General features: G+C 41.4%; 1 protein-coding gene and 1 long non-coding RNA gene across 4 annotated transcripts; one reads left to right on the forward strand and one right to left on the reverse strand.

Moving 5' to 3' along the window:
• Positions 1-47549: 47549 nt before the first annotated feature.
• Positions 47550-118393, reverse strand: CEP120 (centrosomal protein 120). Of its 2 annotated transcripts, none has more exons than XM_029941771.1 (21): positions 118211-118393; positions 117854-117931; positions 113200-113356; positions 111502-111616; positions 109862-110003; positions 103353-103501; positions 98978-99175; positions 96780-97007; positions 95715-95931; positions 94507-94657; positions 90704-90853; positions 89778-89960; positions 87873-87969; positions 87625-87777; positions 86635-86724; positions 80668-80760; positions 79347-79508; positions 76591-76713; positions 69899-69997; positions 52667-52812; positions 47550-48373 (listed from the first exon to the last, which is right to left on the reverse strand). In XM_029941771.1, the coding sequence occupies exons 2-21, from the start codon at positions 117900-117902 to the stop codon at positions 48139-48141; spliced, it is 2937 nt and encodes a 978-aa protein (XP_029797631.1). In that variant the 5' UTR covers positions 117903-117931; positions 118211-118393; the 3' UTR covers positions 47550-48138. The 2 variants fall into 2 exon arrangements, with proteins under 2 accessions (XP_029797631.1, XP_029797630.1); XM_029941770.1 differs by having other exon boundaries at positions 94507-94684.
• Positions 66494-84246, forward strand: LOC115294071. 2 transcript variants are annotated; one of them, XR_003909716.1, is made up of 4 exons: positions 66494-66627; positions 68246-68517; positions 71587-71699; positions 84153-84246. It is a non-coding gene; the product is annotated as an uncharacterized LOC115294071 (long non-coding RNA). The 2 variants fall into 2 exon arrangements; XR_003909715.1 differs by lacking the exon at positions 84153-84246 and adding an exon at positions 73505-73535.
• Positions 118394-120495: the final 2102 nt, after the last annotated feature.

Genomic DNA, 120495 nt, shown 5'->3' on the forward strand with positions numbered 1-120495 from the left:
ATGTTTCTACATTTCATAACCAAGGAAATTAAAGGACACTGAAGAGAAGAGATGTGTCAAAAGACACAGAACAACCTAAAGGTGGTCCTGGCAGGGAGAAAGCAAATGCTAGGGCGCCTGGACCCCCGTCTCACCCTGCTGACCCCAGCCCTTCTCTCTGGGAGTTTCCTTCCAGGTATCCACATGACTCGTCACCTCCCTTCAGGCTTATCGCTGCTTAAATGGCAGAGACACCCACCCTGAGCTCCTTTTTTGCAGTGACTCTTCTTTCCAGACAGTGTCCTCTCTTCTCCTTCCCCAACTTGGGTTTACTTCATAGCCCTTCTCACCACCTGACATGTTAGATTCTAATGTCTTGATTGCCTCTGAACTCCAGCTAGAGCCTGGCCTTTTTTTTTTTTCCCCACTGCCCTATCCCAGCGCCTGTAACAGCAGCTGGCACATAGGAGGCAGTAAACACTTGCTAGATCGAGGAGTGACTATCAGCTAATAATTAGTAAGCCCTTCATCAGTACGAGGCATTTTATATGCATTCCTTCATCAGATTCTTAGACCAATCTAAGAATTATCCACATCATACAAATGAAAAGCTGTCACGAGAGACTGAAGGGCTGGTCTAACGCCACATGGTTTATTACGCCGTGAACCTTACCTACAGTCAAGGACAAGGTGACCACAGGTGCTCCTTCCTTCACCACAGTATATTGCACTTTGAAATTTTACCTTCCCGGCATTCCTCATGAGGATCTGCTTCTTTTTTCTTTTTTAAAGTTTATTTATTTACTTAAAGCCTATGTGGGAAGGGTAGAGAGACAGGGAGAGAGAGAGAATCCCAAGCAGGCTCTGCACTGTCAGCTCTGAGCCCGATGTGGGGCTTGAACTCATGAACTGTGAGATCATGACCTAGGTGGAAACCAAGAGTCCAATGTTTAACCAGCTGAGCCACCCAGGCTCCCCACTTACTCAGAATCTCTAGCAAAAATCACTCTGGTGCAGTCCTAACTTCTGGACAATATTTAAAATACTTTTTCACTAATGATTTTATTGTAAAAATTGCCCCCAAATAAAAGACTAATATATTCAAGTATTCAAAGAAGCAAAGAGTAAGAAGAAAAGTTAATTGCAAGATCCACACAGTATATGAACAGAGTAACCTGCTAACAGATTTTCCTTATTTTTGCATTCCGTGACATGACTTCAGAGAAATACTTTGAGATGAGAAGTTAACTGACACATTGAGTTTCCTGGGGATGTGAATGCCAGGGTGGTGGGAGAGGAGGCTCTCTACATCACCCCCAAATCACCCCCAAATATCTTGTCAAATCAGAATTGCCTCACGGGCAGTCACACCGGTACCTGGAATCATACCATTAGCTGTGACTCCGTCTCCTGCTAAAATACATCTCCTGAGGGAGACAGCCCTTCAGTGATCTCTTTTATGTGAATGTGTCCAGTTATTCATGAAAAAAAGTTTTTTAATAGGGAGTAGGGTAGAGCGTACATGAGAAGTTGCATTTTTGAGTGAGGGCAGGGAACAGAGAGCAGGGAGAAGAGAGAAAATGAATCAGCAGGTGTCGCCCTACCTGACACATCTCAATTGGGAATTTAAATGAGTCCAGTAGCCAAAATAAAAATGAAGACTTGTATTACAAAGTTCCTCTTGGTAAGCTGTTATAAATGAAGACATATTAAAATTTTAAAGGGTTTATTTGAGTATAAATTGATTAAAACCAGACCATATCCCCTGTAGCAAATAGAAAGGATCTCCAAGGAATTGTATGAAATGAAAGACTTTCACAGGCAGAAAGGGATGGGAATAAGGAAATTAGGTTTAAAAAAAAAATCATGTTGATTATTGCAAGGTCTCTTTCCTTTAGGGCATGGCCAAGATCTGTCAGGTGGATTATCTACCTTGTGTTGATCAGGGATTCCAGATCCACCAGTTTAAGATTCCATTTCTGGGACAGCCAACACTAAGTCCTTTCAGTGACATGGGACTTAGCATAAGCGACTCCATTTTAGAATGTTTTTAATAGCTGTAAGAAGGCAAGGACTGGACCTGTTCATTCACCCTGCATCCCCAGAACCTCATAAACGAGCCCAGTGCCTGGCATGAAGTACAAGCTCCATAAATAATTGTTGAGTGAGCAAGTGTGTGCGTCTTCCGATACACATCAAGCTCTTCCCACCCCTCCCTCCTCCTCATCCTTGAAGTGAAGCTTTACCTTCTTCCCACCAGCCCTCTGCCTGAGAAGTGAATTTCTCTCCTGACTTTGTCCAGCAAATATTTCTGTGATAACTTATAGGAAGAATTAAGCATATATAGACAGTAAAGTCTTTTCAAAAGTTGAATTGAAAAATGTGCTTGTCATCTGTGTCATAAAATGTTTATCTTGTGTCTGCACTTGGATGATAAGCCTCAGAAAGGTGAAGGCTTCACAACGTTGCTTCCCTAATGCTTTTTACAGAGATAGAGCTGGTGACTGGGTTTTATAAGGAAGCGTCATCTCTGACCACTAAAAGGAAGTGGGGAAATGAAGATGCCCCGGTATATTGTCTTACTGCTTTAGTATCTCAGAAACACAATTTGAAAGTGCTGAAAGAGGTGCATTTATCATCAATAACATTCTGATCTCAACTGAATAACATAATTGATTTTTTTTAAAGTCCTTATGTATCTGGACAAGAAATACAACATAATACATATATATGTAGGACTTTACCTGAGAAAACGAAAAATCTACTAACTGCAGGTGCGTTAGCATAGCATTCTAGTAGCCTGTTCTTTCGATTTAGAAGAGCTGCATTTGATGCCCGGAAGGCTCCTGAAACCACACTCTGCCTCTGGGTTTTGCCAGGATTTGTATGACTATGCTTCCTAGCTGCAGAATTTGAGTATCTTTTTGAAGTTGTAGTACGTATTCTCCAGATAGGTTTCCTTCCCAAGAGTCTGTCCTCATCAGTACTTGTTTTCTTTTTTTTTTTTTATGTTTATTTATTTTTGAAAGAGACAGAGCATGAGCAGGGGAGAAGTAGAGAGAGAGACACACACAGAATCCCAAGCAGGCTCCAGGCTCTGAGCTGTCAGCACAGAGCCCGATGCAGGGCTCAAACCCATGAACTGTGAGATCATGACCTGAGCCAAAATTGGACACTTAACTGACTGAGCCACCTTGGTGCCCCTGACTTGTTCTTTTTCTAAGGTCAAGTCCTTTGAGTCTGTTGGTGTCTCTTCAGAGTGTGTGAGCGCAAAGCCCATTTCTCTACTTTAGCATCTATGTGGTGAAACCAACTCCCCACCTTCACTACCTTCTCTGTTGGGTTATCACAGGGTTCAAAGTTCACCAGCCCCCCCACCCCCACATCCCCTTCTCCCTTCCCCTAACCTTTGCTTCACAATCAAATCAATCAACGAGGAAAGAAAAGACGATCCACCACATAAACTGTAGGCAGGATATTGTGAACACATGAATGCAGATTTTAAGATTTTGCTGCAGGTCAGGCCCTGAGATACTGAGCCCGGCGCTCTTCTGTTGCTTGACAAAACCAGGTTTTATGTGTGACCATGAGTGTCGCCATCCTGAGAGTCACAGCATATCAAGCTCCCGGTGGCCCGGCTGCCACTGTGGCCTGCTACATGAATGAGAACAGAAAGCACACCTTACAAGACTGGCACACTTACGAAGTAAGGCTTTACCCTGGCTTCCCATGTTGTCGTTGTGAGCAATGTGGGGACAGAATTGTGTTTACCCGTCACGTTGGAAACAACTCGGGAGTAGTTTTGTCCTGTCTGGCCAGGAAATCTGCCGTTTGGGATTACAGAGCAGGCTACCACTCCTCTTGTCATTTCTTACCCTTCAGCACCTTCTAGAAAAATCATGACTGCGGTTTCCTTCATGCTGTGTTCAGACACGTGGAAAGTCTCTCCTTCCAGAAAGCCGGCTCTCCCTCAGTAGGCACCAGGCATTATTGAAGGCAATTCAAAGGTGTTGACTCTTTACAACCCTTCTTGGGACTAGTGTCTTTATCATCTCTGAGGCTGGTTGAAGGTGGTGGGGTGGGGGGCACCGATGAACTTTCAACCCTGTGATAACCCAACAGAGAAGGTGGTAGGTGATGGGGAGTGTTCTTTCCCATTTTACAGATGAGGAGACTGAGGAAAAGTGAGGTCTTGTTCCAGCTAATAAGCTGAAAAACGGCAGAACCAAAATTCAAACCCAGGCAGGCTGGAGCCAGAGCCCGCCCTAGCTCTCAATCTGTGAGCACCTCCTTTCACTTCATAAAATACCTCACAGAGTGGACACATACTCCCAGCCTACCAGACTCCCCTACCCCCAGCCTACTGTCTTGCCCCTCCTATCCTCTCCCCTCTTCTCCCCTCCCCTCCCCTCCCCTCTTGTTGGAAGCAAACTTAAGGCTGCTATCAACTTGAATTTTTCACTTCAACTTGGACAAAGAGAAATCCCATGCTTTTACTCTCCTTAAAACCATCTTAGATTTTTGTGTAACTTGATACTTGAACAAAGAACTACTTAAAAAAAATAAAAAACAAAGCTCTGTGTGAAAGTTGCATTATCCTTTTGGATACATGCATTCTACTTAAGAGCTCACCATTTCCCCCACAAGCCAGTGTGTGGAAGAGGCAATATGTCTTATGCTCTCAAACGCTGCTGGCCTCCAAACCTCATTACGGCAAGTCCCTCTTCGAAGCTGGGCTGTAGCTCTAGACAAATGGTTGTACGAAGTTTTAAATAAACATACAACATTCACGTTACGCTGTTTCTTGAAATGATTTATCGTCATTTCGTTCTTTGAGTCCTGCTCTCTGCACATAAAAGACATGAGCTTTCGCTGTTTATACAAACCAAATCCTCTGTTTGCTCTGATTAAGCATTCATGGGTCTTTAATACAGCACAGGCTCGAGATTGGGGATTATTCCCTTTGGGAGTGGTGGAATTAAATACGTTAGCCAACAGAGATAAGCAAGGGCACTGGAGTTTAATTGCCATTAAAATAGATATGGAGGGTAACAAAAATAGAAGTCAGGGAAACAGCATGTAGCCCCCTGCTCCACCATGGTGAATCAGCTTCTAGAATCGTGTGACTTGCAGCTGTTAAAGCCTGCCACGCTCATGGCCTGAGAGATGCCGGAGAAAGGTGGCAATTGTCCTGAGGCGGGTTGGTTCTGGAGTCCCTAGATGCTTTGTGCCCAGGAAGATGGTACTGTAACGCGAGGGAACCTCACTGTTCCCCACGGTGGAGAGACTTCTGGTCTACCTGGTCTAGGCACAGTTGACGATCAGTCAACATAATTAGCTTCGCCCAAACTGCCGTGCCTCTCAGAATGCGTTTGAGAAATGCCAAGAGAGAAACCATCGTCTTCCATGGCCCCCACCAGTGACCGGACAGGGAGGGACTTTACAAAATTAATTTTAATTGGCAGCTTTTTTACTTTTCATAGTTTCATAGTTGGCCGGTGTGTCAGCATTCCCCCACCCCCCTTTCCATTTGTGGGTATTGTAAATGGATCTTGTCACATTCTCCAGAAGCTGACACTTGGAGCCTGCCATGGCCATGGGATGGGCACCCCGTCCAGTTAGCTCATATGGAGTAGTTACGATGGACTTTTTTTAATTTTGTTTTTTAAATATCCCTCTGCGAGTCCAGTGGGTTTTTACTTCATTTTGGAAATCTTTAGCTTTCCTGGTTTTTAAGTTTAAACCCAGACCAGCAATGTCCCCTTCCGAGGCGCATACGTTAAAATTGGAAAACCCATTTGGGGGGGGGGAACACAACCAAGTCTTGGCGTTTTGAGCAATGAGAGTTACCATAAACACCTCAGAGAGGAGGAGTTTGTCAGAATGTGGGAAACCTTGAATTAAAAATACACTGGCTGATTTAATTTATTTGAAATTGGCAAAACTAATTCTTACTGACAGAAAGCAGACCAGAGTTTGCCTGACGCCAGGGAAGCAGGAGAGAGCTGCGAGGGACTGGAAAAGAGCAGGGAGCTCTCTGGGGTGTTGGAAATGGTCTTCATTTTATCCGTAGGAGTTGGACAAATTCAACTCATAATACTATACAGTTAAAATTTATTCATTTTATTCTATATAAACGAGTTACTGAGAAGCCATGGGAAACCTTTCTGAATCTGCTTTTCTTTTTAATATAAAGGAAAATGGTTGAACTCCTACTCACGGAGTAATTAATGGTAGAATGGATTTTTTCCCCCAAACAAAAATAGTATATATCCATCAGCTTTAAGTGCCGTAGCTGACAGGCTGAGCGGTCCTCGCCAACTGCTATCAGAAGCTTCGGGCTGGCTCCCCGCCGGCGCTGCGCATGGTTTTCCTTGCTGAACGCGATGGTGAGTTTCACTCTCGGTAATGGGGCGCCAGGCACCCAAATTAATTGCAAGATGTACTTTAATCTCTCACATGAACATGGAAATAAGTATCCATCAACTTTGTGCCCAGCACGTCTTTTTTATCCCCCAAAGTGGCAGCTGGGGAGCAGTTCTGGAATGTTATCTGTATTTCTCTTCACTGAGGCCAGTTAGATGTGGGACCTGGGAGGCGCTTGAGGTCAACCCCAGCTCCTGAAAGAGAGGGGAGTCTGCAGAATGCCAGGGAGGCCACGACGGCCAGGCACGCAGGTCTAGGGAGCTGCCGTGGATGTGCCCTTGGCCCCAGGCCTGGGTCCCCCCTTGTCCCACCCTACCTCCCACCTCCTTCCTGCACTTATCTCAAACCTATTAGTTCACCCACCACAGGGTGCACCCCCTGCACCACCACTCTCCCCACCACAGGGGCACACCGCCCTGGGCAGAGTTTGGGTTTGGGGATTCAGCAGTTGACAGTGAGCATTCTCCCAGAGGAGAAGCAGCTAGAGCCTGGCCATTTCTCTCTGTCTGTGGTCCCTCAAGCTCTTGGAGTGTTTACACTAAACTCCAGGCTCGGGAAGAGAATTTACAGCCTTATCATGGAATTTCAGGCGCTGTTAGTTCGGGGGTGTGGAGGAGGGGCCTGTGTCTCTCCCTAGCTCATTTTCCATGGGAGACTTTTGGCTTCATGTAGGCTGGTGGTTCTTATATTTTCTCTCCTCTCCTCTGCCTGAAGTTCCTCTTTGAAGATTTTCTGTCCTGTTTATTGGGATAACGAGAATTTATTTTTGATTTCTATTCCAGTATTATTGTCAGGATATGATTACTCTAGGGAAGTATTCTTTGAAAAGCCACCAATTAGATTTAATCAACATAAAGATTGGTCAGATCAGTATTTCTCCTTTTAAAAACTTAGCATCTATTAAATTGGTAGGAATACTTAAGAGTTTCTATAAGGTGAAAACAACAGTGTACAGTGAATACAGAGTGTATGGAAAGAGCGGGTATACTGTATCCATTTCCTCATCAGATCTTTGATCCTTTGTAAGATCTTTTCTTTTGTAAGGTCTCTGTTCCCCCTTCTCTCCAACCATGAATTCTCAGTTAGTAGCTCCTTACTATGAAGTCACTTGACCATGTGTTTCCATCTGTAAAAATGTGTTTTTTGGAGTTGTGCACATTTTCAAACATAAAATCATAGTATATTCTTTACGGCTTGATTTCAAGTAATATTGCCTTCCTAAGAGCTTTTCATTTTGCTGCATTTAGCATGATAGAATTCACTCAGGTTAACTCCCATATTCTTCCGTTCTATTGTTGGTAGACATTGGATTATTTCTGATGGCTTCTGTTTCAGGAGTGCTCTTGTGAATGTCTGTGTACATTTCTCCTGGTATGTAGTCTTCAACTTTCTAGGCCTAGAAAATGTAACAGGGTCATAGGGAGTTGCATCATTATTGGTAATGCCTCATTGTGTTCCACACTGGCCATATTGATGTACTGTCCATAGCAATATATGTGGAAACTGTGCCTGCCTTCACTGACAATTAATGTTTTTAGGCTTCTGGTTTTCTTGTTACCAATTTGATAGTAGCAAAAGGGATCCTTACAGTGATTTTAACTTGCATTTCTTTAGTTACTCCTGAGGTTGCATATCTTTTCATTGGTCATCTGGATTTCTTCTTCTGTGAAAGGCCTGTTTTCCATTGCCCATTTCTGCTTGTTAGTTGTGTATTTTGCAAATATTTTCTCTTGATTTGTGGCATGTCCTTTCACTGTCTCTATGGTAAATTTTGATGAACTGAGTGAGGTTCTTTGTTTAATGTAGTTTATCAGTTTTTGTATAGGTTTTTTGGTCTTAGGAAACCCTACTTTAATCCTAGGTTCTAAGGATAGTCTCCCATATTTTCTAACCGTTTTATAATTTAACTTTGTACGTTTAAATCTGCAATGCACCTGGAATTGATTTTCATGTGTGGCATGTGGTACAGACCAATTCCTTCTTTACCATGTGGATATCCAGGTGCCTCAGTAACCTTTATTAAAGTCCCTGAAATGTATTGGCTCCTGTCAAAAACTCTGTGTGTGTGTGTGTGTGTGTGTGTGTGTGTTTTGTAGTCTATTCTATTCCTTCATCTATTTTTCTATCCCTAATTTGATAATATACTGAATCATCTATTACAGTTTCATTGTAAATGGTGATAGCTATTAAATTCCCCCTCTCAACCCCTTGATAATCCATATAAATATTAAAATCAGCTTGTCAGTTTCACACACACAAAAAAGTTAGGGATTTTTATCAGAATCTTACTGAATCCTAAATATCAGTTGGGGAAACAATGTCACTTTAATGAGGTTGAACTTCTCAATCCATGAACATGGTATATGATTTTATTTAAGCATTCTTTAATGAATTTCAAAAAAGCTTTATAATTTTTTTCATGTAGGTTGTACACCTTTTTTGTTCCTTTTTCTTTTTTAAACATTTATTTATTTTTGAGAGACAGAGACAACAGAGCATCAGCAGGGGAGGGGTGGAAAGAGAGGGAGACACAGAATCTGAAGCAGGCTCCAGGCTCTGAGCTGTCAGCACAGAGGCTGATGTGGGGCTCGAACCCACACACCATTAGATCATAACCTGGGCCAAAGTCAGATGCTTAATGTGCTGAACCAACCAGGTACCCCTCTACACCTCTTTTCTTGAATGTATTCCTAGAATATTTATATGTTTAATGATATATTAATGACATTAAAAATAACTGCAGTGGTGTAGAGAAATGGAATTGATTTTATTGTCCTTTGATTTTTGCATCTAGAAACTTGTAATTCTTTACCTGTAGATTATTTTCTTTTACACAAGAGTTTTATGTGGGAATACAGTTTTGTTACTTTCCAATCTTACACTTGTTTATATTTCTTGCCTTCACTGGAGAAAGGTTGAATCAAATTAATAATAGCAGGCAGCTTTGTCTTCTGACTTTAAAAGGAATGCTTTCAACATTTCACCATTACATGTAATGTTGTCTCTAGAAACCCTTTATCAGTGGTCAATAAATATAGCTCTATTCCTTCTTGGATAAGATGTTTTTATTATGACTATATATTCAATTTTGTTAAACATTTTTTTCATGGCTTTTGCCTATTATTTTGATGAATTTCTGTAGTTTATTTTCTAATGTTAAAATAACATTGCAATGTAGGAAAAAAACTCAACCTGATCATGATATATAACTTACTTTACATTATTGGGTTTGGTCTGCTAATTGTTTTCTTTGGATTTTTCTGTCTAATGTTCCAAGTCTTTATTTTGTAGAAGCAAAATAATTTCACCAATCCATACCCAGTCTCAGTGATACCAAGCCTTGAAGATTAACAAAAAACCATTTTCACGTTGTGACCTGAAAATGTGTGCTTCATATAAGTCTTTCACGAGTATTATAAAATCACCATATATGGTTGGTATTTTACTCCCCACATGTATTCTGTACCTTTAGAATTTTAAACCTTGAATTCATTTTCTGAGCAGCTTTTCAACCAGCATGAGAGAAAACTAAATTTGAAGGTGAGGGGCGCCTCAGTGGCTCAGTAGATTAAGCGTCTGACTTTGGCTCAGGTCACAACCTCACGGTTCATGGGTTCAAGCCCTGCACCGGGCTCTGTGCTGACAGCTCGGAGCCTGGAGCCTGCTTGGGATTCTGTGTCTCCCTCTCTCTCTGCCCCTCCCCAGCTTGCACTCTGTCTCTTTCCTCGAAATTAGGTAAACATTAAGAAAAATTAAATTTAGAGTTGACACTTGAAGGTGATAGATGCAGACTCACTTTTTATCCCTGGTCACTGAGCACCGTTAGTCATAAAGAAGCATCCGGATTTTGTATTTACAAAAAAGTGCGCGCCCACACACTTCCAGGTAATTGCTTATTAAATTCCTACGCTTGCCTGGCTTTTTCTCACAATTGAATCCTAAGTTCCTTTAGGAGCAGCTGTGCAGTCCCTTGTCCTAATCTGGTCTGCCACAGTGCGCATGCTCTGTGCTCTGTGCACGGCACCCAGTGCGCTCCGCAAATAGGGACCAATTGTCGAGCTCTTGAATAAACATGCTGTGTAAAAGCCAATGTCTCCGACCTTCATGCTTCTCAACAATCACTTAAGAATTCAAAAACATTTGTCTAGCTTTGCAGTCAGGCTTCCCACAGGGGAGTAAACAACGCTGAGCTGAAGACACATGCTCTCGAAAATGAAGTCAGCTGCAGAGCCCTCACATGAATTCCCGAGATAACATGTGGTGCAGGAGTGAGGTTCAATCTGAACCTGCCCCCAGTGTCTCTCTTTCTACATGATCTGATTGACTTTTAAAAAGAATCCAACCTTTCATTTTGTTAGTGATCCCTTTGGTCTGGGATCCCTTTTATGGCAATAGGACTGGAGCCCTTCATCTTATTAGAAGTGTTAGTGGACGTGATTGTTTGGAAATGAGAATGATTGAACAGGGCCATTATGTGGAAAAATTTTTGAAAAGTGAGAGCATAGCTAAAACAAACATTATTTTTAAAGCTGGATCTATTGACCTTGGGAACCGCAAACTCATCATTTACGGAGTAACACTGTACTTCTTGCCATTGTTCATGTGGACACCAGTGGCCAAGCACAAGGTTCACTTGGGCTGGTGATGGAACGCATTGTCCCTGTCTACAACCCTGTTCTCCGCTTCTGCTTTCCCACTACAGGGTGAAAGGCTGGGAGAGGCAGGTGAAAATGGCTGGGAGTGCAGGTGTCTCTCTCCAGGGATCCATGAGAAGCCCTTGAAATGAACTCCTAGAGCACGGAGAGAAAGGCTATGTTACTGATACCGTGATTTAATTTTTAAAAAATTTTTTTGTTTTTTATTTATTTTTGAGAGACAGTGCAAGCAGGGGAGAGTCAGAGAGAGAGACACACACAGAATCTGAGGCAAGCTCCAGGCTCTGAGCTAGCTGTCAGCACAGAGCCCGACACGAGGCTCGAACCCATGAACCGTGAGATCATGACCTGAGCCGAAGCCAGACACTTAACCAACTGAGCCACCCAGATGCCCCTTAAAATATTTGAGTAAAAACCTCTAAGACTGGGGTGCCCGGTTCAGTTGTTTCAGCATCTGACTCTTGATTTTGGCTCAGGTCTTGATTTCATGGTCATGAGATGGAGTCCGTTGTTGGGTTCCATGCTGAGCACAGAGCCTGCTTGGGTTTCTCTTTCTCCCTCTCTCTCTTCCCCTCCCCAACTCATTCTTTCTCCCTCCACCCCCACCAATAAATATTTTTAAAGCCTCTAAGATTAGAGGCCTATGTGAATCCCTATACTCTTTTGAGTTTAATTTACTATAAGTTATTTGTAATTTGAGTTTGCTTAAAATCCTGGAGCAGAGAGGAAAAGAAGTGGGGAAAAAATACACGAAACAAAAAATGACAGAATTAGGGAGGAGGATGGAGTTCTCTCTACTTGAATGAAGGTTTGAAATGTTCCATACTAAACTTTTGTAATTCAGCCACTTAACATGGACGAAAGCTACTGGACTTACGTTGTTAGCACAAGTCAGCTTTGGTCCCGTCCGTGCTTGATGCTGTGATGCACTGCTCAGACCTCCTTTAGGAATGAAAGCATATTCTGCAGGCTTTGGGAGTGCTCCCCACCAAATCCGCAGCCATCAGTCCTTGGATGAGTTGGAGAAAGAGACCCTTGACTCAAAGTAGCACACTCTGTGGGGGTGGCCTCCTCAAGTGACTCAATGAGGATAATAAGGCCCAGTTTCTTACTCCAATTCCAGCTGCAGCTTCAATTGAGATTGCATTGCAGGGACACCTGGGTGGCTCAGTAGCTAGAGCGGCTGACTTCAGCTCAGGCTATGATATCACAGTTCACAGGTTTGAGCCCCGCATCAGATTCTGTGCTGACACTCAGAGCCTGGAGCCTGCTTGGGATTCTGTCTCCCTCTCTCCCTGCTCACACGCTGTGTGGGTCTCTCAAATTTAAACAAAAAATTTTTTAAAAGGTTGCATTGCAGCTTTTGATCTCCTACTGACCCATCCTGTGTCTTTCTTACCCCCGCCACCCCCAACTCCTGATGAGAGCAATTCTTAATAACCCTCCTCCACACTTATGTCTGATTCAGTCTGCTTCCTGGGGCAACTGAGCTCTTGATACAATTATATACAACTATTACTCAGAAAATGCTCAGTGCAGGGGCGTTTGGGTGGCTCAGTTGGTTACATGTCCAACTTTGGCTCAGGTCACGATCTCAGGTTCTGTGGGTTCGAGCCCCTCATCAGGCTCTGTGCTGACAGCTTAGGACTCTGAAAACTGTTTCACATTCTGTGTCTCCTTTCTCTGCCCTCCTCCTTTTGTGCTTTGTCTCTCTCTCCCTCTCTTAAAAATACATAAATACTTAAAAAAAAAAAAGAAAGTTCTCAGTGCAAATGCCTCATTTTTATAGGCAAGGAAATGGCACAGGAAAGGTCCTATAACTTGTTCAATACCAGTCACTTAACTAGTTGATGCTGGAACTGAAGTGGAACCCAAATTCCTGACTCCCACAGGCCAGACCTTTGCTCTGTTCTAAAGATGTCACTGATTCACTGGGGCCCATTTTGAAAATAAGTTGCTTAGTTGATACTGTTTGGCCTCATACTGTGATAGCCAAGGGATAGTAATATGTCACATCATTTGGACTTCTTGTAACAAAATAGTCAGTTGAAGGTCACGAGCAGCAAACCCATTAGTTTTCATGTATCCTCAGAAGGCGAGTGCAGGATTTAACAGTGTCCTCAGAAGGCCAGATTTTCTGCATTTTTCTGATATACTGTGTTCAATTGGCTGTTATCTTCCAATCCAAGATGGCTACCCTGGCTCCAGGCATCCACAACAAGGGAGAGAAAAGATGTGTGCGTTAATAACAGTAACTATCATATTATTAAGTAACTATTTGTTAGTGAGGAAGGCCTTTCCCAGGAGCCCCTCAGCCAGGTCTTCTGAGATTTCCCGTGGGTCTTAGCCCCATGATCTAGCTGTGAGGAGAGTTGGGGAGCTAGTTTAGTATTTAAGCGTTCTCCAGGGAGATGAGCTCTGCTAACCAGTAAGATAGAAGGCCGCGAGGTCACTTGGTGAGACAGCACAGTGACCACTAAATTTCATCATCTCACAACATCTCCTCAACCAAGGGAAGCTGTTGATGGGGTATCGTGTTATCTAATCAGCACTCACAATGGCTAGCTCCTCACCGAGGGGACTTACCTGGCCTGTCCTTAAAGCACAAACCTGAAACATGAATCTTTCTGTCTCTTCTCTCCTTTCTTGTCCTTCTTAGCTTGTCTTTCCTTTCTTACCTTGGTCTTTCATTTCTTCCTTTCTTTCTTGACTTTCTTCTCTGACAGCCATTAGGCTTACAACAAAGTTGAGAGGAGGAAGAGGATGGGAATATTTCCCATATGCCTCCTGGCCCCCCCCACCTGTTAACATCCTCATCAGGGTGGTGCATCTTTTTTCAAACCAGAGGTGAACCCCCACCAACAGATCATAATCCCCCCCAGTCCATGGCTTACCTCAGGGTTCACTCCTGGTGTGGATCACTGTGTAGGTCTGGACAAGTGTGTAATGACCTCTAGCCATGACAGTATCATACCAAGTATTTTCACTGCTCTACAAATCCTCTGTGCTCTGCTGATTTATTTCTTCTTATTCCCAGCCTCAGGAATGACTGATTGTTTTATGGTCACCAGAGTTTGGCCTTTTTCAGAATACGTATTTTTATATTTCATGGAAACAGAGACACAATTATTTAAAAAAAAAAAAGGATGTAGTTTCCCATCCAAATACTAACCAGATTTTACTAGTATATGGAAGCTAAGAAACAAAACAGATGAGCATAGGGGGAGGGAAGAAAAAAGTAAGACAAAAACAGAAAGGGAGGCAAATCATAAGAGACTCTTAAATACAGAGAACAAATCGAGAGTTGCTGGAGGGGAGGTGGGTGGGGGATGGGCTAAATGGGTGATGGGCATTAAGGAGGGCACTTGATGGGATGAGCACTGGGTGTTATATGTAAGTGATGTATCACTGAATTCTACTCCTGAAACCAAGACTACGGTATTTGTTAACTAGCTTGGATTTAAATAAAATTTTAAAAAAACTTTTTGAAGGATATAATTTATATGAACTATTAACACACAGTTTTTATTTTCTCAGTGTAAGCTTTTCCTACATTTACAATCATTAAATTGTTGTGTGAAGACTAAATTGATTGTGCAAGTGATTTAACTTCTCTATTTGTAAAACGTCAGAACATATCATTAGGGAAAGAATAGCAAATACAGGAAACAACATAGTAAGAAGAATAAACTCAGTCATTTTACGTCTTAACAAAATGGCGGACTTGGTGGAGGTGAGAGAATGAAACACAAATGATTCTGGGTTTTCCAGTTTTCCTTTATCTATGACAGAAGGTTCTCCCCCATCTGTCACCAGTAGATAGAATGTGTCTACTCCTCTTTTGCTGATTACCTTGAGGAGCCTTGGTTTGATACTGTTTATAATTTGCACTTTATAACTTCCTCTCTAGGGTCACCAATAAAGAGATAGTTGTTCGTTACTGTATTATCCAGAATGCCTCGCAGAGTTCTTGGTATTCTGGTAAATGAACATTAATTATTTTAGACACCACCAATAACTAGGCACCACTGAACCCGACTGAATGGAACTTCACAGTATATAGTTACCAGTGACATAGCTACAGTGTAGAGAGAAGTTATTTTCTTAAAGAAAAAGAAAAAAGAAACCATCCAATAAAATAAAACCCCAGAGAGGGCATAGTCTGTAGAAGGATAATTCAAAGTAGTCACGGGCTTTTAACCATATCCGGGGTCACCTCTACGACTGGCCAGAACCCATCCCCCAAGGCTGCCCACTTCATTCAGCTATTAAGTAGCAGGATGCTTATTGTCAAAACTGCGTGCTTAGGAGATGAGGCATAAATGCGGGACCTTTCCATCGTCCCCTACTGTGTTACAGAACCCCTGTGGGCGGGGCGCTCACGGTCCCCGTTAGGCAGATCACTGATGTTGGATACTAGCGCATAGAAGTAGGGCACTAAATGCGTCAGCTTGTAATTATCCTGCCTTTCCTCTTCCTTGCCCTCTGCTCCAGAGCCTTCTTTTCATCGTCCTCACTCTACCACTATAAGAAATGTGTCTCTCTCTTTTGTCTTCCACAGGTGCCTTCAATAGGCGAGCAGGTGCCATTTAACCTTGCCAGTGGCAGGCAGATAGAAGTGGGTTAGAAAGATTTCTTGAGCCTGAAGGGTCTTGAACCCTGACACGGGTTGATGGGAAAGGCTATAGTGTCTCCCCAGAGATCTTTGAAAGTAGAGAATGCTTAGAATGATCCAGGGTTAACCCTCTACCTAAGATCTAGTTAAACATTCTTTTAACATTTTTTTAATGTCTACTTAGTTTTGAGAGAGAGAGAGAGAATGAGCAGGGGACGGGTAGAGAGAGAGGGAGACACAGAATCTGAAGCAGGCTCCAGGCTCTGAGCTGTCAGCACAAAGCCCAATGCCGGGCTTGAACCTATGAACCATGAGATCATGACCTGTGCTGAAGTCAGATGCTTAACTGACTGAGCCCTTCAGGTGTCCCTAGTTTAATATTCTTAAAGCATACATATGGACATATATTTTTTCTTGTATAAAAGTTATGCTTATTGCAAGAATATTGGTACAACCTAGGGGTTTATAAAGAAGAAAATAATCATCACAATCACCCCAGTTAATTGTTTTAAGTGTATTCTTTTTTTTTAAATGTATTTACTCATACATTCGTTCAACAAATTCCCAATAGGTGCCTACCAATATTCTATCCAGAAATAGACCATAAACAATCATAAAAACAAGAAAACGATAAAGTATGGTAAAAGGTGTTAATGGCATAGAAGAAATAGTGCAGAAAAAAAAAGGAGAAATAGTGTAGATTGAGTAAAGTGATTAGAGAGGTTGGGACACAAAGGAGAGCATTACTTTATTTAATAGGGTAGAGAAATAGTTTTATTGTCAGTGATAGCCTTTATTTTTAAATTTTATTGAAGATATAATTGCTGTATAACATTAATTTCAAGTGTATGAGACTGATTTGATATTGTATGTACTGAGAAATGGCCGCAGTAAATTTGGTTTACATCTGTCACCATACAGAGTTAAAATTTTTTTTCTTGTGATAAGAACTTTTAAGATTGACTATTGCAATAGCTTTTAAATATGCAATACCGTATTAACCATAGTCACTATGCTCTCCATCCCATCCCCATAACTTAGGTATTTTATTTCTGAAATTTCTACCTTCTGACCCTTTTCAACCATTTCACCTACCTACCTACCTCTGGCAAACCACCAGTCTGTTCTCTGTATGTAAGGGCATGCACAAGAAAATGGAGTTTTTTGTTGCCTTTTTTTTTTCTTTCAGATTCTACATTTAAGTGAGTTAATATGGTATTTGTCTCTGCTTGACTTTGCTTAGCATAATGACCTCAAAGACCATCCATGTTGTTACAAATGGGAAGATTTCATTCTTTTTATGGCTAAATAATATTCCATCACACACACACACACACACACACACACACACACACACACACACACACCATATCTTCTTTCTCTGTCATCTGTCCATCTATCAGTGGACACATAGGTTGTTTCCATGTCGTGGTGATTGTGAATAATACTGCAATAGTCATGAAAGGGTGTATATATCATTTTGAGCTAATGTTTTCATTGTCTTCAGATCGATACCTGGAAGTCAGATTGTTAGGTTATATGGTAGTTCTCTTAAGTTTTGGAGGAAACTATATCATTTTCATAGTTGTTGCCCAATTTACATTCCCACCCAAGTGCACAGGTTTGTCTTTATCCTCCATTCTTGCTAACGCGCTACTGCTTTTTTCATACTAGACATTCAGACAGGTGTAAAGTGATACCTCACTGTGGTTTTAATTTGCATCTCCCTGGTGATTAGCGATTTTGAGCACCTGTTCATGTACTTGCTGCCCATCTGTTTGTCCTCTTGGAAAAAAAAATGACTTTTCAGATTTTTACCCATTTTTTAAATTAGACTATTTTTTTGTTTTTTTTTTTTGTGAGGAGGTGTTTTTGTTTTGTTTTGTTTTGTTTTTTGGGTGTGTGTGTGTTTGTTTTGTTGTTGTTATTTTTCTATTGAGTTGTTTAGGTCTGTATAGGTTTTGGATACCAGCCTCTTACCAGATCTATGATTTACAACTATCTTCTCCCCTTCAGTAGGTTACCTTTTCATTTTGTTGATGGTTTCCTTTTGCTGTATAGAGACTTTTTAGTTTGATGTAGTTCAACTTGTTTATTTTGACTTTTGTTGCCTTCACTTTTGTATCAAATTTAAAAATTGATTGCCAGGACTGATGTCAGGGAATTTACCCTGCCTTGTTCTAGGAGTTTTATGGTTTCCGGCTTGCATTCAAGTCTTTAATCCATTTTGAGTTATTTTTCTGTACGGTGTGTGAAAGTGGTCCAATTTTATTCTTTTGCTTGTGGCTGTCCAATTTTCCCAGCACCGCTTATTTAAAAGATCATCTTTTTCTCATATATTTTGACTCCTTTCTCATAAATTAAATGATCATATATGCATGGGCTTATTTCTAGACTCGAATCCTTGCCATGATCTATGTTTCTGCCAGAGCTTTGTGATACAGTTTGAAATAAGGGAGAATGATGCTTCTCAGCTTTGTTTTTCTTTCTCAAGTTTGCTCTGGCTGTTTGGGGTCAGTTGAGGATCGATACAAATTTTAGGACTGTTTGTTCTGTTTCTGTAAGAAATCCCATTGGAATCTTTTTTTTTTTTTTTTTTTTTTTAGTTAGCTCTACACCCAGCATGGGGCTTGAACTCATGACCCCAACATCAAGAGTCGCATGCCATACCAACTGAGCCAGCCAAGTGCCCCTTTCATTTCAATTTTTTCAATTTTTTTTTTTTTTTTGGTCTCTGGAATTGTGGTAGGGACTGCTTGGACTCTGCCAATTGCTTTGGGTAGTATAGACATTTAACAAGATTCTGTGCATCTACAAGCATGGAAGTCTTGCCGAATATTTGTGTTTTTCATGAATCTCTTAGAGTTCAGTCTTTTACCTTCTTGATTGAATTTCTTCCTGGGTTTTTTATTATTATTGTTGCAATTATGAGTGAGATTATTTTCTTAGTTTCTTTTTGCAATAGTTCATTAACAATGTATGGCAACACAACAGACTTTGTATATTGATTTTTGTATCCAGCAGCTTTACTGAATTGTTGACAGTTGGGCACATTTGTTTTGTGTGGAAACTTTATGGCTTTCTCTATATAGTATGATCTCCATATAGAGACAATTTTACTTCTTCTTTTTCTATTTGGATGTCTTTCATTTCCTTTTGTTGCCTAACTGTTCTGGCTTGGACTTCCAATAGTCTACTGAATAAAAGTGAAGTCATGGGACACCCTTATCTTTTTTCTGATCTTAGAGGATAAATTTACAGCTTTATGTCATGAAATAGGATGTTAGCTGGGGACTTGATGTACCCGGCCTTTGTTGTGTCAAGGTAGAGTCCCTCTTTACTCACTTTGTTGGCAGTTTTTATCATGAAAGATACTGAATTTTGACACATGGTTTGTCTGCATCTCCTGAGATGATCACAGGACTTTTAGCCTTTATTTGGTTAGTGTGTTGTATCACAGTGATTAATCTATGGATGTTGGCCCATTCTCCTAGCCCTGCAGCAAGTCCCCCTCGATCATGGTATACTATATAGTTAATGTGTTGTTGAATTTGGTGTGCTAGTTATTTGAGTGTTTTTATATCTGTGTTCATCAGGGATTACTTGAAATTTTCTTGTGGTATCCCCATCTGGTTTTGGTATCAGTAATACTGGTCTCATGAAATTAGTTTGAAAAGTATTCCTTCTTGGATTTTTTGGAACAGTTTGAGAAATACTGGTTTTCTTTTTTTTTAATTTTTTTAATGTGTATTTGTTTTTGAGAGAGGAAGAGACAGAGAGAGACAGAGAGAGTCTGAGCAGGAGAGGGGCAGAGAGAGAGGGAGACACAGAAGCAGGCTCCAGGCCCTAAGCTGTTAGCACAGAGCCTGACACGGGACTCAAACTCACGAACTGCTAGATCATGACCTGAACTGAAGTCGGATGCTTAACCAACTGAACCACCCAGGTGCCCCCCTGCTTTTTAAAAAATATTTTATTTTTAAGTAATGTCTACACCCAATATCTGGCTCGAACTCTCAACCCTGAGGTCAAGAGTCTCATGCTCTTTCAACTGAGTGAGCAGGCGCCCCAGTGCAGATGTTCTTTCAATGTGTGGTAAAATTCACCAGGGAAGCTGTCTCGTCCTGGACCTTTATTTGTTGGGATAGCTTGGATTATTGATTCAATCTTCTGACCAGTAGTTGTTCTGCTCAAGGTTTTGGGGGGTTGGGTTGGTTTTTTTTTTTATGATTGGCCTTGGTAGTTTTCATGTGTCTAGGGATTTATCCATTTCTGCCAGGTTGTTGAAGTTGTTGGTAGGTATTGGCTCATAGAGGCCTCTAAAGATTTTTTTCTATTTCTGTGCTATCAGTTGTAATGTCCCCTCTTTGACTTTTTGTTTTATTTATGTCAGAGTTCTCTTTTTTCTGAGTCTAGCTAAAGATTTGGCAATTTTGTTTATCTTTTCAAAGAATCAGCTTTTAGTTTTGTTGTTCTTTTTTACTGTTTTTTTCCTTCTTTTTTTAATCTCCATTTATTTCCACTCTGATCTTTGTTCTTTCTTTCTTTCTTTTTCTCTTCTTATTATTCTTTCTCTCCTCCTCCTCCTCCTTCTCCTTCTCTTTCTTTCTTTTTACTAACTTTGAGCTTCGTTTATTCTTTTTCTAGTTCCTGAATGTTTGAAGTTGGTGTGTTTGAGAAATTTCTTCTTTATGGATCTAGGCCATTTACTACTATAAGCTTCCCCCTTGCAACAGCTTTTGCTGCATCTCAGAAGTTTTGGCATTTTGTGTTTCCATTTTCATTTTTCTGAAGTTATTTTTTTTTTTGTTTCCTTTTTTGATTTCTTCTTATTTGGCCTATTGTTTGTTCAGTAGCATGTTGTTTAATCTCCACATACTTCTGAATTTTCCAGTTTTCCTCTTTTAATTGATTTCTGATTTCTTATCACTGTTGTTAGAAAAGATGCTTGATAGGGTTTTATTATGATTTCAGTCTTACTAAGTTTATCACAACTTTTGTGTGTGTATGGCCTCATAAAGGTCAGTACTAGAGAGTATTCCATGTGTGCTTGAGAAGAATGTGCATTCTGAGGCTTTTAGATTGAATACATTCCTCTGGTCTAATGGGTCTAATGGGCCATTTAAAGCCGGTGTTTTCTGGGGTTTTGTTGTTGTTGTTGTTGTCTGGATGATCTATTCATTGTTGTAAGGGGGTATTAAAATCCCCCCCCAAACCCCATTACTCAGTTGCTATCTATTTCTCTCTTGAGGACTTTTACTATTTTCATTAGAATTTGAGATGCTCCTATGTGGATTGCACAAATATTTACAAATGTCATATTCTCTTCTTGGATTGACCCCTTTAACTGTGTGTAATGCCCTTCTCGCTCTTATTACAGCCTGTCATAGAGTTTCTCTTTTGTTTAAGGGTAGTGATCCCAGCTTTCCTGTGGGGTCGATTTCATGCAACTTTTTTTCTTTTCTATCCATTCACTTTGAAATCTGTGACTGTCCCGACATGGTAGTGAGCATTTGTAGACAGTTCATGGATGAAATGGGATTTTCATTTTAAGTGGTTTGACCAGGGAAGGCCTAATGGAAAGATATTTGAACAAAGATAGAATCTGGATCATTTCAAACAGCCAATAGTACAAGTTGCTTTGGTGATAAAGCTACTCTTTTAAACATGTTTATTTCATAGATTCCCATTACTCTACTTTTGAGTGAGCCTAATTTTATTTAACCCTATTATTAGAGCTTTATATCAACTCTGGTTTTTTTTCTGTGATATCCATTATTAAATATAACATGTGTGACTACTTTATTCAAGTGCTGCAATTAGCAACATAAAGGTAAGAGTTCTCTCAGTAAAGATGAGGCAGCACTCAAGTGAAAATGTTAACTTTCTGATCAATGATGCATTGTTTTCCCCGCCACTGTTTTCTTCCACTCTCTTGATGATGTGTTTTGAAATAACATTTCTAAGATTTTAGCTAAAATCTGTATCTCCATTGTTCAAATTTTAGAAAACACAGAAAACCAAAAGAAAGTTTGCAAGACGCGTGATCGTACCTTCCACCATCTTTCCCATTTTGTCAGAAAGCACTTACTTCGTTTGTATTCTGTGAAACATACGGTTAGAATTTTCATTTAAATAACTGAACATTTTTAAAGTTTTTAAGTGTTTGACTTATAAATATATTTTACATTGCCATTTTTGAAGTACTCTTTTACGACATAATTTTGTAGGAAATGTGTACACTCGATAGTTGGGCCATTGCATAAACTATCCCCATTTTACGAACTGAAATGTTTGATTTATCACTCTTATAAAATCCCTTCACGTACACCCTTGCACACAACTCTTATTATCTCCCTTCTGTAATAAAGACCTAAATCTTTCATCTGTGTTGCACATATTTTCCCTAGTTTGTTGCTTTCCTTTCTCTTTTATTTATGTTGTTTTCTGACTTGAAGAAATTAAATCTATCAATCCTTTCCTTAAGGGATCCTTCTTTTATGTTTTTAAAGACCTTTAGCACCCTGAGGTTTTTTGAGGTTTTTTTAAACTTTTTTTTCCCTTGAGGGATTTATTTTGGCCAATGGTATGACATTTACTGAACTGCCTTTATTTCTTTTGGAATAGTTATAGCTTAGTTAACCTTCAGTAGGCCTTTCTTGCCTTTATTTTGTTATTCTATCAGTCAAGACTGATCTGAATACTCCTTCAAACCATATGTAGGAGCAAAGGTGGCGCTTCTGTTGACATTCCAAGTAGTGAGATCCCTGGACATAGGCACCTGATGGGTTACAAGAAGAAAATAATTGTTTCAAGGGGAAGAAATCAGTGGGTCGAATTGAAAAACGTTTATGAACCAGGTTAGGGGAAGCTCTAAATGCATAATTCCAGGGGAAAAAACTTTTAAAGGAACCCTGAATTTCAAAATGCCGTTTTACAGCTTTGTAGGAGTTGTTCGGACTGGATTCACAAACTATGAGAAGCTGGGGTCTCCAGTCGGATTTATATAATATATCAGTGAGCACTCTGGCTCTCTCGTTGGCTCTGAGAACTTCAGGAAGGTAGTAATAACAAGAGCTGCCATTCGCTGTGCTCCTAGGGCATGCAAGGCATCGTGCCTGGCACTTGACATGTGGTGTTTATTTAATCCACACATCGCTCTAGACGGAGGTGTCCTTAGGATCCCTCCTTCACAGACAGGGAAATGGAGGCTTAGCAGAGGTCCTTGACTGCATAGAGAAGACTCCTCAACTTTATCTATACAAAACTTAATCATTTCAGTGGTGAAAAGAAAAATCAGGAAAGTCCTAGATAGGTACATGATAAGATGTTTGTAACTTTTGTTCACTAGGATATGCCTGGAAACTCAAGGTGACTTAAGGTACCCCTGACCAGTAACAACTGTATCTGATAAATGAATGATTATTGAGTATAAAGGACATTCACCCAACAGAGTTGAATGAAGGAGATATGGTTGGGGTTGAAGGAGATACCATTTGGTGCCAGAAAAGCAGAAGTGCAAAGAGGGTAAGTGGCAGAGTTTTTACTTAAAACCGTGCCTTCTAACTCTGCCATCAGGGATTTCCCTGATCTACACAATGCAAGTTTGGAGGATTTCCCTTAGGGAATTTATTTGATCCAAACCTCAAAGTATTATGACAGAAGAGGGGATTCCCCCAAACTTATTTTATGAGGCCAGGATTGTCCTGAAACCAAAACCAGAAAGGAACACTACTAGAAAAGAGAACTGCAGGCCACTATCTCAGATGAATATAAATGCAAAAATTGTCAGGAAAGTACTAGCAAATTTAATTCAGCAACATATTAAAAGGATCATATTTACCATGATCAAGTGTGATTTATCCCTGGGATGCAAGGATGATTCAACATTAAGAAATCAATCAGCTATATCACATGAATAGAATGAAAGAAAAGAATCATGTGAGCATCTCAATAGATGCAAGAAAGCATTTGACAAAATTGAGCGTTTATGACAAAAATCTTGTCAAATTAGGCATGCGAGGAACATATCTCACCACCGCAAAGGCTGTAATATGAAAAGCCACAGCTAACATCAGACTCAATGGCAAAAGATTGAAAGGTTTTAAGATCAGAAACAAAGCAATGATGAAAGAAATTGGAGAAGACACAAGCTGAAAGGAATACCATGTTTATGGATTGGAAAAATTAATCTTGTTAAAATGTCACTACTATCAAAAGCCATGTGTAGATTCATTGCAATGTCTGTGAAGATTCTGTGTGTGTGTGTCTCTCTGTACCTCCCCTACTCTCTCTCTCTCAAAAATAAATAAAAACGAAAATGGTGTTGAGGAAATTAGATAATTACACGTAAAAGAATAAAAAACAAACCCGTATCTCATGCCACAAACCCAAATTAACTTGAAATGGATTAACGAGTTAAATGTAAGATGAGAAATCATGGAACACCTAGAAGAAAACAGGAATAAAGCTCCTTAATATAGGTCTTGGCAGTGATTATTTGGATACTGATACCTAAAGCAGAAGCAACTAAATAAAAGATAAACTAAAAAGTTTATTTAAAGCAAAAGAAACCAGCAACAAAGTGAAAAGACAACCTGCGGAGCAGGAAAAAATACTTGTAAACCGCGTGTCTTTAAAAGATGACTACAACTGACAAATCTTTAGCTAGATGAAGGTGGGGGTGGGGGGAAGATCCAAATACCTACAACAAGAAATAAAAGAGGAGACATGAATATTTTTATGTAAACAAAAGGTACTATAAGACTGTGGTATAGGGTCACCTGGCTCTCTCTGTTGGTTAAGCATCTGATGCTTGATTTCTGTTCAGGTCATTGTCATAACCGGATGGCCGGCCCCTCGTAGGTACCTGTTTCGTCCGCCCCGACCGGCAGGGCAGGGCGGAGAATCAGAGAATCGTCGCGGGTCCTTCTCCTGAGGGAGGGAGAGAAACGGGGCAGGAGGGGGAGACGCAGAGAGTAAAGACAGAACTCACGGTTCTCCGATCAGGCGAAAAAGAGCGTTTATTCAAAGAACTGTTCTTTATATAGTCTTGGGGGGGAAGACAAGGCAAGCTGACCTAGGCAGGCTACAGAGTCAAATGCATATCAAAGAAGCGCCCCGACTTTGCCTCAGCAATCTTGGGGGATGGAGAACTAACACTGAATACGGTTTTGATCTTTTGTGCGCCTTGGCCACTCACGTCTAGCTCAGCAAGACAGTCGCCAAAGTTATTTTGGCAATCTCCAGCCTCCAGATGCAAATCTTGTTTACTGGCTCACTCACGGAGTGATAATCCTTGCCTGAGGCAGACAGAAAACTTGGCGGGCCCTGATAGGTCGTGATCTCACTCATGATTTGTGAGTTCCAGCCCCCTGTGGGGCTCTGTGCTGATAGCACAGAGCCTGCTTGAGATTCTCTCTCTCTCTCTCTCTCTCTCTCTCTCTCTCTGGTCCTTGCCTGCTTGTACTATTTCTCTCTCTCAAAAATAAACTTTAAAAAAAGATAGTAGTATACACTTTGTGCACAAATAAGCTGGAAAATCTAAATGAAAGAGAGAAATTCCTAGAAATACACAAACTACCTAGACTGAATCATTAACAAGAAGAAAATAAGAATAAACCTATAACTGATAAGGAGATTGAATCTAATGAAAAGGTTAGGACCAAACAGCATAATGGTGAATTTTATTCAGTATTTGAAGAAGAATTAAAGCCAATTATCTGCAAACTCTTCCAAAGAATTTTAGAGAATGGAAAATTCCTAAACTCATTCTATGAGAAAGCATTAACCTGGTAACAACACCAAAGACACAACAAGGAAAGAAGAAACCAATACTGACTTACGATTTTTCAATAAAATATTAGTGAACAGAATTCAGCAACTCAAAGGATTATAAACTATGACCAAATGGAATTTACTCCTGAAATGAAATGACGGTTCAGCATACAAAAACTAGTCAATATCAGAGACCACATAAACAGAATGAAGGAAAAAAACATATCATCTCGATTGACGCAGAAAAAATAGTTGACAAAATTCAACACCCTTTGAATCAGAAACCAACAAACTAGGAATGGTAGGAAACTACCACAATGTAAAAAAAAAAAAAAAAGCCCTTATATGAAAAACCCAGAGCTAATTTCATACTCAGTTGTGAAGGATTAAAAAGGCTTTTTCTCAGCTTGTGAGTTCGAGCCCCGTGTCAGGCTCTGAGCTGTCAGTTGCTTTGGATTCTGTGTCTCCCTCTTTCTCTGCTCCTCCCTTCCTCCCCCCCAAATAAATTTTAAAATATTTTAAGAGTACAAGAAATGCAAATAAAAGCTTTTCTTCTAAGATCAGGAGCAAGAAAAGGATGCCTGCTTTCACCACTTCTGTTCAGCACAGTGCTGTAAGCGCTCACCAGAAGTAATGTGTTACTGTTCATAGTTGACATGATCTTATACATAGAAAACTCTCAAACTTCTTCCCCAAAACCGTAAGAGCTAGTAAATGAATTCAACCAAATCAAAGTATACACAATATGCAAGCAAAATCAGTTGTATTGCCATACACAAGCGATTAATGATCCAAAAAGGAGAGGAAGAAGGCAATTGCATTTACAATAACAACGAAAAGAACATTAGGAATAAATTTAACCAAGGAGGCAAAAGACTTGGGCTACAAAACTACAAAGTGTTTCTCCAATAAAAGGTGACAGAAATAGATGGAAAGACCTTTTATACTTATGGATTGTAGTATTACTGAAATAACAATACTACCAAAAGTGCTCATACAATCCCTATCCATACCCCACTAATGTTTTTTTCTAGAAATAGAAAAAGGCTTCCTAAAATTCATAAGAAATCTCAAAGGACCTAGAATAGTCAAAACAGTCTTGAAAACAAAGAGCGCTGTTGGAGTTCTCATGCCTCCTGATTTCAAACATTATTACAAATCTACAGTAATCAAAACAGTATATTGCTGGCATGATGGCAAACCTCTAATGGATGGGATGGAGTAAGGAGCTTAGAAGTAAACGCTCATATATATAGTCCATTCATTTTTTTCACCAAGGGTGTCAAGATCATCAGTGGAGAAGTAATAATGGTTTCAACAAATAGTGCTGACAAAACTAGATACCTGTTAAAAAAAAAAATGAAGCTGGACCCATATCTTACACCCTATACAACAAAGTGAGTCCAGTTAGAATCAAAGATCTAAACGTAAGAGTGAAAATGATCAAGCTCTTAGAAGAAGACATGGGGAAAATCATCACAACATTGAATCTGGCAATGATTTCTAGGGTAAGACTTTAAAAGCAAAGCCAATGAAAGAAAAAAATGAGCTTGGAGTTTCTCAAAATTAAAAACTGTAAGAAGGATGTATGAGGGGTGCCTCAGTCAGTTAAGCGTCCGACTTCAGCTCAGGTCATGATCTCGCAGTTTGAGAGTCTGAGCCCCACGTCAGGCTCTGTCAGAGCCTGGAGCCTGCTTTGAATTCTGTGTCTCCCTCTTTCTCTGCTCCTCTTCCACTCACGCTCTGTGTCTCAAAAATAAATAAACATTAAAAAATGTTTTAAGAGGACATAATGAACAGAAAGAAAGGCAACTCACAGAATGCGTTGAAAATACTGACAAATCATATCTGATAAGGGGTAATATTCAGATATATAAAATAAAAAATTCAACAACAAAATCAAACAACCCAATTAAACATGGACCCGAGCAGACTTTTCCCCCCCAAAAACATACACATGGCCAGTAAGGACTAGAAAAGATGATCAATATCACTAACTATTGGTGTGATTTTACACCAAAACCACAGGAGATGTCAACTCACACCCACGAGGATGGCCACTGGAGAAGCAAGACAAAGTACCAGGCTTCGGCAGGGATGTGCGCGCCAACGGGACCGTGTGGGCTCTGGTTGGGGATTAAATAGTACAACCACTGTGGAAAATAGTATAGCATTTTCCTAAAAAATGAAAAACAGGACGACTGCCCTGTATTTGTCAGGATTCCATAAAATAAGAACCAGTAGAGGTTTCCAGAGAAAAGAACGAAAGCAGAATTATGATGAGGAACTGACTTCAGATCATGGAGGTTGACGAGTCTCACAGTCTGCTGTCTGCAGGCTGGAGTCCCGTAGAATCCGCTCTGGGGCTGAAGCTGTGAGAACCAGGCAGCCACTGGTGTAAATCCTAGTCTAAGTAGAAGATTAGATGCCGTGTCCCGGCGCCAACAGCGAGGCAGCACAAAAAGGGGTGAATTTCTCCCTCTTGCGCTTTCTCTTGTATTCAAGTGCTCAGTGGCTTGCATGATGCCCACCCCCTGTAGGGAGGATGGTTTACTGAGTCTGCCAATTGAAATACTACTCTCAGTTGGAAAAAAATTCCGACATAGGTCACGACATGGTTGAGCTGTGAGGGTATTATCCTAAGTGAAATGTGCATGTCCGAAAAGGAGAGTCCCACCTCCGTGAGGAGCTAGTACAGTCAGATTCTCCAGCTCATAGAGATGGAAAAGGAGCAACCTTGCTGCCACGGGCCAGAGAAACAGAAGTTACTGATCATTGAGTGTGGAGTTTCAGTTTTGCAAGATGAAAAGAATTCTGGAGATGGATGGTAATTATGGTTGCAGTGCATTGACACATATTTCATGCCAAGTGTATACTTAAAAATGGTTAAGATGGCTAAAATTAAAAAAATAATAATTTTAAAAATTTAGAAAAGGGCACCCGGGTGGCTCACTTGGTTGAGTGTCCAACACTTGATTTCAGCTCAGGTCATGATCCCAGGGTCATGGGATGGAGTCCCAGGTAGGGCTCCACATAAGTGTGGACCCTGTTTAAGATTTTCTCTCTAGCTGCCCCTCCCCCACTAAGTCACAAGTGTGCTTTCTCTCTAAAATAAAAAAAAAATTTTAATGGTTAAGATGGGGGGCGCCGGGGTGGCTCATTTGGTTAAGCAGCCGACTTTGGCTCAGGTCATGATCTCGTGGTTCGTGAGTTCAAGCTCCATGTCTGGCTCTGTGCTGACAGCTCAGAGCCTGGAACCTGCTTCAGATTCTGTGTCTCCCCCTCTGCCCTCCTCTCCTCATGCTCTGTCTCTCAAAACTAAATAAATGTTAAAAAAAAAATTTTAATGGTTAAGATGGTAATTTTTATGCTGTGTAATCTACATAATTTTTAAAAATTTAGTGCATAATTTCAAACCTCACTTGGCCTTCCTGAGTCTGAGTTTGCATTTTAACGAGATCGCCCGTTTGTTTTTGTATGCATAGTAAAATTCGAGAAGCATCTGACCAGAAAGGCATCTCACACTGGGCTGCTCACCTCCACCCCGTCCCCAACACACGCAGCCACACTGCACCCGGTGATACATACACAGGTAGGGGTTAATGAGAATGAGCAGAACTGGCCCATGTAACAGCTAACTCAGGCATTTTCAGGAGGAAGAAATTGTTGGAACTCTGAGCCATCTACCTAAAGGAGGGCACTGGGGCTTTTCTGTGTCCTCTACTTTTCTCTCTATCCCTCCCCAGTCTGACCGGGATGGAGTGTGAGGGTTCTGAGGCACTTACTGGTCAAGTCTGATGGTGCCTTCTGGAAGCAGACACTGTTACCTCCTTCCCCTATTGAACGTCTGCTACGTTACCCTCAGACTCTTCAGTCCTAACCTGCTGATCAAGGAGGGGAAGACCTGGTGAGGGATTGGGGGTTGGGGACAGAGAGAAGCAGCCTGTGTCACTCCCAGATGTGTGGGGACCCCCATAGGTCGGGGGATGCTGCAGAAGGGAGCCCGCCTGAGCCACAGAACAGCCATGAATGACAGGCTACAGGTTGTAACCCCACCCCCACCGCAGGGATCAGAGTTGAGGGGGATTCAAAGGGGTCAGCTGGAACTAGATGCTTCGTCTCAGCGGGCAGTACAGCAGAGGCTCTGCAAAGTCCCCATTCTTCATCCCGCAAGGAAACCTCACACGTGAGGCTTGGACCTGCCCCAAAGAGTGTGTCAAACACCAGATATGTGAGAGAAGCCGCAGCCCCAAAAGAGGAAGATATGATCACAGCCAGACGGATGAGTGTGTCTCTTTCCCTCTGTCATGTCCTCGAGCCTATGAAAAGAGGTAGAGCCATGAAGAGGAAGGAGGTGGAATTTGCTAGAAACTAACCTGACCACGCTCCGAGACTCTCTCAACTCCCAAGCTCTGCCTGGGATAGAAGTGGGGTGGAGGTTCGTGGCTGAGTAATGGAGTGATTTGAAAGATTTTTTTTCAGTAGGTAATACATTTACACAGTTCAACTTTCAAAAGTGACTGAAGGTTGCAGGGTGAAATGTCTACTGGCCACACCAGCCCCCCAGCCAGATAGGTGCTCACTGGTCCTCACTGACGGGAAGCCAGCAAGCTCAGCTTCTTGGGGATCCTTCTAGAGAGATTCTGTGCAGGCACACCCAACAGTGACTGCCACCGTGTTGGTTTTTCCGCTTAAAAGTACAGGAAATTACTACAATGAGACACCTCTTACCCACCTACCAGAATGGATCAAAAAAGATTGACCTGATGGCGTGTTGACATAAATGTGTAACTGGAATCCTCATACATCACTGGGTGAGAGTGTAAAACGCGACAACTACTTTCAAAGTGTTAGGCAGTTTATAGAGAAGTTAAACATACACCCTTCTCTGACTCAGCAGTTTTACTTGTTGGCATCCACTCAAGAAAATTGAATGCAGATGTCCCCAAAAGACTTGTATGCGTTCTTCATGTCAGCTGTATTCATAATAGCCAAAAATTAGAAATCACACAAACCCGTCAATAGCAGAATGGACACATTGTGAATATTCACACTACAAAATACTACTCCACAGGATTTGGATGAAAAAGAATGAACTGCTGATATCTGTAACAACATGGATGGATTTTAAAATCACAGGAGTGAAAGAAGTCAGACATTACGTGGTAGAACTCCGTTTATATGAAACACCAGGACAGGTGAAAGTAAGCATGAGGCTAGAAGTCAGAACAGGGTTTCTGTGTTGTTGGGAGCAGGGTATACTGCCTCTAAAGGTACACAAGGGAACTTTCTGGGAGTGGTAGAGACATTTTAACTCCTCATCTGAGTGGTGGTCCCGTGGGTGGATATATATGTTGCAATGCAGTTATCTCATTTACACAGTATTTTATGTATTTCATTGCACAGTGGAATCTTTGATTTTCTTTATATTATCCTTAATGCTTGTAAATCTTACTGTATATAAACTACATATTAATGAAGTTTCGTAGGGCACCTGGGTGGCTCAGTTGGTTGAGTGTCCAACTTTGGCTCAGGTCATGATCTCATGGTTGGTGGGTTTGAGCCCCATATCGGGCTCTGTGCTGACAGCTCAGAGCCTTGAGCCTGCTTCAGATTCTGCATCTCCCACTCTCTGACCCTCCCCTGCTCACAAGCCCTCTCTCAAAAGTAAATAAATATTTTAAAATTTTAATTAATGAGGTATCATAAAAATGTGAGAGCTAACATTTAAAAAGAATGAAATTCGAATTTTCAACTGAGTTTTAACAGTTCCCAATGACTTAAAAGTTCTGACACGTGTCCATGACATAGGTAAGTATACAAGATACACAACGGAGTAAAAGAAGTGAGTGCAGAAGAATGAAGCGGATTCCCTCTTCTGTTTTATTGAGTAGATTCTGCTCAAGAGACAACGGATAATTCCGTTATGGGACCTTCTGTCACACGTAAAACGCTGCACATAATGATGAGCTTTTTAAAAAGGAACAGCAAATAAGCATTCGGGAGAATGGTCAGAGGGAAATAGAAAGGAGTCACAGGGTTAAGAAAAGGGATCCCAAATTGATCCCAAATTCAATGTAATCTTTTTTCTTAAAGGGCAAAGATGAAAAAAATATAAAATGTTAATACTTTAAATTTAGGGGGTGCCTTTAAGAGTGTTTATTACATTTGTATCTGCAACCATTATTTAAAATACCTCACATTTAAAAAAACAAGGTTGGTTTTTACGTATTAATAGAGAATTATCTGAGATGTACTGCAAGCCATCACAGTCCACAATCCACAATCCACAATCCAATTATTAGTCATCGCCCCTGGGATAGGAAAGAACCTTAAATCCACTATATGATCTTTAGAAGCAGCTGAATATTTCTTTTCAGTGTTACATATTAATAATGTAACTAGATAAGTGGTTTAAATTATATGATCTTTTAGGTATTTATAGGTTCTAAAATGTTATAATGACCCAGTTTCCCAGAAGGGACTTTATTCTCAGATCTGAAGACATAATTTTGACATGACACATATTTTGAGTGGTAGTCCTGTATTGAAGTTAGGGGGAAAGCATTAATATTAGCCTGTCCCTTTAATCAGCATTACACCTGGACTACCCCTTAGGTGTAAAGGTGCTGAATATTACGAGTGTATATGCATCCTGTTGCCCCTGAACTAGACGTCCCCCGTTTCGTTGAGAGGTAGCTGACACCCAGCCTCGGTAAGTGTAATCACACAGCATGATGGTTTGGTTTACATATGTTGTCAAACGAGCCCTACCGTAGTTAACAGCTGACCTGCTGGAATTTGTCACTTTACCCGAAGACCCCTGATGACGAGAACGCCCTTACTTACTAATAGCTTCTCTGTGAGGAGTGTTTGCCAGTCCGTATTTTTCCCCCATTTTGATTTCTTTGATTATGAATTTCCTTTTTGAATTCAGTACAATTTTGCAAACAGTCTGGACTTGTGAAGAAAAGCAAATGTACACCTGCGCATAGTGTCACCTAAGTTCAAATATGGTACATTCTGTTGGCGCTGCAGCCATCCCATAGCAGTCTGTGCCACGCAGAAAAGATTTCTTGATTTCTGTATTTTGTGTTTCAAACAGCAAAGGAGGCTGTGATACATTAAACAAAGATTTATCTTTAAAATCGTCAAATAAGCACTTTCCTATATGGTAAACACTTAAATCTCACTTTAAACTGAGGTTTAAATATCCATGTAGATGGAAAGTCCATGCCTAATATGGCCAAACAAATACATTACCACCCTATTAAATAATGTATTAAGAACTAAATGCAGTTGAACGGACAGCCAAGAATACCTTAGCAGCTATTATTCTTTAAATTGTTAATGTTTATTTATTTTTGAGAGAGAGAGAGAGACAGACACAGAGCAGGCTAGGGGCAGAGAGAGAGGGAGACACAGAATCTGAAGCAGGCTCCAGGCTCTGAGCTGTCAGCACAGAGCCCGACACTGAGCTTGAACTCACAAACCGTGAGATCATGATCTGAGCCAAAGTTGGACACTTAACTGACTGAGCCACCCAGGCGCCCCGGCTGGTATTCTATTACTATCAAAAATTTTCAAAGTTTAACAACTTTATCAAGATATCATTGATAGAAAATAAGCGGTGCGTACTTAAAGCATACAATTGGAAACGTTTTGATATATGTAAATCTTTGAAACCATTACGTCAGTCGAAATAATGATCGTACCCAATACTCCTAAGTTTCCTTGTACCCCTTTCTTTTGCTGTTGTTAAGTAATCCCCACACCTGAACTTGAACTTACAACCCCAAGATCAAGAGTCGCATGCTCTACTGACTGAGCCAGCCAGACCTTCCTCCTCGCACTGGTGTGTAATTCTTCCTCCCTTCTCTTGGATCCCAGGACTAATTGATTTGCTTTCTGTGGCTGTAGATGAATTTTTGCTTTCCAGAACTCTTTGTGAATATAAACTGTGGGCTCCTTTTTTGTTGCACTTCTTGTTCTCTGTGAAAATACTTTTGATAATTATTTTGAGATTCCTCCTTATTCCTTGTATCAGTAAAGTGACTCGTGCGGAGGAGTGTTCCATGGGACAGCTCTGCCAGTTCGCCTCTTCCTCTGCTGATGAACATTCGGTCGGCTTCCCATCTGGCTACAAATAACAGTCCTATGAACTTTCATGTACAAGTCTTTGTCGGGACATATGTTTTATTTCACCTAGGAGAAGCAACCTAGGTGAACACCTAGGAGAAGAAGGGCCAGTCTGTTCAGTCCATTGAATTTTAGCCCTTCTAATTGTTGTGTAGTAGTATGTCACTGTGGTTTTAATTTCTACTTTCCTACTTAATAATAATGAGCATCTTTGTATGCACTTATTGGATATCATAGGTCTTTTTTAGTGAGGCATTTGTTCAAATGTCTTATCTTTCTAAAAATTGAGCTGCTTATCAACTTGCAGGAACTGCTTATATATTCTAAATACAAATCCTGTATCCGATATGCGGTATACAAGGGTTTTCCCCCATGTTGTGGCTTTTATTTTCATTCTCTAATCAGTGTTTTTGAAGAACAGGGTTAATCGTTTTGATGAAGTTCTAATACTTATCAATTTATTCTTCTATGGATTGTGCTTTTGTTGTTATATGGAAGAAATCTTTAACTAAAAACCACAGAAGTTTTCTCCACTATTTTCTTTGAGAAGTTTTATAGTTGTAGATTTCACATTTAGATCTATGAATCATTTTGAGTTAAATTTTTGGACTTTTCCACTTCATCGAGATGTAACTAACGTATAACCTATTGTGTAAGTTTAAAGTAACATAATGATTTGGTATACGTATATGTATTGCAAAATGATTACCACAATAGGATTAGTGAACACCCCCTTCCCTTTCACATAATGGCTTTTTAGCTTGTGGTGAGAACTTTTAAAATCTGCTCTTCCAAACTTGCAAATATACAATACAGTGTCATTGACTGTGGTGTATACCGCATCTTTCTCCATGGATAGACACTTAGGTTCCTCCCTTATCTTGATTTTTGTAAATAGTGCTTCAACAAATGTAAGAGTACATATATCTTTTCAAATTAGTACTTTTGTTGTGTAAATACCCAGTAGTGGAATTACTGGATCATAGGGTATTTCTAATTTTAGTTTTTGAGAAACCTCCATGTTGTTTTTTTCACGGTGGCTTCACTAATTTACACTTTCAATGAATGAGGGCTCCTTTTTGTCCTCATCCTCACCAACTCTGCTTTCTTGTCTTTTTCATTCTCGCCCTACTCACAGGTGTAAGGTGGTATCTCATCGTGGTTTTGATTTCAATTTCTCTAATGATGGGGGATCTTAAGCATCTTTCGTTCATCTGTTGGACATATGTGTGACTTTATGGGGAAAACATCTATTCAGGTCTGCTACTCATTTTACAATAGGATTATTTTTATTATTTGCTTTTGAGCTATATAAGTTCTTTTTTATGTTTTGGATGTTACCCCTTTATCTTGGATGTATCTTCTCCCATTTAGTAGATTGCCTCTTCGTTTCGTTGATTGTTCCCTTTGCTGTGCAGGAGCTTTTTATTTTGATGCAGTCCCAATAGTTTATTTTTACTTTTGTTTCCCTTACCTGTGAAGACCAATCTAGAAAAATATTGCAGGGCGCCTTGGTGACTCATTCGGTTAGGCACCCAAGTCTTGATTTTTGGCTCAAGTCACAATCTCACAGTTCATGAGTTTGAGTTCCTTACTGTCAGTTCAGAGCCTGTTTGGGATTCTCTCTCTCCTTCTGCACCCCCCACTCACTCTGTCTCTCTCTCTCTCTTTCTCTCTCTCTCTCTCAAAATAATAAACTTAAAAAAAATAGAAAAGTGTGGCTAAGATCAGTGTCACAGATTACGAACTTGTTTTTCCTCTAGTAATTGTATGTTTCGAGTCTCACATTTAGGTCTTTAAATCCATTTTGAATTTATTTCTGTGTATAGTGTAAGAAAGTGGTCCAGTGTCATTCTTATGTGTGTATCTATCCACTGTTCACAACATTATTTGTTGAAGAAACCATCTTTTCCCATTGCATGTCCTTGCCTCCTTTTTTAGGATTAATTCAACCTAAAATTGGTTTATTTGTGGGTTTTCTATTTTGTTCTTTTGATCTATGTGTCTATTTTGGTGCCAGTACCATACTATTTTGATCATCATAACTTTGTAGTACATCTTAAAATACAGGATTTTGATACCTCTAGTTTCATTCTTTTTTCTCAATTTGGCTTGGGTCTGAAGAGTCTTGTGTGGTTCCATGCATATTTTACTATTATTTGTTTTCATTCTGTGAAAAATGCTGTTGGTATTTTGGTAGAGATTGCATTGAACCTGTAAACAGATCTGGGTATTATGGATATTTTAATAATATTAAGTTTTCCAGTCCATGAGGATAGTATGTCTTTTATTTGTTGGAGTGATGTTCAATTTCTTTCATCAGTTTTTTATTATTTTCTAAGTGCAGGCCTTTCACCTCCTTGGTGAAGTTTACTCCTAGGTATTTTGTTATTTTTGGTGCAATTATAAATGAGACTGTTTTCTTTTTTTTTTATGTTTTTAAATTAATTTTGAGAGACAGAGAGAGGCAGTGTGAGCAGGGGAGGGTCAGAGAAAAAGGGGGATACAGAATCTGAAGCAGGCTCCAGGCTCTGAGCTAGCTGTCAGCATAGAGCCCGATGTGGGGACCGAACCCACGAGCAATGAGATCATGACCTGAGCCGAGCTGGATTCTTAACTGACTGAGCCACCCAGGCGCCTCAAGACTGTTTCCTTATTTTCTCTTTTTGCCTTGTTATTAGGGTACAGAATCAGAACAGGCTATTTCTGTATGTTAATACATACCCTGCAACTTTACTGAATTCATTTATTTTAATAGTTTTTTGGTGGAGTCTTTAGGGTTTCCTACATATTATATTATGTCATCCACAAATACTAAGTTTTACTTCTTCCTCACCAATTTGGGTGCCTTTTATTGCTTGTGTGATACCTGGCTAGCACTTCGAGAACTATGTTGAGTACAAGTGGCAAGAGTAAACCTCCTTGTCTTTTCCCTCACATTAGAGGGAAAGCTCTGTTTTTCATCATGGAGTGTGATGTTAGCTTTGGGTTTTCATATATGACCTTAATTATGTTGACATATATTCGCTCTAAACTCACTTAGTTGAGAGTTTTTATTCTGAAAAGATGTTGAATTTAGTTAAATGAGTTTTCTATATCATTTGTCATGATCACATGATTTTGGGGCTTCATTTTGTTAATGTGTTGCATAACATTGATTGATTTGTGAATATTTAACCATCTTTGCATCCTAGAAATAAATCTCACTTGACTGTGGTGAATGATCCTTTTAATGAATTGTTGAATGTGGATTGCTAATATTTTGTTGAGGATTTTTGCATCCATATTTTTCAGGGATATTGACCTGTAGTTTTCTTCTTTCTTCCTCCTTCCTTCCTTCCTTCCTTCCTTCCTTCCTTCCTTCCTTCCTTCCTTCCTTCCTTCCTCCTCCCCTCCCCCTTCTCGCCCCCTCCTCCCCCTCCTCCTTTGTAGTGTCTTTGTCTGGTTTTAATATAATGGTAATGCTGGCCTTAGAGAATGTATGTAGAAATTTTCCTTCCTCTTCTATTTTTTTGAATAGTTTGAGTAGAATGATTATTAACTTTTCTTTAAATGTTTGGGGAACTCTCCTATGAATCGATGTATTCCTGGACTTTGGTTCTTTGGGAATTTTTGGTTACTGATTCAGTTTCAGTACTAGTTTTTGTACCTTTCATAAATTCTGCTTGTTCCCAATTCAGTTTTAGATGACTTTGTTTCTAGGAATTTATTCACTTCTTCTAGGTTGTCCAGTTTGCTTGCATATGATTTTCTGTAGTACTCAATCGTTTTGTTTTTGTTTTGTTTTGTAGTGTTAGTTATTACTTCTCTTTCATTGTTGATTTTATTATTTGGGTCCCCTCTCACTTTTTCTTGCTGCATCCAGCCAAAGGTTTATCAGTTACATTTCTCTTTTAAAAGAACCAGTTCTTGGTTTCACTGATCTTTTTTAACTCTTTTTTAAATTTCTAATTTATTTGTGCTCTGATCTTTATTATTTCCTTACTTCTAGTAGGTTTGGATTTTGTTTTTTCTTTTCTAGTTCCTTTAGGTGTAGTTAGATAGTGTACGTATGATTTTTCTTGTTTCTTGTACCACTATACATTTCCCATTTAGGACAGCTTTTGCTGGACCCAAAAGATTTTGGACCCTTGTGTTTCCATTTTCATTTGTCTTCGCATGTGTACACATGTATTAAAGATGTCTTACTCTTTATATTTAGGGAAAAGGTGTTTGAGCAGGGAGGAGGGGCGAAGGGAGAAAGAATCGTAAGCAGGCTCCACACTCCGTGCAGAGCCCACAGCAGGCCTCCATCCCACCACCTGGGATCATGACCTAAGTCAAAATCAAGAGTCTGATGCTCACCCAGCTGAGTCACCCAGGCACCCTATCTTTATGTTTTTTTTTTTTAATGTCTTTTCTTTTTTTGTTGGTCCATTGGGTCTTCTTTAGTAGCATGTTTAGCTTCCATGTGTTTGTACTTTTTCAAGTTTTTTTCCTTGTACTTCATTCCTAACTTCATAATGTTGTAGTTGGAAAAGATGCATGATATGATTTCAGTCTTCTTAAATATATGGAGACTCTCTGTGGTCTCACATGTGATCTATCTTGGATAATGTTCTTTTTGTACTTGAAGAGAATGTGTGTTCTGTTGTTTTTGGATGGAATGTTTGTATATTTCTGTTAAATACATTTGGTATAATGTGATGTTCAAGGATATTGTTCATTTTTCTGTCTGTGGGCCCTGTCCTTTGATGTAATGAGGTGTTCAAGTCTTCTACTGTGAGTATATTACCGTCAATTTTTCCCTTCATGTCTGTTAATATTTGCTTTATGTTTTGGGTGTTCCATTGTTGGGTCCATAGATAATTACAGTGATTACAGCCTTTGGTTTAATTAACCCCATTATCATTACATAATATACTTCTTTGTTTTTGTTAGTCTTTGTTTTAAAGTATATTTTGTGCAAAGTAAGTATTATTACCATGGCTCCTTTTTTTTTTTTTTTTTTGCATCTATTTGCTTGGAATATCTTTTTCCATCTTTTTATTTTTGGTGTATAGGTTTCCTTAGGTCTGAAGTGAGTCTGGCAGGTAACAGAATCTTGTTTATAAATCCATTTACTCAACCCCATATGTTTTTTTCATTGGAGCATTTAGACCATTTACATTTAGAGCATTTGACATTTTGCTAATTGTTTTCTGGTTATTCTTTTCTGTTGTTTCTGTCATTCTTCTCTGTTCATTTTCTTGCTCCAGCTTTGTCTTTAGTAGTATGTTTGACTTTCTAATAGGTTTGTGTATTGATTACAGGTTTCTGACCTGTGGTTACCATGAAGTTCATAAACAACATCATAAGTGTAGAGCAGTTTACATTAGGTTGACGGTCACTTAAGTTTGAACATGTTCTAAGAGATTTTCACTTTTATTCTTCCATGTTTTGTGTATATGTTGTCTTTTTTTATATCTTTGTATTTTGTGAGTCCCCCTAACTAATTTTCTAGGTATAATTGATTTTACTACTTTTGTCTTTTAACGTTTATACTTGCTTTCAAAGTGATTGCTCCACTACTTTTATTGTACATTTGCTTTTACTGGTAACATTTTTAGTTTTGTAATTTTCTGGTAATTATGGCCTATTCTTTTCCCATTAAAGTAGTTCCTTTAGCAATTCTTGTAAGATCAGTTGAGTGGTGAACATCTCTAACTTTTCTTGGTTATAAAACCCTTTCTCTCCTTTGATTCTGAATGATAACCTTGTTGGGTATAGATTTCTTGGTTGTTGATTTTCCCTTCAGCACTTTGACTATCTTGTGTCGCTCCCTGGAGGCCTGCGGAGTTGGTGCTAAGAAACCAGCTGACAGTCTTATGGGGTTTCCCTAGCTCTTCACTAGGAGCTTCTCTCGTGCTGCTTTTTAAATTCTCTATTATCTTTAATCTTGGGCATCTTAAATCTGAATCGTGGTGTAGACCTTCCTGGGTTCCTTGTTTGATATTCTCATGCTTCCTGAACATGGATGTCTATTTCCTTCCCCAGGTTCAGTAAGTTTTCAGCTGTTATTTTTCAAAATAAGTTTTATGCCCCTTTCTCTGTTTCTTCTCCTTCTGGAATTCCTATAATGTCAGTGTTTATTCACTTGATGTTGTCCAAGAGATTCTTAACCCATCCCAGTTATCCCCCCCCCCTTTCTGTAAGCTTGGGTGCTTTCCAATAGCCTATCTTTGAGATTGTGGATGTGTTCTTGTGCCTCCTCTACTCTTCTGTTGATTTCCTCTGCTGTATTTTTCATTTTGGTTATTGTATTCTTTACCTTTGGCTCTTTTTTATACATTTTTTAATCTCTTTCTTAAAGTGCTTATTTTATCTAGTTGGTCTCTGAAGTTCATCCCATCATCTCCCCAGTCTGGTGAGCATGCTCATGGCCATTACTTTGAACTCTGTATTAGGTCGATTGGTTACCTCTGTTCCTTATAGTTTTCTGAGGTTTTGTCTTGTTTGGCACATGTTCTTTTGTGTCCTCATTTTGCTGGACTTTCTGCATGTGTTTCTATGAATTAGAAAGAACAGCTACTTTCTTAAACTTGGAGGAGGTCCCCTGTATAGATTGTGTGCCTGGTGACTTTGGCTGGCCGGTTGGAGCTAGGACTGCTGTGAGCTGGGGGTCCTCCGGCGCTCCATGCTGGGGCTGTTCTTGTGGGAGGAATGGAGATGTGGTGGGCATGGGCGAGGGCCTTCCTTGGGTTGTCTGCACAAAGAACACCTTGGTGGGACAGCTGAAGCTGGAGTGCAAGTTGTGGTGTCCTGGGGTGCTCAGTGCAGAGGGTAGGGGGACTGTACCCAAGGTGAGCACTGTAGTGAGCACTGACCAGTGGTACTAAAGTGTGTACCATGCTGAAGTCACTGTGGTGGGATGGCTTGGGGTGGTATGGGCTAGGGGCTTGGGACTTACCAAGGTGGCAGGCCAGCTTGGGCTCCCAGACCCCACTCCCACCCACACTTCCAAGGTGGAAGAGGAAAGGAAGCCCCTCTGATCCAGAGAGTTCCAACAGCTCCTCTGCCGTTTGGCAGGGTCCTCGGGGCTGGTTGTTTTGTTCCAGGTGCCCTCTGAAACCAGGGCTCTTTCTCCTGTGTGCCGGGGCAGATGGTTCCACTCAGCGTCTCTCAGGACCACCCCTCCCCACTGCACTTGGCAGCATAAGGGGTGGGTGTTCTTGGAACTGTGTCTCCAGCTCTCCTGCAGCTCTCTGTGGGGGTCTGTCTTTTGTTGTTTGGAAGCTGTTCAGCCAGCCATTAGTTCTTCAGGAGGAATTTGTCTATAATAAATAGGAGTGTGCTTGGCACGTTGGCAGAGGAGGTGACTTCAGGGTCTTCCCTTTGCATTTCAATATAAATTTTAGATTGAGTTTCTCAATTTCAACAACAAAAGAACGATGATGGGATTTTGATAGGCATTACACTTCATCTGTAGATTGACTGGGGGAGAGTGACACCTTAGCAATATGGACTCTTCTGACCTATGTGAACATCATGTTTCTTTACTTAGGTTTTCTCAGTGATGTTTTAGTTGTGTGTGTGTAGGTCTTTGACATGTGTGTCCCATTTATTCCTACGGGTTGCATATTTTTATGCTGTGGGGATTGTTTGCTGGTAGTATACGCAAATACAACTGATGTTTGTAGATTTTTACATGTTGACCTGGTTGGATTTTCCAACCTTTGCAAAATGGACCTAGTAGTCCTGGTGGCATTTTTTAAGATTCCTTTTGATTTTCTTTAGGTGATCAGCTGTGCCATCTGTAAACAGATACTTACACCTTTATAATTTGGATGCCTTTCTTTTTCTTCCTAGTGTGAGTTATAATTGACAAAACCGTATATAACGTATATAGTGCAATGATTTGATAGATACACACACTGTGATTACCATAATCAGTCCATCACCTCATGTAGTTACCATGCATGCACCTGCACATGTGTGGTGAGAATGCTGAAGATCTGCAGTTTGAGCAAGTTTCAAGTATACAATACAGTATTGTTAACTATTCTTTTCACACAGTTACCTCTGAAGTTTCAGTGTGACTAGATGCTAAGCTGATGTAGTGTGACTAAAGTGAGTGTGTATTTCAAACATTGTTATCAAATGCTCTTAATTTGAGAAAAGTCCCTTTTGACATAAAATAAATAAGCATTGGTAGAGCTTTTAGTAATAATCCTGTGATTGGAAGTTTTCGTTAACTTCAGCAGGCAGGACACAGAGTCGTCATAGGAAAGATAAAATAGCACAGACAAGGCTCGAGGACAGAATGCAGAAATGGTCTTCTGTCTATTCTTTGCTGTGGACTGGTAAAGGGAATAGAGGCCCACTGTCCCCTGCACAGTTCGGAGTGCCCACATAGGGTCTACTCTCTAAGAATAGGAAGAACAATGTTACGAATTTATATATAACTGAATAGTGTTATATGAAATGAAGGATTCCCACTTTACAAATGCATATGTAAACATAATATGCAAATACCCAAATAAAAGAAAATCTACATAATCATGATGGATACCTCAGTTCATCTGATCTCAGTAGGAGGGACAGATTACTCTCTTTGGTAGAGAGACACGCCACTGGGACATGGTCTGTGCGTCTGCACCCTGAAGGCAGCAGCATGGATGCCGCAAATCTCTTGGGCTTCAGGCAGCAACAGACCAGGCAGACATTGGCTCCTCCTGTGTCTGTGTGCTGCTGGATTCCTAGACATCTTCCTTAGATCCAGACAAGGACACTGAGGTTCAAATGACTAAAAGAGCCAGCAGAACCACCGGCCCCCTTGTAGACCTGAGAAAGAAAAGAGGTTGATCCAAGGACAAGATCTCTTCTTTCTAGGCTTTCTCATTCTCCACTCACTTCCTTTCTGTGGGGTTTTTAAAGAGCCTTTTAAAGACACATGTCGGGTGTCCTTTGTTCCTGGTAAACACACACGCAGAGATAATGGAGAGAAGTGCAGGTTCACAATGGATTGGTGGAAGGCCAAAGGTGGGGTGGCAAATACAATTTTTATTGGCAAGAAAAGTCTGTGGTCTAAATCACTTCTGAAGACTATTTATAAAACGATTTCCTCTTCAGTACCTTTATTTTCTTTGTGCAAATTTTACAAATTTCAGTTAGTTACCTAAATAAACTTCTGTCAGAGACCAAGACAAGCCCATTAATCTCATCGGCCAACAATGAAGCTAAGTCAGGAATTGAAATTTCCTTTCTCTGGGCAACAATCAGGTGAAGACACCCGTCTGCTACCCTAGCTCATGCCATCGAACGGCTTGACTGAAGATAGCTGCTCAGTATTCAGGCTTCAGATTCTGCACTGGACGACCTGTCTTCAGGGCGTCCCATTCTGCCCCGAATCTGAACTGGACTCAAGTAATGGAATAATGCTCTGGCTCAAAATCCTGAAGTTCTCTCCAGAACACAGATGGAGATGGTAGTGGCCACATGTTAATTTTTTGGACGGAAAGAAGTCCTACAACTGGAACTCCCTAGTTCTTAGAAGCTCAGAATCCTGTTCCATCTACTCACTAATAGAAGAATTTGTTGAAGAAGAGCTTCAAATACTGCAAACCTACCAGGCACAGACTCCTCGGTATGGGGTTGGCATTCACAAACATTTACAATAATGTCAAAGTAAGATTTTGCAGCAATATTTCTTTTTCTCAGGCCAAGTTTTAATATAAAATATTGAGGAAAACTCAGCATGCATCCAACGTATCTGCATGCTTTTGACTAGTTAACATGTTAATCAAGAAAAGGATTGTGCCGTCCAACTATTAGTTTATTTGGAGAAGAAAAAATATTTGTCTATGAATTTGTGGATGAAATGTTTCCAAGAAGAAATTATAAATGGGCCTTATTTTAGTTCTCTCCTATTATGAATGACAGGTTTAACATTCCTAGAAACCTTTAGAATATAATGACTACATCTTTAAAAGCCTCTAGGGATCCCTGTACATTAACGAATCAGTCAGTAAATTATCTATAAATTAATCTTTCTAAACAGAGTTCCATCCCCCCCTTTAATTTGAAAACTAAACTTCTAAGTCTCCACTTGAGCAGCTTCATATCTGAAGAGCCTACATCTGTAAAAACATTTCTAATGAAAACATGAGGACAACCCCAGAGAAGCAAATAAAATGAGATTTAAGTATATAGCAGCCTTCCCACAGTTAACATTCCTAACAATAGTGGATTCGAACTTGATGCCAAATAGAGGTTATATAATACCATGAGTGAACACTCGTTCTTTTGGTTTGAGTGAAAAATTTAGGTGCTTACACCATCCTGTCCAACTCTCCCACTTACACCAAGATGGATGAGTCACGTCTTGTTTTCTCAAATCACAGAACACGAGGGAAGCGGAGGAGATGAAGCCTGAGGACTGCTCTGGAGCAGGGAGCAGGGAAGGGCATGCTGGGAAGTCTGGGCTCCAGGGCCTGTGTTACAGTTGCCAAAACCCAAGAATCAAAGATGGACTTAAATTTACACATCCTCTCGTAAGAAAAATTATTCAACCAGACTTTATTCAGCACTCCTACACAAATTACTTCATCAATTGGTAAGCCCAACCAGCAGTAAGACTACTAAGCCTAATTTAGGCAACTAGAAATCCGCTGTGAAGAGTTCTCTCTCCAATTTATGATGTCTGTGGTCTGGACTATCTGTAAAATGAAACATCAGTGTTGTTTTGCCTGGTTTTCTGTTTTGTTTTGTTTTTTTTAAGACAACAAGAGCTTAATTTTATAAAACATGACCATAATACAAGAAGTTTCAAAGATTCTCCAAGTTACCTTTAGAAGTCAGAATGAAAAGGCAGGCGTTAATTTTCAGTAACCTCAGATTTTGTTAACAAAGCTGCATCAGATATATAAGGAAGTGGCTGGTCCAGTCCTATGGTCAGGGAATGAGAAGGCAGGATCTTCCAGAATGGCTTTACGGGCAAGTCATGGACAGAAAACGTTCAACATAAAAACACTGGGTAGACAGATCGGCAACAAAGTTTACTGTTTTTAAACAGTTTTAATAAAGATGTTTTTAAGTTTCTTTATTTTGAGAGCGAGAGAGAACACATGCACGTGAGCAGGGAAGGGGCAGAGAGAATCCCCAGCAGGCTCTGCCACAATCAGCGCCGAGCCTGACATGGGGCTCGATCTTAGGAACCATGAGAACCAGACCTGAACTGAAATCAAGAGTCAGATGCTTAACCAACTTGTCACTCAGGTGCTGTTCACCTTTCACTGTTACTACTCATACTGCCTTAGTAGGTGATGGATAGTTAAGAGCTGAGCTGTCTTCTTAATTGACTGGCAAACGTTATAAACCCTTACTCTGGCCTTCTGCCTATTATCGTTCAATTCAACATCCGATTAAATGTTATATACCAGAGGAACTGGTTATAGAAAAATACCTCAAGTTTTCCAGAACTTCCAGTTTTAAACAACAACTTTGAGAGGCACCTAGGTGGCTCAGTCAGTGAGTGTCTAACTTCAGTTCAGGTCATGATCTTGTGGTTCATGAGATGGCGCCCCAGGTGGGGTTCTGTGCTGACAGCTCAAAGCCTAGAGCCTGCGTTAAGATTCTGTGTCCCCCTCTCTTTTTGCCTCTCCCCCAATCACACTCTGTGTCTGTCTCAAAAATAAATATTAAAAAAAAATTTTTTTAAGTCAACTTTGGGACTTCATTTATATGAAATGTCCAGAAGAGTCAAACCCACAGTGATAGAAAGTACGTTAGTGGGCTCCAGGAACTGGGCAGAGGGAAGACTGGGGAATGACCTGATCACGTATATGAGGTTTCTTGTGAGGAAAACACAATGTTCTAGAATTAGATAGTGATCGTTGTACAACCATGTGAATATAATAACATTCCCTGAACTGTATAATTTACACTGGTGAATTTCAGGGTTGCCAGGGTAGCTCATTTGGTTGAGGGCCTCTTGATTCCGGCTCAGGTCATGATCCCAGGGTCACTATTGGCTCTGTGTGGAGTGTGGCACCTGCCTGAGATTCTCTCTCTCTCTCACCCTCTCCCCGGTTAGTGTGCACTCTCTCTCTAAAACAGAAAATAAAAATAGTGATCTCTTGGTTGTGAATTGTGTCAATAAAAAAAATCAAGTTAGCTATGCAATCAAGCTGGACACACTGATAGCAAGAGGCCAAATTTTAAAATTCCACACAGAGCTACCAGCAGACCCTTGTTCAGACTAGAAGAACAGGCAATCTGTTGTGGAAACGGAGAGGTGACAGAGTAGAAAGTGAGCAAGTCAGTGACAGAGTAGAAAGTCACGTGGTCACAGGAGGCTGTCCCGACTCGAGCTGTGCACGCAGCGCCCCACACGTCCTTCGATCACAGCCAGACCCCCGCAATCGCCCAACATCGGGGACCGAGGTCTACCCAGGAATGGCCGGGCTACCCTGGGGCGGGGGCTCTCCACGTCTACACAGACGGGACGCCGCATCGAGCTGGGAGTGCGCATCCGCCCTTCCCGTGCACGGTGCGCCGGCCTCGGACGGAGAAACCAGAGTTTCTCCGCGCGGAGGAACCACGGACATCCTCGAGGTCCACTTTATTGCACACTAAGATCCGGAAGGGCTGCCGCTTGGCACAGGACTGGGAGGCGCTCACCGCCCGCACACATGCGTCTATCGTGGTCACACCCGCAGTTCAGACGCTGACGCTAACTCAGGAAGGCAACCAGTGTTCACGCCTTAAGCGACGCTCACAGACCAAAGGGCTGTCAGGTAGGGACTCCAGGAAGGTTTTAGAATTTCAGATGTTCCCAATTTTAAGACACGGAAAGGCATCAGCGATGGAAGCATTCAAAAGCCAAAAACACAAAGTCACGTGAGGCGGGGCGTGCCGACTGCTCGCCTACTCTGTGCCGAACAACCGTGACAGGCGTCTCGGGAACTCCGAGTGGCATGGGCGTATGACTTGTATTTGGTAAGTGGCAGAGCCAGAGGGCGCGGTGCGCCACACACCGTATGAGCAAAGTCCTTCTTGTTTCTTTAGATCTGAGGCCCCCTCTAGTGTCTGAAAATGGTCACACGCAGCACACAAAGCAGGTGAAGGCAAGTCACAGGGTTTCCCCAGAGACCCTCGTACCCGTGCCCCTCCTGGTCCGTCCTGGGGCGTGACAATCCGTGAAAGCAAGGTCTGACTGTAATTAATATTCCCAATTCCTGCTGTGAGTCACAGTCCATATTCTCTCATTCAGTCATTTCTTTCTCTATTGTTCACCGCTGGGTTTGTTTTTAGAAGATGAGTATTTTGTTATTAAGGAAACAAAATGAGACATAATATGCTTTGCTTTTCCAAAAAATACATTTCCTCGAAAACAACCAAAAATTATTTTCATGTTTCCCACCAGCCTATTCTGCTTTTATGGAAGTTCTCGGTAAATGTTATCTATTTCCTCAAGCTCACTTAAAGTTACTCTCTCTGGGAATCAGAAATTTTAAACGGCATGTAGTTTACGACTCACATGATCTGTGAATCTGCGAACCAGCCTCCTCGGTACCCTGTAAAGGGGGTGGGAAGTGCTGCTCTGAGGACAGATGTTGGCCCTGAAGACGACGACGCATAGGAATCCTCAGAAGTTTCTACGGACAGGGCACAACATAAATCCAATGACTTCATCTCCTGTGCTTAAGAAAAAGCGATTGATGAAGATTGGGGGGATTAAAAAATAGACGTTTTTCGCTCTCCATTGTCAGCATGGGCCTTTGTGTCTGTTTGCCTGTTACGTTACAGAGGGTTTGGGTTAACAATGACCATCACTGTTACTGCAAGATTAAAAAAAAAATCCCTCTTTTCAAGAAAAGAAAACAATACAATCTTGAGCAGAAGTTTGGCAGAGGAGACCTTTTTAAGCTAGGACTTCCACCTTCCTGCAAGATAATAGCACCCTGAAAATTTGGAAATTCAGTACCTGCTGAAACAAGTTTATGCTGTATTAACTTTATTTTCACAAATGACTGTTCTGTCATTCAGTGTATCTTATGGCTTCTCTGCAACGATCCTGTTTTCTGTTTTCAAACTTGTCCTTTGCAAATGGTTACAAGTTAAAAAAAAAAAAAAGGCCATCTGAAATGAGTTAAATAAAATTGATTATAGTGGGTCTCAACTTGGGAGATCTCTATATTCAAATGAATAGGACACCGCTTTTTTAAAGTGCAACATAGACTCTTTTGGTTCAACATGAAAAATCAAGTAACTGGAAACTACTAAAGTCGTTTCTCTAAGAACAAGTCTCATGAAAAGCTGTGGTGAAAGTTAGCCATGGAATTATAAATTATGAGAAACAGTGAAAAGTCATTTAAAGTGAGTGTATAAAATGCAATGACAAGTAAAACCAGGGCAGCAGAGGTAGCATAAGGTAAATAAAACCAAATAAATACTGTACAATAACATACAAAATTCTGCTTGTAGAAAAACTGAAAATCGCTTTCCAAAACATCCGTTTTCTTTTGAGAGTTTGACAATGAAATTAAAACTTAAGCCTGGAGTCTCTGTAAGATTTTCCAAATGTTATTAACTGCTGGCACTGGTTTTCGCCAAACCCCCTCTGATCTGTCGGTCTAGCTCACTGATTATCCGGTCCTCGGGATTATACACACCCGTCCGCATCAAAGTATCCCTCTCTTCTATGAGTCGAGTCAAGTAAGCATCCAGACCTTCCTCCAGCGCGTTGCCACGTGGGCCGTCCGTGTTTCCGCTTGCAGCCTCTCGGGAATCCTGGTACTGTTCTTGTTCTTGTTGCCTTAACCTGGGAAGTCAAGAACCAACACCATTCTAGCAAGCAGCAAATACCGTTCTGGGTTCTGATCTTTTTGTTAACAACACCGTTTGAAAAAAATGACTCAGTGGTAAATTATGTCTAGAGTAAGATTTTCAGGAAGACGACAAAACCCAGTATTCGACTTGGCTAGTCAGAGTTAGCATACTCTTCAAAGACAGTTCTGAAAACAATACCTGTTTTTATAATAATAAAATACATAAACACTGTAGTGACTCTGGAAATGTGCAAAGAAAGAAAATGAAATCATTATGATCTTACTATAGATAACCCATCCAAGTAATGATTTTCTGTATGTCTTTTCACTTAAAAATGCATGTGTACTTTAAATATTTTTCTAAAACATTGACAATAGTATATAGGCAAGGCTGTCTATGATGTTTTTCACTTAATACTATAACAAATGTTTTCTTACATCTCTAAGGGTTCTTCTAAAGGGCTTTCCCAACACTCCATCATTTGGATGTGCCCTTAATCATCCTCTATTGCTGATCTTTAGGTTGTGGTTACATCTTTGTTGTTGTTTGGAACAGAATCTCCTCAGTTCATTCCACAAATATCTATCAGTACCCAACGGTGCTGGGTGTGGGGACTCTACAGTGAATTGTGAAGAAAACGTTCCATTATGCAGTGTGGTCACGAAGCATAGAAAGTCAAAGTGTACTGATGTGAAGGCCTGGTCCAGAGGGCACAGACACGTGAAGACTCTGTATGCACGTCTTCACGGTAGGTGGGTCATAGTTCAATGTCCCTCCTCCTCTAGGAGAGAATGCAGCAGGTGTCGGACTGGAATCTGGGTGCTTCCAGTAGATTTCTATTAACCCCATGGCCTTGTAAATGTCATCTTCTTAGTACACTTACTGTGTGATAGCAATACCAAGTTTAGACATGGTGTCAGTTTGGTTTTAATTGAGAATATACAATTAGGAGAGAACTTCATACTCCTCTAGCAAGTAGCTATAAAAGCGTTTTAATTTGCAACTACTCCTAAATTTTGTTTTTTACAAATAAGAAGGATGAAGCACTGAGTGTAAGCCCCTTCTTCTGGATGGTCTTTAGAGTCACTACGCCAATGAGAACTGAATCCACTTGTGAATTTAGGCAGAGTCGGGGAGAGGCAGGGAGAACCCGTGAGGAGAGTCCTGCCATCAGAGACACGGAGGACTGGGGCGCCTGGGTGGCTCAGTCGGTTAAGCCTCCGACTTCGGCTCAGGTCAGATCTCACGTTCGTGGGTTCGAGCCCTGCGTCAGGCTCTGTGCTGACAGCTAGCTCAGAGCCTGGAGCCTGCTTCCAGTTCTGTGTCTCCTTCTCTCTCCCTGCCCCTACCCCTCTCATGCTCTGTCTCTCTCTATCAAAAAGAAATAAAACATTAAAAATAAAAATTAAAAAAAAAACAGACACGGAGGACTGAGCCCCCAGGTATACATTTGGGTTTGTTCAGATGACCCTCTAAGACTCCCCACAAAAGAACAGGAAACTGAAGTCTGCAGTCCAAGAAGATTATCAGACAGCTCCATCTGTTCTGAGAGAAGCAGCCTAAGTAGTGAAAGCACTGTGCTTTGGGACAGGGGCGGAAATCAAGTGGTTAATGGAAAAATGGTACAAATTAAAGCAATTCGTATAGATGCTGCCCCTATTGTGATATGTATAGTTCTCTTGGAGAAAGAGGACCTCTAAGCAAACTAATGACATAGGACATCAAACTATGTATTAGAAACTCTAGGGGAGCCTGGGTGGCTCAGTCAGGAAGCCTCTGACTTCAGCTCAGGTCAGATCTCATGTTCCTGGGTTCGAGCCCTGCGTCGGGCTCTGTGCTGACAGCTAGCTCAGAGCCTGGAGCCTGCTTCTGGTTCTGTGTCTCCTTCTCTCTCTGCCCCTCCCCTTCTCATGCTCTGTCTCTCTCTGTATCAAAAATAAATAAAACATTAAAAAAAATTAAAAAAAAAAGAAACTCTAACCATTGTCTTACTCATCTGTTAACGCATGAAGGATAAATGGAATTTTTATACAAGTGATAGATTATCCCTACTGCATCTTGATAAAAATGCAAATCACCAATTAGGCTCACAGCAGATCTTTAGAACTTATAGCTGAAGAAGCTCATAGAATTGTCAAAGGAAACACTACGTCCTTGACAAACCCTGTGTTTGGACTCCACCTGCACACTTCCGTCACTAGCTGCTTTGTAGAACTGCTGTTAGAATGTTCTTTCTTACACAGAACTGAGTATGCAGCCTTCTACGTTGTAACAGCTGGCTACGATTCTGTGCAAGAAGGGCTCCTGCTGCTCTCTGACTCGGTAGCCCTCCAGCCACCTGAAGACAGCTAGCCAACACTTGGCCCTAGAATTCTCAAGTTCACTATCCTCACTCTCCTCACCACCGTTAGGTCACAGCTCACTGGAAGCTCTCTAGGTAGGTGACTGACGTGCAAACATGTCACACATGGGCGAGGGCGCCCCACGTGGGATTTTACCAGTGCTGAGTAACTGAACACGTCTACGAATGTCCCCAGCTGCACTGGCACTTTGACAGCCAAGTCACATTGTTACTAGTGGCTACTTAAACCCTCCCAGGCTTCCTCATATCGACTGTTTTATTATGTCTTGCCTGTCACTTGAGAGGTTTTTCTTGTAATTTATTCGGAGGACTGTGCTTTTGTTTCTAATATATTTATTGGCTTAAGTTCTCTCTAAATCCTAATTTATTAAGATTCATAATCTTGTTATTAATAAGATTTAATTTTGCATCATCTACAAATTTGATACCAAATAGCTATCTTCATTTAAGCCGCCAAAACCGTGCGTAGTAAAGAGCAGAGGCTTAATATATATTAGTTAAACTAAAACCAAAACATGTACTCTATGAATATGGCAGAAAATTTTGGAAGGCAAGGATCATGTCACTAATTGGTAACATCTCCCACATTTACAACACAGTGGACAGCAAATATGTGAATAAAAACTAAAAACCAAAGAGGAGCCCTGCAGCGTGGCACTACAGACCTGAACCCTTTCCAATGATGTTTAGATATAAATATTCTAAGTGCAGTTGTTGAATTCAGCTCTGAGCCCACCTAATGGAGTGACTGCATTTGTCACCTGTGTGTGCTGTGGACTGAATTTCGTGTCCCTCAAAGTTCGTAGGCTGTAGCTCTCATCCTTAATGTGATGGTATTTGGAGACAGGGTCTTCGGGAGATGAGCAGGTCTGGATGAGATCATGAGGGTGAGGACCTCACGCTGGGATTAATGCTCACACTGGAGAGGACACTGGGGACAGCGGGAGGACACAGTGTAAAGCAGCTACAGATGAGCCAGAGAGCCCTCACCAGAAACTAAACATGCCGGTACCTGGATCTTGAACTTCAAACCTCTAGCACTGTGAGAAAGAAATTTCTGTTGTTGAAGTCACCCAATGTACACTAATGGCAGCCCAAGCTAAGACCGTTTGCTTTGCTGAAACAAAAATACTGGTATCTTGATAAATTAACTTAAAAAGTCTTCCCCCCAGTTCCTCTCCAAAAAGACTATAATTTGCTCTTACGCTGCTTCCTGCTTGTCATCAGGGGGCACAGCTCAGGGGCAGAGCATGTGACTGCAAAGGACGGCTTCTGAGCCGTGCGGCGCTACTGAGGCTGCCGCTCAGGTGAGCAAGCCGCTCCAGAGAGCGCCGGTGCTGGACGGTACTTACAAACACAGCCAGAGTCACGCGTGGGCTCTGGCCCCAGGCCTTACTGCCACGTGACCTTGGAAAGGGTACTTAAATCTCTAGTCAGCAGGTTCCTCATCTCTAAATGGGGATGATATCTTCCTCAAAAAGCTGCTTTCAAGATTAAAAAATTTAAAAAAGAGCAAAGAAAGCGTTTACAATAGCTCCTGGCATACAGTAAGGGCTCAGTAAGTATGAGCAGTTTTATTATTTATATTAATAATGCAACTAGATTTGAAGTGTCAATTTTATGTTATTAAAAATGTAATTTAATCGATTACCTTGAAATAGTAGTGACAATCCTACAGCAGTCATACAAAAGTAAAATTTAAAGGACTAAGGCTATGAATAGGAACAAAACAGCTAACAGCTTCATTTATGGCCAAAAAGACGTGAATAATGAACTTGAGTGTAGAGTTTCTATTTTGCTAGTCCACTCCTTTTTTCTTAAAGCCTGGACATTGTATTTCCCTAGACCAATAGTCAATTAAGAGGTTCTCCTACTGGAACTTGTGTTAGTGTCCGGGAAAAAAGGGAATTCGGGTTATTATACCTGTTTAATTCATTTCTTATGTCCAGCAACTCTTGTCTCTCCATCTTGACTGTATCCTTCTCCTCGGCAGCCAGGTAACGTAGTCTCATCTGTTCCAATTCCTCTTGCTGTTTTTTAAGACGAGCCATTTGACTTTCTTGTTCCCGCTTGAGAGGAAAAAACAAGCCAGAACTCCAATGTTAGGAATACATGTATCTCCTAGGGCTCTGACGGGTGATCGAGATCCCGTTAGACGGTACCCGTGGTACAGCCGTGCGCTCCAACCGTAGGCGTCACATCCTATCTGGAAAGGCCCACGCGCCCTCCGGTTAGAAGCCATAACCGTTCACGGCCCGAACAGCGAACTGAGGTGAGCTAACCACCACACGGTAAGACAAGGTGAAGGCAAGAAAGAGTCTGCTCTCAACATAATGGGGTGCCCCAGGGAGCAGCAGTAAAAGCATCTAAGTAATGGTTTTAACTTTACAAAGATGTACCATGAAAACCTAAACTAAGTGGTGCTGCACTGGTCACTAATTCTCCTTCAACCTCAGGTTTTCCACTCTTGCCACTCTTCTCCAAGACCACAGCAAAATCCCCGCAGCTAGGATAGGGAACTTCAGAACGGAGGTGGAGCCTCCCACAGAACGGCCAGCCCATGCTTTACTGAACCTCTCTCTGAGCAACCGGCACTTCTCCCACGAGCGGTGCTTCTCATAGACATGGCCCATGGTCCTTTCTACATACGATTTGAGGGATAAGTCCTTTTCTTGGGGGACAGAATCCCCAAAGGGGAGAGCTGTATCAATAGGTACAATGTCTTTTCGCAACATGAACATTTTCTGAATGACCATAAACTGCCAAATGACGAGTGGACATCGTGATAAACTCTTACAAAGCAAACTACTCCGTGCAGATTGAGAAATGGCAATTTATGAGAACCCCAGAAATGCCTCTGTGGCTTCTGCCCCGCTATTAACTACTCAAGGTAATTACTACCCTAACTTGTAACACCACAAAATTAATCCTTATTTATTAATCCTTATGTATACTGGGTTAGCCCTCTAATTTAAAGTGCAAATATTTTCCACTAGTATTTTTTTTCTTCCATTTCATTCCTTTAGTGGTGTTTTTGACTTAATTTTGACAGAGTCCACATTTATCTGTCTAATCTCTCTCGGCTGGGGCCTTCTTTGTCCAATTTAAGTAAATCTTTGCCTGCCTCGATCTTGAGGAGGCTTTTATAAGAAGATGCTCTTTTGTACTATCCTTGAAGCTTCACTCAGATCAGTAACTCGTGTGCAGTTGGTTTTGAGGATGTGCGAGATCAAGTTTCTTTGCTCTCCCCCCAACCCTGCTACAGAGCTCCAACCGATGTGGCAACATGTACTACAAAAACTTCCGTCTCCCATGGTTTGGCAATAACACTGATACACCACCTCTGTCCATGTATGTAATATATGAAGGAATTTGTTTATGAAGTCTCTATCCTGATCTATCTCTCTACCCTTGAATTCAAGTATACTGCGTTGACACGGTAACTTTTAAAATAGTAACTCTTGATAAGTGATAGTGTAAGTCTTCCACGTCTGGCTGTTCTTCAGTATTCTCTTAGCTATTCCGGACTCTTACATTTTTATACAAATCTTTTTTCTAGAGCTAGGCAAAAGAAAGGCTCCTGGGATCTGCTTATGACTATGCTTAATCTACACATCACTTGGGCCAGAACCATTGTGTTTACAATAGTGATTCTTCCATCAATGAATATGGTTTACCTCTCCAATTATTTAGGTCTTAAATTCATTTAATATTTTATACTTCTCTATAGACAAAGGGTAACAACTGTTTTAGAATATGCTCCTAGATATTTCTTGATTTTAGATGTTACAGTAAATGGCAGTTTTTAAATTCTTATTTTCTAATTGGTTCTAGTATAGATCATTAAAACTGGTATTAATCAAACTGGTATCAGCAAACTTGCTACACTCATTAGTTCTAAGTCACATTTTGGTTTTCTAAGTATACTAGTATCATCTACAAATAATAGTTTTATTTTCTCCTTTCCAACTGATACACCGTTTTGATGTCTTACTCATTTATTTTTTGAAGGTGTTAAACAACCAGCTTTACCTTTATTGAATAAATAAACTCATTTCAGATGCTCATACTTTGTTTATCAATGTTCCTGAGACTGGCTGTTCCAACTGATTTTGTTCTTTGTCAGACTTGGGGACCAAGATGACGCTAGTCTCATTTTTAAAAAGAGGTATGTTCTGTCTTCCTACTTTCTGAAACAGTTTATGATTAGTATTCTAAAATTTTTAATAAAATTCAAATATGATGCCATCTATGTCTAGAGCATTTGTGTGAAAGTTTTTCATTACAGATTCAATTTCCCTAATAGCCATCCAGTGAGTATTTTGTTTCTTCTTGTGTCAATTTTGTAACTCCTGTATGTAATATTCACAAAGAAATTTTAATACCGTTCTCTTATCATTCTAAATGACTATGGAATCCGAATCCCTGTGTCCCTTTTTAAAATTCTTGATATTCTCCTTTTGTCCTTGACCACTGCCATGGAGGGGGTCTTTTCAAAGAAAGAACTTTTCACTTTGTTGATTTTGTTGTACATTTCCTATTTCATTAATTTTTACTTATTCCTTCTTTCTAGTTGCGTTAATTACTTATTATTTTACTATTTGAAGGGGATATTTTGAGAATAGTTTTATTTTGTTTTTATTTTTTTTTAAATGCAATCAAGGTTAAAAAATTTTCCACTGGGGCGCCTGGGTGGCTCAGTCGGTTAAGCCTCCGGCTTCGGCTCAGGTCAGATCTCACGTTCATGGGTTCGAGCCCCGCGTCAGGCTCTGTGCTGACCGCTAGCTCAGAGCCTGGAGCCTGCTTCCGGTTCTGTGTCTCCTTCTCTCCCTGACCCTCCCCCTCTCATGCTCTGTCTCTCTCTGTATCAAAAATAAATAAAACATTTAAAAAAAAAATTTTTCCACTAAGCACAGCTTGCATTAAATCTCCTGTCCTGAGGGGGCACCTGGGTGGCTCACTTGGCAGTGCATCTGACTTTTTTCTTAAGTTAATTAATTAGCTTTTTAAATTTACATCCAAGTTAGTTAGCATATAGTGCAACAATGGTTTCAGGAGTAGATTCCTCAATGCCCATTACCCATTTAGCCCATCCCCCCTCCTACAATCCCTCCAGCAACTCTGTTCTCTGTATTTAAGAGTCTATTATGTTTTGTCTCCCTCCCTGTTTTTATATTATTTTTGCTTCCCTTCCCTTACGTTCATCTGTTTTGTATCTTAAAATCCTAATATAAGTGAAGTCACATGCTATTTGTCTTTCTCTCACTAATTTTGCTTAGTATAATACCCTCCAGTTCCATCCACATCATTACAAATGACAAGATTTCATTCTTTACTGATTGGCAAATAATACTCCATTGTATATATGCCACTTCTTCTTTATCCATTCATTGTTGATGGACATCTGGGCACTTTCCATACTTTGGCTATTGTCAATATGCTGGTATAAACACTGGGGTGCATATGCTCCTTTGAAAGCGCACACTTGTATACCTTGGATAAATACCTAGTAGTGCAATGGCTGGGTCATAGAGTAGTTCTATTTTTAATTTTTTGAGGAATCTCCATACTGTTTTCCAGACCAGCTGACCAGTTTGCATTCCCACCAGCAGTGCAAAAGCAATCCTCTTTCTTTCTCCGCATCCTCGCCAACATCTGTCATTGCCTGAGTTGTCAATGTTAGCCATTCCGATGGGTGTGAGGTGGTATATCATCGTGGTTTTGATTTGTATTTCCCTGATGATGAGTAATGTTGAGCATTTCTTCATGTGTCTGTTGGCCATCTGGATGTTGTCTTTGGAGAAGTGTCTATTTGCCCATTTCTTCACGGGATTATTTGTCTTTTGGGTGTTGAGTTTCAGAAGTTCTTTATAGATTTTGGATACTAACCTTTTATCTGATAGGTCATTTGCAAATATCTTTTCACATTCTGTCGGCTGCCTTTTACCCAGTTTTGCTGATTCTTTCCTTCGTTGTACAGAAGCTTTTTATGTTGACGAGGTCCCAGCAGTTCATGTTTGCTTTTGTTTCCCTTGCCTCTGGAGACGTGTTGAGTAAGAAGATGCTGCGGCTGACATCAAAGAGGTCTTCACCTGCTTTCTCCTCAAGGATTTTAATGGCTTCCTGTCTTTACATTTAGCATCCATTTTGAGTTTATTTTTGTGTATGGTGTAACAAAGTGGTCCAGGTTTGTTTTTCCGCCTGTTGCTGTCATTTTCCCAGCACCATTTGCTGAAGAGGCTGTCTTTATTACACTGGAATATCATGTCATCTGCGATGAGTAAAAGTTAGACCTCCTCCTGGATGATTTGGCTGCCTTTTTATTCCTTTGTGCTGCCTGATTGCTGAGGCTAAGACTTCTAATACTATGGTGAATAACAGTGGCAAGAGTGGACATCCCTGTCGTGTTCCTAATCTTAGGAGGAAAAGTCTGTTTTTCCCCACTGAAAATATCAGCAGTGGATCTTTCATATATGGCTTTTACTATCTCAAGGTATGATCCTTCTATTCTTACTTTCTTCTGGGTTTTTATTCAGAAATAATACTGTATTTTGTCAAATGCTTTCTCTCCAACTATTGAGAGGATCATGTAGTTCTTGTCCTTTCTTTTATTGATGTGATGTATTATGTTGATTGTTTTGCGGATATTGAACCAGCCCTGCATCCCAGGTATAAATCCCACTTGGTCGTGGTGGACAATTTTTTTTAATGTATTGTTGGATCTAGTTGGCTAGTAACTTGTTGAGGATTTTTGTATTCACATTCATCAGGGAAACAGGTCTGTAGTTCTTTTTAGTGGGGTCTTTGTTTTTGGAATCAAGGTAATGCTGGCTTCATAGAATGAGTAGAAGTTTTCCTTCCATTTCCATTTTTTTGGAACAGTTTTAAAAGAAGAAGTGTTAACTCTTCTTTAAATGTTTGGTAGAATTCCCCTGGAAAGCCATTAGGCCCTGGACTCTTGTTTTTTGGGGGATGTTTGATTACTAATTCGATTTCTTTACTTACTGTGGTCTGTTCAAATTTTGTATTTCTTCTTGTTTCAATTTTGGTAGTTTATACATTGCTAGAAATGTGTCCATTTCTTACAGATTGCTCATTTTATTGCTGTATAATTGCTCATAATATTATCTTACTATTGTTTGTGTTTCTGCTGCGTTGGTTGTAATCTCTCCTCTTTCATTCTTGATTTTACTTAGGCCCTTTTTCTTTTAGATCCAACTGGCTAGGAGTTTGTCAGTTTTATTAATTCTTCCAAAGAACCAGCTCCTGGATTCGCTGATCTGTTCTATTGGGTTTTTTGTTTTATTTTGCTTTTTGGTTTTGATAGCATTGATTTCCGTCCAATCTTTATTATTTCCTGTCTTCTGCTGGTTTTGGGTTTTATTTGTTGTACTTTTTCCAGCGCTTTAAGGTGTAAGGCTAGGTTATGTATCTGAAAGCCTATGTTGCTTCTTTAGGAAGGTCTGGATTGCTATATACTTCCCTCTTAAGGCTGTCTTTGCTGTGTCTCCAAGGTTTTGGGCTGTGGTGTTATCATTTTCATTGCATTCCATGTACTTTTTAATTTCCTCTTTTTCTTGGTGTGCCCATTCACTCTTTAGTAAGGTTCTTTAGTCTCCAAATATTAGTTATATTTTCCCACATTTTTTCCTGTGGTTGATTTCAAGTTTCATAAGGTTGTGGTGTGAAAATATGTACAGTCTGATCTCGATCTTTTTGTACTTGTTGAGGGCTGATTTGTGTCCCAGCATGTGCTCTACTCTGAAGAATGTCCCATAAGCACTCTAGAAGAATGTGTATTCTGCTGCTTTAGGATGAAATGTTCTGAATATATGTTAGGTCTATCTGGTGCAGTGTGTCATTCAAAAACATTGTTTCCTTGTTGATTTTCTGTTTAAATGATCTGTCTGCGCTGTAAGTAGGATACTGACGTCCCCTACTATTATGGTATTATTATCAATGAGTTTATTTATGTTTGTGATTAACTAATTTCCTTATTTGGGTGTTCCCACGTTTGGAGCATCAACGTTTACAACTGTTAGACCTTCTTGGTGGATAGACCCCTTAATTATAATGCCTTTCTTCATCTCTTATTGCAGTCTTTATTTTAAAATCGTTTGTCTTATATAAGTATGGCTATTCTGGCTTTCTTTTGATGACCACTGGCATGATAGATGGTTCTCCATCCCCTTACTTTCAATCTGAAAGTGTCTATATGTCTAAAATGGGCCTTTTATAAACAGCATAAAGATGGAACTTATTTTCTTATGCATTCTCTTACCCTAGGTCTTTTGATTGGAGTGTTTAGTACTTTGATGTTTATAATGAGTACTGAAACATATTAATTTATTGCCATCATGTCACCTGTAGAGCTGGAGTTTCTCATGGTGTTCTCTGGTCCTTTCTAGTCTTTGTTGCTCTTGGTCTTTATTTTTTTCATCTTTATTCCCCTCAGAGAGTCCCCTTTAAAATTTCTTGCAAGGATAATTTAGTTACAAAATCCTTTAATTTTTGTTTGTCTGGGAAACTTTTAATCTCTCTATTTTCATCGACAGCCTTCCTGGATAAAGAATTGTTGGCGGCCCATTTTTTCCAATTCAGCACATCTCTGGCCTGCCAAGTTTCTGTGGATAAGTCTGCTGAGAACCTGAGCTATCTTCCCTTGTAGGTTAAGGACTTTTTTTCACCTTGCTCCTTTCATGATTCTGGATGGTTGGTTTTTGTTGAATCTAATGGGAGTTCTCTGTGCTTCCTGGGTTTTGCTGTCTTTCCTCAAGTTAGGAAAGTTTTCTGCAATGATTTGCTCACATAAACCTTCTACCCTTTTTTCTCCTTCGTCTTCTGAGACCCCTATGATTGTGATGTTATACCTTTTTAATGAATCACTGGGTTCTCTAACTCTCATATCGTGCTCTTCTGCTTTAGTCTCCCTCTTTTTTCTGCTTCCTTATTCTCCGTGTGTTCTCTATACGCTGGTTCACGTCTCTGCCTCATCCGTCTTCCCCACGTGGCATCCGTTTGAGATTACAGCTCAGTTACAGCATTTTTTATTTCATCCTGACCAGCTTTTACTTCTTTTATCTCCACATAAAGGGATTCTAATCTATTTTCAACCACCAGCTAGTATTCTTATTATTGTGATTCTAAATTCCAGTTCAGATATCTTGGTTGTATCTGTGTTGACTAAGTGCCTGGCTGTCATTTATTCCTGTTCTTTCTTTTGGGATGAACTCCTTCATTACATCATTTTGAAGGAAGAAAAGGAATTAATAAAAGTAAAAATTAAAATATTAAGAACAACACAAAAAGATAAAATAAAGGATGCTAGATCCTAGGTGGCTTTGGCTGGGTTGTTGAAAGAAGTTTGATAGGTTAGAGAAAAAAAGGGAAAGACAAGAAAAGAGAAAAAAGGAAAACGTTTGAAAACTTAAATGAATATAATAGAATAAAATGAAAGTAAAATACAATTCAAAAATTTACAGAAAAGTAAAAAATATAGTTAAAAAAATTAAGAACCTTTTTAATAAAAATGGAAAATGAAATTTTTTTCTCTATATGCAAGAAAAAAATTGCATAGGTGGACCAGTGAACAGAATGAAATACGATTGAAATTACATCCATTTTCCCGTAGAAGCTGAATTATGAAGCACTTTATGGTACATAAACTAAGCACGCTGAGACACTTGTGTTTCTCCTCAAGAGCGCAGTTGGGCCAGTTGGGCGGCGCACAGTGTAACGGCTCCGTTCTCCACTAGATGGCGCTGCTTAGCTCAATGGCATGGATTGTGGTGCATGTAGGCATGGATGCGCATGCACGGGAGGGGTGAAAATGGCATCACCCAGCTACCCAGTCTAGCATCAAGATTCTGTGCTCTCCAAGACTGGTAATTAACCACCCCTCCTTTTTCTCTGGCTTCCATTCACTCCCCATTTCTACATTGTCCATGACCAATCCATCAGGATGCCATGCAGCACCTCCCTCCTGAGTTTTATCTCTGATGGGTCTCTGTTTCCCAACCTCTCACTTCTGAGGGGCTTTGACCCAGTCAGACCCTCTGGGGGAAGGTCTGGCTGAGCAATGGCTGGGTGCCTGCCTGCCTGCCCCCAGGAATGTTGGGGAGAATGCAGCCAGGCACCAGCCCACCCCAGAAAAAGTTTGTGTGATCATGCAGCAGCATTTCAGGGACTGTAGTAAACCACAACACACATCCAGCACCAGACTTCACCCTTAACGTCCTTATTCCAGCACCCGTGAGTATGGCTGTTCCCTGGGGTCCACTGGGACCCTTGTGTGTGGGAAGGCCACATAGCCTCTACCCAATGTCCCTCCCAGCAGGGGAACTGCCTCTCCCCGTGTGGTTTAAGAACCCCACCCACTCTCTGCTCCTAGGGATTCGCCCTTCCCAAACCAGAGCACGGCCAGGTGCCAAGCTGTGGTTTCAGACTCTGCACTCCCTGTTTATAGAGTCTTAATGGAAGTTAAACCTTCTCCTTCCTCCCTTTTTTGTTCACTCCCTGGTGGCTGTTTCCCCCACTTTCTCTCCAGCTTCCTTGTGTGTGTGGGGCGGGGGGAGCTTTACCCATAGCCTCCCTGTCCCCATCCTCTCTCCACAAACAAAAACAGCTCCTTGACCCCCGTGGCTTCTCTCTCCCCCAGTTCACCCCTCAGTGCCATGTACCTGCCAAGTTCTGTGGTTCAGGTTGCACAGATTGTTGTGGGTTTTTTTATTTATTTACTTTTTTTAATGTTTTATTTATTTTTGATACAGAGACAGAGCATGAGAGGGGGAGAGGCAGAGAGAGAAGGAGACAGAACCGGAAGCAGGCTCCAGGCTCTGAGCTAGCTGTCAGCACAGAGCCTGACACGGGGCTCGAACCCACGAACGTGAGATCTGACCTGAGCCGAAGCCGGAAACTTAACCGACTGAGCCACCCAGGCACCCCACAGATTGTTGTGTTAATCCTCAAATCAGTTTTCTAGGTGTGCAGGATGGCTTAGTGTTGACCTGGCTGCTTTTCAGGGAAGAGAGACACAAAACTTCCATGCTGTTCTGCCATCTTGGCCCCACTCTGAGCATTTGACTCTTGATTTCACTCAGGTTATGATCCCAAGGTCATGGAATAGCACCTGCGTCAGGATCCAGGCTGAGCAGGGAGACTGGTAGGGATTCCCTCTCTCAAAGAAAAAGAAAAAAATCTTAATAGGTTATTTTCATATTTTTTGGTTGAAAATACTCTCTAAATTCACTTGTGGTCTCCAGTTATGGGTAATCAGAAGTGTACTACTTAATTTTCAGTCATTTGGGAATATTAATCTCACTGTGGACAGAACATATTCTAAATTACAATCTTCTGAAAGTTGTGGAGAATGGTCTGGCCTCGCATATGAGCAATTTGGCTAAATGTTCCATCAATACCACGTAAAACATCTATTTTAGACTTTTCTGATGAAACATTCTGTATACCAAGGGCTGTGCTGTCTAAATCTTCTAAATATTTACTGATTCTCCTTTGCTCTATCAGTTCCCAGGAGAGTTCTGCTAAAATCTCCCATTATTATGAATTTGTCTATTTTTCATTTAGTTCTATTGATTGTTGCTTTACATAAATTTGTAGTTGTTGTCAGGTGCATACACATGCGCAATGGCTGTCATCTTCCAGGTGAACTGAGCCTTTTATGATTATGAACATTCTATCTACAGTAATGGCTCTTGTGCCAAAGTCTACTTTGCCTGATAAAAGTATTGCTAGGTCAGCTTTCCTGTGATTAGTCAATGTAGTATAATTCTCCCTCTTTTAAATTTATCCATTCTATACCTTACATTTAAGCTATATCCCTTATGAGTGGTATACTGTTTAGTTTTTCATGTAATATTTGTCTCCAAGGACAGTATTTAGTCCATTCATATTTAAAGCAATTGGTGGTATAATGGCTTGAAATCTTTACATGCTGGTATTTTGTACTTGTTCTATTTGATGTTATTCACGCTCTTTTTCTTAGGTTAGTCTAATCATTTGTCATTCCATTTCCCCTGCTCTATTACCTTCGTACTCATTTTTACTCATTTAGAAATAACACAAATCGGTCCTTTAACAACTTCAAATAATGGAACATACTTTTAAGCATTTAAACTCTATCCATCCCCTTATCTTTTCTATTCTTGTTCCTTTGTTTTTGTCAAGAATTTAAATTCTATGTATATTTTAGATGAGATTGGGCGCGTTCAGGGTGGTATGGCCGTAGACAAACTCTATGTATATTTTAAAACCAACAAAATTTTTGAGTGTTGTTTTCTACAGTCAACAACTATTTATATTTTAGTCAAATATTTATTTCTGTTGCTGTTTATTCTCCTGTTTTTATTTGGGATCGTTTTCCTTCTGAACACCTTAAAGTATTTTTTCTTAATTTAGGTTCACCATGACAAACTAGTCTCCTAGTTTTTGTTGGTCTGAAAAGTCTTAGGTCACTGTCACTTACGAAGAACATTTTTGGTGCAGACAGAGCCTGCGGTTGGCAGTTCTATTCTTTCAGGACTTTAAGGATGCTCTCCTGCTGCTGCAAAGTCATCTATCCGTCTTCCTGCTGCTCCTAGGCACGCCCGGTCTCCCTCCACCCCATCTTCTTCAGGTTTCCTTTGCTTTTTGGCAATTCTACTACAGTGAACCTAGGTATGTTTGACTTGGTATTTATTCCTAGAGTTCCTAAATATTCTTGAATTTATGAATTGCTACTTCACTGTTAAGAGAATTCTCATTTAGTATCTCTTCCAATACTGCATTCTCTCCCATTCTTTTTCTGAGGGGGTGCTAGAGGCTTCCAAAAACATATAGGTTTCCCTGCTTTCCGAAAGTTGGTAGTCAGCCATTTGTTAGGAAAAACTACATTAGTATCGATTTTTGCTAAACAAATCCAGAGAAGATTTTTGCTATTCTGAAAACCATTACCATACAAATGTAGGTCTTGTGTAAAAGCGAAGTAGCCTACTGCTAACTGTGGGAAAGCTGGGAATACTCTTTGCTTTGTACCATTTCTACTTAAGACAAGTTTCACAGCAATGCTCTACTTTTGGATAGCTGGGGAAATGTGTCATGAAAACCTAATTCCCATTTTGAGGTGTTAGGGGATGGGGGCCTTTGGGAGGAGAAAGGTCATCAAGCTGAGCTCTCCTAAATGGGATTACTGCCCTTATAAAAGAGGCTCAACAGTGCTCCCTGACCCCTCTACCACATGAGGACTCCCCAAAAAGGTAGCCGTTTATGAGCTGGGAAGCAGGCCTCCCTGACTATACCTGGACCCTGATCTTGGCCTTCCAGCCTCCAGAAGTGCAAGACACCAATTTCTGTGATTTGTTAGGTCTGTGGTATATAGTTATGGGAGCCCAAAGAGACTCAGTCAGGGTCCAAGCTCCTGTCCTCTCTCTCACGTGTCACTCATGTTGTTTGCTATTTTTCCCATTCTCTTTTTCTCCCCTCTGCTTCAGTTTGTATGCTTTTTATTGACTTGAGTTCACACATCCTTCGTTTTGCTATCCGATCTGCTGTTAATTCAACTTTTACATTCTTACATTTCACTTAAAATCTCTCTCAGTTCCAGAATTTCTAGATCATTTGACAGATTCTAATTCTCCATCACATCACTTCTGTTCTAGAACAGAGTGATAGCAATTGTTTCAAACTTGGCATCTGCTGACTCTAAAATCTAGATTACCTGTTGAGTTGTACTGAGCAAATGCTTGGACATAAACAAGCATCCCTTAGTGAAGAAAGACAAGTGGTTAATATACGTAAGAAAAGATGCTCCAAGTAAGTCATCAGGGATATGAAAACTGAAGCCTCAAAGTGACACTATTTCAGACCCACCAAACTGGAAAAAATTAAAACATGCGATAATAGCCAAGTGCTGGACACCATATGAAGAATAACAGTTACACACCACTCTGGGGAACTCAAGAGTCGTACAAGCACTTTGAAAAGTAATTTGGCCTTATTTAGCAAAGCAGAAGAAACCAGTGAACCAGACTCTACTTTTCCACAGAAATACTAGAGAAGCTCGGACATAGACAAAACTTTTCAGAGTTGTCTTATTCTAAGTTAAAGGAAAAAAGCCATCAGAAAAGAACTGAGTAAATTGTGCTATGTTCATCTGTTTTATAAAGCAGTAAAAATGAACTATAGCTACTTGCCTCAAAACAGCTAAATCTCAAAACCAATTTTGAGTGGTATAAAGTAGACAGCAGAAGGATTCAAGGGAATGATTCCATCCACATAAAGTTGAAAAACACACCAAAGAAAAGCAAAACCAAGGGAGAATAAACCAAGTCTGGGCGTGTACTCACCCCTGGAGAGGATGCAGTGGAGAAAAGGCACAAAGAAGGCTTCCAGAACACTGATCGTGCTCCGTTTCGTAAAATAGAAAGGGGGAGGGGGTGTATAAGAATCTTCTTTCCTTCTCTCTTTGGACTGTTAGGATCTATTGGTTTTAAAAAGCAGTTATTAAAAAAGAAAGGAGAAGAAAGCTCGGCAAAAACAGACCGAGTCGTTGCCTCTGGCTGAGGACTGGCTGAGGTCACTGGTGGTTTTTATTTTCTGTGTTAGACGGAGCCACGAAGTTCGTATGTGTTTACAATAAGCAAGCAGAACGACAAGCAGAAAAATAATAACAAAAGCCAATTATGTCAGGTTACGTTGCCTTGTAAAACGGCAATTCTGTAAGACTGGAAACACGCTAGGTCTAAAACGCAGAAGACAAGCCTTGAAATGCCTTGAATTTTTCACCAAATACATGGCATGAATAATGATCACACACGCGCACAAAAATCAGAGGTTAGAGAAAGAAATCCTCTGTGCTGCCAGGTGCTCTGGGTTAAAGCCTCCTCAGTCAAGTGAGTGTAATCTTTATTTTGCCTGAGCCGCCTATAAATCCAGAGAGGAGATGTAAACACGCATACGCTAGACTAAACAGCGGCTAAGAAGTGGCCACTACTTACTCTCCCGCTCACACATACCATGCAAGTCTGTGGGAAAAACTTACAACGAAACTAAGGAACTCAAGTCCAGTTTTCTGAAAATAACCCAGAGCTGACAAGTCAGTAGGAGGGCCTGGATGGTTTCAAGACACAGTTTTTAACCAAGACTTGGACCTCCAACTGTTTTCTTAAACAAAGATTTACATCCCATCCTTGGCTAAATTACTTATAAATTAATCAAATTAATTACCCTGAGTGGATAAGCAGGAGACTGGACAAGATAGTGCTGATGTCAGCCAATGAAGCCTGTGTTCTTTTAACTAAATATATTAGAGCTTAGTTTTAAACAGATCTACTGTGCACAAATATGGTAAGGGACCCGCATCCTACCCAAAATCTTAGTTCTGTTTCCTGTCCTGGGAACAAGCGGACCTAGTTTTAATTTATCTGACATCATGAAAATGTTAAATTTTCTACATGAAGAAATTCCTACCTCTTTATTTCTCAGAAGGAGTAACTTTTAGTCTAACTACACAGTTGTTTTCTAAGGTGGTAAGACAAATGTATTCTTTAGAAAACCAAAATTGAAGTGACAATCTTGAGAATCTGTCGAACAACGAAACCTTTGGTTTAAAAATATGTCTGTAGTGTATCTTCATGGAGACGAGGGCAAAAATAATTTCCCCTTAGATGTCTAACACTCAGAATTCTGTGCTACACATTGTACCCATGACAGCAAATCCAGAATGTCTGGGCATCACTTCCTTAGTTAGGACCTAGTTATGTGGGGGCTTTTTTGGTTGGGGTTTTGTTTGTTTGTTTGTTTTTTAACAGTTGTCGCCTCCTCAAGTTAGCAAAGAACAACAACAATTTATAGCTCGGAAACACCGACTTTCATGGGAATCAGAAGAAAAGGTATTTTTTTTCCTAAATCATTAGAAGAGTTTTGTTTTTTTTTAATTCACAAATTGACTGTACTGGGTCACCTTTGAGTAATGGAAATCTGTTTAAACATTCTTTTGGCAATAGGCACCCCCAGCATTAGATCTTATTTCCAAGCTTTACCAGCTGGGTTTTGTCATTAACATTTATTAACAATCTAAGATATGGCCTTCCCCGTCTAATACGTACTACACAAATGTTTTGTATGGCCCTCCAGAGGGTTCTGCTGTGACAAATTACTGGCAGGGATTAGAGCCCCGTGGCTATTCACCAGAGGCAATGTAAAATTAACATGGTACTAATCCAATTTAAACAAGAAGTTGCACAAACAGTCCTCTGAACAAAAGCAGATAGAGGATTCCAATTTTATATTCAAACACAATAAATGTGTTTTTAATAAAAAGTCCTAGAGAAAAAAATGGTACTTTCACACATATGAATTGTGCCTATTTGATGAAGCTATTAGTTTTAACCCTGCAAGAAGAGTTAATGGCAGAGTCCAATTCGGTACAATCGTGGCAAAGGCTTATTACATGTGCTCTTACAGTACCGAACCCCCAATGTCGTCTGGTGGAACACTGGTGATTCCTAGGGACCTAAAAGTTGTCTACAGTGTTGTTTCCAAAGCAGAAAGTTAGTGGCATAAGGAAGAGAATCAGCCTGTAAGGAAGATCATTGCATTCAAAAAATGAGACTCTTTTCCTGGAGAAATAGTTTAGGGTTGAATTCTAAATTTAACGCTTTCTTTCCTTGATACACAAAATAACTCAAAGGGAACATCTGACTTTTGTGATGGCCTCTGTCTTACTAGGAACCAACAGCCAATTTATCTGCCAATGCTTTTTAGGCAAGGGGGTAGAAAATACATAGGACGAAATGGTAAATGTCAAAGAATGCATTAAATGGGGAGATCCAGAAGGCAACGAAAGGCTGCAGGGATGCATATGACAGGAAGCAGAGGTAAGTGGGTCGGGAGACATTGCCGTGATTAACGGTCATTCACCTCTCCAAAGGAAATGCCCTCCTCAGCGCTCACACTTTCCCACCCTTGCATTGCTGGCTCCGGTCATGTCCTGGGACTCAGCACCACCCCGAGTCTGAGCCTTCACTGTGTGACTTGCCCGAGGACAGGCACCGTCTTCTACTTCTTCCCCGTCTCTTCTCCCTACTTTGGCATCATGACTGGAGCTTCTCCTCGCTCGAAATTCCTTCAATTCTCATTATGCGAGCTAGTCTAACAGTCAGTGATGCCACTTTCCTTGCTAAGATGTGCCAAACCTATGACTTGTGCCTTGATACCTTGTCAAAAATCCCTAACACCTTCCAGAGCTTTCTTCTCCTTGAAATTCTTTCATTATTAACCTGATACCAGCATAAAAGGGAAACAGCCCAGACCCAGGTCCAGTGGCTCTAATCCTCACTCTCTCACTCATGACCTGTGTGACCCAGTGCACCTTCCTTAACTTCCCTAAGTCTCAGTTTCTTTCACCTAGAAAATGGAAATTCAATTACCTGCTCTACTGCGACCTTGGTTGGAATGGAAATGACAAGGGGCGAGAGCCTGTCATCACCATCACCCTTGTTCTCTCAGGCCTCCTCTGCAAACCTCCGAATGCTCAGTTTGATCTGCCACAGCTTCAATTCTCACCTCTGCAAGGAGTCCTTCACCTGTTCTGAAGGCCAGTCGTCCACCCAACTCCAGCGCCACATTCCTGAATGCTTGCTGCATTTCCTTCTGCAGAAGTCGCGAGGCCCATGTTCCCAAGCCCCCTCTGCTCCCCGTCTCACCGTACTTCCGTGGCGGACACTTTGCAGACACCCAGGCTTCAGCCTTTGCCATCATCTACTTTGCATTACAATCAGGTAAAAACGGGGCTATGCGCCATCTACCAAAACCATGTTTTTGGGTTTTCCCCCTCAAGAATCCGTGGGGCACGTTCCCACTTCAGTTCCGGGCCTGATTGCCTGAAGCCCTCTAAACCTGGCCCTCCGGTGTTGTCCGAGTCTATTATGTACAGCATTTCCCTCACTGCTTTCTTAACTCACAACCCACTCACCAGAGGTCTATCTCGAATACCTCCTCTTCCACGATGCCCTACTTCAGTGCACTTTCCCTTCCTGACTCCTCGGGATGGTTCTTGTCATGGCTCTTACTCTTAAATATAAATGTTACATTTATAATTTTCCTCCCTCTTAGTAAGTCTTTCCCTCAGGGAGCTTACAATTTAAGTTTTACAAATACCAACAAGTATCTAGGGCAGTACTTTGAGTACAGGAGGCCCCAAGTACACTCATCCATCCTTAGTCCCATGAACATTTTATTTTCACTCCATGTAATATTATGCTTACAATCTCACCTCTTCTACGAGTTCCGTTAAGGCAAGCCATTCTATTTATTCTCATGTGGTCTTGTACATACTTGTCTTTGAGGGCAGTAGGCACTTAGTACAAGACCACAGAGATGTTTAATAGCATTTGATGGTCATGCAGACAGACAAAAAAAAAAAAATACAGTTTTGAAAGACCCTATGTGCCAAATTTCACTCAGAATAAACTGACCATTAAAGTAGGGCAAATGTTTGAAGTGTGAGGCCAAGTAGATTGGATTCTGAAGAAAAACCTTGCTCACATTTTGTTTGATCTTAATCATTTGAGCAAATTACAGCCCAAAATAAGATTAATTTCTCCTGAGGCTTATGGCATTTGTTATTGAGTAGTAGGGAGAAGAAGAAAGAAATCTAAGAAGAATTTAGGAAACCACTATCACTTTTTAAAGTTTTTGTAAAATTATGCAAAAATGCTCTGTGACTCCTTTCCTTAATAAATGACTAGCTCTTTTAGGAATAACATTTGAAATTAGCTGTTCAATTGGAGGACATGTCAAATTTTTCCAGTTATTCTGAAATTTCTTTTCGGAAAGTTACCTTCAATGAAAAGACAATACAAAGAGGAAAAAAAAATGGCCATTTTGTAACTTAAAGTAAAAGAAACCATTCCCAATTTCTCCTAGGCAGGAGGACAGTTGACAAATTAAAAAAGAATAAAAAGGACCTAAAAGGTAATTTTTTTATGAAGATAAAAAATCTTTTAAAGGCAGTCCCTCTATTCCTAATCCTGAAAATAGCCCTGGAGATTCAAATGTCCACGTATGAGCCTAACAGCTATTGCCAAATATGCGTGCTCGTAAAGAATCGAGGGAAAAAGACATAAAAAGAAGACTCCATCAACGCCATCAGCCGCATACCTGTTTAAGTCTGGCAAGTTCTTTCAGAGCTCGTCCCCACTGCTGCTTGTAATGCAGTTTAGACTTCGTTGCGGATTCCAACTTCCTTTCAAGTTCAACCTAACAGTGATTAAAATCGTATCAAGTGAAACACTACACCGCTGTGTACAATCACTGAAAGATAATATATACAAAGAGTCTGGCTTAAGAAAAGAGTTTATACAGTGTAACATACGACATCATCTAAAACTGTTACATAATTTAGTATAAATATTATGGCACATGAACATTTTCTTGTTTAAAGTATAGTCGTATTTTTACTGCCTAACAGCCTATACTGAAAGGAACGGAATCAGTCTTAACCTCCAGACAGTTACTACAAATGTATTAAAACGTGTATGGAGTGCAAAACATTCATTTTTTACAAAAAGCAGTCCTTCCTGTTAGCATCCCGGTGGGGCTGGCGCTCCACCTCTGAGACGGCCCGTGCGTCCTTCCGGGGCCTCCCGTGCCAAGGAACCTGACCTCCCAACCCCAGAGCTAGCAGAGGCGCTCGGCTAACCCTAACCTGGCAGGGAGCGGAGAATGCGGAGAGCGCCGAGAGGTTTTACCAGAGAGCAGTTTACCGAGAGAGAGTGGAGGGGAAACTGTTATGGGAATGTTAAAATAAACCTGAGAGCAGGAAAAATAACGCTCCTCCTAACACTCATCTCACTTTGATTTTCTACTTTTCCTCGTATGTATAAAGAAAAACATGAAAGTGATTCCATTAAAAAAATGGTTATTTATACTTGCAGCAGGCAATCTGTTGTGCATGAACTGAAGCCAACTTGGCGGTGCTCTGGAATGTATGCTCTGTTTCCAACCAAGTACCAAACAAATTCATGAAGCCAACAGACAGTTTTACTTTTTAAGTGATAATGTAATAATCTGCCTGAATTACAGTAAAATACTGTGACTCTAAACTGGTCTAAGTTTTTTATATCAAGTCTAGTTTTTCCCATACACACAACTCCTTGTGTTTTGCAGGAACATCAAACCAAAGGCACTGTCCCAAAATTTAAACTTCAGAAAACGTATATGAAAATAAAAGGAAAGGAAAAGCAGATTGCCAAATTCCCTTCACAAAAGACCAGAATAGTCTCTGCAGTAATATATGAACTTACGCAGTCATGGTCTTCTCTGCTTTACAAAGCCCTGGTGCTTGGATGTAAAGGTGCTGACATTTCACAACTAGACTTACACGTCTTAAGTCGAATAAATACTCAGCTTATCAAAGGTGACCTCTTTTACTTGTGCCCCAAAGATTTATACATATTACTTGGTAATTTAACAGTAGGGCATAAGTCAGAGGAATAGCAGAAATCTTTTTCTAGTGCTAGGATAAAAGGATAGTATCTAATTGTAAAAGCAATTGTGTCCATGGGTCTTGGAGAAGGTCTGGTAGCCTGGCTTGGCAAGAAGGGTTAGGAAAGGATGAACCCAGAGGGATCAAGTATATTCTGTGGACTGAGTCAATGGAAAAGGCTGGATAGGTTTTATCAGTTTTGCCATGATTATCAAAATCACATTTACAGAGTTATTCACACTTAAATGAAAAAAAAAAAACTATGGTTTGCAAATTTCAGATACAAACCCTACTTTTCAACCATATTCCTATGACCTAATCAGTGATACCTTTTTATTTATTTATTTTTTTACGAATATAGGTGCCTCTGTGATTCTAAAGAAACACAAGGACCCAGTTCCCAGGAGCACACACACGACTAAAGATCTCACGGAACTGCAGGGCATTCAAAGCCCTTGGGTTGAGACTCTTCTTGTGAGTAGATCTGAGGTGTGGGCAAGCCTTTCACGTCTATCATGAATCAAGTTCCAGATTTCTGACGTGAGAACTCACCTCAGGATCCAGAGTCCATTCCGAGGCCAGTGCAGGGAGAGCATAAACCCGTGGTTACTGGTTCTCCATCTCCCTGTTTCTATGCCCACAACTCTCAGTCTCTGCTCAACAGATGGCACTACATCTGTCTCTGATCTGTATTACCTACTTGCAGTCTGCCACAGGGAACTCGAGAGATTTCTCCCTGGCAGAACCTGGCAGTTTATTCTTTTCTGTTCCTACTGCCCTTTCCTTAGCCCACATTCTCATCTTCTGTAGTCTCCTCAGCCTCCAAGCTTTTCTGTCTGCAAACCCCACAAACCACTGTCAGGTCAGTTTACCCTCACGATGCCGCTGCTGCTATTTGCCTGCAGTCTTGAACTACACGCCTCTGCCTGTTCTAAGGTGTTTCAGAATTGAACTTCTGCCCCACTTACTGCACCTGCTTCCTTGGTATTCCTCAACAGAAAACCCTCTCCACAAGCCCATGGGCTGGTGCCCTTTGGACCACCCCCTTCGCCCAGTTCACTTCCTAAGCCGGTCACTTTTATTATCTGACTTAAAACTACTCTTTTCTAAACTGCAGAGGGTTTCTGTCATATTCCCTGGTACTTATTTGATCACACACAGTCAGTCTTATTACCAACTCTTTAAAAAGTGTGGTCCCAAAAGGATCATGTACTTTTCCTCCTGTATTTCCCTTTGCCTTAAGACAGGGGTGGACGGGTGGTACCTGCCGAATAATCCTAAATACATAAATTTTGGCATATATCTTCAACTTCAGTCTGCTCTCCTAAATTGATAGTTTTCCTTTTTCATTTACTTAAAAACCTAATTATTTTAAGGTCTTCTGAGAGACACTTCTAGCTAAAAGCAAATCATAAACTATTATCAACTTTCTAAAGAAAGGAATGAAGAATGACATTTGCTAAAACCGTGTCTTACTTTTATACCATTTCAGTGAAAATGGAAGTATTTCTGTTAAGCCAAAGAGTACAGGTAGTCAGCAAAGACAAAGCTCTCGCTTACACCTAACCAGAAATCATACACTGACTGAGATGCTTTTTCACTTAAGTCTTTCCGTGTGCTTGTCTTTGTTCTTACTTACCGGTAAGAAATAAGATTCTGCCCTCTTCTGGCTCCACACAAAATTTACCGACAATTTTCACCGGAGCTAAGGTTTGTTTTACTAAACACTTAAACATGCTGGGTGAATTCCGCAGGTCCGATACAGAGGCAGATTGATCATTCATTTTTCCCCCTTGCCCTTTCCAAGTTTATGGCTCTGTTTACATTTTTGATATGTTGAGTGATTTTTATCCTTTTGGTAGAAGTACAAAAACGGGATTTAAAGATCACTCAAAATGTACTTCTATGGTAGAGAGTTATCAAGTTTGTATTCACAGAAGAGAAGGTTCTAATTTTGAGGGGCGTGGTCTCTAAGGGTCAATAAGGACACTCTCTGCCGCTGACGTCATAGCGCCCGTGTGAAGGGCTGACACCTTCTTGCACGGCAGCTAACTCTGGAAGATGCCACAGAATTCACAGTTAGAAACAGGGAAAGAGTCGAATACTCCGTTTTCATCAAAAGAGGGGTTATGGAGCGCACGGGTGGCTCAGTCAGTTGGGAGACTGACTTTGTCATGGTTCATGGGTTCGAGCCTCACCTCAGATTCTGTGCTGACAGTGTGGAGCATGCTTGGGAGTCTTTCCCTCCAATTAGGTAAAATCAACATTTTTTCTTTAAGAGGGTTAAAAATGTCCCACGGGATTCAAGTTCATTGACAGAGAAATGAGAAGGCCAAAGAACCAAATGGAGAAACGAAAAGATTTTCCAGGTATGTAAGAAGCCGAATCCACAAGGCCGGACAGTTAAGTGCACATGGGGATACCTGCTTCAACCACCGCCCCCCCCAGTTGTTTTACTGCACTCTTATTATCGCCTACTTTTCTACGTATTATCCACCCTTTCTGTCTCTTAAATAGCTTTTCTACTTCCTCTAACTCTTTTATGGTCCACTCATCCCCTCCTCTCTCAAAGCTGAATTTCTTCTTGCTCTCAATTGCTTATCCTTGATCTAAAAATACTCAGGGGCACCTGGGAGGCTTGGTCAGTTGCAAGTCGGACTCTTGGAATATAGGTCATGATTCCAGGGTGGTGGGATCAAGCCCCATGTCAGGCTCGGCCTTGGGCTTGGAGCCGGAGAGTCTCTTTCTCCCTCTGCCCCTCCCCGGCTCTATCAAAAAATATATATGTATATATTCAGAGATTTTCCCACTACCACGTAAGTTTTAAATCATGTGAAGCCCTTGGTTTTTCCTTGTTTTCCTTTCAATGCCAGAGTTTTATAACCCTCTGCAATTTCACTTCTTCAAAGTTAATTATCTTTACCTGCAACACACAGGCCCTTCTTCCTCCATTCTAGACTTGCCTGTCCTCAGGACCTCGATTTCTTTATTCTCCAAAGCCCTCCTCTTCTTAGCACTACACTAGACTGTTTTTATTATGTCTCGGGGTCTTTTTAGCCTCCTTCTCTGACTCTTGCTTTTTGTCCCTGAGGCTGTAGTTCATGCCAACTCTTCTGGCTGTCCTTCCTACACACACCTTAAGCCATTCCCTATAAATATAAGGTGGTTAGTTTATTCCAGGGATTACAAATCTGTATTTCTACCCCTCTGCTCTCTTACTATATTTGCCTATTTAAAAAAAAAAAAAAAACCACATTTATTTAATTTTGAGGTGGGGAGAGTGAGAGAGTACACATCCCCAGCAGATCCGAGCTGTCAGCTCAGAGCCTGACTCAGGGGTCAAACTCATGAACTGTGGGATCATGACCTGAGCTAAAATCAAGAGTCGCACACTTAGCTGACTGAGGCAGCCAAGCACCCTGTCTGTACTTCCCATTTTCAACCTGTCAGTGCATTTCTCCACTTTGGCTTTTCATGCTGGAGTCTCAAATGTAACCTGCCTAGGACCATAATTCTCTACAACTTTCACCTCTTCAAAAAGTTCTTCCTGAAAATTCTTCACTCCTCTTAACATCCATTACGCCAATGTAATACACTGGTGAGTAATCTCTGACTTTTCTTACCAGATGAAATATGAATTCTTTAATTTTGCATCTAAGGTCCTCCCCACATATAGCCAAAAATTACCTGAATTACCAGCATTCTCTTGTCAACCCTGTTATTTTCAAACAACTAACACAATAATTAAACCCCAAGTTCTAGTCAAGCTATTACCCAAATATGCAACAGACTTTCTAACCTCTCTCATTCTCTTGAATACCTCTTCTTAGAATACCCTCCCACACACATTCACCTATTAATGTGCCCTTCAGATTTCATATCTAGTCTCCCTTCTTCATTCTACCTCATGTGCTGATTTCAGTAGAAGTGGCTTTGTCTCCCCTCTGTGTTCTAAGCATTTAGTAAGACAGACTTAGATGGTACCAGCCAGCATCGGTCATCTGCCTTTCACTTTATCTGGGTAAGTTCCCTGCCTCTTTGTGGGACTTGCCATTTGACTCTCTCTTGAATGTTTTTTAATCATTCAGACTAGCATTTAGCACAGCGCCCAGGGGCATACATCTTTGCTGGATAATGAAAAACCACTTGTGTCCATTAGCATCCTGCCAGGAAACTGGTTAGACAAGTAATGGGAAAGCCTAAATGCTAGAGAGGACAGGATAAGGCAGCCAGTGGTGGGCAGCAGCTGCCAGGCCCTACGTCTCGGGGGCAGGAGGGACCAGAAGAGGGAGTACGAGGGAACAGTTCTTCCTACCAGGAACCTGGAAATGAAACTGTTCAGCGCAGTAGGGACGGCCCAAGGCAAGCTGGAGAGAAGGGATGTCTGGTGGGAGAGGAAACCAGAAAAAAGCACACCTACTAACAGAGAAGTCAGGGAAGCACACGGACAGAGAAGAACGAACTAGCCTTCCTAACTAGCCCCTGCCAGTCTGCTGCTAGTGCCCCTCGTGGTTCCATCTGCAGTGGAAAGGGGCAAGGAAGCTGTCACTAGAGCGCTTAGCGGAAAATGATAGGCAATGGCTGACACCATTCAATCCTGTACCTTCTGAACATTACTGTCTTGTTTATGACCTGTGACATTTCTTGGGTAGGCTCTATCTTTTTAATAATACCTAAAAAACATTAATGATAAGATGCAAGAGCACATACTGTGAGACTAAACATTACAGGTTTTGGACGTTACTCATATTTTAATACCTAGAAGCAGAAGATTGTTCCCATCTGTGGAGAATCACCATATAAATAGAGGCAGGCCCTGGCCTCCAACCACAAGAAACAAAATAGGCGGACAGCCCTTCTTCTGGGCTCAGAGGAGAGGGTAGGCTTGGGATTGAAATGAGTCTCCTAGCTGGAGCACTCACTCTAAAGGGAAGTGAGTAATATGCAGACAACATTCCCAACAGCAAAAATGAGTGTTGAACACAGAAATCAGGGCACCAGGCAGTGACAGCACCAAAGGTAACCAGAAAGACGACCGTTTTGGGACAGGACAGGCCATGCTGTGCTTCCCCTGGTTCTTGCTCTTATTTTGAAAGTTGTTCTTGAGCTTTCCTGAGAGTTCTGTGGATTCCTTAATTCCTAGAGTTAGGCACTTCTGCTTTTTGGAACCAATGACTCTAACTAGTATACGCTGTAGCTGATAGAAGCTAAGAAATTCAAGTACTGACAATGTCATGTGTCTCAAATGGTATACTTACTTGGTATCAAAATACCACAGTGAAATGTCAGTATGTTTTATATTCAAATAGCACCTACTGATTACATTACCAGAATTAGTTAAACTGCCATAAATGGACATGGGTACCTTTTCCAAGTTGAGTATATTTATTTCAGACTGTAGACGGATTTCTGGTTTGTTGCTTTGCTGATCCTTGAACTGATGGAACTCTTTTTCCAACATCTTATACTTGTTTTCAGCATCATTAAGCTATATTAAAAAAAAAAAAAAGGATTACAGCTGTTTAAAGAGACTGCAAAGCTCAATGCTACAGAATTAGTCATTTTTTTCTTATTGTAAAGCTTGTTTATGGTAGAAGACTTAGAAAATCCATAAAGCATAATGAGGAAATTAAGATATCTAGTAATCTTAAAAATTTAGCAAGTCAACTAATTAACGATATACAAAAACTTTTTAAGAGTATGACATGTGTCTTAAAACTAGGATCATGAGAACACTTTTGTTAAATTTTAGTCTGCAAATGAAAGTCACTTTTAGAAATACTGTTATTATACACTTAAGATGTCAGGTGTTAAGAGACTACTGTGTACATTGGATAGACCAGCTAATGACAATGAAAATTTAAAACTTGATTTTAGAGCAGTATTTATCATTCTTACAATTTGAAATTTTAAGAATTTCATAATCCAAATACTATTACAAGTTAAAGTCATCTCAAGATGACTCGGCGCGGCCCCTTCGCTGTTGTGGCTCTGACATCGGAGGGTCCCGGAGGCGCGGCCTGGCCGTGCCCGGGACCTGGTCAGTGGCAGAGACACGAACAGGCCACAGGCTTATTCATCCCCTCCAAGAATGTTCTGATGAAAGCAGGCAACAGGTTTTCAATTTAACTAAAACAAAGACTTAGCTTGACTCAGCACTCTCTATATAAACTGCCCTAAGAACAGTTTCAAAACTACCAAAACACAACAAAAAGCCAAACAGGATATAAAAATGTTCCCTCCAAATCTGGAACTCTTTTCTTTTAGATGCAAACACAGACAAAGATGCCTTCCAGAACACTGTGACTAACAATCATGAAATAAACCCGTTTTATCTCCTTACTAAGACAGAAGACTTAATGGAATCTGAAAGGCTGAGAAAATCTGTGGGAAAAAATGGAACTTAAATTATCAATAATCAATTCTTATTTCATGCTAGTGAGCACAAATAATTCAAATTAGGGTTTATCTAGCATCTTTAGGTAATAAGGTACTCTATTACATAAAAATTCTTCCTATGACTGAAGTTTACCTCTTTGAATATCCAAACACTGATTTTTCATTTTGAATAAAAACCTTTCTCAAGCATTTCTCTCATTTTATTTCTAGTTTAAACAAAAGCTAACAGACTTAAAATATGGTATTTTTTCCTCCAGAGACATTTATCATAAATTTGTCATGATTCATCCTATCATATGATCTTATTTTTTTTGAGAGAGAGACAGTCATAGTGCAAGCAGGGGACCACATATTGAGAAGGAGACACAGAATCCAAAGCAGGCTCTAAGCTCTGAGCTATCAGCACAGAGGCTCAGGTGGGGCTTGAACCCATGAACTGTGAGATTATGACCTGAGCCAAAGGTGGATGCTTAACCAACTGAACCACCCAAGAGCCCCAGAGACATTATCATAAACAATTACTGTGCGTAAAATCAGGTAGCACAGATGTAAGCTTTAAGGCACACTACGCTCTTTTTCTTTTTCTAAATGGTCCAGAAATGATACTGATTATTTGAATTGTGTTAACTGCTTTTATATATTAGAATATAGATACTTACCTTCATCACCTTTCACTGATATATGTCTCCTTGATCTTTCTACCTGTCTAGTTAGAATTCCATGTTGAGTATAGGTCACCTGGTTCTGAATTAGTGCCCAGAATATTTTCATATGTGTGTGTGTGTGTGTGTGTGTGTGTGTGTGAGAGAGAGAATGTATACATATATATATGTATATCATGTGAAATGTTCAGTTATGGGCTTATCAATGTCAGCATCCCAGAAACTTGTGCTGCCCCCACAGCAACCTCCCTGCTCGCAGGCTAGGTTTTTCCCCAGATCTCAGATTGTTTTAGGAGGGCCTGGGGTCATTTTTCCAAAATACCAGTTCTTGCCACAAAGGTTCTTCCCCCGACAGCTGACTGTGGGAGTCTGGGACAAACGAAATGGGACGGTTTCTGAAGCCACGGGCAGCAATACAATTGTTTAGTACAAAGTCAGTCCCGAGCTTGGAGGAAGTCCCTCCCTGGAGGGCTAGGACATGGAAGAGACGCCTGCAAAGGAGCCTGAGGGGTGGAGCATGAGAGGGCAAGCAGGAGAACAGGGCTAAGGAAGGGGAGCGAAGAGTATGCACAAAGAGAAGCACAACGGAGTTGGAGCTGTCAGGACATGTGATTAAGAGGGGGAGTCAGAGCCATCAGCCACTGGTGGCTTTGCTGACAAGTGGCTGGAGCCACGGGGACGGGGTGTGGGGCGGGAGAGGCCGACAGGTGAGCGTAAGCTGAGGAGCACGGATGATTCGCTGTGAACCGGCGTTCCTAACTGAAACTGGTCCAGGGCCACGTGCACAAGGTGTTGGCCAAAAGGCAATTTATCAAGGAAAAAATGTGGCATTACCTGAAATATAGTTCAGTCTTGTGCGAATAATGAACGACAAGGGAAGGAAGATGATTGCAGCGCAGTGTTTAGCTTTGATTTAGGAAAACAAGAGCCAACTCAAAGTGTATCGCACTCGCGGTGCGATCCGTACGGTCCATAGTCCAAACCCCTCCGAACTGCTCTACCTTCTTAGCAAACTCTTTCTGGCACACAAACCCCAGGCGATGACGGCGGCTAATCCCACCTGCTGCTGCAGCCGACGTTTGTCCTCTTCCAGCTGCTTCGCCTTCAGCCTCTCTAGTTCTACTTGGTGCGCGCAGTCTTCCCGGGCCCTGCGGATGGCGTCCTGAAGTTCCTGCAGGTTCCGTTCACGTTCTGATTTCAGTTCCTTCCTTTCTCTTTGAACCTGAAAACAAGTGCATCTTTAGGAGGCCGGCTTACAGGCTCGGCTACGGTATGCTGCTCAGCATTCTATCCTCCTGTACACAGAGGTCCCCGATAGTCACAAATTTATTTTAATCTCTTTTTGCATTATTAGAGTTCATGTTGCAGCACAATGAAATTATACATTTAAAAAATTTTAATTTATTTACACTTGAGAGTGCACAAGCGTGTGAGCAGGGGAGGGGCAGAGAGGCAGGCGTAGAGAGAACCCCAAGCGGGCTCTGCACTGACAGCACTCAGGACTTGAACCCACGGTGCTAGTCCATCATCATTTAATCCTGAATTACAAAGTACAGAGCTTATTTAAATTCAATTGAAAAGGCCCTCATCACTTAAAATTCCTCTTTGAGTAAAACCCACTATATTATCTAAGGAAATATACCCAAGTTCCTTTATTTCTTCAGAAATTTCTTCGATTCTGCCTAATCACATAGAAGCTAATAGAACCTTCATATTGGAAAGAAATATATTTAAGGTCAAACATCTAAATCAACTGAGAAACTCCAGAAAAATGTAGGAGGAGAAGGTCAGAGTGAAATGCTAAGAAAAATTTTAAGAAACACGTTTTGTTAGTGAAGGGGCATACAAATTTAATGTGGAGGAAATTCTAATTATTTGAAATGACTTGTGTACTAATTGAAATAAACATTTACGGTAAAATTTATGAATACCTAACAAAAACGCTACCTAGGCATAGAATTAACAGAAGTTTCCATCCATCCTTGGGATCCACCCTTTAATGGGCAGCCAGGAGGTACACTCCCTGGTTACTGGGAATGTCGTCTGAATTCTAGGCCCCTCGGCCTGTGCTGCGTTTGCTCTCTGCTCCCGGCAGCGCAGCTATCCATCCCCCACCTCCTGGTTAATGTCCTTCCGCACACGGCCGCAGTCAGCCAAGGCTGGCCGGCCGGCTCGGAGCCATTTCAAATCCCAAACACTCTGCTATGTATTCCTCACTTTCTGACATGTCAAAGATGCTTTCCTCTGCTGAGCAGCAGTTTTCTCCACCACGCCTATAAGACAATTTCCAGGAAATGTTTTATAAAATGCATTTCATAACAGCATGTACCTCGTACATGGGTTCTGGGAAATAAAGACATATGACAGATGAACACAGTTACCTCCGACTCTGCAATGATAAGCTGCTGCTCTCGCTTTTCTAAGTCAATTAGGGTTTTTTGAAGTTTTCCTTCTAGGACAGTATATTCAGCCACCTAAAATACAATAAGAGAAATATTACCTTTTCCCCAAGTTCAAAACCCAAACAAATCCAACAATGCACACATTATAACTTCCTGAAACACAAGACCTGGGAATAGGAAAATCATGGATTATATCCACCAAGTCCAAGCAGAAATTCCTTCTAGTACTCGGAGGGCACCCATCTCGCTTCTGCTTGGGTATCTCTAGTGATGTTCAGTTTGCTGCAGAAGCTCCTTCTCCCACTGGGCAGTCAGGCTGCTAGTAAAATCTTAGGTTTAGTCGAAACGAAGCTCCTTAAAATCTGCCTTCGTCACACTCCAGTATTGCTGTGACGCCCCCTCCCGCACAGATACTCCTTCCCGGCAGCGCATCCCGATGCCAGATCGGCTCGCTGGTCATGTGCAGGTCAGTTCTCCTACGGGTTCAGGTCCGATCCTTTCCTACACCTCCAGTATCTGAGTTCATAACTGCTTCTGATGCGAGACTCCCTGCTTAGGCCCCAAGCCCAGCACCCCAATTGCAGTGGGCCTCAAATAGTTGAAGGACAGAGCAGAACTTAAGTCCCATTCAGAGTAAAACGCCTGTCAGCTTCGCCTACATAAGACGGAGGACTCCCATGGTTTTCTGTCCTTCGTTTCTAACCGATTACTTTTCCTGGGACTTCCTGAACCAACTTCTTTGTCCTCACCAACGAGTTTCCATCCTAACCTTCTCTTTCCCACAGTCAGTAAGACCTTGCTTTAATGCTCCTGCATTTTATTTCTGCCCCTTAGACACAAGGAAAAAAATCTATCTTCATATATTTGGTCTGGCGATAGCCATCGTACATCCTCTTACTCGGTTTTCTTCTCCAAGATAAACACAAGTTTCAGCTGTTATTCACAGATTAATTACAATTTCCACCTCCTCTAACATCTTGGATCTAATCTAGAGTCTAGATTCTAGATTAAGTCTTTTGAAAAAACGTGGTACCCAGATGTGATCTCACTACTTCATAGGCCCAAGGAAGTCCACTGCCGAGGATGAGGACAACATGCCTATTGAGTTAGTCTAAACCTGTACTTGCATTTCAGGATCCTAATCACAGTTTGTTCTGTCAAAGGAAATCCCCAAGGCTTTTATCTTAAACCTGGGATAACTGTTACAACGTACCTATTGTCCTAAAGACTGTTTTGACTACAGAATTTGACACTGGTCCTTGTCAAATGTGAGTTCAATGACTTAGGCCCAGCACGCCAGCAGTCATGATCCATTACGTACACATTCTGTTCAATCTACCACCCACTTTTCATTTATCTCAAAAAAATGTTGCGTGCCCTACCTCCTTAAAAAGTCTTACAGAGGTAAGTAAACAGAATGATGGGTCAGTATTCGATTGTTCTTCCTCTCACAACCCAAATACGTGGGTTCCCAGAGCTGTTTCAGGAGGTCTCTCCTCTCCTACCTGACCCCTGGGGAAGGGCTGAACTACCTGCCATCACATACAGTAGGAACTCCCGAATCCAGACTGCAGAGTCAAAACTCCCTCCAGAGATACTCTCTCTCTCTCTCTCTCTCTCTCTCACACACACACACAACACACACACACACACACACACACACACACACACACACAAACCCCTCCAGTATTCCTTATAATCTCCAACTCAAAAATGGGTAAAAACCTGAAATCATAATTAAGTAACAAATGCCTATTGAATACCTAGCAGATGTGGGTAAAATAAAGTCCTGTGAACCTATATTTGAGGGAAGGTAAACTATGAACATAGAAGTGGATATTTATCATAATCCTAAGTAAATTCTCGGATGAAAACAAGCCAGATGAGCATATAGTTAGCGCCTGGAGGCAGAAGGCGGCCTATTTAAAACACAATGATCCGAGAAGGGCTCACTCAGATTATTCTGAACAGAAAGCAGAGAGCACCTCTAACAGAAGAGTATTCTATAAATTCTGAAGGTGGCATGTCTGAGGAACCAAAGGGAGGCCAGCTTGGTGAGAGCAGACTCTGGAAACAGACTGAGATCACAAAGGAAGCTAGGAGATAGAATAAAACTCCTGTTTCTTACCAGATGATCTATGTGCAGTGAGGAGTACGAAGGTTCTAAGCAGAGGAGTACGTAATCTGACTTTTGGTTTCGAAGTCTCCCCGTTGGCAGATACGGATTTAACAAGCTACCGAGTCAGGAAAGAGGAAGGAATTCTGAGTTAAGGAGGAGCTGTAGTTATCTAGGAGAGCGATCATGACGGTTTAAATGAATCAAAGTAGTCAAGAAGGTGGCTGAAAGCGGTTCGTTTCCAGAATCCACATTCAATAGTCAAGAGAACTTGGTAACAAACTAGATGTGGAATGAAACAGAGTCAAGGGTAACTTGCCTTGTAGTATGAGGAGCTGAGGAAAAGGCATTGCTATTTATTAAGATGTGGAATCAACAAGAACAAATGCATACGAGAGGGAGACACAGAGCTTGTTTCTAGACATGTTCCCTTCGATTTTCACAAGACTAATTCAAATACCCACTTACTAGACAGACAGACCTCATATTCCTTTTTTTTTTTTTTTTTTTTTTTTTTTTTTAGTATTTATTTAGTTTGAGAGAGTGAGCACGTTAGCAGGGGGGAGAGAGGGAGAGAGAGAATCCTAAGCAGGGTCTACACTGTTTGCACAGAGCCCAAGGTGGGGCTCGAGCTCATGAACTGTGAGACCATGATCTGAGCCGAAATCAAGAGTCAGATATTTAACCGACACAGCCGCGTAGGTAACCTTCATATTTCATTTTCTAAGCAACATTATTATAAATGAGGAGATAGTCAATTCAAGATGAAATGGTAGGAGAAATTGTGTACGATGGTAACTGAAATGATAATTATCAAAATGACAACCAACCAAAAACTACTTAGGTTTACTCTTAGGAGTAACTTAACTACTTAGGAAAACTCTTCAAATGCATTTAAAAAGTAGTTCAATGATAAAGTCCTCTTGCCTTAAAAGCTAAACAACAAATTATAAAATTTAAATATTGTATAGCTCATTCAGATTCAATTACTAAAGGATACCTCAGAACTGTAAGTCCAACTTAATATGAAAGTCCCATTTAAGGAAAACTAGTAAATTGTTTAAGTATGTGTGAGGGCCTCTAGTTTTCACATTTTGGTTATTTGAACATTTTTTAAGAACAGATGCTTTGGAGGAGTCCTGTTATCTTTTTCTTTTTTTCAGATTTTTAACTCACTGGTTTCTCGAACGTTTAATGGTTGAGAATTAAGGGAGATAAAATTGGAGCAGCTATTTTAAAGTCAAAGGCCTGGGACTTCTGCTTGGTCTACTCCGACAAGACTCCCCGCCCTCCTCTACAAACACAAATGCAACGACTCACACCAAACAACCGTGTTTACTCACTGCAGAATGGGCAGCGCCGGACCATCGCCCCTGACAGCAGAGACGAACGAGGCCAGCCCTGCAGTAACGCCAGCACCTTCCAGACTAAGGCTCAGCGAAGGGGAGGTGGGTGGTGAGGAGAGGCGAGGAGAGAGGTGTGCAGAGGGTGAGCACTGGGGAGCCGCAGGGTAGTCCCCTCCAGTCTGAGGTAACCCCGGGGGGCTGGGTAATTTACCGCTGCAAAGCTCCCAGATGAGCACTCCCAGAGCGCAGTCCAGTCTGAGAACAGTGCACTTTCCTCTGGTCTGAGGGGAGAGACGGTCACTAGCTAGGCCTCCATATATACCTACTACACAGCCCACGGCTCCGGGCTCTTCTCAGGTTGCCCTGGCAAAACGAAAAAGGACCAAACTCACCCCAAATAACCTGACACACCAAGATCCAGCAATCAACAATGTAAACTTCACAGTTTCTGGCACCTAACAAAAAATTACCAGTCATTCAAAGTAATAGAAAAATGTCCTCTATAACCAGTTGAAAAAAACAATAGAAAGAGACCTCAAAATAATACAGATGTTGGAATTAGTAGGTAACATGTTGTAAATATATTCCAGATACTCAAGAATGTAAAGGAAAACATGAATATGATGAGAAGTGCTTAAAAAAAGGAAAAGGCCCAAATGAAGCTTCTAGAGATGAAAAATACACTGTATATACTGAAACATTGTGCTGAATTGGATTCATGGCAAACCAGACCCTTCAGAAGAACAGATGGTGAACCTGAAGTCACAGCAATAAAAGATATCCAAATAAAGCACTGAGAGGAAAATAAAAAGACTTAAAAAATAATTCAACATCAAGCAGTACAATACATGCACACTGGACTCTAACCAGGAGAGGAGAGAGAGACACAGGAAAAAATGTTAAGCAATAAAATCCCAAAATGTTCCAAGCTTGATGAAATCCTAGAACCAAAGAAGCTCGAAGACTCCAAGCAGGGTGAACACACACACACACACACACACACACACACACAGAATCACAAAGCCCATCAAATTCCTAATGCTGAAAACTAGTGATTAAAAAAAAAATGTTAAACCAAGAGACCAAAAGAGACCTTAAAGAGAGGGGGCCAACATAACAAGGCCAGCAGATTTTCCATGAAGAACAAAACAAGCCAAATGCAATGTAACAACTTTAAAGACTGAAACAAAAATTTTCCACCCAGAAACCTATACCCAGTGAAAATAGATTTATTTCAAAATGAGGGAGAGACAAACACTTCTTCAAACATAAACTGACAGCTCATATTGCCATCAGGTCCATACTACAAGAAATGCCATTTATGTGGTTACTAATAGAAGCTACTGCATCCAAGTTTTATTTCTTTAAAATCTAACTCTTAAAAACAAAAATGTATTTTAGGATAATTTACTTAGAAGCAAAATCTAGGATGGTATCAACACAAAGAACACACACTGGATGTATACTGTTGTCAACTTCTTACACTACAGGTGAAATGGTACAATAGCATTAGTAGTAGTCATAGTAGTCGTAGCAGCAGCAGCAGCAGCAGTGTGCTAATAAGTTAAAGCCACGTATTTTAAACCTTAAAGCAACCCTCCCCAAAAAGCGATCCAACAGAGACATTACTAATAAGTCAACAGTAAAAATAAAATGGGATCATAAGTAAATGAATCCAAAAGAAAACAGGAAAGACAAAACAAAACACAACACTAAGAAAAAGCACCCGGGGTGGCTCAATCGAGTCAGGGTCTGACTTGGGTTCAGGTCATGATCTCCCAGTTTGTGGGTTTGCACCCCGTGCTGGGCTCTTTACTGACAGCTCAGAGCCTGGAGCCTGCTTCAGATTCTGTGTCTCCCTCTCTCTTTGCCCCTCACCGACTAGTTCTCTCTCTCTCTCAAAAAATAAACATTAAAAAAAATTTTTTAACAAGAAATTATGGAAGAAATGGAAAATCAAAAGCAAAACAGATTTAAACTCAAGCATATCAAAAAAACAAGTTAAAAAACCCAAGTGTGCCTCTTACATGTAAATGGTTGATCGAAGACCTGAAAATAACTTTCAAACTATTCTAATCGGCACCCTGCTCCAGTCTCTCGGTGGAGAGGGGTAACCCGTCCTAGCCCTGGTTCTCTTCACCCACTTGTAGCCGTGTCATTAACCCTGGTGTTGAGAGTTCAATTTCAATATTTACTCCAGGATTAAATTCTTAAAAATAGCTTCTATGTTCTTGATGTTTTATTAACAGATTAAAATGTGCTATCTTCTTTTTGCATACAGAAGTACACTTTTCTGCTAGAGTATTCATTTTTTGAACAAATAATACATTTGCAGGGTTCAAAGGCAAAGAAGCACTCAACGCCTTAGGGAAAAAGGCCTTCCTCCTACTCCTGACCCACCCATTCACTTCATCCAAACCAATATACAATCACTGCACTTCGCTGCTCCACAGTTTTCTTTAATGTGTGTACAGAAGTTATTACCTTTTTCTTTACGAGTGATTCTCTCTCTCGGTCTCTTTTCTTCCATTCCTCTGCAAGAGCTTGCATATGAGCCAATTCCTTCTGCTTTAGCTACAAAGGAAGAAAAAGGAAGTCGCTGAAAGCACATCAGTATTTCAATACACACATCACCAGTTTGCATTCCCACCAGCGTGCAAAAGAGATCCCCTTCCTCCGGATCCTCGCCAACATCTGCTGCTGCCTGACTTGTTGACTTTAGCCACTCTGACGGGTGTGAAATGGTATCTCAGTGTGGTTTTGGTTTGTACTTCCCTGATGATGAGTGATGTTGAGCATCTCTTCATGTATTTGTTAGCTATCTGGATGTCTTCTTTGGAGAAGTGCCTGTTCATGTCTTTAGCCCATTTCGTCACTGGGTTGTTTTTTGAGTGTTGAGTTTGTTAAGTTCTTTATAGATTTTAGATACCAACACTTTATCTGATATGTCATTTGCAAATACACAAATTACTTGTTCTCTGATAAATAATTAACACTGATTGCCAAGATGTTTCCTTCAGGCATCCTCTTTTATTCTTAAAACAAACCAAAGAGAAGGCCTGAAACAAGGGATACCCACGTGAGTAGAAGACTGAAGTGATGACCCCTTTTCTCTCTCCTTATGTAGAGAGAGATGGTTCCAGGCTCCACGAGGACATGGTAAATGAGGGCCTGACATTAAAAAGAAATGTTCACGTTTTCAACCACTGATTTCTAACCTTCAGCCCTAAATTTGCCCCAAAGTCATAGAGAAAGTTTAGGGGAGTTCTTCTGCATGGCTTCTGCCCAACTATCACTTATCGAGTTATTTTTTTATCCTGTTTTTCTTTAAGACTAAAGTATTCTTGCTATTAAAAGGGAACTAGATAGGGTACCCACGAAATAGAGAGGGAAAAAAGCCTACTATGGAGCAGAAAAAATATTTTTAAGTAGACCAAAAAAAAAAAAGTTTCAAAGCAACATTTAAAAAGTTACCTGATTCTCAAAAATGTCTTCTTGCATCTCTTTCCACATTTCTAGCTCTAGTGCGGCTTTGTATTCTAAGGTTTCCCGAGGCTCTGTCTGGATTTCTGAAGGACAAGGTGCTGGAGGAAGGGAGGATGGCTTCTGCTGCACAGCGGATAAACCCTAAGACAGGAGTGCACACGTATTGGAACAAACACACTCACACACGTATTGCATTAGAGCCACTACAGTCCTGTTTTGCATTCAGTGTTCCTTACCTGAGATGAATCCGATACAAGAATCTCACGCATTTTTACTAGGCCATAGTCTTCCAGAGTTACTGTGTACGAGAGATCCATTATCCTGTTGTTTGACCTACAAATCAATTCAGAAATACCTTCAAATTCATGGAAATACCATTTTATTTTTTCTTTTATTTCCCCAATGTTAGAGCACTGAGTAGGTCACATTCCTTGTGCCTGACGCTCACTACTCAAAACTCCAGCCCTCCCATATGTGCACCTTGCCTGATCACAGAACTCTTAAGTATAGACCTGTGTTTACTAGAAGAAGACCTACATCAGCTCTAGGTTATTTGGGGCAATTTAAAATCCTACTGCCCAAAGGGGATTACTGCTAAACTTTCATTTACTTTCTCTCTTCTGTTTTACGTCCGTGCAGATACATAGATACTCTTGCCCCTTTTTCTCTATTTATATCTGGGGCATTTTCTCAAGTCATCAACATCCATTCAAAAATGTTTAAGTTTTAATGCCTGTAAAATATACTAATAAATTTACAGAGTAAAATTAAGAAAAAAAAAGAATTTCCCTACTGTTTATTATATACAGATTATTCTGAATTCTTAATCTGCTTCCCCCACCCCACCCGAAGATGAAGCACTTGTACATAAATCTTTTACTGGATGGCAGCATTACCTCAGGATAATTCCTGAAAATATGATAATTGTATGTTATTTTTATCATAATGAGCAGGTCTCTGTCTCAAAGAACTGCACATAGCATTTACCAAAACAGAGGAAAATGCCACCTTGGCTACAAGAAACGTGGCTTTGTCTAAATCAAATCTCTTCCAGAAATCCTTGGTCAAGCAAAAACTCCAGTGAATGGAGCCCCACACAAATAAACTCTTAATAATCAATTTTTACATTTTCTTCTAATCTCACAACTTTTAGAAGAAATGAAGAAAACGCAACAAAGCACTAAGTCTCCTAAAATTTCTCTGTTTACAGAGCAGGGCAACAAATGTTAGTATTCATAACCAACAGATGTAAAATAACTAATAATGATTTAACTATTTTCACGATGTACTACTTAATGTGACTGAAGAATGGGATTTTTGGAAGAAAATTCAGTCCACCAGAAGAGGTGCTTCTCTAAAACACCTCTCGGTAGATCCTCCAAGTGAATAGAAGTTGTACTAATTCTTTACTCTCTTAGAAAGGACTATGCATGGGGAAGAGCAAGGGAAGGAATTTAAATACCACTTCTAGATCCCCAGCTTTTTACTGAGCCTGATTTCCTTGTACATTCTAATTATGCCTCAAAAACCAAGGCATGTGATGTGTAATTTCAAAGTATATTTAAATTTCTACTGCTAAATTTAAAAAGATATATTTAAAATAAATGTATTTAGTGTAAGAGACGTGAACTTCAGTTTTCCACGGTGGCAACAGATTCCAGGGCAGAGAAACAATACTCGGTGTGTTAAAGGGCCCAATATTTGGCCAAACATTGATCGCTTCTCAGCCTTTTGGCTAAGATCAAGTGTAAAGGGCCAAACATTTGTAACATTCTCAGAAAATGGATTTGAAGCAACCGTTAAAATATTTTCAAGTACAAAGAGTAATTCCCAAAGCAAAATATTGTAAAAATACATTATAAATCTGACCCTGAATTACTAAACAACAATGAAAAAACATAGCTGGAAGTTAAAATTGTCAGGCTTAACAGAGGGGAGGGAAACAGTGAAGATGCTACGTGTTACGAGTATCACAGGGCACGACGGTATCAGAAAGGTGAACAATGCAAAGAAGCAAATGAGAACGCAGCCCCCAGAGGCCAAAGAAGATCGATCGCTACAGAGACGCAGGGAAGGATAGGGGAGTACGCAGCTAATGAGCACAAGCAGCAGGCCAAGGTCAAGTTTGGGAAGTCCATTACCCCTGTGCTGCTACAAAAGGCACACTTTCACTGTAAGTTTGACGCCAACATTGTTCACCACTGGACCCTAAAAAGCGAGTTTTTTCTGAAGACAAGACGTTAGAAAGCTGGATTCTGGCAATTCCCAGGAGGAGATCTTTACTCATTTTGTCCTTGTGCCATAATTCAACCAGCAGTGGAATCCTAAGGAAGAGAGAACACGTGTTCATGTCTTACCATTTCTGAACCAAGTCGGTAATAGGTCTTCGAGTTCCCTAACCAGTCAAGAACGGTTCCGTTCACCTGGGTCGGAAAGGCTCCGTCCCGGGTAACAGGACGTCAGTCTCTACCCTCTATGTGGGCGATAAAGGAAGCCCATGAGACGCTATTTTGATCCCCTTCCTTCTTCCTTTTAAAATAATATACACATTTGAATTGTGCTACTCAGAGTAAAAAGACATTTCAGACCTCCTTTTTCTTCACAAATCCACTTCAGATAGGTGGATTAATACCTTCATTTTATATAGATGAGAAAACACAAAAAGCAACCAATACACTACAGTCCACTGCTGAATCGGTAATAGAAACTAAGTGGCCTCTTCTGACTTATCTTCACATATTATGAAAAAAAGTATGTTTCATATGTTTCAAATCTCCTTCCGTACTCAAAGATGGTATTTAATACAGTTCTCACCTCCAAATTCAGACAAATAAGATACAAAAATAGGCAAAGATTTTATATCTTAACCATAACCTCATAAAACTACATCAGAAGCATATAGGTCACAGACACTGATTACATTAATAATTAATGACTGATACATGTGTTTCCAAGTTCTCAAATGCATTACTGCTGTGCGTCTAGACCCCTACAAATTCTTCTTCTTAATAACAAGATATACATTTTCAAGAGTGACTTCGTATCAAACACACCATACCTACGTTACCTTAAGAAGGTATCCTGCAGCTGATGAGGCAGAGTTGCAAAATCAAACGCACAGTAAGACTGTGGAAGAAACACTTCCATGTTTTTCCGAACTTCTACAGGAGGTTTAGTCATAATAGGAGCTGCACTACCAAAGAATGGATAGGAGTACCTGGAATTTCAGGAAAAAAAAAATTCCTATGATGCAGATTACAGATGAGACTTACAGGTTTGTTTTTGTATTGTTTTTTAAGGATAAAACAAACATAATGAACCAAAAGAAGTTGTACAACCAGTAAATGGTACAAATACATGATGGTTCTAGTCCTGTCATCAGCTTTAAGATTTTGCAAATATTATCAGCAATTCGACAGAAAATGCAATCCTGTGTATGTAGCAGCAGCTCCCAAAGTTATTTGTAAGTACTGTTAGAATGAACTGGGCAAGAAGTCTGGTCTTCTGAAGGCAGTAGCACCAAATAAGGAAGAGACAGTCAATTCTGATCCACTCCAAATCACTCTAAAATTTAGGTGACAGTGATGCCACTAAACCAAAATCGAGCTGCCCCTTGTCCAGGAGTCCCCTGGGGGCATGGCACCCGTGCTTTCCATCTCCACTCACCCAGCAACAGATAAGCAGATTTGAGCACAGAGTAAATGTTCAGGAAACACCTGCTGAATTTAATTTCTAAACTTATTTTATTCACTAATGTCTTGGGACACTTGGGTGGCTCAGTCGGTTAAGCGTCTGGCTGTTGACTCCGGCTCAGGTCACAATCTCATCGTGGGAATGAGGCCCGCATCAGGCTCTGTGCTGACAGTGCCGAGCCTGCTTACATTCTCTCTCTCCCTCTCTCTCGGCCCCTCCCCTGCTCATACTCTGTCTCTCTCTCAAGATAAATAAAGAAAAAAGAAAAAAATGTTTTAATAATGTCTTGATTTTTATGGGCTGAAACCCCTACTCCCAGAGAGCGCACCCTTGGTATTCTGTCTTTGAGAATCAGGGATGGAGGCAGATGATTCAGTGAGTTAACCTGGGCACCCGGGTGGCTCAGTCGGTTAAGCATCTGACTTTGGCTCAGGTCATGACCTTGCAGTCCGTGTTTTCGTGCCCCGCATCCGGCTCTGTGCTGACAGCTCAGAGCTTGGAGCCTGCTTCGGATTCTGGGTCTCCCTCAGTCTCTGCCCCTCGCCCACTCAAGCTCTGTCTCAAAAATAAATTAAACATTAAAAAAAATTTTTTTTTAATTAGTTAACAAGACCACTTCTTCCTTTTGTCACAGAAACCACACGATTAAATGGGGACATGTCAGGGGTGCCTGGGTGGCTGTGGGTTAAGCGTCCAGCTTCGGCTCAGGTCATGATCTCGGTTCGGGCCCCACGTCAGGCTCTGTGCTGACAGCTCAGAGCCTGGAGCCTGTTTCAGATTCTGTGTCTCCCTCTCTCTCTGACCCTCCCCTGTTCACGTGCTCACTCGCTCTCTCTCTCAAAAATAAATAAAAAACATTAAAAAAAATTTTTAATAAAAAAATAAATGGGACCATATCTGACTCCTGCTGAACTTCCTTTGTATTTAAAGCCAAATAGAAAGACAACTTAAGGCTCACTCCCATTTCATCTTGTATCTCGTTATTCGTTATAAAAACCAGAACTGAAGGCCTAGCAGTGAAAACTGCTTTTCTTACCAGAAGCCTGCACATCCACTCCATTCCTGCATGATGACACGTGCAATGACATCAGCTCATCTCACAAATCCCTTTCCACAGTTGCCAACCACAGTTTCATCCCAGTGAGAGCAGGATAACAGAAAATGTATCAAATATAAAGTTAAATGGCCAGTGCTTTTTAAAATGCCACAAAATGACTCAAAGACGAACCAGCACCCTTAGCATCAGGTGAATTCCAGGCGGAACGTTAAGGAGATCACGACTGTTTCCTCGGTTTAGAGTATTTTCCCCCTTTTCTTTGCCAAGTGAACTTCTAGACTTCTCATATGTTGACTTATTTCTCAATCTGTCTTGTTCACGATGTTGAGCTCTTTGCTTATGTGGCCCATAAACTCCTAATTCCTGGCACACTGCTGGCATGTGGGCACCTAACGATTAAACAAATGGCCCGTGGGACAAGACGGAACCACAAAGCTAGGATGAGTGCCTGCTCAGGGGGCTAGTACAAGGCTTCCCCCTCACAGCTTCTAATTTTACCTCCACATTTCTATGCTTCTAACCAACCTCATTTCTAGGTACCCTAAGATCATATTCTCTAGCAGCAGCAGAGAAGAGATCTCAGTTAAAAAAGTAAAAGGAGAGGGACGCCCGTGTGGCTCAGTCGGTTGAGTTTCTGATTCTTGATTTCAGCTCAGGTCATGATCCCAGGGTCATGGGATCGAGCCCTTTGTTGGGATCCATGCAGAGCATGGAACCTGCTTTAAATGCACTCTCTCTCTCTCTCTCTCTCTCTTGCCCTCTGCCCCTCTCCCCTGCTTGTGCCCTCTCTAAATAAATTAAAATAAATAAAATTAATTCATTAAAAGTAAAGGCAGAAAGACAGAAAGCATAGATATAATAGTAAAGAGTAATAATTCTTTTTCTAAAAATAATTTAGAGATGTTCTATAAACCCTTTGAGAAAAGCTCTCTAAGAGAAAAGCTTTTTCTGTCCTTCAACTTTCAAATGACATTTTAATAAGGATCCTCAGCCTCTGAGAGGAGGTAAAAAGTACAATGTAAGCTGTGATGGAAACACTGCCATTCTGTGAATTCACGGACACTGGTCACACTCAGTGCCGGGTCCCTCTGATTCTATCCATTATTTGCAAGCAAGCTGAGAGCACTCTGGATAGAGCTTGAGAGCAATCTAAGAAATGAAAGAGTGGATCCAAGTGTGAGTGAGCTTACGCATGAAAGGCAGGTATGCCTCACATCCCAGCAGGAAGCAGCGTGTCGCTGAGGACATTCCTGGGAACCGCAGTCCGAGAAAGATTTTTGCCATTTTAATCTCACAAAGAGCACTAACTTTGTTAGGAATGCTAGTGCTTGCTCCAAGGAAACTTCTAAGGAACAACTAACCACTCCCAGCTAAAACACATTATTATATTACATTTAACAACATTTCAAACGAAAGGCTTATGAAAATGTATTATTGTTAAAAACAGGCTAATGAGCAAAGGCATTTAACTGACTGAAATATGTTAAGTATTTCAATGCTTTATTTGGGACAAGGTAGACACATGCCATGAGCAGTCCAGTAAGGATGGTTCTCATTATCAAGGGTAGGTAGTAGAGATATCACCTCTCATTATAATAGTTTCATAGAAAAATCAGATACTACACTTCCCTTAATTTTGCCCTGTGACACCTTTTCTATAAACGCATTTTAAAACTTTTTTTTTATGTTTATCCATTTCTGAGAGAGAAACAGAACACAAGAAGGGGAGGGGCAGAGAGAGAGGGAGACACAGAATCCGAAGCAGGCTCCAGGCTCCAAGCCTGATGCGGGGCTCAAACCCATGAACCGTGAGATCATGACCTGAGCTGAAGCTGGACGCTCAACCCACGGAGCCACCCAGGTGACCTGAAACAATGCAAGAAGCACTCTCTTTGAAGAGGAGCATTAATAAATTATCATCGATGCCTACAATGATTACCATGTCTCATACCGCCAATGCCACCCTGGTGTAAATTCAGTCACAAGGACAGAGCCTTGCAGGCTTTTTCGGGTTTGACAAACACTCTAACTTCTCCAGTGATCTGTCTCCCTCTGAAACCGCCCAATAGAGCAAAGGCACTGCTCTTCAGAAAATGCTTCGAAATGAAATCGGATCGCACCTTAATATACAGTTGACCGGAAAGCCAACGTCCAAGTCACGGATGCTCCTTAAGTCTATTGAGAAGCAAAAATGATGTGACGTCGCTGGCACAGCAACCTTCTGTCCTGAGGTGGTTTCTGAGGCAGCGGCTGTGGTCACTGGCTGGGCCACTGAGACAGGGACAGAAGAACCAGCAGCTACAATGAGCAGAAAAATGTAAAAGAAAAAAAACCCCATTTGGTAACACTTCCTCTTCAGTTATCTCCCTCACTTAATGATACCAGCTCATTTCCCTTCAAGCAAGGAATTCGATCATTTGGTTTCAGATTTGTAAAAGGAGGCAAAGGAACTTCTTAACGGGACCTGCCCCCAAATTACGTAGGCGTGCGTTCCCATTTCAGAACTGTGGAACCACGGCCTTCCTCTCACTGACCGCATGCCAGAAAAGCACTCGCTACCGCTGCAGTAACATGTGACAGCAGCCTGGAAGGCGCCAACTTATTTCCAAGGCGCAGCTCAACTTCAACTTCGTATTCGAAGGGCTGGTAGGACAGACTCACTGCAGGGATCATTCCATCATTTTTGAAGATGTTAGCAATTCTGGCTATGGTAGGCACGTAGGGCATAGTCTAACAAGAGAGTTCTAGTCCAATCCCATTACAGATCAGAGATGTGTAGCGAGTGGCCCAAGTCCTACAGCTATTCAGTGACCCAGGGATCACTTGCACCTTAACTTGTGACTCCTAATCGAACACTGTTCTAATTACTTACACTACAAAATGTAACTACAGGTCCTGGCGCAGTGGATAGAAAAACTTACACAACCAGGTAAAACCATCCTCAGGCTCTCCCTTGACTTTAGGATCAAAAATGAGTATAATGAGTTTATTACCACAGGCAGTTAGTAGCTCTTCTCTCTAAAATTCCAAAGTATTCAAGATATTCAAATGTTTACTAGTTAAAGATATGTTTGAAATAACTATTTTCTACCATTTCTTCTCAATAAGCTGCTGTGTCTAAAGTAACAGTAATTGAAAAATTCCTGCCTGTTAGCCAATTTTATAATCAAGTTACAGACTCCGTTTCCACTCGATTCAATTTAAACTGAATTTTTACATCACCATGCATTACTGGCTCTTAATATACCTACAAACCATGAGAACTCTGTTCATCGTGAACTAGAGGGCTACAAAGTGGACGCCTGGACAGCGCGTCAGGACAGCTCACCCTTCACGTTCGGTTTTGTGTCCCTGTCATACTGCAAGCTCTCCACTTCCCTCTCCGTTGCATCATCTTTGGTTGGAGGCGACTGGTTGGGGGGTGGAACAGGGGACACGCTCGGTGACTTTGGCCCAGCAAGCATCTTCTCTTTTACAGGAGTTAAAACTTGCTTCTTGGATTGCCATGGCTCCTGTTCCTTCTGGGTCTTTAATTCAATTAAAGACTAAAAACAATTTTTAGATAAACTATGATTTACAAAGCACTTTCCTTCATAAAATTAAGAATAGCAACAACAACAAAAAAAAAGACGCCTTTTTTTTTTTTTTTAAATTGTAAGCATCCCCTCCCAGTTTGGGTAATCCTAGTCTTTTTTTCTTCATCATTTGCAAATTTCATGTAGCATCTAGGACCAGGAAAAGGAAGATGAACAGGAAGGAAACAGGATATTGAGAGCTAAGTACCAAAACGCATCCAAATTGGTAAGAAGGTATATTTGATGTACGAAGTTGGGGACAGGTGCCCCTGGGAAAGGTTATTGTAACCAACGCACTAAGCACAATGAAGGCCTATGTTAACACAAAACCTAATCAGGTCTCGTATGATTTTCTTCCTTTCCTTCGTTCCACTTCCTTCTAAAAATAATGTGTATTTATTTTTTAATACATGTATATATTCAGACTGTCACGTCAGTCTTTCAATCTTCAATCTGTAATGCACACAGAGGCCAGTTCTGCAGAAGAACAGTACACGGAGGGTGATTCTGGGACTATATACTTACAAAGACCATAAAGCATGAATGAACCAAGAACCAAGAACACCATGAAGTGACGGGGCAGGGGGAGGATTCCTACCACGGGAGAAAATGATATGCAAAGGCTCTTGTATCACTTAGAAACTACAGCCGGGGCAGCCAAAGTACTTTCCAGAAAGAACATGCCTATAATGGAGGCCACTAATTAAGACTCATAAATACCTGCTTACGCTAGGTAGCTCTTTTGAAATTCAACTTTTATGGGTAGTCACGAGTGACAGCGGAGAAGCCGGAGGGAGAGATGCAGGGTAACTACTTGCCTGGGCATCTACACCTTCTCTCTGTAGAGCCACAGACACTCCCACAGTGGGGGCCAGCTCCAGAGGGATGGGCGCAAGCTTTTGCTTGGCTCGGTTCGGAGGGTCGAGAATAAAAGCACCCTCCACTGTGACCGGACGCTGGTTGATTTCCGTACTCCCCTTCCTCAGGAGACCAGTTAAGGGCACTTCAGTACTCCCAAGTGACTGGTCTCCGCAGCAAAGATGGATCTGACGGGAAGAAGAAATGGAAAGAGGGCTTCACAGTCTCTCCTTTTTCGCTTAGGAGAAACATCAACTTTAACAAAAAGTTATAACATGATCCAAAGAAGGGAAGTGTAATGCAGGTTATATTACTGACCTGTAGTGACTGAGCCAAAGATTCTCACACAGGATTGTTGAAACTACTGATAAGGCATAAGCTTTCCTAAGAACTCAATAATAAAGGTAGTCTTCTTCATTTTCCCTTCCAGTACTGGTATAGTTCTTTCAGGAACTATGCTTACTTTAATAGCTTACTATGTTGTTTTTACATAAGCAGATATATCAGGAATACATGAATGTAAGTAGACAAATACCTCGAGCATTTTTTTCTATTTCCATTACAACGTTAATCTAAATAGTTGTAAAAAACAAATAAGTAAGTTAGTATCTCCAGCCCTATTTGGAAACTAAAGACCCTGAAATAATTTTATTTGCCCACAAAACATCTTTAGTGTTTCTTTCTCTTTTCTTTTCAGATTTTATATATAAACAGTGCTTAACACTACAAGGTAAAACAGATCACCTCTCAGGTGGAATGTACTGTTTCTCAGTGATGGCTAATGAAAACTTCAACATTACCGCCTTTCCAAACTACGAATCACCTACACACTGCGGTGTAGACTCGGTTACCTTCCTCCACGGGCCTTCCGATGCAGTCAACAGTCACAGCACAAAACGATTTTTAGTTCTAATGTCAGCCATGACCTGTCATTTACTCTTAATGTTAGTAGGTGTGATGGTGTTAATGGGCTGGAGAGAAAGGATGTTTTTTAGGACTTAAAGGTCTAGGAGAACTAAATTAAGAAAGCAATCAATACTTTGGTGAAGACTGGTACTTTGGATACGGAACACATCTCTGGGCGCTTAGGAGGCTGAAATCCCTATGAAAAGATGAAACGCAGGAACGGAGCAGCTCGTCATTTTATACAGCACTCAGCCCCTGAGTGCCCTGAGTTTAGCAGGACCACCTCCAAGATGCAGCTCTCCTACAGTTTCTGAAAGGCTCTTCCCACCGCCTACCCAAACTGTAAGCAAAATCTAATGACTGATCACTTTTTAAAAAATGACTACCTAATCCTTTATTACACTACCCCATTTCAGTCTGATTAAGAGCAATTATAATATAACAAAGAACAGTAATTTTCACAGAGTAAGGTTCACTTTTAAAAAGAGTCCAACAGCACCTTACTTGACAAAATTTCTCAATTCAAGAGCAAGTTTTGGAAAGCTGGGTTATTTCTTAGCTAATTTTTTTTAAAACATTTATTCATTTTTGAGAGAGAGAGCCAGAACACGGGCAGGGGAGGGGCACAGAGAGAAAGGGAAACACAGGATCCAAAGCAGGCTCCACAGGCGCTGTCAGCACAGAGCCTGATGCAGCGTTTGAACCCATGATCATTACCTGAGCCGGTTAGACGCTTAGCTGACTAAGTGACCAGGTGCCCCTTTCTTAGCATTTAACAGCAATAAGGTATATAAATCGTGAAATCTAGAGCATGATCTGTGTACGTGTATGGCTCCTAACCCCACAAATTAATGACGAAATCTTCTCAGCCCACAACTTTAGACTCTACGTACATTTTCTCTTACACAGCCTGTCAACTGATAGACCTCTTTTCATAATAACTGGATAAAGGAGTGTATCCCAGGGCGCCTGGGCGGCTCAGTCAGTTAAGCATCCGCCTTCAGCTCAGGTCATGATCTCACGGTTCGTGGGCTCGAGCCCCATGTTGGGCTCTGTACGGATAGCTAGCTCAGAGCCTGGAGCCTGTCTTCCAATTCTGTATCTCCCCCTCTCTCTCTCTCTCTCTGCTCCTCCCCTGATCACACTGTCTCTCTCTCTCAAAAAATAAATAAATGTTAAAAACAAATTAAAAAAAAAAGTGTATCCCCTAAAATTCATCTCAAGTGAAAAACACAGTTTTTGCCACATGTACCTGTAGTTTAGACTGAAGTGCCAGGTAAACACGAAGAATTTCTAGGCTGCTGCGTATTCGGACAGATGCTCTCTCTGGCTCAAAGTTTGGGTTGATCAGATCATTGAAGGGTTCATTTGTAACATCATTTCCCAGCAAAGAGTAGTAGAAGAAAAACTCAGGCTGTCTTTCTGGAAGTTTCATGGTACATGGAATTAACTAAACATTTAAGGGGAGGAAAAAAAGAAAGTATTCATTTATAAACCACTATACATGCTTATGAATGTCTAATGAACTCTGAAATATTTGCTAAAATGTTGATTTGTTATTTCAAAGTCTTAAAATCACTCAAAACTTCTAAATCTCTGAAAAATGATTAGTTTAATTTTTCAAGGTTTATTTTAGGAAAGCTCATAAACTAAAATATGTTTTAGCCATTTCTTTTGTCTTAAAGTTTACTCTTCAACTGATCCACGAACAAGTACGTAGAAGTTCTTTTAGAAGAAAGTGATCAAGTACTTTAAACTGAGCCTTCTTTGCTTCCAAATACCTTATTTCATCTTATTCTTAGTCTGCCATTCTCTTCATACGTAAGAGGAGCATTTAAACAACATTCATGCAGGCTATTTAATGTAACACCTTAGTGCAGGTCTTTGAGAAAAAAGCTTTCTAGCCGCTCTGCCAAAATTGGAAAACCTAGGAAAGACAACAGTTCCAACAGGATATTTCCCGTAATAAGAACATTACTTCTCAAAGCTGGCAGTTTCACAGACACCTATGGCGAAGATGATGATTCTTGTCCCACAAAATACAAAATATCTAACAGACCCCAAGTGTTCACAAGCACGTTGTTAAAAATAACAACTGTTGTATTCATTAGTAGAAGATGGCTTAAATATATTGTAGTTATCATACAATATGGCTACTAAATAATTATATACTGATCTGGAAGTTATCTAAGACATACTCTTTGGCCAAGAAAAGCTACATGACAGTTTGCATGGGTCATGAAAATAAAATTAACCACTGGGAATATAACGGCTCTGTATTTAGTATATAGCAAATATTCAATAATTTGTGTACAGTAACATAGTAAATACTCAGTAGCGATTTATTGTTTCAGATAGAGGACATTTTTAAACATCAAGTAAATGTTTACTTTAATCCCAGACATTAAGGTATCTGAGAAAAAATGTATTTGAGTAGATTTTAATCATGTAGACTTATCCATAGGGAAGCAGCACTTCTATACCTACAGTTGCTCAGAGCAAATTAGGGACTAAGCCCCCAGTCCTGGCTCCGTCCATGGCTTACTATTAAGGTCCTGACAAACTGCTCTTCACTCTGGACCTCCACTTCTTTTAGGGTCAATAAAAGGATTACAAGAGAAAAAATAGATTCTACTGGACACCACCACTACCCAGCAGAGTCAGCTATTATGTGAATGAGAAAATGTCTGAAGAAGAAAATACAGTACCTTCCACCAGAGATTATTTCTCAGTTCAATTAGAAGAGACTTTTTTTCCCCCTTTGGTTTCTTCCATAATCAGAAAGCAATAAAAATTTTAAGAAGATGGTCCTGAGGGTATTACAAGGGTGGTCCCTCTTGCCTTGGGCAATGTGTGCCCTTCTATTGTCCCAAACCTGCATCCTTACAAAACAAAAAAAAACTAAAAAACATAAAAGAAAAGCAAAAAAAGAATAAAAATAATAAAACATTAAAAAAAGTAAAAAGAAAAAAAAAAGATGGTCCTTGGATGTTTCATTCATTTTAAGTAATTCCACTAAGAGAAAAGATTCTTTTAAACATCCTTTATCATCCTTGTTTTTTAACCCTCAACTTTCAGCATCTAAGAAAAGGAGGAACACATCATCACTGCCTGGTCGCTGCTCCAAACAAACCCCTCCATTCTCCCACGTGACAGCGTCATATTCTAGGTCACTGGTGTGCGTCTGAGAAGGCATTTTTCATGAGTTTGCTTGTTGTCAAATGCTTTCTCAGGCCATCTTTCACTACCTTAAAAAGACTAAATGGCTAATTTATAAAATGTTTGGCCTGGGACACCTGGGTAGTTCATTCCAATTTTTTTTTTAAGTTTTTAATGTTTATTTTTGTGAGAGAGACAGACAGAGCATGGGAGGGACAGAGAGAGAGGGAGACAAAGAATCTGAAACAAGCTCCAGGCTCTGAGCTGTCAGCACCAAGACTGACGCGGGGCTCGAACCCACAAACCATGAGATCGTGATCTGAGCCAAAATCGGGCGCTCAATCAACTGACCCACCCAGGCGCCCCAATCCAATTCTTGATTTCTTCTCAAGTCCATCTCACACCTTATGGAGTTGAGCCTCACATCAGAGATTCTCTCTCCTCCCTCTGCCCCTGCCCTGCTCATGCTCTCAATAAAAATAAAGAAACTTAAAAAAACAAACCAAAAACCACCCTTGACTTGTCTTTAAAACATCAAAAAACCAAACAAAAATTTTCAACAGTATCAAAAGATGAATATACAATGGAACTTTTTTATGTTTTTCCTTTATTGTAAAATACACAGCAGAAAATCTATCACTGTAAGCACGGGAACGTGTACACCTCAGTAAGAGCGTACATTCACCACATCGTGTATGTGCCCACATCCAGGGTCACCACAGCTGGCTCCAAGAGGCTTTCACCATCCCCAAGACCAACACCGGAACCATGAAGCTCTCACTCCCCATTTCCCGCTTCCTCCAGCCCCAGGAAACCGCAAATGTGCTTTCTGTCTCTATGATTCACCTAGTGCAGGTCCACATGAACGCTGTCACACATGAGGCGACCTTGCGTGGCTGGCTCCTTTCACTCAGCAGGTTTTCAACGTCCGTCCACAGTGCAGCCCGCGACATCATCCTTGAGTAACAGCCCACCGTACGCACAGACACTTGGCTTGTCCGTTCGTCCGCTGACAGGCATGTGGGCTGTTTCCACCTCTGAGACGCTAGGGATGCCGCCATGAACAGTCCCGGACACGTTTTTGCCTGAACACCTGCTCTAAATTCTTTTGATACACACCTAGCAGTAAAACTCCCGAGCTCCATGGAAATTCTGTTTATGGTTTCTGAGGAACCCACTTTGGCTTAATTTTTAGCAGAGAGAGCCAACAGCCAGTTATCATTCTGGTTTTTGAGGTTTTCACAGAACTCAAGTGAGTGACTCACCTTCCCTCTAACCAGAACGGCATATGAGGGTGGAACCACCCATCCGTAGGACTTTATGCAGAGAAGTTAAGAGAGAGATGGAGAAAGGCACAAACACCAAACTGGGTGTGACAAAATTATACATACTTCCTGAGAAAAATCTTTACCTGGCAGTCTTGCATGCTGTGTCAATCTGTGGTCGCTAACTCCTACTTCACTTGTCAATGTGGCCCTGTGGGAACTTTGTACTTCTAAGAAAGCTAATGGTATGGTAAAAATGTTAAGTCTTAAGCCATAGTCTCTAATTTCGCAAACAGTAATTTACTTCAGCTGCTATTCATCAACATAATGCCAAGAAAACTGGGCTTGACGCTGAGAAGGACACTGGAGCCCCGGCTCACGTTGTGCTGAGCCGTTCCGGGAAGAGGCGCTGCGGGCGTGGGTCCTCAGTCCCCCACTTCCTGCCCAGGCACTGACATCGCAAAGCCCTGCCCACCCTCACGCAGGCCACTTCCCGGGGCTGCTCAGACAGCTGGTGACCTAGAGGGATGAGGCTAAGTGTCTTCCTGCCAAGACCAGGCTGCTCACGATGGAAGTGTTGTGTGTTCCTCAACTGTGATGGAAACCCACTCTGTGGAGAGCGGCTACCTGGCCCCTCAGTGTCACCCCTGGGGACCCAGTGTAAGGAGGACTGCAGGCGAAATGCAGAGGTCCATGTCTGCTGTGCAGAGAGCAATACGGTCCTCTGTCTCCGACCCAGGAACCTTCCGTCATCTGGCAACATCCAAGAGTTGTAACTGGCTGATCCATTAGTTTGTAAACAAAGTGACATCTAATCCCAGACCTGATGCCCAATAATGTATGACTGAGACCAAGTGTTCCCAACACTGAACATTTCTCCAAAGCGAATTTTTCAATACTTAAAAAACAAAAACTCCTTTGAGAGCGGTCCTTACAATGCCACCCGGTAAAACAGCACACTGTTTACTGATGGGCTTTCTTCTAAGTCCCTAGATTTATTCTCTTCCTGCCGACATCCTTCAAATTTTCTCTTAAAGTAGAAATATTTTCTGATATGAAGGGAAACAGGTTTCTACCATTTTTATAAGTTAAAAAACGGTCCCACTTGCAAATCTTTGTTAGACCTAAAAGGCAAAAGTTTAAAAAAAAAAAAATCAATGGTGTCGGCTCTTTGTGACTCACTCATCAGAGGAAAAGTCTCACCTGCTCCAGCTGGGTGGCAAACGCAATGGTCACGGACATAACGAAGGAGTCTGTGCAATGCTCGGCTGGTCCGATCTGATGGTAGCCTCCCTCTTCATTCAGCACTGCCACAATGTCCTTGGGGTCAAGGCCAGACAAGCTGGTGGGTACTTCAAGGGGAAAAACAGAGGTAAACTACCTTATAGTTTGCCATAAACCACTGTGAAGATTTTGAAAACTGGTTACGCTTTGTATTTTGCTTCCAATTTTCACGGATATAGTTAGTATCTCAATAAGGTCTCCTTGGATTTTCTTCTTTGTAACACACTCAAAGAAACCTTATTTAAGCACCCATTTTCTTTCTGCACATAAAAGCCTAATTTTGAAATACAGTAACATTTTTAAATTAAATAAACGACACAGAAAAGGCATCACAGGTTTCCTGAAGGAAGGGAATCTAAACTGAGAAGCGAAAAAGAAACTCAGTGTGGCTAAGCAGAGAAAGATCAACAGACAGAGAACAAGGGAGTAGAAAAGAATGTCATAGGAGAAGGAACCGGCCTGCAGAGACTGGGAGGGAAGAGCAAGGCTGAGGCGGAGAAGCGAGGCTGGCATGGGGCTGCATCACAGGGGGTGGCCACGCAGGCACGGGGCCGGGGAGCTAAGCAAAGGCTTCCCGGACACCAAGTTAAGCACTGGGATACTTTTCTAAGAGGAAACCACGATCCACTTTTGAGAAGAGAAGTGGGAGAATTCACACCTCATATATATGCATCCCATCAGTAAGTAGCCCTCTCCAGAGTCCTGTTTTGCAGCCTGAGGTGCACATTGCACCTCTCTGGCTTGAAAATTAGCCAAAGACAGCTCTGACTCTGATGGTGGACTGGGGTGGAGGGTTGTGGTGGAGGGCGCACAAGGGATAGTATCCAGGGTTAATCCTAAACAAAAAACTGAAAATCCTGAAGAAATAGAATAATGGAGGGCGCCTGGGTGGCTCAGCAGGTTGAGCATCTGACTCTTCATTTTAGCTCAGGCCATGATCTCACAGTCTTGAGATCAAACCTTGCAATGGGCTCTGTGCTGGATGTGGAGCCTGCTTAAGATTCTGTCTCTCCCCATCTCTGCCCCTCTTCCACTCGCACTCTCATACCCTCTAAATAAATAAATAAAACTTTAAAAAAATAAAACAGGGGCACCCAAGTGGCTCGGGGAGTTAAGGGAATGACTGTTGATTTTGGCTCAGGTCATGATCTCGTGGTTCATGAGTTCGAGCCCCACACTGTGCTCTGTGCTGACAGTGTGGAGACTGCTTGGGATTCTCTGCCTCCCGTTCTCTCTCTGCCTCTTCCTCCCTTGAGCATGCATACATGTGTTCTCTCTCCTAAATAAATAAATAAATAATAAAAATAGCATAATGGTTTAGGGCAGAGACACTTGAGTGACACAGACCAAGGTTCCAATCCCAGTTCTGCCATTTGCTAGTAGTATGGGTAAATTTTATGATTTTTAGCTTCCATTTTTTCTTCTGCAAAGCTTTTATAATGTTGTTTAGAAGATTAGGTTAAATAATCAAACTAACGCGGTTAGCACAGGATCTGACAATCACTTTAATAAAGACAGCCATTCAACAGTAAGGTCGGCAGAGCTCCGAGGTCAGAAGAGTCACTGCGGTGGGTCTCCCGCGGTCGGGGAGTTACAGGTGTGGGAGGGAGGACGACCAGGGTAAATCTTATACAGAAGACTGGAAGGACTGAAGGTGTCCTTGCAGACGTATGCTGTCCACTGAATGTGTGAGAAAATATAGATGGAAAGGTGCATACGTGTTACTGGTGTGTGTGTGTATGTATATATACATGTTTATGTGTGCGCATACACACGTGCACCAATTCCCTAACTTTTGCCACTGGAACACCCCAAAAGCAACTGGCACACCTTGCACGTGGAACTTGCCCCCTCACCATCTTTCTACAAGGAAGCAGGGATCCTTAAAGATATAGCTGAGCCCAGGGCTGAGATAGGAAAAGAACAAGGTAGACCTGGATCATCTTCTTATGCCAGAAACCAAGAAAAAGATGTAAGAATTATGGAGACAGGCTCTCTGTCAGTAATCACTCTGGATGTATATGGACTAGATGCCTCAATCAAAAGATATCGAGTATCAGAATGGATAAAAAGAAAAAAATACCAACACCCAATTATATGCTGCCTACAAGAGACTCATTTTAGACCTAAAGATACCTGCAGATTAAAACTGAGGGGACAGAGAACCATTAATCATGCTAATGGATATCAAAAGAAAGCCAGGGATAGCCATACTTATATCAAACTAGATTTTATTTATTTAAAAAACATTTTTTAATGTTTATTTTTGAGAGAGAGAGAGAGACAGAGCATGAGCAGGGGAGGGGCAGAGAGAGAGGGAGACAGAATCTGAAGCAGGCTCCAGGCTCCGAGCTGTCAGGGTTTGAAGCCACAGACTGCAACATCATGACCTGAGCCAAAGTCAGGCACCTGACCAACTGAGCCACCCACGGGCCCCAGAGAAACTATATTTTAAACCAAAGACTGTAACAAGAGACGAAGAAGGGTATTATATCATAATTAAGGGGGCTAACCCAACAAGAAGATCTAACAATTGTAAATATTTATGTTCCCAATGTGAAAGGACCCAAATATTAAATCAATTAATAACAAAGAAACTCATTGCTAACAATAATAGTAGGGGACTATAACACCCCACTTACAGCAATGGACAGATCCTCTAAGGAAAAAATCAACAAGAAAACAATGGCTTTGAATGACACACTGGACCGGATGGACTTAACATATATTCAGAACATTTCATCCTAAAGCAGCAGAATACACATTCTTGTCAAGTGCACGTGGAACATTCTCCAGAATACATCACATACTGGGTCACAAATTGGGCCTCCAGAAGTACAGAAAGACTGAGGTCATACCATGCATATCTTTATACCACAGTACTATGAAACTTGGAGTCAGTCGCAAGAAAAAATTTGGAAAGACCACAAATCCATGAGGGTTAAAGGACATCCTACTAAAGAATGAATGGCTTAACCAGGAAATTAATAAATAAATACACAGAAGCAAATGAAAATGAAAACAACAGTCCAAAACTTTTGGGATGCAGCAAAAGTGGTCCTAAGAGGGAAACACACTGCAATACAAGCCAACTCAAGATGCAAGAAAAGTCTCAACTACACAATCTAACCTTACACCTAAAGGAGCTAGAAAAGGAACAGCAAATAAAGCCTAAATGCAGCACAAGAAGGGAAATAGCAAAGATTAGAGCAGAAATAAGTGATACAGAAACGGTAGAACAGCTCAGTGAAACTAGGAGTTGGTTCTCTGAAAGAATAAAAAAGATAAACCCCTAGCCTGACTTATCAAAGAAATAGGACCCAAATAAATAAAATCACAAATGAAAGTGATCACAACCAATACCACAGAAATACAAACAACTGTCAGAATACACCACAGAAATACAAAACTATAAGAGAAGAGTATGAAAAATTATATGCCAACAAATTGGTCAACCTGGAAGAAACGGATAAATTCCTAGAAACAAACTATCAATGTGGAAAGAGGAAGAAACAGATAATTTAAACAGACCGATAACAAGTAAAGAAATTGAATGAGTAATCAAAAATGTCCCCAAAAACAAAAGTAGAGGGCCACATGGCTGCCTAAGGAAACTTTCCCAGCCATTAAAGAAGAATTAATACCTATTCTTCTCGAACTGCTCCAAAACCTGGAAATGGAAGGACAACGTCCAAACTCACTCTGCAAGGCCAGCATCATCTTGATTCCAACACCAGACTCCACTAAAAAGGAGAATTACGGGCCAATATCTCTAATGAACACAGATGCAACAATTCTCAACAAGATATTAGCAAACTGAATCCAACAGTACTTTAAAAGAATTATTCACCAATATCAAGTGCAATTTATTCCTGGGCTGCAATGTGGTTCAGGATCTACAAGTCACTCAGTGTGCCACATCACATTAGTGAAAGGAAGGGTATGGACCCTATGATCCTCTCAATTGACGCAGAAAAAGGTTTTGACAAAATACAGCCTCCATTCTTGATAAAAAAAAACCCTCAACAAAGTAGGGACAGATGGAATATATCTCAACTTAATCAAGACCATCTATGAAAAACCCACAGCTAACTTCATCCTCAATGATGCTCAGGGACAAGACCAGGATGTCCACTCTCTCAACACAGTAGTGGAAGTGTTAGCCTCACCAATCAGAAAACAAAAAGAATTAAAAGGCATCCAGGGGCACCTGGGTGGCTCAGTCAGTTAAGTGCCCAGTTCTCGATTTCGCTGAAGTCACAATCTCATAGTTGAGGGGTTTAAGCCCCACACTGTCAGTCTCTTTCAGGAAAGTAGAATAAGAGCAGCACGTTTCTGCAGAGAAAGAGACATAATAAAACTTACTATGTTAAAACACATAATAAAAACTAGAGCTTAAATCAGTGACGCTGGTAATATGAATTCAATGAAGAAAATCTAAGAAACCCAAAGTTATCTTTCTAAAAACATCAATAATATCAGTAAGCATTTAGCCAACGTTACTAAGAGAAAAAGAGAAAATACCAATTACTAACATCCAAGATAAAAAGAGAATCACTGTAGATCCATGGACATTAAAAGGATACTGAAGAAATATTACAGGAACAACTTTTTATCCACAAATTCGATTACCTGTACCATTTCAATGGGCCAACTTCCTTGAGAGATCCCATCAGCCAAAACACACAGGAGGAAACACACAGTCTAGACAGGCCTGTATCATTTGGTGAAGTCGAATCAGTAACAGCTTTAAAAAACAAAAAGCACCAGACCCTGCTGACTTCACTCGTGAATTCTACCCAACATTCAAGGAAGAAAATCCAATTCTCCATAATCTTTTTCAGACGATGGAAGCAGAGGAAATAATTCCTGACTCATTCCATAAAGCCAGCATTGCACTGATGTCAAAACAAGACCATTACACAAAAAGAAGCAACACACCATTATCTGTCACTAACATACACGCACCGATTCTCAACAACCTATTAGCCACATGAATCCACCACTGTATAAAGAGAACCATACACCACAGCCGTGTGTGGTTTTTCAGGTATGCAAGACTAGTTCAACCTTCAAAAATCTCTTTAATATAATCTGTCACATTACAAAGAAAAACCCCATGACAGTATCAAAAGATGCAGAAAAAGCATCTGACGGAATCCAACACTGAGTAACGATAAAACCACCTCAGCTAACTAAAACAGAGAGTGACTTTCTCAATGCGATAAAGCACATGCATAAAAATCCTACAGGACCAAGGCAAGGAGATCCTCGTCCACCACGGCTTTGGGCACCAGACGGCAAGTCCTAGCGAGGCCGCAAGATAAAGGAAACAAAGGCAGGAAGACTGGGCAGACAGACACTAATCAGGCTTTGTCTGCAAACGATGCAAACTGTATTCCCGGCAGAATCAGATCTATAAACACACAGAGAACAAGCCGGCGGCTGCCGGAGGGAAGGGGGACGGTGGGCAAACTGAATGAAGGAGAGTGAGAGGCAGTGGCTTCCCAGCACAGGGGAAGTGGCGATGGTGCTATGATGGCCTTGTGTGGTGACACGGTGACACGGTATCCACACCTGCGGTGAGCACAGCATCAGGAACAGAGGTTTCCAATTTTAGGTTGTACACTGGAAACTGTTAAGACGTTTTGTGTCGACTAGACTTCAATTACAAAAAAACAAGAGAAGAACCAGCGTTGGCCAGAGTTGGGCAGAAGGGAGAAGCAGAGCACAGGCGATGTCCAGGGCAGTGAGACTACTCTGTGGGACACTGCTGTCGTAGATGTAGGGCCTTACACATCTGTGAAAACTTACAGGACATAAAGCACCAAAACTAAATGCTAATAAAAAATGTGGACTCCGGTGATAGTGCTGTGTCAGGTAGTGAGCGGAGGTTCATCGGTTTTAACAAACGGCCCCTCTGGTGCGGGATGTTGATCACGGGGAAGTCATGAGGCTGAGGAGACCGAGGTGAGCAGCAACACTCTGCACCTGACGCTCAAGTGTGCTGCGAACCTAAAACTGCGCTAACAGGTAAAGTTTATTAATTACAGGAAAAAAGAAAAAAAAAAAGGAAAGAAACACATGAAGGTTTGGTTACTGGGTGAGTGGAGAGAGCACAGCGTAACTGTTTTCACTTTTGTGTTCATCCTGGGAAGGAAATTTTCCTAAACAGCCATTTTTAAGGATACAAAATGGTGCTCTCTTCTGTCGTATACCAAACAGAGAAAAGAAAATCTTGCTTATTTCCAACTCTTGTCTAAGAAGAGCTTAAAACAAGTGCCACACGTTTAACAAGACAAAGTCGGTCTGACGTGCCAGAGTGAAGGGAGTTTACACTCCTGCGTGTATTTTCCTATCATACCCCCTGGCGTTCTGGTGCACAGATGCAACTTTTCCGACCACGTCCTTAGAGAGGACGCACTAACCTTTTCCATCTCGAGGGGGGGCTCCTTTCGCTTTAAAACTATCCACTGGTGCCTTTGTGTCTGTTTCCAAAGCAATGCCTATCTGTATCTCCGACTTGAACTTGGTGTATTTATTGCTCAACAGCTGGTACCATTTTGGTGCCTGAAAAGTAACAATAAAACAAAAACACCTTAATAATTCATGGGAAACTAACAATAGTGGGAAATGTTCTATGAGCTTCCAAATGTATTTCCTGTAGTTCCTCAGTATGCTATCCTCGTTTAAAATATTTTTCACATTCTCCTCAAAAGAATCCAATCCCGCTTAGGAAGCTAACTGTATTTCCTCTTAAAAAAAAAAAAAAGGTTAGGGGCGCCTGGGTGGCTCAGTCGGTTAAGCAACTGACTTCAGCTCAGGTCATGATCTCACGGTCCGTGGATTCGAGCCCCACGTCAGGCTCTGTGCTGACAGCTAAGAGCCTGGAGCCTGCTTTGGATTCCGTGTCTCTCCCTCTCTCTCTGGCTTGCACCTCCCTGGCTTGCATTCTGTCTAATATAAATAAACATTTAAAAAATTATAAAATAAATAAATATATAAATATCATAGCTATCAGCAGTCAAAATGTTGGTAACAGATTTTTTCTTCACAAAATCCTACTTTAGGACTCAAATCAGGAATAAAGGACTTCAAAAGACATGTTTATTTGTTTGTTTTTACTTTAAGAGAGTTGTGACAAAAGAAAGTTATTAATAAAAATTCAAAGGAAGCATTTCCAAAGTCAGTAACATAAAAAGGGTTAGAGGGGCGGCTCCGCTGGTTAAGCTGCTGGTCTCAGCTCCAGTCACGAGCACGGAGCCTGCCGGGGTCCTGTCTCCCCCTCTCTGTTTGTCCCTCACTCATGTGTAAGCTCTCGGTCTCTCTCTCTCGCTCTCAAAATAAATTTGTAAACTTAAAAAAAGAGATTGGGAGATATTTTAAAACATTTTCAGTCACAAAAGCATGCACATAGGAATCAAGACCCTGAGTTATTTTTCCTTCTTTCTGTGTGTGTTCCCGGCAAGGAGCCGCCACTGCTCAGGTCCCCTAAGTGCATTGCAGGGAGCTCGCCTGCTCTGCCGTGGAAGGAGCGGGAAGCGGGGAAAGCAATCAGAAGGCTACTACCACAGCCAAGGGGAAGAAAGGAGGCTGCCTTAGGCCGGGATCACATCAGTGAAAATGTCCAGCGGGAGCTGGATCAGGAAGGAGTGGCCGGAGGCCTGGAACCACCTAGAAAGGGATGGCTCTGGAGGCCGGAAAAGGAGGTGTGGCTTGCGTACCTGGAAGAGGGGTGCTGGTCCCTGGAGCAGGGCACCCAGCAGGACACCCGCCTCCGAAAGCAAAGCTCGGCAGCTGAACACGCTAAGCTCCGGGTCACAGCAACGTAACTGAATGTCTGAGCTCAGAGAGAATTTTCTTGGACAAAGAGAGTTCTAGGTCAAAGACATGACCAAAATATCGGACGTTCCTAATCAAATTCCTAAAGTGAAACCTGAGAACCGCCACACCGGCTCACACCAAGCCCTTTCAGGGCCGGCACTGCAGGTCCTTCCCATCCATCTGGTATCTACTACAAGTCCGCACCTCACACCACCCGAAACAAACATCATCGGAAGGGCAGTACCTGCTTTATTTCTTGAGCTGTTCGTAAGTCTAGGACGATGTAGCCTATAGTTTCCTTGGCTGAAGATACGGGGTCCAAGGCAAAACACTGCAGTTTGATAGGAGTGCGTTGCAGCCTGTAAGGGAGCAATTGATGTCATAGATGAACGAGCCTCTGCTTCTTATTGAGCTCAGGTTCTGTTAGTTTTGGAAAAAACTGCCTCCTACTATCAGGACAGTTAAAATTCTTTTGAATAATCTGTATCTATATTTCCTGCAAAACTCTCCAACTGACGTGAACTATTAGGCATGCCTGTTTATCATTATACCAAGTAATGTTCCAACCACATCAAAAACCCTGGTCTCTCTGACCTGATGAGCTCGACGGCTTGTTTTTCAAGCTCCTGCAGCATACAGAACCCTTACCGTACACATGAATCTTCACGGTTGATTTTAAATTGTTTTCCTTATACTGTCGCATGCACATAAAACTACAAAAACACATATATGCGTAAAGCTGTTTTGGTCACTAAAATAATGAAATTGACTTCAGAATTAAGTACTGTAAAATCACAGACTATTGCCCAGTAATAGTTTATTGTAACACATGACAATGTTCTGTACGCATGACCTTGGCTGGTACAGCGTGGGTTCCTGAGAGTCAGAAACCTCTCAACTGGTTCGCACAGTAGGCTCAGTAGATCTGACCATCACTGTCAACTAATGGGATGACTATAAAACTTGCACTTGGCACACAACCATCACTTATACACGCGCACTGAATCCGTGTTCTTTTCTCGGCCTCCAACACGCAGAGTGGTGCCCCTTGGCAGGGACACATCTGTGAACGCTGCGGGCACCAAAGTCTCACGTCAGGACTTGGTGCACACATCTCAGGCATCACTGGACACAAAATTTTGATCTTCTAAGAATTTAATGCCCTTGCGAATCCCCACACCAAATCCGTGGACTGATTTAGCCATAAAAGGAAATAAATTTCTCGTTACGTTCATTTTATTTGCTTTAGTCCTAAGACATAGCAGTGAATGAAGTGACTCTGTTTTTCAGGGGGGGGAAAAAAACTATGTTTATTTGATCCTTTTTAAAATATAAGTGCTCTTGCCTGTTTTCAGTCATCGGAGTTCATGAAGTAAGAGGTTGTAGCTTTAAGCCTGTTTTATGTAGTGATACCAAGTGTTTAAATGTCTAAAATCAAGTATCAAATTAATTAGAGACCCTTATGTAATTACTGTAAACAGCAAGCCAGGTAAGGTATATAGTAAAGAAGTCGCAGAAATTACAAAGACTTCCAACCCATGTTTAATATTGGGTAGGCATCATTACAGCACTTCTAGAGTATCTGTTCTCTCAGACATCAGAAAAAAAACCGAAAAGCTAGGTGTAATGGCTTAAAATCTTAGGCTCTAGAACTCAACTGGCTGGACGCTCCCTTTACCCAGCAGACTGACTTATAACTGGTTACTTACCTTCTTAGGCCTCGGCTTTTTCATCTGTAATTGGGGGAAATCCTAACACCCACTTCATAAGATGGTCTTCGTGTGCAAATGAATTATTACTGCAAAGTACTCTGAAAACTTCCCGGCACATGAAAAACCACTAAACAAGTCTTATCACTGTTACTATCATCTACTATTACTATTATTTCTTCCTCGTTAGCAACCTGAAGACTAGAGCAGAACAAAAGGAAAACGGCAGTCACCTGTGCTGATGGAGGGCCTTCCTGTCGATCTCCCAGGCTAACTCGGTAGCAAATTCTGGCTGGTCGATGTGGTCCACAGGGTCAGTGGCCAACTGTTCTCCGTCGAACTTTGCTTCTACTATAAGCATATGCTTTGGACGCTTGGGGAAATGACGACCTGGAAAAAAAAAAAAAAGACTATGCAGGTTAATCAGAACAGTACAAAAACCAAGTATGATCTTTTAACTCGTTTTAAAAACTGAGTTGTTGACTTCTATAGTCCACTAAGTACCTACTTATGTGTGCTCTCACGTGCAAATTCATGATTCCTAAGAAGGAAACAGAAGGCTACAATTTGCAATTTAGGGCTTCTCAAACATTAATGTGCCATTGAATCACCTGGGGACCCTATGAAAATGTAGATTCTTGGTTCACTAGGTCGAGCCTGAGAGGATCCATTTTTTTTAAGTATTTATTCATTTTGGAGAGACAAAGGATGAATGGGGGAGGGGCAAAGAGAGAGGGAGACAAAGAATTTGAAGCAGGCTCCAGGCTCCAGGCTCCGAACTGTCAGCACAGAGCCTGACTCGGGGCTCAAACTCACCAACCGTGAGATCCTGACCTGTGCTGAGGCTGCAGTTCTAACAAGCCCCCACATGATGTCAATACTGCTGTCCTTGATTCTCGCTTTGAGCGGCAATGATCTCAGTGACGTTTCAAAGAATTAAAAATGTGATTCCAACCATTTTAGATATTACTACGCCAGAAGTTAATATGGAAATGTCATGTCATCTGGAGAGTTGGAAATAACCAAAAAGCGAAAACCAACCAATTTGCATCTTAATTTTCCTGTTAATACACTCAGCCAATTAGCCCAAGGAAAACAGACACCATGTAGTCATTCATTCAAATCTCAAGGACAATGTTGTCAATTATTTTAAAAATATTGTCTACAGATCACTTTTCACTGGTACTGCCTGACCCCATTCCTTCACTGTTTACCAAAGGCGTTATCAGAGTCGGGTATTAACTATGTCAAATAAGAGGATATAAAAAGACTAAAACAGAGCACTCAAGGAATTGAGGGTCTAGTGGAAAGATACACACTGAAAACGGTGCCAACAGAAAGCTGAAACCTAGGGCAGAACCTTAGAGGCCACCCGGTGCGGGTCTGGGGCCGGGCACTGTGCTGAGACACGGATGGCTGTTACATAAACACGTCTCAGCTGCGGCTCACCAGGAAGTCCAGAGGTCAGAAAGATCTGGATCCCAATCCTTTCAACCCTGCAACTCCCCTTCTAGGAGCCTTAGCACAAACGTATAAGCAGGGTTCTGTTTTTTTTTTTGAGCTGCTCTGAAAGATCATGGGGTTCCCCAAATGCATTTCATCTCGGTCAGAAAGCCTGTGTTCTCAGTCACCCTCCTCACTACACCGCCCAGTTAGCCGAGCACAGAGACTACGGGCCGGAACAAAGGGGCTCATTCCAGAGACAATACCTGGAGAACAGAAACCCTGTCTTTTCCATCTTTGGCTTCCAGCCCTAGCCCAATTTTGGTGCATGGAAGAAACGTCATTACTTTCTGTCGAATGACGGGCATTTCTAGAAGTGCAGTCAAGCAACTGCAGGTAGCTGAAGAGATGGGGACGTAGATGGCATGAGAGAGGGGGCTGAGAAAGCAGGCAAGAGGCCTGCCAGAAAGGGCCATGAACGCCGTTCTAACAAGTGCAGACCTTATCCTTTAGGCCACTGGAGGATTCTAAGACAATTAAATTTGCATTTCAGAAAGACTGTCCCTAGACAGTAATGTGAACAGCAGATATTCTCTGGAAACGGGGGAAAAACACTTATGAAACAGACCACTGGAAAGATTACTACGACACAGCAGGCGCATAATGAGGGCCTCACAGCGGAAACCTCATTTAAAACTTTACATGGGGGCGTCTGGGGGGCTCAGTCGGTTAAGCGTCCGACTTCGGCTCAGGCCATGATCTCACGGTTTGTGGGTTCGAGCCTCATGTCGGGCTCTGTGCTGACACCTCGGAGCCTGGAGCCTGCTTCTGATTCTGTGTCTCCCCCTCCCTCTCTCTCTCTCTGACCCTCCCCTGATCACACTGTTTCTCTGTCTCTCAAAAATTAATAAAATATTTTTTTTATTTTAATAAAATTTAAAAAAAAGTTTACATGAAGGACCCAGCAGTTTTTAGCAACGAAAACTTAGTGACCCTTTGGAAGAAGGGGGTGGAGAAGGCACCAGGATGGTGAGGACTCGCAAGTTCTGGGCTTGAGGCAACAACTCGGTTGTGATGAATGCAAACACAAACACAAACACAAAAGGAGCCGGTTTGCAGGGAGGTCCACCCACCGTCCGGTTTGAGGTAGGTTTATGGCAACGCATAACTGACAGCCTGAATGTAGGGTCCCTTCTCTGTACACCGCTAGTCGACTTCCAACTAACGCTCTCCTACTTAGAAGTATAGGCTGCCTCCCTGTTCTTTAGAACATCAAACTCCTTGGCTTTCAAAATCCTCCAAGGTCTGTTCACTCTAGCTACACAAGCTTATGTTACCAGAATACTCTCCTCAATGTTCACCTCCCTTGACTCTGGTCATCTATGGGACCTCTTCATCATTCCATCCACCATAATGACTCCATCATTGGTCTGGGGGTTGGTGGGTTTGTTTCTGTTTTTAAGATTATTTATTTATTTAGAGTGACAGAGAAAGGAGAGAGAATTCCAAGCAGGCTCAGCACTGTCAGCACAGAGCCTGACGTGTGGTTTGAACTCATGAACCGAGAGCTCATGAGCTGAGCAGAAACCAAGAGGCAGGTGCTTAACGGAATGAGTCACCCAAGCACTCCTGGCCTGGGTTATCTCAGGGCAGCAAAGACTTTCTTTGATCATTACTTAACTATTCACAGCCCTTAAACCAGCGTCCCCACCCACCCCCAAAACCTGTATTTACAGCCTACATCCCACATTTTTACTTTTTGGGGTTTTTTTTTAATTGTTTAACGTTTATTTATTTTTCAGACAGAGTGAGTGGGGGAGGGGCAGAGAGACAGGGAGACACAGAATCTGAAGCAGGCTCCAGGCTCTGAGCTGTCAGCACAGAGCCCAACATGGGGCTCAAACTCACAAACAGTGAGATCATGACCTGAGCCGAAGTCAGACGCCCAACCGACTGAGCCACCCAGGCGCCCTCTACATCCGTATTTTTAGTATTATACTGCATTCCAACATACTGTGTCCTGCCTATGAATCTGATCTTCTAAAGAAGACAGAATCCTACATCCTTGAAGGTAAAGAGAGTGCCTTCCATTTGGGTTTCCTCACAGCAGGGAGCAAATACCAAGTCCAGAAGCTTTTGTTGACCAATTACAAGGGGATTTTAGCCCTCGGTGTTTAACCATTCAGAAAAGAAGAGCTAAAAATGCCCCACAATTTTTAACTTCTGGTCAGTTTTCTGTTCCAAAAGCCATTACCACTCACTCCCTCTCACTACCCCCCAAATAGTGCCAGGCCTCCACAAAATACTTCCAGCGGTGGGGGGAGGAATGGGGAAGCCAGCCATTCCTCAGGCCCAACTCAGGATGACTGTTGTTGTCAGGTTATTTAAAACCTATCTTCAATGTACCTAGCAATCCCTACCACCTCCACTTTCCTGCAACCTACCTTCCCACCACACCGAATTTAAGGGCAGAATATGCCCTGTCTTTACTTTTCCTGTTTTTAATGTTTATTTATTTTTGAGAAAGAGAGAGCAGGGGAGGGTCAGAGAGAGAGGGAGATACAGTATGTGAAGACAGAATCCAGGCTCTGAGCTGTCAGCACAGAACCCAACATGGGGCTCAAACCCACAAACCGGGAGATCGTGACCTGAGCCGAAGCCAGACGCTCCTATGCCTAGTCTTTCCATACCTTAAGTGTTCTTTCCTCTTCCCTTTGCCTCCCCCCCCCCATTTCTAATCATCCTTTTAGGACCCAAATAAATGTCACCTCCTCGGGGACATCTTCCCCAGAGCTGGTCCTTCCTTCTCCCACACCATGATACGCATTCTCCAAGCTATACTCTTACTTAGCTTTTAGGACCCGGGCTGTTTTATGGTTTAGCCTTACATTCCCAGCACAGGGCCTGCCACTCAGTGAGCCCGCAATAAACAAAGGTCACTTAGTCAACAAACCAAACTTCTAGGAATGTGTATATCACACCATCTAGACAACTAGTCCTAAGTCCCCTCTCGAGCCTTGGAAAGGGAATGCCCCCTCAATACTTCAGACCGCAGGAAATACGGATTCGAGTCCGACAGCAAAGCTCTCTCAAACGGGATCACCCGGGGACCCCCGAACAGAACGTGCTTTCCAGGCACCTTAGCTCACATGGAAAAGTCATCGACGCGCTGCTTCTGATGGAAATCGTTTTTCCTACGTTCTCTGGGGCTCCAGCTCTTCACGCTATTTTAAATACCACCTATCCCTAATAGTTCTCGGGCTCCCTTGAGAGACTGCTAAATCAATCGCACAACAGGCCTCACTTAGTACAACTTCGAACAAGTCTTGGGGACCGCAAAAGCACAGATGACAGGGTTCTTAAGGTTAACAAAGCCTCCGTCGCACGCCACTCGGTTAAAAGTCAGGAGGCTGCAGGTGCCAGTGCAAGTCCCTGGCCGCTCACCTTCTAGGATGGACACGACGATGAGCAGTTGGTCGGACTTGGAGACCATGGTCGCGGTAGGCGGCCCGCAGGCGGGGTCTGCTTGGGGGAAGAGGGACCCGGGTGAGATGCGGGAGGCCCGCGACCACCAACAGGAGGGCTCCCTCCGGGGCTCCCACCGCCCGCCCGCGGCCCCTGACGCTGGGACCCCGCTCCTCGGCCCGGGCCCGCCGGCAGCGCGCCCGGCTCCCCTGCCCCCGGCCGCCGGCCCAAGCCTAGCCCTGCCCGGACGCCAGGCAAATGCCAAGGCCGCTCAGCCGCTCGCCCCCACTCCTCCCGAACTGTCTGCAGGGAGAAGCGAGCCCGCCGCCGGAGGACCTTTTGCCGCCTGCTTTGCCGCGTTTCAAACGCCCCGGCTGCCGCCGCGGAACCCGCCGCGCCCCGCTTCCGCCTAGCAACCAGGCCCGCAGGCCCAGGGCCGCGGGAGAGCTGGAGGACAAAGGGCGATAGAGACCAGGGCAGTCGAGGATAGAACGCCCCTCAGCCCGCTTCGCCTCCTGCCCTTTTACAATATGTTCCAGAGCCCTAGGGAAAGACTAGCCCATTACCTCACAGCGCCCCCTGCTAGACGGACGGGGGATGGCGGGCAGTTGGCGGGGACCGACTGCGCAGGCGCACTATACAGCGTACGCAGCCTGCAGTGCCTTTACGTGGAGGGTGAGGGGTGTATTCTCTGCCTTTTTTCCCCCAGACACACCTGGGAAATGAAGCAAGAGACTGGAAACACGCACACGCGGACGCGCACGCACACACAAAACTGGCTCCGTTCAGATGTGCAGTGTCACCCTGTGATCTAATCAATCTCCCACTGTCTACTAGACAACATTCAGACTTAAGTCTGAACTGAACGATCTCTAAGTAGGACTCGCTCAGCACCGCGAGTGTTCAGGTTTTGAAAACATGTCGCGCCAATACGGTAATTACTGTAACTGCTGGAGGTGACGTAAACTCTCCGAGAATTTCCTGTACTTTAGAAATTACCCAGAAACAAAAACATTGTCACGTGGGTGGAGGAATTAAAAGTCTAGGTTCTTTGTCCCTCTCTCCCGTCCCCGACAATCGATTAACTAATTAGCACAATCAAGACGCCGATTAAACAAGGTATCCCCCCGCCCTCCAACCGTTGGGCTTTATTTTAGGAAAGATAAGTCTTCTGGAGGTCATCTAGCTTGCAAAAAGGGACCTCAGGTCGGGTGGAGGGAGAAGGTAAGGAAGAAAAAGCAATCCCACCCCACCCCCATTTGTGCCCAAAAGAAAAAGAGAAGGATGTGGAAATTGGGCTAGATGACTTCTAAAACCCTTTTCCGTTCCCTTCTGAGCTCCTTGAAATGAGGCATTATGCAATATAAAACCAAAGTAATCATCTGCTTTGGGTGCACCACTGAACATGGCATTGTTTTGCTTAAGATGTGCGCACTGACTCGAAAGTAGATACAATAACATAGAGAACCATCAAGTACTCTGAATATAGTTTCAACAATTACCATTTAAAGACCAATCTTCATCTGCTCCGTTAATTTGCAGGAAGCCCCTAATATGGTATCGTTTCATCTCCTTCAATATCTACCTCTAAAAGAGAACGATTTTTAGATAAAGATTTTAAGAAATCTTTACATTATTTTACTTTGAAAAATTAAAAATAATTCCTTAAAACCTTTATGTATACACTGCTCAAATTTCCCTGATTGTCGAATCATGATTTCTCAGTTGTTTTCTTCAAATCAGGATCCAAAGAATTTCCAAAACACAATGCACTTGGTTCATCTGTCTTTTGTCTCATTTAATGGATAGGTCGCTCCCACTTTTTGTTTCCTTGAAACTCTTTATGAAAGCAATTGGTCAGGTATCCTGTGGAGTTTGCCACAGTCTAAATTTTGTTGATACAATACCAATGTCATTATTTAACATACCCTCTACTGGGCAGTCTAATATAAATATGTCCACATTGACAATACTGAAAGGGAATCAGGAAACATGTCAAAAAACACAATACCCCAATGTTCATAGCAGCAATGTCAACAATAGCCAAAACATGGAAAAAGCCTAAATGCCCATCACCGGATGAGTGGATCAAGAAGATGTGGTATATATACACAATGGAGTACTACATGGCAATGAGAGGGAATGACATATGGCCATTTGTAGGAAAGTGGATAGACCTTGAGAGTGTCATGCTAAGTGAAATAAGTCAGGCAGAGAAGGACAGAAACCATATGTTCGCACTCATAGGTCTAACAGCAAATTTTCGGAATGATCTAGCTTCAAGAAAAGCAAGCAGTTAGTAGTGCTTAAGAAAAATTGATTCAGTATCTAAAGGATAACTGATACCTGTCACAACACAGCATTTTATATACTGTTAAGTGAACCTGCAATACAATCTAAGTTTATTTGGGGAGTGTTTGCTGTATAATTGGATTTAATGAAATGTTTAGAGGTGCAGTAGGCATGACTTTGAGTAGGTAATGAAAGAAAATGCAAAATGCTTATTGATTTATGATGTGGTTTCATTTTAGCTTGGGCAAAGCATGCAGTATTTAATACATAGTAGCAGAATATTTACTATTGAAGCTTGAAACGATGTGAGTTCTTTGTGTGCAATCTTT

This window comes from Suricata suricatta, chromosome 6 (genome assembly GCF_006229205.1).
Source record: "Suricata suricatta isolate VVHF042 chromosome 6, meerkat_22Aug2017_6uvM2_HiC, whole genome shotgun sequence".
Lineage (NCBI taxonomy): Eukaryota > Metazoa > Chordata > Mammalia > Carnivora > Herpestidae > Suricata > Suricata suricatta.

What these genes read in the sequence shown, in the direction of transcription:
- CEP120 (XM_029941770.1), bottom strand. Translation starts at nt 117,902, where the DNA reads ATGGTCTCCAAGTCCGACCAACTGCTCATCGTCGTGTCCATCCTAGAA. An exon ending in AAGGCCCTCCATCAGCACAG is followed by an intron (nt 111,617 to 113,199) that starts GTGACTGCCGTT and finishes GCTCCCTTACAG; the next exon opens with GCTGCAACGCACTCCTATCA. An exon ending in ATAAGAAATGAATTAAACAG is followed by an intron (nt 48,374 to 52,666) that starts GTATAATAACCC and finishes TTGACTTCCCAG; the next exon opens with GTTAAGGCAACAAGAACAAG.